Below are 144,179 nucleotides of genomic sequence, written 5' to 3'. Positions count from 1 at the left end.
GAGATTATTTCTCTTCGTATTTTTCTATGGAAACAATCCTCATAGGTTGAGATTTTCCTTGCACGACAAATTATCGTGTATTATCGGATTAAATTTTCATGATTTTCTTGAAGCTCTTCAATGGTGGATTGGACGGGGGGGGGGGGGGGGGGGGGGGTCTAGGAACTTTTAGTACTCGATTTCTTCATAAAACTTGTGGGTAATCTTGTCTACAAACTGTATGAACATGTTTGAAGGAAAATGATGGAAAATTGCTCTTGTATTTGGAACAAATTCGAGAGTAGGATACCCACCATCTAAACGCTTATTGCTTACGATTGGGAGCTCGACCTTCCTCGATTCTTGTTCCATATTATTGTTCCAACTTCAGACTTTATAGGGGAAGCTTCCACCGACGTTGAAACCTCAAGAATCGACGTGACTTAGAGATTAAATTTTTTGAAAAATTTATCAGAAATATCCTCTTCGATTAACGAGCTACCGACTTCCAATTTGAACTCTAACCTTGAATTTGGTGATTTTGTGAACGTTCTAGATTGTCTCCAATTTTGGAGGAAATCCAATAACTGGATCTTGAGATTCGATGAATTTTGTGTAGGGGGTCACCGTAGAGGTTCTGATTTTGAACAGAATGGCATATCCGTAATCATCTATAATTTTAGGGGTATTTCGGTAATTTACCATTTTCTTAATATTTTATTACTTTTTCTTTAAAAATTAACAATTTTTCTAAACATTCCTCATCCGTCATTGTTTCATTCTTGACCATCTTGAGATTCCTTCTTAAAATTTCACATAAATTAGAAAAATGACGTTTTTACTTCTCAAAATCAGTTAATATTTGGACTCGGGTTATTGGATTCAAAGTCTAATATCCTAACCACTAGACCATGGAACCACAAATAATTACAAGATTTGTGTGTGATAAATCTCTGAACTCATTGTTTCATTCTTGACCATCTTGAGATTCCTTCTTAAAATTTCACATAAATTAGAAAAATGACCTTTTTACTTCTCAAAGTCTAATGTCCTAACCACTAGACCAATTTGTGTATAATAAATCTCTAAACTTTAGAAAATAAATATTATCTTTTGTATACTTTCAACACTCTGAATATATGTGTCATCATTTTTTCAGTTTTGTATTTGATAGGGTTCCAACAAATTACAAAATATGTGTCATCATTTTTTCAGTTTTGTATTTGATAGGGTTCCAACAAATTACAAAGGGAAAATAATAAGTCCCACCAAGTTTTGAACTCAAGTTATTGGATTCATAGTCCAATGTCCTAACCACTAGACCATGAAACCATAAATATGTATAAGATTTGTGTAATAGATCTCTTAACTTTAAAAAATAAATAGTACTTTTTTTGAGTTTTAGCTCTTGTCTTGTATTATAACTACTTATAATATGAACTCTAGTTTAATATAATATAAATATATTGTATATTATGTTTTAGCTTGTCTTTTTAAGCTACCGAGTCAGTCCCAAGATGAGTTGCGTCGACTATGCCTTACTTTTCTGGTAGGTTGGGTAGAAATATATATGAAGAAAGTGGATGATTAAAATGTTGTATACTAGATTTGTGAAAACTAATGGGTAGAGTAGCATCCACGGAAAAAATAAATAAAGCAAATTCCTTAGAGGTGAAAACATAACTGAATGTATTTCCAAGGTAGCTTGTATGCCGATAGTAGCAAATATAATGTCTGTAGAGCTTCCAAGTCCCTTTCAACTTCGGTATGGTACTATTCAGCTAGACATGAGGTTGGATGGTTAAGGACGTATAACATGATAGTTTGTTGGATTATCCGGCATAGTGAATTTGCCCTATAGGAGGGCGTTGATCATTAAGATAATCAGTAACTACCCCACATGGTAGATCCATCCTGTGGGAAGACGTTGATCATGTTGGTAGTCTATGGAACTAGCACATACAGGAGGTAGAGCTCCTGATCTCTAACGACTTCATGGCCTATTGGATGGATTTGCTAGCAACCTCCCATGGATGATGAGCATGATAGAACTCACCTTGCTATCTCACATGATAGAGAGAGTTTGCCTGCTACATTAGATACCAAGTTACCTTCCGTATGCTAAGTTATCTACCGAAGGCTATGCACAACAAGAGCAATACATCTAGATCCTAGAGTAAAATTTGTGGTCTCCTGCTATGTCAACCTTACAATATGAGCCTATAAGTAGATTGCTTATGGTGTATATTTATACATTCACCATTTTTTTCCCTTTCTTTGTCAGGTGTTTATAGGCTACCAGTTGAGGTGGAGGAGCGTTTGAGAGCTGTGCGGTCACAAAGGGGATCATTATGGAGCATCAACTCTTTATTGTATCTCGGGCCTTTTGTATTTCAATTTATATTCATATCCTGAATTAATTTTTTGGTTTGTAATAAATTGGACAACAACCTGTTCTAGTGGAATTTTATTTTATATTTAGTTTTTTTTTTATTGTTGTTGTCCTTATTTTTATTTAAATTTTATCAAATTTTCGTATTTTATTTTACAATTTTTTTTTTTTGGCTTTCGTCTTTTTATTATGATCCTTATTTTGAAACCTTGAAATTTGGATTGTGACATATTAGAATAAGAGTAGTCGGGTATTGGATTCTATAGGCTTGCTTAGGATATAGAGTTGTACACCTCTAAGACTCAGCTCGATGACATGGCTCACCACATCTCAATATATAGACTAACTCTATTTAGTAGTATATGATATGTTGTAAGACCTGTATGAACTTGTTGTATGTTTTTTTTCATGGTAGTTATGATAACAACCTCAGATGTTGAAAAACGAATGGAAATTTGTGTATCTACGCTCTGGGAGATTAATGGATGATATCGCCCCATTGAGTACGTGTGATTGTCTACATGATTGACTATACATTAGCTCCAGGTGATTATATGTGTGATTGTATACATGATTGATAATATATTGACTCTAGGTGATTGAATGTGTGATTCTCCTTATAGAGGATAAGTAGTAGAAATAGTTTAAGCCTAAAGTGCGTGCGTCAGTTTTGCTAAGTTGTGACCTTGGATGGAACACCTCTAGTAGTGTCTAAGTGCAATAGAATCGTGAGAGATGATCAGAGGGTGAGACTTCTAGTGCACCTGACTGCACTAGATTTAGGGAGTTAGAAATGAGAATCCTTAATATTTGAATGTATGTCAAGACCGACAAACCATCATAGGGACCTAGAAAACCCCCATAGCAATCTTGAAGAAAAATAAAGGTAGCTTGTAGGCCGATAACAGCCGGTACAGTGTCTGCGAAGCTTCCACTTCCCTTTCCACTCTAGTAGTGTTTTGTTGAGCTAAGCATGATACAGGTTAGGGACGTGTGACTTAATAGTTTTTTTTGGATTAGTGTAATACCTTAAATTAGTTGAGATACCTTTAACAAGCCTATGAGGTCCAAAGGAAGGATCACATGGCTTAAGAAGGTTTTGATGGACCTAATCAAGTGAATTAGATAAGGACCAAAGAACTTTCATTTTTCTAGTTTTTAAGAAATATTCTAGATTTTTATTTTCTTATAGAGAGGGAATTTTAAGGTGGTGACTGAGGAAAAAATGACAAACATGGTGTTAGAAAAATAATAATAAAATATTTTAAACAATGTTAAAATACCAAAATACTACTGCAGTTCAAGAAAATTACGATAATGCTATTGAACCAGAAAATCATTATGCTACCGTGCCTACTCGTACAAGATCAATCCAAAATCTTTACCAAATACAAGTTTTTTCTAGAGAACACAAATTCATCAAATTCAACATTTGGAATTCAAAATAAAGATTGGCGAGCCTCAGATTGAAGAAAATATGTCCAACAAAAATTCTAGAAAATTGAGTCACAAATTTACGACGACTCTGTAAGTTTTTGTGATGTCCCACATCACCCTTTATAAGGGTGTGAAAACCTTCCCCTAGCAGACGCATTTTAAAGCCTTGAGGGGAAGCCCGAAAGGAAAAGCCCAAAGAGGACAATATCTGCTAGCGGTGGATCTGGGTCGTTACAAATGGTATCAGAGCCAGACACCGGATGATGTGCCAGCCTTCTCGCTGTTCCCCGAAGGGGGGTAGACACGAGGCGGTGTGCTAGTAAGGACGTTGGGCCCAAAAGGGGGGTGAATTTGGGGGCAGTCCCACATCGATTGAATAGAGAAACGAGTGCAAGCGAGGATGCTGGGCTCCGAAGGGGGGTGGATTGTGATGTCCAATAGTGCAAGCGAGGACGCTGGGCTCCGAAGGGGGGTGGATTGTGATGTCCCACATTGGTTGGGGAGGAGAACAAATCACCCTTTATAAGGGTGTGGTAACCTTCCCCTAGACCTCTTTTAAAGACTTGAGGGAAAGCCCAAAGAGGACAATATCTGCTAGCGGTGGATCTGGGTCGCTACAGTTTAATGTCAGTTTAACCTCCCTCTATAAAGTCTGCATCCGTGTACCCTCAAACTTGAGTTACAAGCCTTTACTTTTTTGGTATAATTTTATTAGACTTCATCAAAATTGGTGAGCTATAGTTCACCATTTACTTTCAAACTTGATTCTACTTCTAAATAACACTACCCACAAGTTTAGTGAAGGAATCAAGTAAAGATTGTCATCATACATCATTGAAATGTTGCTAGAACATTACATAGTCCATAGGGCATCCGTCTAAATGCAAAAGTTCCATGGGGTATGTAAATGTTGTCTTCTTTCAATCTTCTGGACTGATTTTAATTTTGTTGTATCCCGAATGATCATCGAAAAAGCAATAATGTGACTTCAAGTAAGTCAATCAAGCATTTTATCAATGAATGGTAAGGGAAAATTGTCATTACATGTCGCTTTGTTCGGTCTTCTATAATCCATACAAATGCTCCATTGTAGTGGAGGTCAACTCATTGTTCTCATTTGTCATTGTTGTTATCCTCCTTTCTTAGGAACACATTGAATAGAATTGACCACAATGTGTTTGCAATTGGATAGTATTCCAGCATCTAGCCATTTGATAATTTTTTTTTTCTAACAACTTTCTTCATCATTGGATTTAATCATCTTTGTTACTTAATGGATTTAAATTTTTCTTCCTCCAATTGAATCTTATGCCGACATAGTGAAGGACTAATTCCTTTTATATCTACCAATGTCCACCCTATCGCCCTCCTTATGCTTCTTAACCCGCTTCTAGGATCATATCCTCTTGGGTTCATGATAATGTTCCTGAGATGATGATGGGTAGTATCTCTTTGTCACCTGAATACGAATATTTAAGGTTAGGAGGTAGTGATTTCAAGTCTAGCTGCAATGTTTTTTCCATAGATGCTTCATTGGTGAACTTATTATTGCCTCTAATTCTAGTGTCTCAAAAGTGGTTCAAAAGTGGTGCTAAATTCATTTAAATTTGTTAACTATTTTGTGGATTTACTCAAGCGGCTTTTTTTTTCCTGCTCACATTCATAACTATCTCATTCCTCTACTATTGGTTGCTTTATAAACTCGTAAACTGTTGAGCATTCTTCTGCTACTTCTGGATATTTCATGTTGTCATTGATATTAAATTTGACTTTCTTGTCACCCATTTTTAATGTTATGGTTCCATTTTTGACATGTACTAGTGTTCTCCCCGTGGTTAAAAATGATCTCCCCAAAATAATCTGTACATCATGGTCTATTTCCTAGTCTAAAATAATAAAATTTGCTGGAAATATGAATTCATCAACTTGAATTAAAATTTCTTCGATCTTTCCTTCGGGAGAAGTGATGGACCTATCACCTAGTTGAATGGTGACTGTAGTTGATCTAGGCTCTCCAATCTCTAACTTCTTGTAAATGGATAGAGGCATTAAGTTGATGCTTGCCCCCCAATTTACATAATGCTCTACCTAGCTCCTTTTCTCCAATTGTTGCAGGAATGGTGAACGAGCTTGGGTCTTTTTCTTTTAGTGGGATCTTATTTTTCAATATTGCATTACACTCTTCATTTAGTGCCACCACCTTGAATTTGTCAAACTTTCTTCTATTAGTGAGCACATCCGAATTTCACATAATTTGGTATTTGCTTCAAAGCCTCCACTAATGATATGTTTATATAATTTCCTTCCGAATATCCATTAACTTCTCAAATGGCTTCCTCTTTCTTTCTTTTTATTCTTTGTGGAGAAAGAAGTGTTGGTATTTATGTTCGACTCTCTTCTTTACTGCTGACTGTTGTTTGCATTTTAGGAGACTGCACTATTTTTGCATGTTTTGCTCTACTTCTTATGTTCAGCAGTTTCCTGGGAGTGACTGTCTCTATGTTTTTTAATTTTTCTCCCATGCTGAGTATTTCTTTCTCACTTCTCAATTAGGTCCCATGCAATTGCATTTAACCTCAATAGTGGGGTCACTTACTGAGTATTTCTTTAAATACTCAAGTCATGTGCTACTACATTTTTCAGGTTAAGGCAAGGCATTCCTATTCCTTATGCGGCTGACGACGGCATCGCAACTCGAGATCAGGGCACATGCATAGGATAGTGGTATTTATTTTCTTAGACTTAGGATAGAATAGGATGTTTTAAACTTAAATGCTTATTTATTTTATTTCGAGTCTTTTGTTGTGTCGTTTTAAAGATGTTTTCGAAACACGTAAGTCCATGGCTGTGTTTTAAGTTAAAGGTTATGTTTTATGGAATTTAAATGAAGTCTTCTGCATTCAATGTTTATGGTACGTATACAGTAGCGACCTTAAACTAAGTAGAAAATTTTGGGTCGTTACAGTTGGTATCAGAGCCAGGTTATAGATCTTGTAGACTAGCCTACGATGTAGGCTTGGCATGTTCCATGGTCCCACCGTCGGTGCCCCGTCTCCGTCAGGTATGTCTTGCGTAAGATAAGAAAATGAAATGTCGTTGATTGTGTATGTTGTTATTGCTTGGTCATTATAAAATATAACTCATGATTGGACTTTTACTCTATTGATTGTATTATAATTTACTGCATTCATGTTAGCTGAAAGCCAATGCGTTTTCCGAAGGGGGTTTTTAATTCTATATTTATTTTAATTTAGAATACGTTATGTTTTACCTTGCATGGAATGTGAATGTAAATTGTTGTATTGATGATGTTTAGATTTACTGAGATTGTTGCTAGCTTTAATTTTATTAAGCTACTAAATGTTAGTGTATGCGTGAAAATGATTTTGCTAAGCAAGATCATATGTTTTAGTTAGACGTCTTGAACATAGATAACTACACAGTCTTATGACCATAGAGATGGGGAGGACTGTCAATGTATACGGAAGAGTAAGTAGTTTTAGATGAAATAAAATGACCTAAGAAGCTTGATAGATGTCAATATCCTATAGTATACTATAGATATTAAAAGTGGTAGTGCCTGAAAGAAAATTTTATAACTTTAAGTATGTAAAGATGAAATTAAAAGTATACTAAAAAAAAATTGAGTTAAGACCATACGAGTTTAAAACATGTATACTAATACAACCAACTAGGGAAGTTGTGAGGTGATTTATAGTATACTATAGATATTAGAATTCATTGGTGAATGACATAAGTGTCTTTAATGGAAGTTGAGCTTTGGAAGTACTGAGGTGTAAAAAACTTTCCTGCCGTAATACGAGCTGAAAATTTAAAAAAAAAATAATAATACAACCAACTAGGGAAGTTGTGAGGTGATTTAAAAGTATCGAGCCACAGTTTAGATGAGGCATTACGATCATGGTCAAAATTTAGAGGTATATGGAGAGGGACTACGGTATGAGATATGAGATTGTCAAGATACCTTAAATTTAAGAAACCATGATTTAAGATGAACTTGGGTGGGAGATACACGAGGATTAGAGTGGGACATTGTCTCTAAATCAACTAGAAGTTTTGTGGTAATCCTCCTTAAGGTATACGAATGCACTCAAGAAGCTCAACAGAAACAAATTGTTGTAGAAAATTACCAATCAATTTTTTTTAGCAAAGTCAACCTTGTTAAAAGGTATTACTATAGTTAAAGTTTCAAAACTGTCATTTTAAGTTTGATTTTCAAGTATCCCAAGTTTTATGGCATTTGAGGATATCCACCATGCTTATATAATACCAATTTTTAGAAGAGAATTTTGTTAAGCCCTTTCTTGATATTACAAAGGCGCTGAAAGGGTTGTGTTGTCTTTCTGTTATGGTTATAGGAGCATTAGTTTTGGGCTGTACTAGATAAGGTATACCAAGAGAACAGCCTATTTGAAAATGTTTCCTATGAAAGTTACCAAATCCTCAAACTCTAGCTTGACCACAAATCAAATACAGGAAGTCGTTCCTAGATCCATGTGATTTACTAGTGCATTCTATTTGCATTGGGATAGGGTGGAGTTTTTAACCAGTTCATGTCATGATTTTGACTCCAAAAATTTACTAGAATTGGGGTAGGTAGCCAAAAGAGAAGAAGTATTACAAATTTCTTGATTTTGTATGGGAAAATAGGCAAATTTGTATATGGAATTCATCTACAAAGATGAGACATTAATGATGAACCAAATCAAGTGGACACAAACAATAACGAGGAAAGGAAAACAATTCTTCTTTCTTTTTAATTATTAAAAATATAGAGAACGAACAATTTTAATTGAAAACATTCATCTAATGAATTCTCTCGGAACTTCTATAGTAAATGGACTATATAGAATTGTGATCCGTCAAATATTGCAAAGCCCCGGTATCTATTACCTGTCAGAATTGGACTATAATGAAATTTTGATCTATACCGACACCATAATATTTGATTAGGGAGGAAGATTAGAATTAGAGATTGATCGAGAAACAAAGGTATGAGTGCGTGTGAGTAGGAAACAAAAAATATCTATTCTAGTTCTATCATCAGCTATGGGTTCGAATCTTAAGAGAAATTCTCGAGAATGTTTCTACTTGAAATTTTTCGTTGTCTTTCTTTAATGATAAAAAGAGGAAAAATTTAGATCAAAAGAAAGTGTCTTTTTGGAGTTTTACCAATAATTTTCTTGTGTAGGCGGAGATCCCTTATTTTAAAATGAGATTTTGAGGATGTATGGACAAATGGGTCAATTAGTGAACCTTTAGCTAAGTGTAGAAAATCTGACTTGTTGAACAATGTAAATCACAAACTAGTAAAACTATTAATCTTGTAGATGGAATCATGGAAAAAAAAAAAAAAAAAAAGTGAGGAACTAGGTAAGTTTTCCAACGTTACTGTACACATGAACATTTATTTCAATGAAGTGCCTGAGCCACAAACCTTAGATAAATTATGTTGTCCATGAAATTTTAGAAGAAGACTCAATATGGCATGATAAGGTTATGTACAAAATTTAATGACTATTAGGTTATGATAACGGGCTAAACCATGTGTAGGTATAAAATGACTAAAATGACCCTATAATTTCGTACCACTAGTTTATGACCAAAGTGACCTCTAAAGGACATGAAATTTGATGAGGAGCCTTATATCATGGTGCATAGGGATTACACAAAGTTACAAGGCCATTGGAATATGTTGAAAAATTAAACCAAGATTTGGGGATAAATGACCAAAAAACCCTTTTGGAGTATGAATTATGATTTAAAATACCTAACTATCTGACAAGACACCTTATAAGGAATCAAAGATTTTATGAATACAAAGTGATAGGCTTACGAAAGTTTGATGCATACAAATAAATGTTTATGACTCATATGGATTAGGGTATACTTGTTAATAATTTTTACTTAGTGGTACTTGAAGACTTGACAAAGAACTATTAGAATAAGAACCCTAGTTATTCCAAGATTAAAACACTTTCGGGATGAAAGTTTCTTTTAGAGGGATATAATGTAATAGCCCAAAAAATAAATAAACAAATAAACAAATAAAAATAATTATAAAAATAGTTAAAATAATAATAATAATAAATAAATAAAGAAAAAAAAAAAACAATCTTTCCCCCACTTCTCTCACTAACCTCTCATCCCTTTCCACAATTATCTCTCCTCAACCCATCCTTACGCTAGAAAGTAACAGCTACTGCAAAGAGAAACAGGAAATCAATAATGGTCAGATTTACTTGAGGGGAAAAAAATGAGAATCACCTTTACCTAGTTGAGATTCTCCAGAGTTGTGAAGATAGATCTGATCAATAAGGTATATATTAAATCTTCATTTTCTTTTATCCTATTTTTTTTTAGAAATCACAACCAATTATAGTTAGATTTTGATTGAATTACTACAATGATCTAGCTTTGAGTTAGAAACTAAATGTCAATTATTTATAGGATTCTAGTCAATTAAGTTTAGTAATATTAGATTAAATTTTATCAGTAGCCAAATGAATAGATTAGTAGCCAAATGAATAGATTAAAGATAGAATGGCCAAGAAAACTTCTGAATAGGAAACACTGAGATAAGGAAATAGGAAACCTTGAGATAAGGAAAGATTTGGAAACAAAGATCCACAGAAAATTTGGAATACATGAGAACAGAATTAAAAGGCAACAGATAAAAAAAAGAAGATCTAAGAATTAAAAACCACAAACTAAATATGGAGGGAAAGGTAAATACAGAGGGTAAATACCCATAATAGTAAAACTTAGAATAACTTAGTTTGAAAAATAAGATTTTTAATGAAAATATAATTATAGCTATATAACATTTCAGACTTTTAATAATGGACCAATGTAAATTAGTGAAATAATGTCGTAGAGTTCAAACCTGAAACTAATGTCATGGGCTCATATAGGTTGACTCAAATTTCAAAGGACGGAATCGAACTTTAATTAAAGATATATTCGTGACAACGACATAAGCTAGCCACGTAAGTGACCTTACTATCGGCATGATTATATTTGATGTTGGCACGTGCCCTGTGGTTCTGCACGTGTCATATATATTGATATGTGTGAATTGTCTGTGCATCGATATGCTTCCTATATGTTATATTATGTTATAATATGTGGTTTGTATGATAATAATTATGGTACGATGTGCTCAAGGATATGTTTGAGATAGGATACGAGAAGGATGCACAAAACGAAATGTAACGATAGGAGTATAAGATACGTTCATGAAACGTTAAGGTTAGGTTACATACCGAAGTGCTATGGACAGAAGAGATTGATGAAAGAATACGGTTAGGTTATGGGTAGAAAGGGATAGGTTTGTGATAGATTGATAGAATGATAGCGTTAGGATACGTTCTTGTGACGATATGACTAAGGTACGTTACGTAATGATATGTCTGTGATAGGTATAAGAACGTTAAGGCTATGGTAAGTTAGAGAACGATATGACTATGAAGTGTTTATGTTATGACTTGTTTATGATATGATACATTGTATGCTAGATTATTGTGCTTAAGTACGTAGTTATGTGAACATGAATGTATGCTATGTATGCTTTTAGTCTGATGTGATGTGTAATGCATGTAATGATATGAGGTCCATGAATGATTATGGCATGTTTGTATGGAATATGTGAATGTGAACCGCATGAATTGTATGACATGAAACATGGTAAACTGTTTGGAACCATAACCCCGATAAAAATGTGTATGAAATGTGAAATGAAAATGAGAATGACATGAAGCCTGGAACGTGACAGGGGGGTTATGTTCATTAAAGATAAATGTAGAAATAGAGAGACCTCATGCATTATGTGTGTTCATGCATCTGGGGGGATACCCCCATCCCATCACGAGGGTACGGACGCGTACATCCAATGGCAGGACAACGATTGTTATGCATTGCATAGCACTGCCGGGGCTCCCAGAGTATGCCCACCGGATAAGGACAGTGGCCCAGCAGTGTGCGAACTAGCTGGTGAGCCTATACTCGCACGTATGGGCTGTGTGTAGAGTATATGGTACACATTCACGATTACCCATGAGGACAGCACCGTAGGGAAAACGAAACGAAATGAAAGATAGGTCCCATCATTTCGTTGCATGTGATTGTTGCATTTAACCCCAATAGTGTGGTCACTTACTGAGTATTTCTTTAAATACTCAAGCCATGTGCTACTACATTTTTCAGGTTAAGGCAAGGCATTCCTATTCCTTATGCGGCTGACGACGGCATATGAGGCTGACGACGGCATCGCAACTCGAGATCATGGCACATGCATAGGATAGTGGTATTTATTTTCTTAGACTTAGGATTTTCGAAACACGCTACTACATTTTTCAGGTTAAGGCAAGGTATTCCTATTCCTTATGCGGCTGACGACGGCATCGCAACTCGAGATCATGGCACATGTATAGGATAGTGGTATTCGCAACTCGAGATCATGGCACATGCATAGGATACTGGTTAAGTCCATGGCTGTGTTTTAAGTTCCAGTTATGTTCTATGGAATTTAAATGAAGTCTTCGGCATTCAATGTTTATGGTCCAGTTTATGTTCCATGGCTGTGTTTTAAGTTTATGTTGTATGGAATTTAAATGAAGTCTTGGGCATTCAATGTTTATGGTCCATTTATGGTCCATGTTTGTGTTGTTTTAAGTTTATGTTGTTTTCGGCATTCAATGTTTATGGTCCATGGCTGTGTTGTTTTAAGTTTATGATGTTTTCGGCATTCAATGTTTATGGTCCATGGCTGTGTTGTTTTAAGTTTATGTTGTTTTCGGCATTCAATGTTTATGGTCCATGGCTGTGTTGTTTTAAGTTTATGTTGTTTTCGGCATTCAATGTTTATGGTCCATGGCTGTGTTGTTTTAAGTTTTTGTTGTTTTCGGCATTCAATGTTTATGGTCCATGGCTGTGTTGTTTTAAGTTTTTGTTGTTTTCGGCATTCAATGTTTATGGTCCATGGTTGTGTTGTTTTAAGTTTTTGTTGTTTTCGGTATTCAATGTTTATGGTCCATGGCTGTGTTGTTTTAAGTTTTTGTTGTTTTCGGCATTCGCTCGTTACATTCATATATATTATTACCATCCATTCTAGTTACACAACTAAATAATAGGTCCCACCAAACCAAGATTGGAACTTGGGTAATCACTAGACCATGTCTAAGGGGAGACAAGCAAGATTTACAACGGGACACAACTAGACCATGTCTAAGGGGAGACAAGGAAGATTTACAACTTGTTGATCGAATATCTCAGGACAAGAAGAAAATAGGTCGGTCCGATTTACAAGATTTGTACTCACAAAGAGAAAATAGGTCCAACCGAGGTTTATTTGGATTCAAAGTCCAATATCCTTACCACTAGATCATGGAACGTCCGATTTACAAGATTTGTACTCACAAAGAGAAAATAGGTCCAACCGAGGTTTATTTGGATTCAAAGTCCAATATCCTTACCACTAGATCATGGAACCACAAGCACAAATATATTTGTGTTAGTTACTACTCACAAACAGAAATTAGGTTCCACCGAGATTTGAACTCGAGTTATTGGATTTAGAGTCCAATGTTCTAACGACAAAACCATGGAACCTCAAATATTTACAAGATTTGTGTGTAATAAATCTCTAAACTTTAAAAAATAAATAATACCTTATATTGAATTTTAGCTATTGTCTTGTATTTTAACTATTTATGTATGAACTCTAGTTTAATATAATATAAATATATTGTATATTATGTTTTAGCTTGTCTTTTTAAGCTATCGAGTCAGTCCAAAGATGAGTTATGTCGACTGTTCCTTACTTTTCTTGTAGGTTGGGTAGAAATATATATAGAGAAAGTGGATGATTAAAATGTTGTATACTAGATTTGTGAAAACTATTGGATAGTGATTTATGTTAGCTAATCACAAAAGAAAAATAATTATGTTTTTTATTACAATAGGTAGAGTAGCGTCCACGTAAAAAATAAATAAAGCAAATTCCTTAGAGGTGAAAAGATAGCGGAATGTATTTCCAAGGTAGCTTGTATGCCAATAGTAGCCGATATAATGCCTGCAGAGCTTCCAAGTCTCTTTCAACTTCAGTTGGTACCATTCAGCTAGACATGAGATTGGTTAAGCACGTGTAACATGATAGTTTGTTGGATTATCCAACATAGTGGATTCGCCCTATAGGAGGGCGTTGATCATGCAGGTAGTCAGTAATTACCCCGCAAGGTGGATCCATCCTGTGAGAAGATGTTGATCATGTTGGTAGTCTAAGGAACTAGCACATACATGAGGTAGAGCTCCTGACATTTAACGACTACATGGCATGTTGGATTCGCTCGCAACCTCCCATGGATGATGAGAATGATAGCACTCACTATGCTATCTCCACCTGATGAGTAGCATATCACTCACCATGTTATCCCCACATGATAGAGAGAGTTCGCCAGCTATATTAGATACCAGTTACCGCGCGTATGCTAAGCTATCTACCCAAGACTATGCACAACAAGAGCAATACACCTAGAACCTAGAGTAAAATTTGTGGTCTCCTGCTATGTCAACAATACAGTAAGAGCCTATAAGTAGATTGCTTACGGTGTATATTTATATATTCACCCTTTTTCCCTTTCTTTGTCAGGTGTCTATAGGCTGCCAGTTGAGGTAGAGGAGCGTTTGAGAGTTGTGGGGTCACAAAGGGGATCATTATGTAGCGTCAATCTCTTCATTGTATTTCAGGACTTTTGTATTTCTATTTGTATTCATATCCTGAATTCATTTTTCCGTTTGTAATAAATTGGACAATAGTCAAATTTTACTTTATATTAAATTTTTTTTTTGTTCTTGTCCTTCTTTTTATTTAAATTTTATCATTTTCGTCTTTTATTTTACATTTTTTTGGCGTTTGTCTTTTTAGTAGGATTCTTTTTTTGAAACCTTGAAATTTGGATCGTGACATATTAGTATAAGAGTAGTTGGGTTTTGGATTTTATAGGCTTTTTTAGGATATAGATGGGTACACCTCTAAGACTCACCTCGACCACATGCCTCACCACATCCTAGTATGCAGTCTAACGCTATTTAGTAGGATTTTATAGGCTTTTTTAGGATATAGATGGGTACACCTCTAAGACTCAGCTCGACCACATGCCTCACCACATCCTAGTATGCAGTCTAACCCTATTTAGTAGTATATGATACGTTGTAAGAACTGTATGGATTTGTAACAACCTCGTTGAAAAGCGAATGAGAATTTGTGTATCTACGCTCTGGAAGCTTGATGAATGATATCACCCCATTGAGTATGTGTGATTGTTTACATGATTGACATTACATTAGCTCCAGGTGATTGAATGTAGGGTTATCATTCCTAATAGGCCAGCTTACAGAGTCAATCCAATTGAGACTAAAGAAATTCATGACAAGTGGAGGAGCTCATGGAAAAAGAGTATATACAAGTAAGTTTGAGTCCATGTTCTGTTTCAATCTTATTGGTGCCAAATAAAGATGAAACTTGGCGCATATGTATGGATTGTAGAGCCATCAATATAATCATGGTAAAATATCAACACCCTAATTCTAGACTACACGATATATTTGATGAATTGCATGAAACCCTTCTTTAATTTTTCTTAGTGATTCCATTAGAAACTTGAGAACGGAGGTCCCGAACAACGACGATGAGGTAAGTAGCCAGTCTTGAACTTTTCTTAAGAAATACTTGTACGAATCATTTGAATTTTAGCATGAAATTTGAGTTAAGTATAGATTATGGGAATATGAAACAAAAATACTAAGAACCATTAGTTAAGAGCCCAAACTAAGCATTTTATGAAATATTAAGGATGTACATAAAGTTTTGTGGCCAATGAATAAGGATAAGTAGCCAAACCAAGAAATAGTGCAAAATGACCAAAATACTCCTACATGATTTACCTTAGTTCAAGAACCAAATGACTAAGTGTCATAAAATTTTACAATAGGGCTTAGTGATTAAATGACTAAAGTATCCCTAATTACTTTAAGATATTTCAAGGCCCAAAAATTCTACAAATGGCTTAAGAGGTCTATTTATAAGGTTATAAGGACACGTTCAATGTATCAAGCTGTTTTTGATAAATTTTATAAATTAAACAAAGTTAGGGATATAAGTTAAGGCTTAAAGGAATAGCCATAATGACTCATAACCAAAATTAAAGACCTTTCTAGAATTTTTAAGAAACATGTTAGGACTTTATGATACTTTGAATGATTCATGCATGTTACTATTCTGAGTTCATGATTTATGAGTAGTTTAAGATATGACTTGTGCCTCAATAATAAGAACTAAAAGACCCAAGAAACTAAGAGAATGCTGTAAGGACAAGAACCAAGTAAAAGACCAACACAAGCCCTATATCAATTAAGACAAGAAGAATACGAGGTACAACTCAAGAATTGAGGATCAAGGTTCTCAAACTAAGAAACTCAAGAAACCCCTAAAACTCCCCTGGTACAATATGTTCATGACCATTACTACACCGCTTGGAACATAATCTTTGTCTGTAGGTCTTCAGACTACATCACTTGGAACATAAGAAGTCTTGGATTCAGGTTTCAGATTACGCCGCTTGGAATATATGAAACATTGGGCGTGTTAAGGATTGTTGGGAGGGAGTCCCACATTGGCTAATTAAGGGAATGATCATGAGTTAAGAAATACATCTCCATTGTTATGTTGGGGAAACCAAAAGCAAAACTATAAAAGCTTTTGCTCAAAGTGGACAATATCATACCACTGTGGAGGGTCGTGATTTCTAACATGGTATCAGAGTCATGCCCTTAATTTAGCAATGTCAATAGAATTCTTAAGTGTCGAACAAAGAAATTGTGAGCCTCGAAAGTGTAGTCAAAAGTGACTCAATTTTCGAACAAAGGGTGTACTTAGTTTGAGGGCTCTAGAGAATGAGTTGAGCCTCGATTAAGGGGAGGTTATTCAAGGATTCCATAGGCATCAACAAAGGAGATTCTATGGTGTACTTTGATCGATGGGAGAATTATTGAAGATTTTTGGGAGGAAGTCTCACATTGGCTAATCTAGAGGATGATCATGGATTTATAAATAAGAAATACATCTCCATTGGTATAAGTCCTCTTGGAGAAACCAAAAGCAAGTCCATGAGATTTTATGCCAAAAGTTAACAATTCCATACCATTATGGAGGATCGTGATTTCTAACAGGGTGTAGGTATTCAGACTATGTCACTTGGAACGTGAGAAGCCTTGGGCATAGGTTTTCAAACTGCATCGCTTTAAAAGTAAGAAGCCTTGGAGACAGATTTCACCACTTGTAAGAAGCATTGGGCATAGCTTTCAGACTGTATAGGAGACAATACATGAAACCTTGGATGTATGTTGAACCTACATCACTTAGAATGCAAGAAATTTTGGACATAAGTACAGATTGTGTTACTTTGAATAAATGAACCCTTGGACATAGGTTGTTAGGTTCATGGTTACTTTGAATAAATGAACCCTTGGACATAGGTTGTTAGGTTCATGGCTTGTACTATAAATCTTAAGGGAGTTTTAGGGAATAGAAAAAGAATTAAAGAACCAAGAGCCTTTAGATCAGAAACAAGTTTAAGACCTCCGAATACAAGACCAAAGTCCTTTGGCTAGATCATGACAACAACTTAGAACTCAAGTATAGAACCTAGGGGCCTAAGTTCTTACGACAAGAATAAGAACAAGTCTTAAAATAGTGTGGTACCCTAGCATACTAAGGACATGATTAAAAGTTGATAAGTAAATAACTTATCGAGTCTTTATACTCACTCCATGTTTTTAATATTTTTTCGATACAAGAAGCTAGTCAAGGATGGGGGCGGACTCTGGAAGAGATGACATAGACAAGCCTCACAGTAACCTCTAACCTTCTTTTTGTTTTTGCTGTTTTCTCTGTTCCATATTTTGTATTTAAAACTACTTATGTGAGCTCTATTTTGATATAGTGTAAATATATATGTATATTATGTTTTAAATACTTCTTGTTTTGTATTGTGAAATTTTTTACCGTTATTCTATATCCACTGAGTCAACTCCAGTCACAATCCGTGCTTCAAGCATTCTAAATAATCAGGTCGTGACTCGATTCACTTTACTACTTTCATCGAAGTTGAAGAGTATTAATAATCATGCAAAAAACTTAATTTCATTCTATTTTGTTAACTATGGAAAGAAATAAACGTCTTCAAAGTTTGACTAAAATTTGAAAACTAACAATTTTTGAGGTTCTAACTCTTTGGTTTTGGCGAGGTTCAAACTCGTGACCTTCGTCTCATAAGAGCAACGCTCTAACCAACTGAACTTCGACACCTAACCTTGTATGTTTTTCTTAAATCAATATTTGAACGAAAATAATATAATAATTGAACTTTAAATTTTAATCAAGAATGAGTTTGGGAGGTATGTGTAGGCCCATTTTTAAAAATGTAAAAAAAAAATTATTTTGTAGGGAGTCAACAAAGAAGAATTAGAACATGATAGAAGGAAAAAGAACAAGAAAATGAAGAGAAATTTTTTATATAAATGGTTCCTAATCTGCCATGGTTGATTATATTATATATTTCTAGCCTCCAATGTTAGAATTTTTTTCTTTTTTTTTTAAGAATTTTAAAGTTTTAGAAATTAATTGGTAGAATATTATATTATATTGTTGCCTAAAAGTATTATTTGCTCATTTTTTTTAATAAAAATTATTCAATTAAAAATGGAAGAATTTTAACTAGATATAATAAAAAAAATTATGTGTTGGGTAGATTATTAAGTCTTAAAGTTTGAGTTATAATTTTCCTATTTTATTCATATCTTTCATATCCTTATCTTTCATATCCTTAGGCTAGCAAATCTTGCCATAATCTCATGAACTAACCTTAGGGTAATGCATACCGGTAATACTCCATATTCATGACATGCTTAGAATCAATAACCCTAAAGTAAATATATCTTATTCGTGTAACAAATCATTCTCATGAGCTGAATCAATAATGACATTATATTTGTCACCACTCTTGAGTTCATAGAATCTCTTAAATTTTTTTAAGTTAATCATTGAGGTCATCTTTCATATTTTACTACTAGAGTCTTGGGTCATGCAACGACCCTAGATTTCTACTAACTTATAGTCGCAACCGTAATCATAGTCTAGCTCTTATGTGAAACTGAACATTTAAAACTTCGTTTTAAAACACTATCATGGACTTATATGTTCGTAAAGTATCTTTAAAACAATATAAAAAAATAATAATAAATGAAGTAAAACATTAAAAGCAAAAACACCATGTACTAACCTAAAACTAAGAAAATAATACCACTATCTCATGCACATGTCATGGTATCTACTTGCGATGTCATCGTCAGTCGTGCAGGGTGCCTTGCCTTTACTTTAAATAGAAGTAACACACGGCTTGAGTATTTTAAGAAATACTCAATAAGTGACCCCACTATTGAGGTTCGAGAATACAAACACATGCAACTCATGATCTAGAGACCTATTGTTAACACCACATAGGGCTGGCCTCCAATCTAGACAAGTTGGATTTGTAGTACTTCCCTACACACGAACCACACATGCGAGTGTGGATCCCGATTTGCACCTCCCCTGGACCTATCATAGTCAAGCTAGTTGTCTGTAGTGACGTCCGTAGGTCAGCATACCCCTAAGTGTCACGCGGGTTATGATGATCATCATTGGAGAAGTAACCCAATATATATGTACACACAGAATGCTTGAGATTTCTATAATTTTAATCTTTAAATCATTCTTATGACACAATCCTATACATCATTCACACATTACCCTAGATAACATGCATGCATTGACCTTCTTAAACTCTACAGAACATAGTAACAAACATGAGTTATTCGTAGTGTATTCTTTAGATTATTTTAGAAGAATCTTAGATCTTGAGTAAGAGTTACTTGAGGTACTTCTTTCAACGTTTCTTAGGCCCTTACTTGGTCTAGGTTCCAAACTTACTCTATTCAACATGAAGTCTTGAATATATTTGTGAAGGGAATGAACTCTTCATCCACGTAGCAAGTACGTTAAGTTTTTGAAGGGTATTTTTACTACACGAAAGAAATTTGAGGAATTCAATATCTAGCAATGAATGAATAATGTAGTGCAATCCTTAAGAATAAAATCCCATTGAACGAGAAGGACCCATGATTGATCACTATTCTAGTAACGATAGAAGGAAAAAAGTTAGGCAGTGCCTTATGTAATTTAAGGACAATCATACACTTCAAAAAAAAAAAAAAAAAAAAACTAAACATGATTCGAGTACTAAAAGCACGTGAGAGATAGTTAAATATCTCTTAACATAGTCATGCTCAGCCAAGGACGACAATTATCGTATCTCGAATACATTTTCGATGAACAAATCCATTCCCAATTAATTTCTACACAACTAAGGATCATTTTTGAAGAATGCCTCAAAGATAGACAACCTTAAGAACAAGCGTAACCGAAGAAATTCGATATCGGTAAGTTTTGGGGACGATATTCGAATTCTTATTGACGGCACTTAAAATAAAAAATTGATGTTTCCAAGAGCTTGAGGGGATTAAATGGAACATGTTTGATGGCCTAGTTTGAGCTGACCAACGGAAAAATCGTGTTCTAGGTTAAATTGTAGACCGAGGGAAGGAACTCAAAATTCGCCTCAACCACGCCCAAACAACCTCTAAGAATTATGTCTTTAGTTTAAGAAAGGTGTAAAGAGGATCTTTGGTGAGGAGGTGTGGCCTGACAGTGTCTGCATCGTCGTAACTAATAACAACACCTCCTAGGTTTACTCCGACAACAAAATGAGTTTCCCCCGACTTTGAACGTCTTTAACTTACGTTGTAGTTCACGAGCAGGTGAGATATCTATCCCAGACTCTTCCTTGACAGTTCATCTTTATGTTTTATGAAGGAATCGAGGGGAGAAATGCTCTGGAATGAGCTGGTGAACTCCGTTTTCAAACGGAGGAGCAACGCCATGAGTCGTGTCCTTCCCTTGCGGGAGGAAGAGACGATGACGTGGCCAGTTGAACTGAACCGACCACATCAACCCTAAAACCGAACCTCTTTAGTTTTTCATAAAATTGAACGACTTTTCGAGTGGTTCTCATGAAATTCTCAATGGTCACAAAGGAGTGTAATCTTCCGGTCTTGTCGGTGGAAGGATACCGGGTTAATTCTCCTAGACCCAATATAGACCTCTCTGGATAGTCCTCAGACTGACATCCAATTTTTTTACATATATTTTTGGTGGCTTGGACTAAGGACATCGAGCTTGCCAACTACTTTTTTCCAATTTCATAAATGTAACTTTAAAACTTTCCAATTTTTTTTGGCTCAATTTTTATAGGAATATTTGAATGTCTATAATTGTCAACGGATTTGTTTTAAATCAATGTATTAATCTATTTTTCTTGTAAATATGAATATGTTGTAATTGCATAAAAATATTAAAATTTGAGACCTTAAGAGTGTTCGGAGAGGTGAGAATGATAGGTTTCTCACCTACAACAATCCCACATTGATTGATTTAAAATTGGATGTAGTCTTCATAAAGTAGTCATTGTCTTAAGGAAATCATCGAGCTTGGTAATGTGAGCTTGTAACCCATACGGGGGCAACAAAGTGGTTGGAGGTTGGCTTAGCCCAAATTGGTTAAGGTTGTTGTTGGAGTTGTTCTTCGGCCACTCCATTCCAAGTAGGGAGTTGGGTTATGGACTTTGAGCAAAGGCCTAGGTGTCCATGGCCCTTAGAGTTGAAGGAACTACGTGAGGTTGGTTTCACAGAGCAGTGTAACCTTTTTGGCATCCACTTTTTTTTTTTTTTTTTTTTTTTTTTTACATATATTTTTGGTAGCTTGGACAATGGACATCCATTTGTTTTGAATAAATGCATTTATCTATTTTACCTCTAAATATGATACATTTCTGTGCTACAACAATCCCACATTGATAGATTTAAAATTGGATGTAGTCTTCATAAAGTAGTCATTGTCTTAAGGAAATCGCTGAGCTTGGTAATGTGAGCTTGTAACCCATATAGGGGCAACAAAGTGGTTGGAAGTTGGCTTTAGCCCATTGGTTTGGGTTGCTGGGGTTGTTCTTTGGCCTGTCCATTCCAAGTTAGGGAGTTGGGCTGTGGGCTTTGGGCGAAGGGCTAGTGTCCATGGCCCTTAAAGTTTTGAAGGAAACTGCGTGAGGCTAGTTTCACAGAGCAGCGTAACCTTTCGCTCTTGTCGGTGGAAGGATAGCAGGTCGATTCTCCTAGGCCCAATTTAAACCTCAACCTCTTATATTTTTTGTGGTGGCTTGGACTATGGACATCGAGCAAGCCATTTGTTCTGAATAAATGCATTTATCTATTTTACATGTAAATATGATAGATTTCTCCGCTACAACAATCCCACATTAAAAGATTTAAAATTTGATGTAGTTTTTATAAAGTAGTCATTGTCTTAATTAAATCGCCGAGCTTGGTAATATGAGCTTGTAACCTATATGGGGGCAACAATGTAGTTGGAGGTTGGCTCAGCCCATTGGTTAGGGTTGTTGGAGTAGTTTTCGTCCTGTCCATTCCAAGTAGGAAGTTGGGCTATGGACTTTGGGCGAAGGCCTAGTGTCCATGGCCCTTAGAGTTGAAGGAAACCGCGTGAGGCATGTTTCACAGAGTAGCTTAAACCAACTATGAAATCAGACTATGTTTTTCAAGATATATCTCAATTACGATACTACCAAATTAAGACTAGAGAGGGAGATGGAGATGTACCCATGACAACATTGCGAACGAGGTAGGATCACTATGAGTTTGTGGTTAGTTCGTTTGTTCTCACCAACGCCCCCATGGTATTCATGGAGTTGATGATTTAGGTATTCAAGGGATTTCTTGACACGTGTGTCATCGTGTTCATACACGACATCCTCGTGTCCTCGAAAACAGATCAAGAACACAAGGTTTATCTTCTGAAGGTCCTCGATCTTGGGGGAAATAAGTTGTTTGTCAAGTTCTCCAAGTGTGAATTTTGGCTGTGTTATGACCTATTCTTAGGACACGTGGTGTGAAGGATGAGGTTTGAGTAGAGATCGCAATAGTGGAAGCTGTCACTAAGTGGGCTCGTCTGAGTACAGTCACCGAAGTATGCAGTTTTCTGAAATTCGTAGGATACTAGTTCGTGCAAGATTTTGCTAAGATAGCTTCACTGCTCACGTAGTTGACTGGGAAGGGTGTTTCGTTTATATGGAATGATGCGTATGAGGCCAGCTTCCAAGATATGAAATAGAGGTTATCGTTGGCTCTAGTGCCCACGGTCCAGGAGAGCTCAGAAGTATATGTGATTTATAATGATGCTTCTAATAAAGGGTTAGGATGTGTATTGAGGCCACATAGAATGATGATTGTCTATACCTCGTGTCAGTTGGTTGCAATGGTGTTGGCACTTAAAATCTGTGGGCACTACTTGTATGGAGAAAATACTCATATCTACATTGACCACAAGATCTTGAAGTAGTTTTTTCACCCAAAAGGAACTGAACATGAGATAAAAAAGATGGCTAGAGCTGGTGAAGGACTACGATATAGACATCCAATACCATCCCAAATGAAAACATAGTCATTGATGCCCTAAGCTGAACGACGACACACTTGTCGGCCATGATGAATAGAGAGCCACGAGTGCAGATAGATTTTAAGCAAGTGAAGATAGTAGTGATGAGCAAAGAGTTGTAGCACAGATGGATCAACTGACAATCTATCCTACATTTCGACATTGGATTATGGAATCTCGATGTGGGGACCTCATTTAGCAAAGATAGTTTTAACAGTTAACAATAGGTTTTGTGAACGATTTCTCAAGTCGACATGTTAGTCTGCTATCTCAAGGACAATTATGTGTGCGATCTATGGAAGAGCTAAAAAGTGAGAGATGAGAGGCTCAAACTTCCTACCTTTTCTTGAGTTTTCCTAATTTTAACTCCCTTACAGACCAAATATGATGAAAAATTTATTGTTCTAGAAACTAGACCCAATCAGAATTCTATGGAAGAAAATTTGAGGTAATTCGAATATTGGAAGCTCAAGAACGGAAGTCTTGAATGTCGACAACGAGGTAAGTAGCCATCTTGAACTTTTCTTAAGAAATACTTGTAGTAATCGCTTGGGTTTTCATATGAACCCTAAACCAAATATAAATTAAAGATATATGAAAGAAAAACTCAAAAAACAAACTTAGCAAATTACTCGAGATTTAAGTAACGTTAAAACAACCCACTAAATGAACTCCTCTGCCTATGAAATTCTAATGTTGAGCATCTTATAGCATGTTGAAGTTATATATGAAATTTGGTGGTCATTGGATAAGGATAAGCAGGTAAACCAAGAAACGAAAACTTTACATAAATTTATTTCTCTTGTCAATGGTCATTACACCTAGTAGTATAAATAATTTTAGAATAATCAAATTTTGCATGTTTTTAAAACTAAAATGTATGATAAGAATACTTCACATGGATTATATTAATATTCATTTCTTCATTAATAATATTTGAAAGATCAAATAAATGACGGAAATAAAGATGATAGGGTCCCAAATCCAATAATCGGAATACTTATTTCACAACTTTTTTAACCATATTTTTGATCGTAGGGCTGAAAAAGAATGATAGAATAATTATACACGTGATCTAATCAATTAATTGATTTTAATGTGTTGAAACCTATCAAATACAAAACTAAAAAAATGGGGACACATTAATCATTTTCAAAGTTTTGAAAGTATACGAAAATACAATTTATTTTTTAAAGTTCAAAAATTTATTACACAAATTTTATAAACATTTGTGGTCTCATGGTCTAGTTGGTTAGGACATTGGACTCTGAATCAAGTAACCCAAATTCAAATTTCGTGGAACTTATTTTATGTTTGTGAGTATTAACTTAACACAAATATTAAAGCAACAATATATTAGATATTTTAAAAGTTCAAACTATAAAATATAAATCGAAAAGTTTATAAAAATATTATCTATTTGTTAGAGGTTTATATCCACATGAAAGGGGCCAAATAAGTAAGAAATCAAACATTAATCCCTCAAGTTCTCGAATAGTTTGGCATCTTAACAAAGTGACATGAAAACAAATAACATTTTTCAATATAAAAAGTTCCCATCACATAACAAGATCATTCAATATAGGCCATGCTAAAGTGATGTGAAAAAATGTGTAAAACATATGAAGTGAAACTATGAGATCTAACCTCCAAAGCAGTTGCTTTATTAGATGTAACTTTACGAGCGTCTCGAACGTCTTCTTTTAAAAAATGTCTTTGAAAAGTTTCATTCAATAACACTATTAAATGGCATAAGGAATTACAATCCTTCACTAAAATGATTCTGATTCAAATATATGAGTTTGGAGGTAGTAGTGCAAAATATAATGATTTATAGAGTAGAAAATAATAAAGAAGTTTGAAGCAAATGGAAAGGATAAAAGAAGAATATGATAAATAATAATAGTAAGAATATACTTTAAAGCAAGACATTAACTAATAATGGTAAGAATATTGTTGGTCTAGTTGTATGATTCTAGCATTTGGTGCGAGAGGTCTAAGAGTCTGATTCTTAATTCTTTTGTTGATAAGTAGAATTAAAAGACCTTAATTCTTAATTGTACTTCCATTAATGTGACATTTTAATAGGTAATTTCCTCGAGCCGGTACGAGGAGAAAACTTCTTATACGGTTTTGAGGGGTAAACCCAATGATTAAAGGCAAGGACAAAGGATCCCCTCAACAAGTAAAAATCTTTTTCAATTGTCTCAATAACTAAACTAGATCAGAACGAAGAATTGAAATAGATTCTAAAGGAGACAGGCAAAAATCAAGGGGTTAGAGACCCCTCAATAAATGAAATGCTTAAGCTTAAGGGTTGTTAAGTTCAATTTTTGGAATGTCTCATGGTCTATAACTGTCACCTCTCGTTAGTATTTCACATTTTAATTTATAATCCAACTAACCATGTGAAATACGGCTCTAAACGGTCTCAATAAAAATCGAATTTCATGTTTTCATTGTTTCTAAATTATATAAGATAATAAAACTTAAAACTTAAATTAATAATATGTCAATATAATATTATTAATATTTCAAGTGGCTTGTATAATTCAACCTTTAATATTATATACTATAGATACAAATATAATAATTTCTCATATTTTCCATTTTTCTTCCCTCACTTATTTCTCTGGTATGTTATATTTTAATTCTGTTTACGGTACTTGCCATATGAACAGTACTTGTCATATGAATAGTACTTGCCATTTTCAACTCGTTCTAATTTTTTTTCTCTCCTAAAATCTTCTCTTTTGTTTTCTTTTTCTTTGAACTCTAATGTTGTTCAATTCTACCTCCATATCTAATTATTCAACCGGTTCTAATTTTCTTTTCTCTCCTAAAATCTTCTCTCTTTTGTTTTTTTTTTCTTTGAACCCTAATTCTCTTGTGTCTTTCAATCTACCTCCGTATCTAATTATTTTAAGCCATTTAAATCTAATTCTTTTAATCACTTCCATCACTTACGGGGAGGAGTTTAATTTTATAAATTTTTAAGCAGTTGGGTTTAATTTTACTCCGATATCTAAATAGTTTAATCCTGTCCAGTAGTTTAATTCTATTCCCAGATTTTTTTTTTCTCTTTACTATTTCCAAATCTAATCTTTCTCTCTCTCTCTTCATGTATCCATGTATCTACTCGAATATCTAAATCGTTTACTTCTTTCTCTCTCTCCATGTATCCATGTATCTACTCCAATATCTAAATTGTTTAATACTCACATCATTTAATTATGTTCAAAAGTTTAATTCTATTCCCAAATTTTCTTTGGCTTTACTGTTCCCAAATCTTACTCTTTTTTTATTTGAATATGTTTTACAGATCTTCCTTTTCATCCTCTTTGCCAAATCTTCTCCTCCTGTTTTCCAATTTTTTTTTTATTTGAATATGTCTTCCATATCTTTCTTTTCCCTATCTTTCTTTTTTTTATTATTTGAAACCAGATCTTCCTTTTCCCTATCTTCCTTCTCATCATACTGGTTTCCAAAATTTTTTTTTATTTGAATATGTTTTACCGATCCAAATCTTAATTTTTTATTTTTATTTGAATATGTCTTCCAGATCTTTCTTTTCCCCCTCTTACTTATCTATCTATTCGTGGACCAATTTTAATGGACTTTAGCATAGATATTTTTTTTTCTTCTTATTTGAATATGTTTTACCGATCCAAATCTTAGTTTTTTTTATTTGAATATGTCTTCCAGATCTTTCTTTTCCCTATCTTCCTCTCTTACTTATCTATCTATTCGTGGACCAATTTTAATGGACTCTAAATAGATAATTTCTAATTCAATCATTCAACAGATAATTTTCTAAATTTCTAACTCACATCTAAATCACTAACCTTTTCAAATGACATCTCTCTTCCTCTGCCTACCATCTCTCCATTACCTGCCTTCCTTTTCCTTCAGCATCTCTCCATTATTGTATAACATCTCTCCATTATATGCATTTTTTTCCTCCATAAAAATATTTTCTTTCTATTTCTGTTTTTGCTGAATTATTGATACTCAATGAAGGAGGTATTTTAGGGGATGGACGGGGAGATTAAAGGAGGTAGTCAGAGATTATAGGAGGTGGTCAGTTTTTGTTTTCTTTTCTTTATTTTGTTATTTTTATTTTAATACATATATATATATATATATTAAATCTAACGGGCGTTACATCATCTTTTTTATAAAACTTTTCCAAGAAAAATTTTAGTTTGAAGGGTTGCTGACTTAGTCTTTACGGAAGTAGTAACAATTACATGGAATTTTTAGATATATTATTACCTATTGACTTAGTCTTTAGTAAAATGATGAACAAAAGAAAGTGGTACTAACTTAATCTGGAGTAAAATGATGAACAAAAGTAAGTGGTTAATAGAATATAAGTCTTGGGACTAATGGTTTTGTAAAGTTTGCATATAATATAGTAATTGATAGTACCATTCATTGTTCTCCTTTGAAAGATGTTTATGGGTTTAATCCATTTACGCCTTTGGTTTTGCTTGTTATTCCTTATAATATTTTAATCCATTTACGCCTTTGGTTTTACTTGTTATTCCTTCTAATATTTTTGTGAGTGAAGTAGCACAAGCAAGGCAGATTTGATCAAAACCCTTTATAAAAACGTGAAGATTGAGAAACAAAATTTTAAAGTTGTTTCAAGAATTAACAAAGGACGAAAAGAACACATTTTTCACCCCGATGATTGAGTTTGGATACATTTTGGCAAGGAGTGATTTGCATGTCAAAGGAAACAAAGTTACATTCAAGAGGGGATCACCCTTACAAAGTTCTTGAAAGAATTAATAACAATACCTATAAAATTGATCTTACTATCAATGTCGCTTACTTGAGTTATTTTGATGTAGGTTATGATTTTCTGATTTGAGTACAAATAATTTTAAAGAGGGGGAAGATGATATGGATCAAGGTGTTCCAAATGTTTCAACTAGACCTATTACACAATTCAAGACCAAGAATATTCAACGAGCATTCATTCTTCATCCTCAAAATTAGATAGGCTCTATTCAACCTCCATTCCATGTGATAAAAGTTGATTTGATTGAAGAAGTACCATTTGGAGCTTCAAAAGTGAATATTTGCACACGATCAAGTTTTTATAAATAGCATTCATTGATAATTTATTTGCATACACTTTCTTTATTATTTTAATTCCTTAACTTCTTGTAGTTACAAGAGCAAAAAGGTGAGAACTTACGGGGTAAAAAGGAGAATTTTTGTGAATAAAATTAAGTTCTAAACAAGACTTCCACCCTTTAAAATTTGAGCATCATCTCTGTCATTTCTAAGTTTCATGCAATTCTTGTGGTAGATTGCATCCGAGTCGTTCAATCAAGTCTTAATCAAGATCAACTGTGGAGTGACTCAATTTAGAAGAAGGTTTCAAATCTTGTTTCTAGATCTTTTACCTTAAGAGGTAATTTACTTTTAACTATCTCTTGGTTGATCCGAGTTTTGTATAAGAATGTGTAATTTCTTTGATTCAAGGGTTTTGCTTCAAAAAAAAGCTTGGATTGTTGGGGTGAGGATTGGGTTGCCTTATCACCCACGCTCCAAAGTTCGCTCCCATCCACGACCAACTCCTAGTTAACTGAAATAAATGTAAACAGGGAATAAAAAGTCAATAAATAGCCTACTTGTAGGCTCTTAATGGAAACCTTAAGTTAGGATGTTATCTCTTATTGAGTCATCAGGGTCGTGGCACTTAGAGCTTATATTCTTACATGTCCCTTATGGATTCTAAAAACTTTTCCATAAAGTAACCTTTAGTCCTCTTCCCGTAAACACATGAGTGGTGTTATCATGATCATATCATCCTGCTATTAAATTCTGATGTTGTGTATCTCATCTAAGTGAGGGAAATAGGAGGCCCTCCCTATCATACTACTCATGATACAAAGGGCAGGGCATAAAAGAGGAATAGGGGCATTGTTGCACACAAGTGGTGGGAGATAACGGTCACTTTTGGGTACGAATCCTAACAACCTTATTGACCATTGTATTCAATTGATCCTAAGTATATTCTAGGAACATGGTTTATAAATTAACATAGGCTTATACATTATATCATGGAGTAGCATCAAAACTCATTAGTTTTAACTTAGCTAAACATGAAAGGGAAATCTAATGTGATTCCATGGGCGTGAAAATTTACTTGTAACTTGATTTGGGCGAAAGACATTATGGTCATTTTACACCTCCTCTCGATTTACCATCTTAGGTATATCCAATCGCTACAAAATTTCATACGTAGCTTTAACATAGAATAATATTCCAAGTATTAAAATTTTGTAAGTAGCATAGTTTGTTTAAGGGGTTAATTTAATGTTACTTAACTTTTTAACAAAACATCTGATTTAGGCCTTTAACTCACTATTCTAATGTTTTTCTTTCATGTACCATTAATTCATACTTGACTTAGGTTATATATTAGAATCCAATCGATTCTCTCAAGTATTTATTCAGAAAACTCAAAGATGTTTATTTACCTCTTGTCTGGTGTTTGGAGCCTCGTTTCTTGAACTTCTTGCAAATGGGTCACCAATCGAAAGGAATGATGGGTCGTGGGTTGGTTGTAGTGATGGGTTGCCCGAATTCAAACAAAATTTGACCCTATCCCGTTGTCTTCTTCTCCCAATTCACGCGTCTTTCTGTCTGTCTTTCTCTTTCTTCTCGACACCTTTTGACTCCATTTATCCGTCGCTCTTCTGCTCATATCTCAACTATGGTGAGTCCCTATTTGCTTGCCATATGTTCCCACGACGTTGTAGTGTCTTCTACCTACACAATTCGACTATCTTTATACCTCAGTATTCAAAAATTGTAAATTTGCTGACGGTGAAGAAAAACGCAAGGGACAACGTGAATGCAAGTATCTTACCGTGGGTATGCTTCTCATGGGCTGAAAAAGAATGGTAGAAAATTAGGTGAATAAAATACTTCTTTCACTACTTTTTAACCATATTTATTATCGTAGGGCTAAAAAAGAATGGTAGATAATTAAACGTCACCTAATATATTAATTGATTTTAATGTGTTGAAACCCTATCAAATACAAAACTGAAAAACGAGGACACATCGGTAATTTTTGAAGTTCTGAAAGTATATGAAGGTACTATTTATTTTTTGAAATTAAGAGATTTATTACACACAAATTCTTACAAATATTTGTGGTCCCACGGTCTAGTGGTTAGGACATTGGACTCTGAATCCAATAACTCGAGTTGAAATCTCGATGGGACCTATTTTATATTTTATTCTATTTCATATGGGCGTTGTAATAGTGAAATATGCATATCTTGAGGATGCAAGGGACAACCCTCTTACTACCATTTTTTTTTTATATCAATTCACATCGTCTATCTAAATTCCAACATTTTCTTTATGTATTCATGATTGATGATTAAAGTGAAATTATCAAATTAAAAATTATATTATGGAATAACTTCAACGATTTTTTTCTCCTCTATGGTTACTGACCATAAACATAATTTTAAATAATCAAATTTTGCATAAGTTTAGAGTTAAAAGGTAGGATAATAATACTTTTACATGGATTTCATTATTAATAAAATAGTGATTACACATTCAATCTGATATGAATCCAACAACTGATCACTCCCATGTACCCGAACGAGCAATTACAAGAAGCAATACAAAGAAGATTCAAAAATCAAATCAAGAAAACAATGGAGTGGCTGATATTGGAAAGTAATTAGAAGACTTGCCTTTAGTAGTTGAATTACCAATTAAGGAAATTTATTAATGCCTTATTTTCTTCAATTTGTATTTAATAGCATTTATTAGTGGTTGGTGGCTTAACATTATTTTGTTAGGGTTATCTTTTGGGCCTATTTGAAGGCATGTAATATTCATGTTAGGATGGATTTTGTTGAATACAGAAAAAACCTTTGCGTTTTCTTGATAACCTTTTGATGTTATTCTTTTTCAAACCTTGCTTTAGGTTTGATGTTTAAACTGATTAATTGAATTAGTTTTGATCAAGCTAATTCTGGAGTGAATTGTCTTGGTATCTAAGAGTGACCATCATAGATTCCAAGTTCGATCTAAGAGTCATTCATCTTCTAACCAGCTCATGGTTGAAATCAATCCGTTAAGTTAGCTTTCTCTGTGAGCGTTTTGTAAAGATTCTAGAAGGACCTCTAGCTTTGCAAATTCCAGCATTGTAGGCGCTTATCATTTGGTATCAGAGCATTTGGTCGACGTTCGTTGGCCGCTCTAGAGGTGAAATATCTTTATTGTTATTTTTTTTCTATCAAGTTTTTTTTTCTCTCTCAGATTATCGAAAAAAAAAACAAGACTTTACATTCTAGACCTAGTACCAAAAGCCTACCTTTGAGTGTTAAACACGAGTGTCCCTAAGTGAAATTTTTGTGAGAAGTGTGGAGAGGTCCCTTGATAACAAAATGTCACATAATGGAGAAGAAGTACCACCAATACCAGATCTTAATACAACCATTCTTCAAGCAATTCAAGGTATGATGGAAATGATGATGGAAGATAGACAAGAAAGAAGGGCGCAACAACAAAGACAAGAACGAACATTACAAGAAGATGAAGGTATAGTAGTACAAGAAAGACAAGTTGATGGTAGATGGAGAAGAAGAAATAACCATGCAACTATTATGCAACCTAGAAGGATGGAAAGAGTACATGAAGATAAAGATGGGGGAGTTAAACTCAAAATCCCGCCCTTTTGTGGAATGGCAGATTCTGAGGCATACTTGCAGTGGGAAGGAAAGATAGAGCATGTGTTTGATTGCAACATCTATAGTGAAAATAAGAAGATGAGACTTGCTATTGCCGAATTTACCAATCATGTCGGTGATTGGTACCAACATCTCAAATCCGAGAGAAGAAGAAAAGAGGAGGATCCAATAGAGACATGGGAAGAACTTAAAGAAGCCATGAGAAAAAAGTATGTTCCAAAACATTATGAAAGAAATTTGAAAACTAAATTGCAAGGTTTGACGCAAGGAACAAAAATTGTGGCGGAATATTATCAAGAGATGGAAACTATGATGGAAAGAGAAAATGTTAGAGAAGAAGAAGAAGATACCATGTCTAGATTCCTTGGAGGTTTGAATCGAGAAATTATTCATCTTGTTGACAGAAATCCACCACCATATCTGGAAGACATGTATCATTATGCTCTCAAAATTGAAGACCAATTGAAGGAAGACAAAGAGCATTAAAAAAGGTACACATCACGAACTAGCATATTTTCAAATTCTAAAACTTGGAACAAGGATAGTTTTGTGAATAGAAATGATTCGATGTCACCAAAAGAAAAGTTTGTGACTGCTAAAAGAGTGGAGGCTGAGAGTTCCAATGGTAAAATGAATGAAGCTTCAAAGACGGTAAAAGAGAAGTCTAGTTCTATTCAATGTTGGAAGTGTAAAGGATTTGGACACATGAGCAAAGAGTGTGTTAATGAAAAAGTTATGGTGATAAGGAATGGTATACTTGATTCACAGCTTGTGGAAGAAATCGCAGCATATGATGATGAGTATGTTGAAGAAGGTAATTCCATATCTTTGATCACAAGAAGGGTACTCAATGTTCAAATCAAGGGAGAGAAATTTGAAGATCAAAGGGAAAACTTGTTCCACACAAGATGTTTGATCAAAGGAAACCCATGCAGCTTGGTGATTGATAGTAGAAGTTGCACAAATGTGGTAAGCAGCTTCCTTGTAAAAAGACTTCAACTTTCTGTCCATCCACATCCAAAACCGTATAAACTTCAATGGTTGACAAACAATGAAGAAATTAAGGTAAACTCCCAAGCTCTTATTTCTTTTACTCTTGGAAGATATAAAGATGAAGTACTTTGTGATGTCGTACCAATGCATGCGGGGGACATCTTGTTCGGCCGACCTTGGCAATATGATAGAAAGGTAACATTTGATGGTTTGATGAACAAGTATACTTTTACTTTGTGTGGGAAGAAATTTACTTTACTTCCGTTGTCTCCATATGAAGTACATTGTGACCAATTGAAATTAGAGAAGAAAAGAAAAGAATATGAAGAACAACAGTGGAGAGAAGAAACTAAGGTAAAGGTGAGAAAAAAAAAAGTGAGAAAAAAAAACAATATTCAGTTCTTGTCCGGAAAGAACGAAGAATTTGATTTGAGGAAAAATCCTTTTAAAGAAAGGGGGGGATGATATGAATCCAACAACTTATCACTTCCATGTACCCGAACGAGCAATTACAAGAAGCAATACAAAGAAGATTCAAGAATCAAATCAAGAAAATAATGGAGTGGCTGATATTGGAAAGTAATTAGAAGACTTGCGTTTAGTACTTGAATTACCCATAAAAGAAATTTATAGAAAGTAATTAGAAGACTTGCCTTTGGTAGTTGAATAATTTATTAATGCCTTATTTTCTTCAATTTGTATTTAATAGCATTTATTAGTAGTTGGTGGCTGAATTTTATTTTGTTAGGGTTATCTTTTGGGCCTATTTAAAGGCATGTAATATTATGTTATGATGGATTTTGTTGAATACAGAAAAAAAACCTTTGTGTTTTCTTGATAACCTTTTGGTGTTATTCTTTTTCAAACATTGCTTTAGGTTTGATGTTTAAACCGATTCATTGAATTAGTTTTGATCAAGCTAATTCTGGAGTGAATTGTCTTGGTATCTAAGAGTGACCATCATAGATTCCAAATTCGATCTAAGAGTCATTCATCTTCTAACCAGCTCTTGGTTGAAATCAATCCGTTAAGTTAGCTTTCTCTGTGAGCGTTTTGCAAGGATTCTAGAAGGACCTCTAGCTTTGCAAATTTCTCTGTGGGCATTTGGTTTGGTAGTATGATTCTTGCTTTGGGTGTGAGAGGTCTCAAGTTCATAATTGGATCGAATGACTATTTCTTTTTATCTAAAACCCTCTTTTTTTTTTCTTTTTTTTTTTCCTTTTTTACTTTTTTTTTCCTTTCCTCCTCATTAGTCCTCCGAACCCTAATTAGGCATGGAGGGCAAAATGGGCAAAACACTAATTTCTCAGACATGTGTTACACAATCATTGCTCGTGGAGCGAGTATAGTGACTGGTTGAAGGAGAATCATAGTGTAGGTGAGTAGTTGGTATCGTGAGGAAGAAGATGGTTTTAGTTAACCGACCTAAATTGCTTTACTTGAACCTGACCTCACCGATCCAATTGGATTGGACATAATCGTCAATTCTTACTACCCGAAGTTATATGCTATCTAAGCCTTTGTGTTGCTTTTCTAGGTTATAGCCTATAACATTGCAAGAATGTCAACCAATTAGGTGGGGGATGATGTTACGGTCATGCTCGTCCAAGGCGTATAGCTGAATGGCCACATGTCCATGCAATGCCAACTCTTTATTTGATTTCTTGTTATATTATCGTATTATTGTATTTTCTTTTGTATGACTGTTCGGCGAAACTATATCCAGGCCAGACCTCAATAGCCTCAAAATGTACTATAGGGGGATGCAACTAAATGTCAACTCGACTAAGCCAAAATTTGTATGATTGTTCGGCGAAATCATGTCTAGGCCTGCCATACCTAAATCGCCTAAAAATGTACTACAGAGGGATGTGACTAATCGTTAGTTCTTCCTATCGGAAGTAATATACTATCTAAGCTATTGTATTACCTTTCTCGCTTATAGCCTATAAAATTGCTTCCAAAACCTCATTTCAAATTTTCTTACAAAATCTATTTCGAAGATCTATCTGCCCTTGTTTTCTAAAACCTTCTTCTCAAAATCGGGCCAGAGGTTTGAGCATACATTACTTGGCCCGTAGGTGACACGAATCCAAATTTGCTTGCCTCACTCGGGAGTGAATGTGGTACAATCGCTGGGCCCTGAACGGGTGAATTGTGAGATCTCACATATATTGGAGAGAGGAAAGAGTGCTAGCAAGGACATTGGGCTCCCAAGGAGGATGAATTGTTAGATCTCAAATTCATTGAAGAGGGGGGTGTGAAAACCTCTCCCTAGCCGCTCACATTTTAAAAACCTTTTGGGAAAGTCTGAAAAGGTAAGCGCAAAGAGGATTGGATTGTCACAAATGGTATCAGAGTAAGAAACTGGGTGGTATGCCAGTGAGAAAGCTGAAACTCAAAGAGGGGTGGATTGTGAGATCCCACATCGATTGGAGAGAGGAACGAGTGTTAGCGACGACGCTGGGCCCCAAAGGGGGTGGATTGTGAGATCCCACATCGATTGGAGAGAGGAACGAGTGCCAGCGATGATGCTGGGCCACGAAAAGGGGTAGATTTTGAGATCCGACATTGATTGGAGAGAGGAACGAGTATCAGCAAGGATGCTGGGCCTCAAAGGGGGGTGATTGTGAGTTCCCACATCGATTGAAGAGAGGAATGAGTGCTAGTGAGGATGATGGGTCCGGAAGGAGGGCGGATTGTGAGATCCAACATTTGTTGGAGACGGAAACAAAACATTCTTTATAAGGGTGTGGAAACCGTAAGAACTTAAGGGGAAATTTGAAAGGAAAAGCCTAAAGAGATAATATCTGCTAGCGGTGAGCTTGGGCTGTTACATATACTAAGTTAAAATGAAGGTTAGTCTATGGCCCTCTGATAAGTATCATAGTGTTCCAAGTGTTTCAGCTAGATCTATTACACGATCCAAGACCAAAATTATTCAATAAGCATTCATTCTTCATCGTCAAAATTGAATAGGCTCGATTCAACCTCCATCCATGTGATACAAGTTGATTCGATTAAGGAATGGCCATTTAGTGGGCATTTGAACAATTGAAAGTTTGTTTTGTGGAAAGACTATAAATACCCACAAATTATTATGTAAAAGGCAGATTTTGATGAATGAAATTTAACTCTCAAATTGGGACTTTCATCCTTAGAACTTTGAGCATCATCTTTGTCATTTCTAAGTTTCATGTCGTTCTTGCTGTAGATTGCATCTGAGTCTTTCAATCAAGCCTTGATCAAGTTCAATTGTGGAGTGACTTAACTTGGAACAATGTATCAAATCGTGGTTATAGATCTTTGATCTTAAGAAGTAATCTACTTTTAGCCTCATCTTTTGGCTGTTCCAAATTTTGTATAGGAAGAGTTAATTTCTTTGATTCAAGGGTTTTGTATTCAACAAAAACTTCAATGGTTGGGCTTAGATTATGATTGTCTTATCACCACGCTCCAAAGTTCGCTCCCATCCACAACCAACTCCAAGCCTGAAAAAAAAATGTAAACATGGAGTGAATAAAAAGTCAATAAGTAGCCTACTTGTAGGCTCTTAATGGCAACCTTAAGCTAGGATGTTATCTTTTATTGTGTCTTCAGGGTCTTGGCACTTAGAGCTTATAATCTTACCTGTCACTTACTGATCCTAAAAACTTTTTTCTAAAGTAATCTTTAGTTCTCTTCCCTTAAACACATGAGTGGTGCTATCACGATCATCTCATCCAGATTGTAAATTCAGATGCATGTATCTCATCTAAGTAAGGGAAATAGGAGACCATCCTCATCATCTTGCTCATGATACATAGTGTAGGGCATCCCACAGAAAAAAAGAATAAGGGCATTGTCGCACACCGCGTGATGGGAGATAACAGTCACTTTTGGGTTTGAATCCTAGCAACTTATTTACCATGATATTCAATTGATCCTAGGTTGTAACGACCCTAAATTTTCACATACTCAGAGTCGCTACTAACGTCTCATGCTCATCTATAATGCGGAAATATAAGTCTTATATGAACAGAATTGATAACGTAAACTTCAAAAAAACGTTTAAAACAACCTCTTCTCTGGAAAACACAGCCATGGTCTTACGTGTTTAAATATGAAATACTGAAATTTAGAGAAAACAAAAACAAATACAAAATAATTTAAAACAATGAAATGCAAAACAACCTATTCTAACTAAGACTAGAAATTTAAATATGAATCTACCCTATGCACGTGCCACAGTCTCTGCTCGCGATGCCGCCGTCCTCCGTTCAAGTGCGCCTTGCCTTTACCTGAAAAATGATGTGGCACACGGCCTGAGTATTTCAAAGAATACTCAGTAAGTGGCCCCGCTATAGGGGCCATGCAAATGCAAACACATGCAATCATGATTTAGGGACCTATCTCTAATAATCTTAGGGGTGGCCTCCAGTCTCGGACAAATTGGATGTGTAGTACTTCCCTACACACGACTCACACGTGCGAGTGTGAATCCCAGGGCGCTCGCACACCCCCTGGACTCTCTGGTCAAGCTAATCTGTAGCGACGTCCGGAGGTCAGCGGAACCCCATAGTGTCATGCGCCTCATGAACAACCTCATCTGTGTGCGTTCGCACCTGTGCGCATTCGCGCTCATCATACGGTGCGCGTCCGCACTCATCATCTCTAGGGGAAGTAGCTCTATGCTTATGAACATACAATATGCATGAGTCCCTCTAAATCCATCATAATGTCTCTTCTGACTCAACCCTCTAGTCTCATCTCTTTGTTACTCTAGGTAACAGATACTCGTGGATATTTATATTAATATCATTTTCACGCTCTTAGGGTTGTGTCCTATGTCGATCTAACGACATGATGCAATATGGCACTCATCATCATATAGCATGCTCAATATGGAAAACATCATCATATTAAGGTAAACGTCACGCAATCATCATACTCATCATATTGCTATAAAGTACATCAAACATATCAAGTACGACATTCTTCAAAATATATATATACTGAGCACATCATCAAGTATCGTAACTCACACATCATCATAACTCATACATCATCATAACTCACATACCGCATTGTATGACATAGTTCATACATCCGTAACTCATACAATTTTTAGTCTATCATGTAGTAAGACCACTTACCTGGTTGGCCTTAGCCGAAGTATTCCCTAATTTAATTAACGTAAGCTCCCGTTCCTCGTGAGCTGCTCCAAAGGTTGCTAGAGTTCGCTTCATATCAAACCGTTTGTCACCTTTCGTTAGCATTTCACATTTTAATTAATAATCCAACTAACAATGTGAAATACAGCTCTAAAACGGTCTCAGTAAAAATCGAATTCCACGTTTTCATTGTTTCTAAATTTTGGTTGGGTAGTAAAACTTAAATTGAAAACATGTCAATATTATTTCATGGTGCTTCAATCCTTCAATCCAACTATGGTTTGTTATAATATTATATTCTCTTGTTACAGATAATAATAATTTCTCACCTCTTCCATTTTCCTTTTCGCTGTTGTACCACTTTTGTTTCTCCTCTCTCTGTCTTCTTTTTCTTTCATACGAATGACTATGCAATTATAAAATAATATTCAATCAATTCTGTTTTCTCGTTACTAGTATGACTATCAATTAACAGAAGCCATTTTCAATCTTTTTTTTCTTCTCTTTCCTAAAAACTACTCTCATTGACAAAAGCCATTTGGTATTCTATTTTCTACTATCTTTTTCTCTTTCCTAAAAACTAAACTGAAGCTATTTTCAATCTATTATGTTTTCTCCTCTCTCTGAAAAGACTGTCCAATTCGATAAGTCATTTTCAATCTATTTTAATTTTCCTAAGTAGAAAGACTTATGCATCCATCAATTATGATTTTATTCTCTCCTAAAAATGATGATTCAATTTAGATGCAATTCACAAAACCATTTTCAATCAATTTTGATTTTCTATCCGATATCAAAAAATTTAAATAATTTAAAAAGAGATCTAACATAACTTTTCTATCTCTGACAAAAAGATAAAAGAAAAGAAGATCTAACTTACCGATTACTTTTCCATCTCTTTCCATTCCTATTAGCCATCTCCAATTTTCTCTCCCAAAATCTGTGATCTTTCCTCTTTCTTTCTCTGATTTTTCCCTTCTCAAAATCTGCCATTTTTTGTTTCTGTTTCGGTTTTTTTTTTTTTTTTCAGATCATTTTGCAGTGTAGGAGGTGTCGGGGAGATATTTGGGGAAGGTGGAGAGAGAGAGTGATAATTTACTTTTTTATTTTTTATTTTTTATTTATAATTATTATTTACTTATTCTTATTATTATCTCTTTTTTTTTTCTTTTTTTTTTCGGGTCGTTACATTATCTACCCCTAAAAAAACTTTCGTCCTCAAAAGTCTCAAACTCTTGTACTAGCTCGGGGTATTTTTCTCTTATTTCGTCGTCACTCTCCCACATGGCTTCCTCGCTGTGGTGATTCCGCCCTAGTACCTTAACGAACGCAATATTCCTGTTGCTTAAGGTTTTTACTTCTCTAGCTAAGATTTTTACTAGTTTTTCCTCGTAGCTCAGATCTTCATTGAGTTGGAGTGGTTCGTAGTCTATTTCGTGGATAGGGTCCGTAATGTACTTCCTCAGCCTCAACATGTGAAATACATCGTGTACTCCTAAGTGGGCTAGAGATAGGGCTAACTTATACGCTACTAGACCAACTCGCTCTAGGATCTCGAATGGTCCAATGAATTTAGGACTTAACTTGCCCTTACGTCTGAACCTCAAGACACCTTTCATAGGTGTCACCTTGAGGAATACTGGGTCTCCTATCTCAAACTCCAGGCTTCTACTTACATTGGCGTAGCTTCTCTGTCTACTTTGAACGGTACGCATCCTCGCTCGAATTTTCTAGACAGCCTCATTGGTGAGTCAAAATCTTGGGTCCTACTAACTCTCTCTCGCCTACTTCGTCCCAATATAGTGGGGACCTACACCGTTTTCCATACAGAGCCTCAAACAGTGTCATTCCAATAGTTGCTTGGAAGCTATTATTATACGAGAATTCCATCAGGTGGAGTTTGGAATCCCAACTTCCCTTAAAATCTAGTACTCTAGCGCATAACATGTCCTCTAGAATTTTGTTTAAACACTCCGTTTGTCCATCTGTTTGGGGGTGAAATTCGATACTAAAGTTGAGGCGGGTACCCAGCGCTTTTTGAAGTTTGAGCTAGAACGCTGATGTAAAGCGTGGGTCCCGATCCAACACTATAGATACTGGGACTCCATGTAGTCTTACTACTTCTTTCACATACAGCTTTGCCCAATTGTCAACTGTATGTGTAGCTTTCCCAGGCAGGAAGTGTGCCGACTTGGTCAACCTATCGACAACTACCCGATCATTGTATAGCCTTTAAGCGTTTTGGGTAATCCTACTATGAAGTCCATTGCTATGCTTTCCCACTTCCACTCTAGTATGCTTAAGGGCTGCAACAACCCCGCCGCCTTTTATCTAGGAGCTTTCACTTGTTGACAAACTAAGCACTTGCTCACAAACTCGGCCACATCCCTCTTCATGCTCTTCCATCGAAAGTGTTGTTTTAAATTCATCTTTGTATCTCCTTGGTGCATGACAAATGGCGAGTTGTGACCTTCGTTAGTATTTCATTCCTTAGCTCCTCTATTGTCGAGACATATAGGCGTCCCTGATACAATAGCCCTTCATCTGAGGTCTTTGAGAATCCATTACTAGACTCTCAGCTAGCTGGCTTAAGACTTTCTGTAGGTTTGGATCCTCTCGTTGGGAGGTAACCATTCTTTGCCTAAGTGTAGGTTGCACTGTAAGTCGGGCCAGTTGTGCCATGACTCTCTCGGTCGCTACAACTATGTTGGCTCCCTCAAATTTTCTTTGTACCCTTACTTCCCTCGTAATGAGGGCCGAAGAGTGGGCCACCTTTCTACTCAAAGCGTCTGCGACCACATTTGCTTTTCCAGGGTGGTACTGGATATCTACATCGAGTCCTTCACCAATTCTAACCACATTCTCTGTCTCATATTTAACTCTTTCTGGGTGAAGAAATATATAAAATCTTGTGGTTTGGTTAAACTTTGAATTTTCTCTCCATACAAGTAGTGTCACCAAATTTTCAGCGCGAACACTACAGCGGCCAACTCCAAATCGTGGGTAGGGTAATTATCTTCGTATTCTTTTAGTTGATGGGACACGTATGCAACAACTTTAACGTGTTGCATTAACACACATCCTAGTCCATTCTTTGAAGGCATCACTATAGATTACATACTCTTCTGAGATCTTGGGAACCGTGAATACCGGGACGGTTACCAATCTCTATTTAGGTTTTGGAAGCTTGCCTCACAAGCATCATTTCATATAAATGGTACCCCTTTTCTCGTTAGCTGTGTCAAAGGCGAGGCTATTCTAGCGAAGTCCTACAAGAACCTTCAATAGTATCTCGCTAGTCCCAAGAAACTCTGTACTGATGTTACTGAAGTTGGGCGTTCCTACTTCGTGACCGCTTTGACCTTAGTAGGACCTATGGATACTCCACCCTTTGTCGCCACGTATCCTAAGAAAGAGACTTATCGTAACCAAAATTCACACTTTGAGAACTTGGCATACAACTTGTTCTCTCTTAGGGTGGCTAGGACTTTTTAGAGGTGTTGTTGGTGTTCGAAGTCTGTTTTTTAGTACACAAGGATGTCATTAATGAGCACGATCACAAAAGTGTCTAGACAGTCCTTGAACACTCGGTTCATTAACTCCATTAACACAGCTAAAGCATTGGTGAGGCTAAATGACATACCACGAACTTATAGCGATCATACCTTGTCCTAAATGCTGTCTTTCGTGCGTCTTTTTCTTTACTCTTTATTTAATGATAACCTGACCGCAGGTCTATCTTAGAAAATATTGTTGCTTCTCTTAGTTGATCGAATAAGTCTTCTATTCTAGGCAGAGGGTATTTGTTCTTTATGGTTCTCTTATTTAACTCTCTGTAATCGATGCACAAACGCATCAATCCATCTTTCTTCTGAACAAACAACACTGGCGCACCCTAGGGGAATATGCTAGGTCGAATGAACCCTTTATCCCGTAAGTCTTGTAATTGCACCTTGAGTTCTTTCAAGTCTGCTAGCGCCATGCGATAGGGTGCTTTAGAAATAGGCCCAGTTCCCCGCTCGAGTTCGATGATGAAGTCGACTGCTCGGAAGGGGGGTATTCCCGGTAGGTCATCCGGATACACATTTTGGAAATCATTTACGATGAACATGTTTTCTAGAGTCTTTTCTTTTCCTCTTACATCTATGGCACATGCTAATATAGTTCAACCGCCTTGTTGGACTAATCTCTTTGCTTTCATCATCGAGACTACCTTTGGAGTAGCCCCGACATTTGTGCCTTTAAATTTAAAGCTAGGTCGCACCGATGGTGAGAATATCACTTTTTTTTTTGCGACATTCTATAATAGCATGGGTTGCAGCTAGTCAATCCATGCCTAGTACTACGTCGAAGTCGGTCATCTTTACTACTAGTAGGACTATGCTTAGAGTTCGGTCGGCTAATATTGTTTGGTCATTCTTTACTCTATCCTTAGTTACTGCGTCTACCCTCTCAGGGGCTGCTTTCCGACCATACATACAATAAGGGTTCTAATTCAAACCCTGTCTCTGATCCCTCTCGAGGTGAGCTCTCTTCAGTCTCACCTCGTCCTCTATCTCTAATAGGAGGTAGTCCTCTTCCTCGTCTTACTCTTTCGCATGGTCTGGGCAGCATGGTTCTAGAAACCAAGATAGCATCTCTTAAGTCTAAGGCTCATTACCTATGAAATTATGCTATGCATCACATCTACTAAGTTCACATCATATTGCAAACAAAATCACTCAGCATGCAACACATCACATCATGCTCTTAAATAAATACGTGAAATATCACAACAATTTCAATAACATTAACATAAAAATGCATGCAAGTTTGAAAATGTTTCTTTTTTTTTTCTTATCTTGTGCAAGGCGTACCTGACGGTGACAGGGCATCGACGTTGGGACCATGGAACGTGCCAAGCCTACTTTGTAGGCTAGTCTATAGAATCTAAAACCTAGAGCTCTGATACCAACTGTAACGACCCTAAATTTCCACATATTTAGAGTCGCTACTAACGTCTCATGCTCTTCTATAATGCGGAAATATAAGTCTTACATGAACATAATTGATAACGTAAACTTCAAAAAAACGTTTAAAACAACCTCTTCTCTAGAAAACACAGCCATGGTCTTACGTGTTTAAATATGAAATACTGAAATTTAGAGAAAACAAAAACAAATACAAAATAATTTAAAACAATGAAATGCAAAACAACCTATTCTAACTTAAGACTAGAAATTTAAATATGAATCTACCCTATGCACGTGCCACAGTCTCTGCTCGCGATGCCGCTGTCCTCCGTACAAGTGCGCCTTGCCTTTACCTGAAAAATGATGTGGCACACGGCCTGAGTATTTCAAAGAATACTTAGTAAGTGGCCCCGCTATAGGGACCATGCAAACACATGCAATCATGATTTAGGGACCTATCTCTAATCATCTTAGGGGTGGCCTCTAGTCTCGGACAAATTGGATGTGTAGTACTTCCCTACACACGACTCACACGTGCGAGTGTGAATCCCCAGGGCGCTCGCACACCCCCTAGACCCTCTGGTCAAGCTAATCTGTTGCGACGTCCGGAGGTCAGCGGAACCCCATAGTGTCATGCGCCTCATGAACACCCTCATCTGTGTGCGTTCGCACCTGTGCGCGTCCGCACTCATCATCTCTAGGGGAAGTAGCCCTATGCTTATGAACATACAATATGCATGAGGTCCCTCTAAATCCATCATAATGTCTCTTCTGACACAACCCTCTAGTCTCATCTCTTTCTTTCTCTTATTTTTCCCTTCTCAAAATCGGCCATTTCTTGTTTCTGTTTCGTTTTTTTTTTTCAGATCATTTTGCAGTTGTAGGAGGTGTCGGGGAGATATTTGGGGAAGGTGGAGAGAGAGAGAGAGTGTTAATTTACTTTTTTTTTTTTTTGTTTTTTTGTTTTTTTTTTTTTTATAATTATTATTTACTTATTCTTATTATTATCTCTTTTTTTTTTCTTTTTTTTCTTTTATTTTTTTTTTGGGTCGTTACATAGGTATTCTTAGAACATGGTCTATAAATGAACATAGGCTTATACATTATATCATGGAGTAGCATCAAAACTCATTAGTTTTTAATTTAGGTAAACATTAAAGAACAACCTAACGTGATTCGATGGGCGTGAAAACTTACTAGTAACTTGATAACCCCCTTTCAAGGTCGTCTATACAGTTCCATGTTACTTAATGTCTCAAAAGTTGTAAAACGAGGTTATTTTTGGCGAATGGCATTATGGTCATTTTAAACCTCCTCTCAGTTTACCATCTTAGGAATATTCAATGGCTACCAAATTTCATACGTTGGGTTAACTCAGAATAATATGTCGAGTATTAAAATTTAATAAGAAGCGGAGCTTATTTATGGGGTTAATTTAATGTTACTTAATTTTTTAGCAAAACGTCTAGTTTTTCCCTTACCTCACGATTCTTAATATTTTTCTTTCATGTACCATTAATTCACATTTGACTTAGGGTATATATTTAAATTCAAGTGATTTCCATACGTATTTTCTAAGAAAGCTTCTTGTGTTCGATTTTCTCCAAATTTTCTTTGGCAACTTCCTTAGTGAGTCTTGTTTGAGTCGTGGGTAGCAAATGGGTCACCAACCGAAAGGAATGATGGGTTGTGGGTTGTCTATAGTGATGGGTGGCCGAAGTTCAAACCAAATCTGACCATATCCCGTTGTCTTCTTCGCCTGATTCACGAGTCTTTCTGTCTACCTTTCTCTTTCTTCTCGAGACCTTTTGACTCCATTTTTTCTGTCACTCCTCCATTTAGATCTCAACTATGGTGAGTTCCTATTGGCTTGCTTTACGCTCCCACGCCGTTGTACTGTCTTGTACGCATCTACACAATGCCACTATCTTTGTACCTTAGTATTAACAAATTTTAAGTTTGCTGACAGTGAAAAAAAGTGCAAGGCACAATGTGAATGCGAGTATCTTATCATGGGTATGGTTGGATTCATGTGATAAGGCAACCCTAATCCAAACCCCAACGATCCAAGCTTTTGTTGAAGCAAGAACCCTTGAATAAATGAAATTAACACCTCCTTATACAAAATTCCTATCAACCAAAAGATAAGGCTAGAATTAGATTATTAAGAACGAAGATCTAGAAGCAAGATTTGGAACCTTGTTCTAAATTGAGTCACTCCACAATCCAACCTAACCAAGGCTTGATTGAATGGCTCAAATGAAATCTACAACAAGAATTGCTGGAAACTTAGAAATGGCAAGGATGATGCTCGGATTTATAAGGGTGAAAGTCTCAATTTGAGATCTCAATTTCATTCGTTCACACTCTAATTTTATTTACCGTCTCTCCACAAAAGAAGTTAGTGGTAGTGATTCAATCATGATCCCCTTCTAAATCCCCACAAAAGACTAGGTCAATTTGACCATTACAAACTTTATGAAATTAAAAATAATAAATAATGTTTTCTAACAACTCATAAAATGATACTTGCAACTTCATTCGCTCTTCAATCGTGCAAATAATCACTTCTAAAGCTCCAAATGGTCATTCCTCAATTCAATCACCTTGTAACACATGAAATGATGGTTGAACCGAGTCTATCCAATTTTGTAAATGAGGTATGAATGCTTGTTGAATCTTCTTGACCTTAGATGGTGTAATAGGTACAATTGGAACATTTGGAACACCTTGATTCTTATCATCATGGGCTGAAAAAGAATAGTAGAATAATTGGACAAAGAAAATACTTCTTTAAGTGCCTTTTCAACCATATTTATGATGGTTGGGTTGAATAAGAATGGTAGAATAATTGTAAACTGATCTAATATATTAATTGATTTTAATATCTTGAACCCCTATCAAATACAAAACTAAAAAAAGAAGGGAGAACCCATCAATCATTTTCAAAGTTTTTAAAATATATAAAGATACTATTTATTTTATTAAGTTCAGAGATTTATTACACACAAATTTTGTAAATATTTTTGGTCCCATGGTCTAGTGATTAGGACATTGAACTTTGAATTTAGTAACATAAGCTCAAATCTCGACCTATTTTATGTTTGTGAGTAGTAATTTAAAGTTTATTCTTTTTTCTTCCAAATCTTATTATCAACAAATTCCATTACTAAAAGTAAGAGTGAAACAAGTGAGAAAGTATCTTAATATAAATATAAGGATGAAATTCCTCCATTTTCCTAGATTTCAATACTCTTTCTTTATTAAAAAAAAGTAATGATTATACATTCAATAAAACAATATTTTGTTTTATTTTGGTGTAAGAGGTCCCGAGTTCAATTCTTGAAATGCCCCTCTAAGTTAACGTCAATGACCCTTCTCAATATTATGAGTAACTTTAATGACGGATCTGTGGCCATAAACGGATTCCTCGTAATTGGAATCGAAGCATGTTTGTTGACTTTGATGGATTTGCATTTAAGACTATCAATAGTCACCGATCCAGTTGGACTAAACAAAATAGGTTTTTTTGACTAACGTTAATCCAATTGAACTAAATTTCCTTTTTTTTTCCTCTCAATTTAAACTTTCGGACTCATTTTGCCGTGATTTCATGACAATTCGACTCAATTTATGACCCAATAGAAAATTTGAAAATTATTGAAGGCCGAACCAAGTTCAAGAAGTCAACATACAAACAAATAGACAAATGGAAGTTAATGCAAAAAATACTTAGAGAGGGCATTAGGATTGGGCATATGATGATTTGGCATGAATAATGAACAAATTGAGCATGAGATTTGATAGCTAAGGCTAGGAAACTCGAGTATTTGAGTGATTTAGCCAATGATATGATTAAGAGTCTTCCGCATATATGAATCAAACTCTAAAGTTGATTTGTTGAAGACCATAGCATGAATTGTATGATAATTTTGTGATTTATTGAGCAGGTGAGCTTGATTATGCCTTGTTGTCCATAGATTTGCCTGATGAGAGGGTTAAGAACAAGGTTATGCCAACTTTATTTTTCCCTGGGTATATGTTACATGCCCTAAAGTAAATTAATGACTTATGGTTGAGTTAAAAAATAGTTAGTTCGCAGGGATATTAACCAATTAGGTGGGAGAGAATGTCACAGCCATGCTCGTCCAGGACATGTTTCCAATGTCACGCCAAGCCCTTTATTTGATTTCATATTATATTGTCTTACTATTGTATTTTCTGTTATATTATTGTTCCGTGAAATCATATCTAAACTATTCAGACCTAAATCGCCTCAAAATGTACTATAGGGAGATGTGCCTAGTCATCAACTCTCCCTCCCCAGAATTTGTATGATTGTTCGAAGAAATAACGTCAACGCCTGTCAAACCTGAATTGCCTTAAAATGTACTATAGGGAGTGCAAGTAATCGTCAATTCTTACTACCCTCGTGTTACTTTTCTCATTTATAGCCTATAACATTGCTTTGAAAGCCTTTTTTCAATCTTGCTTTCAAACTCTCTTTCAAAAATCTCTCTATCGTCGTTTTCTAAAACATTCTTCTCAAAATTTGGCCAGAGACTTCAACATAGGTTGCTCGGCTGTAGGCGATGTGAATCCGAATTGGCTTTCCAAAAGTGACTTAAAAATTTAACATCCCTATCACTAACAATGATTCCAGGGATTCCACGTAATCTTACTACTTCCCTAAAGAATAAACCAGCAACATGCTTTGCATCATTAGTCTTGTTGCATGCAATAAAATGAATCATTTTACTAAATCGGTCTACCACAACAAAAATACTATCACAATTTTTAGTGTGTTGCAAACAAAGAACAAAATCCATAAATATATTAGTCCAAAGTTTGTTAGGGCAATATACAATCCATTTGGTTGATTTAGCTTCTTTGCATTTAAACACATTGGCTACAAAAAATTATTAACATCATGCTTCATTTTCGGCCAAAAGAAGTGTCTATGTAACATATTATAAGTTTTATATATCCCAAAATGTCTCATTAAGCCATGTGTGCTCCTCTTCAAGCAAAGCTCTTATAGAGCATTTAGGAATACACAACTTGCTTTTCCTAAAAGCAAATCTTCTACCATAAAGTTTGTTTTGACCCGTAAGATACTTCAAGCTTTCATGATTAGAGTGGATACATATTTCTCTATGCCATAAGTAGTGTTGTCACACCTGCCATGTGCGAACCAAAGCAAACAAGTCTTTATCATAGTAGGATAGTTCAATGCTACAACATTTAGTTTTTCACTAAAATACACCAAAGATTTTTCTTCTCGCATAAAACAGCACTTATGCATAAACCACTCATCACATTCCATCTCAAAAGTTTTATGAAGGTCAGGAAAAACAAGTAGTGGTACATTATTAATTTCTTCTTAAGTACATTGAAGGCATTCTCTTGCATTTTTTCCCATTTAAAAACATTCTTTTTTCACTCCATCCTTCAAGGGTGCTAAAACTTTTTATAAATCTATTATAAAAGCTAACTCACTCATGAAAACTCCAAACTTCACTTACATTTTTTTTTTTTTTTTTTTTTGTGGGTTGGCAAATCCCTAATGATTTTATCTCTTTTATCTACTCTTATTAAAATTAGCATGAAATTTCTATGACTTAACATGCTATACATACTCCAGCAAAGTTTTCGAATAAATTAAAATATCATCAAAATACACAACAACATGCATTCCCAAATATTCTCTCAAAACAGTATTCATTAAATGCATAAATGCACTAGGAGCATCAGTTAACCCAAAAGGCATAACTAGTCATTCATACCATCTAAACTTAATTTTGAAAATTGTTTTCCATTCATATCCTACATGTATTCTAATTAGATGATATCCAGATTTCAAAACAATCTTTATAAATAAACACGAACCATGCAATTCATCAAACATATCGTATAGCCTAGGAATAGAATGTCAATACTTAATAGAGATTTTGTTGATGACTCTATTATCCATGCATATGAGCCAAGTTTCATCTTTCTTTGGTACCAGTAAGACTAATACAGAACATGGACTCAAACTTTCTTATAAATAGCCCTTCCCCATGAGCTCCTTCACTTTCCTTTGAACTTCTTTAGTCTCAGTTAGATTGACTCTATAAGCTAGCTTATTAGGAATGACAACTCCCAGAATGAAGTCTATTTTATGTTCAATATTTCTAAGGGAGGTAGTTCTTTCGGTACTTCATCTTGAAACACGCCATCAAATTCCTGTAAAAGAGATTAAAACACTAGGCAAAGACAAGTTGTTATCGTTAGAGACCAAATATTGGTCCTTGTACATAAGTACAAAGATGGTTTTTTGTGAAAACATTGTCCTTCTCACCATAGCCAAACAACTCACTTTCTTTCTTTTTCAATTTCATCTCTTTTTTTCATTTTGTTTTTACTAATTTTTCACTCAATTCTTGTTTTTCTTTCCATCTTTCTCCACAAACATATTCTTTTTTTCTCAAACTTTAATTGATCAACAAATACATTTGCAGAACTCAAAAGTACAAGAGTAGTTCATCTTTTATGAAAGAATGCCTATTCAAATAACCATCATACATGACCTTCCTATCAAATTGCCAAGGTTGACCAAGCAATATGTCTCTAGCAAGCATTGGAAACACATCACAAAGAACTTTATATTTATATTTTTCCAAGGTAAAAGATATTAAAGCTTGAGAAACTACCTTCATTGTTCCCCTATCATTGAGCCATTGAAACTTGTAAGGTTTAGGATGGTGTTGGGTTGAAATTTGTAACATTTTGATCAACATGTGTCACGACCCGATTTTCGAGGCTTCGAAGAATCGAACTCGTGACTAAAAGGACGAAATCGAAAACAAACAAAAATAAAATAAAAGAAAAGAAAAACAAAGTAAAAGGATAAAATTACCAATCAATTAAAACAAAAGAGAAAGAAGATTTGTTTCGAAAATATTACAAAGAAAATTGCAAATGTAAAAATGAAATACAAAATTAAAATCAAATATTTCAAATGGAAAATACAATTATGAAGAAAATTACAAAAGACTCTAAATATGAAAACGAACAAAGGACTCTAAAAGACCGACCAAGACTGACGCTCCGAAACGACACCCCTCTGTGACCGCACAGCTCTCGAACACCTCCCCGTATCGACTGGTACCTGAAAAAAAAAAGGGGAGAAAGGGGTGAGTATAAAAATATACTCAGTAAGCAGCCTACTTGTAGGCTCTTTTCGCATCCTTATCTTGGTAGGTAACCACGATCTTTCTCGGATTTCTAAGGAGAGTGATCTAAGCTACAACTCTCCTTTCTGTATCATAAAAGGCTTGCCCATCTTTTGCAGTGAAATGATCAGTGTCCTGAGGTGAGGCGCGACCTCATAAGCAAATCTGAGGGGATCGTATGGCTGGATCTGAATACGTGACTCTCTCTCTGAACATCATCCGTGGAGGTTAACTGACGACCCTCACACGGGACCATACATCCACAAAACGGGGTGCGACCCCCTATGTGCCGGTCAGCTACTGAGTCATCCTAAGTGGCTCCACGTCCCTCGCTCAGGGACGGGTTTCTACGGCCCAGGAGTCCTGTTCAAAAGACCCCTTAGCTATCACCACTAGGTCTGGGCACCTGTCACACTTCCCTATCCGGATCTGCAAAGCTCAACGATCACCGTACCGGAGCTCTGTCTCGACGGTATGGTATCGGAGGAGAGAGGGAAGTGGAGGTTCTGATGACACTATCTTCACTGCTCAACTCTAACGGGCTACCTACAGTTACCGTGGTGACCTATTATTCTTTCTAGGGTGGAACTTGGTGCCTTAGACTTAGATTCGTGTTTCTCTAGGATTCTCGTGCCTGGTGTCACAAACCTATAGGGTTTGGAATTCTGGGTTCTGGTTCCGCCGATAATTATTTCGCGGGTCTAATTGCACGGTATTCTAGAGGTCCCCCAATCTAGGGTCTCATCTAGCCTACTTAGCCATAAGCGTCCTAATCTAAGCTCATAGTTTCTTCCTATTCATCAAGAAAGATAATATAAGCAATCATCATACAATAGAGTTTACACGCAGCGGTTCATGCAAAATTATCAAACATGCTCAACGGGAAGATAACGTCCATCTTTACCCGGAGCGCAGATTTCACAAGTTTCCCAACCTCCTCATGCATACATACATTATCAGAGTCTCAACCAAAACAGATTTAATACACATTTTGTATCTAGCTTTCCATAATCATCTTATATTTGCAGTTTCTATAATAACACGCTAAGTTCGGCTAGCTAATTTCATAGGTGGTAGCATGCATGCTTGTTCCTAGCGGTTCCTACAAGTACTGCTCGTAGGAATCCAAATGGCTACTTACATGGTTGACGCGTGCCTTCCCAAGCTCGAATTATTTGCCGGAAAAGGTTCCAAAAATTATGGAATTTCCTCGATAGGTCCTAATTCACATAAAAATAGGATCAGAGTTGAAATCGGTGCGAAAAACAAGCAAACGGAGGTCAAACGAAGGGAAAAAGATCACCCACGCGCTTACACGCGCCTGCACGCGCTCTGGAGGGTGTTTTACGCGCGGCTTTCTACGCGCGCGTGTCCACGCGCTTCTTTCTGTGTAGTCGCGGGTCGAGACGGGTCGGTTCGGATAGGTCGGAGCGGTCTCGGGCGGTTCGGTTCGCGTGCGGAGCGCCGGTTCGGACTCGGGCCGACCCGGTTGCGCACGCCTGATGCATTTCTCCAGCCCGCGGTCGCCACGTGTCGGTCGTCGGTCCTACCGCGCTCCTCCATACGGCGGCTGACGCGTGGCGGCGATGCCTTCTCTCTCCTGCATTTTTTCCAAATTTTCCAGAAACCGTGAGTTTTGCGTTTTCGATCCATTTTCTTCCGATTTTCTTATCTTTCAATCCGTAATCCATATCAACAAAGTTTCTTCACGAAAGTTGTAGATCTCATATTCTACTCTCTCGAAAGAATTTCCTTAAATTTTTCTGATGATCACAGATCTTATTATTTGAGTTCAAATTCGGAGAAAAATACGAGTTCTTACCGAAAATCACGTTATCTTTAAACTCCGATTTCGAACGCCGATCTTGGCCGCCTCCACTCCAGAACTTAACCAGATAGCGCTGTTGAGGGTAAGAGTCCAAGGATCAACCCAAAACGTTGCTAGCACATGAAAATCTTGATGACTTCTCAATGTAGATACTCGTGGACTAACCTGAAGTTCTTGAACGTTTTGTCGAAATAGGAAGGTGCGATTCGTGAGAGCACCTTGCCTCGAGCTATTTGACGGTTTAGATTGGGGACTCGGTTCTCTGGCGTCGGTTCTGATCCGATCTCCTATGGCGATTTATCATCTCTGTTCTTCCTCTCTCCCAAACCCTAACTTCTTCTCCTTTCTCCATTCTCTCTCTTTTTCTTTTCTTTTCTCTCTCTTTCTTCTTGGAGCCCAAACAACTAGACCCCTTGGATAAGAGTAGGGGCAAAATTACCATTTTGCCCCTATGTTGTTATTTTTATTTTATTTATTTATTCATCTAAAAATTCGGGTATTACAACATGGTACTTAGTACATTGGTGCAACTTTCACTATCAATGACAAGACTACAAGAAGTCTCCTTGACTAAAATACCGTGTGTGAAATAGGTTATCTCTTTGATCATCAACATCATTGCCTACGTTCCCACGACGTTGTAGTGTCTTGTACCTGCACAATTCGACCATCTTTATACCTCAGTATTCAAAAATAGTAAATTTGCTGAAAGTGAAGAAAAGCGCAAGGGACGACGTGATACGAGTATCTTACTGTAGGTATGCTCGAAGTCATGGACTGAAAAGGAATGGTAGAATAATTGCGCGAAGAAAATACTTCTTTCACTACTTTTTAACCATATTTATGATGGTAGGGCTAAAAAAGAATGGTAGCATAATTGTAAACTTGACCTAATATATTAATTAACTTTGATGTGTTGAAACCCTATCAAATATAAAACTTAAAAAACGAGGACACGTCGGTAATTTTCAAAATTTTGAAAGTATATGAAGATACTATTTATTTTTGAAGTTTAGAGATTTATTAGACACAAATTTTGTAAATATTTGTGGTCCCCTAGTCTAGTGGTTAGGACATTGGACTTTGAATAGAAATTGACAATTCAATTTTGGAACTAAAAGGTAGGTGATAAAATAATGATTATACATTCAATAAAACATAATAAAATAATGATTATACATTCAATAAAACATAACAAATAATGTCAAATATATGGGCATTTGGTCTAGTAGTATAATTCTTGGAATTGCGCCTCTTTAAATCTAGACAAATGATATTATTGTGTTGCGTTCCCATGCAATACCAAACCCAAAATAATATTGCTCTCAAAATCTATTTTGAAAATCATTCCCCTTTTTAAATCTAGACAAATGATATTATTGGGTTGCTTTCCCATGCAATACCAAACCCAAAATAACATTGCTCACAAACTCTATTTTGAAAATCTCTCTGCTTTTTTTTTTTTTTTTTTCATAGAATCTTGAGTGACTGTCGCTCAATGCAAAGTTTGCTGCTAAGAAAAGTGCGATTGTGACACCTTGCATGCATTATTCAAGTCTAAAATTGGTAGGAATAGAGATCTTATTTGGTGGCACTAGGGGAGCTTCCAGCTAGCATCTAGTAGTAGGCACATGTAGATTTACAAAGAGACCTGAGAGGCTACTCGAGAACGAGGGCTTCAACATACCTGTTTTATCAACTCTAAAGCGAGATAGACGAGGCAGCCTAACCTATCTACAAATAGCGCGATGGATAGATGGACCCTAGAATAACATATGTACAAATAGCGTGATGGATAGATGGACCCTAGAATAACAGAACATGAGGTTAGGTACACAATGAAACCATAAGTTAACCCCGTGGGGGTGACCTTGCACCTTTAGATTAAGTGTGTTTAGGGGATGAGACTTGATGAGCCCAATGAGACTAAAACCCTTACAACGTCAAACTAGGTGTCTTTAGGGTATAAGACTTGATGAGCCCAATAAAGCTAGAACTGAACCATGACTCCTTATATTTTGCCCGCTCATGGAGCATGATGAGCACATAGTTTGAGAATCCTAATTAGGAGGAGATGAGATGAGAGCTTATAAGTAAGTTACTTACTAAGTATTTTTTATACTCACTTTTGCTATACTTTATTTTTTAGGTGAATCATAGGCCACCGATAGTAAGACCACTTACTTGGTTGGCCTAGGCCAAAGCTACTACGACCCTTTAATGCTAGTTTAACATTGGTCTCTAAAATTAAATTCTATCTAGGAGTCCAATATCATAAATTAGAACTCTAATATGAGAATTGGCTCACGTAGTTTTGCATAAAATAATTTAAACTAGCTACGTCTAATTATGCATAAATACTTTAAACTTACTCCAAAAATATTGATCTTAAATGCTTCCTAATAATTGAAACTAGAAGCAAAGGTTTGATTGTATCAAATCTAAGCTGAATCAGCCAAAATGCAACCTTGAGCGATAAAAAAGTGTACTCTTCGATTGACTCAAACCGTTCAATGAGGATGATAAAATAACATGGGGGCGGGGCTCCCTTCTATAGTCGAGGTCACCCTACCACTTCTCAACTTTAGCAGCAATGTCAGACAAAGTTTCCATCTTTTTGTTCTTTTGGTTATTACAATAATAATGTCATTTAATCAATAAAATAAATAACATGAATTTAAATAAAATAAATAAATAATAAAATAAAATATTTTTCTATTCTAGCCTAAGGACTACAAAAACAAAATATATGTATCTACCCTAGCTTCAGTCTCATGGCCGTCACTACGACGTAGTCATCCGTACATAAATGTTTTACCTTTATGTAGTCATACCTTGAATATTTTTGTTCAAAAAGAGACTAAAAATAATATAACATATTAACAGACTTATTAAAAGAAAAGAAAGAAGGCATACTGTAACGTGTTTAATATATATATATATATGTGTGTATTAAAATAAAAATAACAAAATAAAGAAAAAAAAATGACCACCTCCTTTAATCTCTCGGTCCATCCCCTAAAATATCTCCTTCATTTAGTATCAATAATTCACCAAAAACAGAAATAGAAAGAAAATATTTTTCTGGAGGAAAAAAAATGCATATAATGGAGAGAGGGTTATACACTAATGGAGAGATCGGGAAGGAAGGCAGATAATGGAGAGATGGTAGGCAGAAGAGAGAGATGTCATTTGAAAAGGTTAGTATTGAGATGGTAGGCAGAAGAGAGAGATGTCATTTGAAAAGGTTAGTATTCATATTTACCTTTTCCTTTCTAAGAAGGATATTAGCAATTATTTAGATCTGAGTTAGAAATTTAGAAATTATCCGTGAATGATCTGAATTAGAAATTATCTATCCTAACCAGAGTACATTAAATTTGGTCTAGGAATAGATAGATAAGAAAGAGAGGAAGATAGGGAGATAAGAAAGAGAGGATAGATAAGAAAGAGAGGAAGATAAGGAGATAAGAAAGAGAGGAAGATTGGGAAAAGGAAGATCTGGAAGACATATTCAAATAAAAAGAAAGAACAAGATTTGGAAAACATGATGAAAATGAAGATAGGTAAAACATATTCAAATAAAAAAAGAAACTAAGATTTGGAAAACAGGATGAGAAGGAAGATAGGGAAAAAGAAGATTTGGAAAACATATTCAAATAAAAAAAAAAAGACTTGGCCAAAAGTAAAAGGAAGATCTGGAAAACATATTCAAATAAAAAAAAACCAAAGATTTGGGAATAGTAAAGCCAAAAAAAATATGGGAATAGAATTAAACTGCTGAACAAAATTAAACTATTTGGAAAACAGGATGAGAAGGAAGATAGGGAAAAGGAAGATTTGGAAAACATATTCAAATAAAAAAAAAAAGATTTGACTAGAAGATTTGACCAGAGGAAGATCTGGAAAACATATTCAAATAAAAAAAAACCTAAGATTTGGGAATATGCGGAACAAAATTAAACTATTTAGATATAGGAGTAAAATTAAACCCCTTCGAATAAACGGCTTAAAAGAATTATAAAGAATTATAAAGAATTATAGAGAGTGATTAAAAGAATTAGATTTAAATTGCTTAAAATAATTAGATATGGAGGTAGAATTGAATGACTCAAAAGAATTAGAGTTCAAAGAAAAAAAACAAAAGAGAGAAGATTTTAGGAAAGAAAAGAAAATTAGAACGGGTTGAAAATAGCAAGTGATGTTCAAATACTGTAAACATAATTAAAATATATGAAATAAGTGAGGAAAGGAAAATGGAAAATATGAGAAATTATTATATTTGTACCTATACGATATAACATTAAAGGTTGAATTATACAAGCCACTTGAAATATTAATAATATTGACATATTATTAATTTAAGTTTTAAGTTTTATTGTCCTATATAATTTAGAAACAATGAAAACATGGAATTCGATTTTTATTGAGACCGTTTAGAGCCGTATTTCACACGGTTTGTTAGATTATTAATTAAAATGTGAAATACTAACAAAAGGTGACGAACGATGTGATAGGAAGCAAACCTTGGCAACATTTGGTGTAGTTCTGGAGAAACGGGAGCTTACGTTAAATAAATTAGGGAATACTTCGGCTAAGGCCAACCAGGTAAGTGGCCTTATTATAGGATAGGCTAAAAATTGTATGAGTTACGATGTTGTATGAACTATGTCGTACGATGCGGTATATGAGTTATGATGATGTATGACTTATGATGATGTGTGGGTTATGATACCTGATGATGTGCTCAGTATATATATATTTTGATGAATGTCGTACTTGATATGTTTGATACACTTTGTGGCAATATGATCAGTATGATGATTGCGTGACGTTTACCTTCATATGATGATGTTTTCCATATTGAGCATGTCATATGATGATGAGTGCCATATTTCATCATGTCGTTAGATCGACATAGGACACAACCTTAAGAGCGTGAAAATTATATTAATATAAATATCCACGAGTATGTGTTACCTAGAGTAACAAAGAGATGAGACTAGAGGGTTGTGTCAGAAGAGACATTATGATGAATTTAGAGGGACCTCATGCATATTGTATGTTCATAAGCATAGGGCTACTTCCCCTAGAGATGATGAGTGTGGACGTGCACCGTGTGATGAGCGCGTATGCGCACAGGTGCGAAAGCACACAGATGAGGGTGTTCATGAGGTGCATGACACTATGGGGTTCCGCTGACCTCCGGACGTCGCTACAGATTAGCTTGACCAGAGGGTCCAGGGGGTGTGTGAGCGCCCTGGGGATTCACACTCGCACGTGTGAGTCGTGTGTAGGGAAGTACTACACATCCAATTTGTCCGAGACTGGAGGCCACCCCTAAGATGATTAGAGATAGGTCCCTAAATCATGATTGCATGTGTTTGCATTTGCATGGCCCCTATAGTGGGGCCACTTACTGAGTATTCTTTGAAATACTCCCACATCGTTTTTCAGGTAAAGGGCAAGGTGCACTTGTACGGAGGACGGCGGCATCGCGAGCAGAGACTGTGGCACGTGCATAGGGTAGATTCATATTTAAATTTCTAGTCTTAAGTTAGAATAGGTTGTTTTGCATTTCATTGTTTTAAATTATTTTGTATTTGTTTTTGTTTTCTCTAAATTTCAGTATTTCATATTTAAACACGTAAGACCATGACTGTATTTTTCAGAGAAGAAGTTGTTTTAAACGTTTTTTTTTTTAAGTTTACGTTATCAATTATGTTTATGTAAGAGGTATATTTCCGCATTATAGATAAGCATGAGACGTTAGTAGCGACTCTGAGTGTGTGGAAATTTAGGGTCGTTATACATACACATGAGATTTCGACAAACAAATTTAATTCATGGAATGAAATTTAATTTGTATACTTTAATTTCTTTCAATATGCACAAGTGACTCGAATCGCTTATTCTCAACAAGTTGATTTTGCAAGTTGGGTGTAATAGCCCAAAAATAAATAAAGAAATAAATAAATAAAAATAATTATAAAAAATAGTTTAAATAATAATAATAATTAATCAATTAATTAATTAAAATTTAAATTTAAATTTAAAAAAAAATATTTCCCCACTCCTCTCGGCTAAACCTCTCATTCCTTCCCACAATTATTTCTCCTCAACCGGCCGAAAAAAAAACAACAACAGAAAAACAACAATGGTCAGATTTGAGGAGAAGTAAAATGGGCTTTCAACATATTGCAGATTTAGAGATTTCTGTCCTTTATTACGGTAGATTCGTATTTCAGATTTCCTTTTCTTTTATAGTTATGGTTATAAGAAATTAATTTAGGATCAAATCTTCTTCCATATTTTAACCGGTCCTGTAATAATCCGATCCCATATCCAATTGATTAGATTTTTGTTACCATTTTAAGTTATATGAAATAAGGTTATAAAGTTAGATTCAATAAAATTTTGGTTGGTAGATCTATAAACTAGAAGATCGTAGTCAAACAATCAACTTACAATTGTACTTACAATTGACCACTAATCTGTTTACACAATTGAAAAACCTATTAGATTTAATAAAATTTTGGTTGGAAGGTCTATAAACTAGAAGATGGTAGCCAAACAATCAACTTACAATTGTACTTACAGTTGGCCAGTAATATCTGTTTACACAATTTAAAAACCTATTTACAGAATGTATTTACAAAATGAAAATAATGAGAGAGAGAGGGAGATTGAGGAAAGATTGGTTGAACAGTATTTAACAATAAAACAGGAAATATTAAAGGGTAGTGAGCTCCTTTAAATTTTGTCTAACACGAAATATCAGAATTATACGATGGCCAATGTAAATTAGAGAAATAATTTTACAGAGTTCAAACTTGAAATTGATGTCATGAGCTCATATAGGTTGACTCGGATTTCAAAGGACGGAATCGAACTTTCATTAGAGATATATTTGTGACAATGACTTAAGCTAGCCAGGTAAGTGACCTTACTATCGGCATGGTTATATTTGATGTTGACACGTGCCCTGTGGTTCTGCACGTGTCATATATATTGATATGTGTGAATTGTCTGTGGATCGATATGCTTCCTATATGTTATGTTATGTTATGTTATAATATGTGGTTTGTATGATAATAATTATAGTACGATGTGCTCAAGAGTATGTTTGAGATAGGATACGAGAAGGATGCACAAAACGAAATGTAACGATAGGAGTAAGATACGTTCATGAAACGTTAAAGTTAGGTTACATACCGAAGTGCTATGGATAGGAGAGATTGATGAAAGAATACGGTTAGGTTATGGGTAGAAAGGGATAGGTTTGTGATAGATTGATAGAACGATAGCGTTAGGGTACGTTCTTGTGACGATATGACTAAGGTACGTTACGTAATGATATGTCTATGATAGGTATAAGAACGTTAAGGCTATGGTAAGTTAGAGAACGATATGACTATGAAGTGTTTACGTTATGACTTGTTTATGATATGATACATTGTATGCTAGATTATTGTGCTGAAGTACGTAGTTACGTGAACGTGAATGTATGCTATGTATGCTTTTAGTCTGATGTTATGTCTAATGCATGTAACGATACGAGGTCCTTGAATGATTATGACATGTTTGTATGAAATATGTGATTGCGAACAACATGTATTGTATGACATGAAACACGGTAAACTGTCGCGAACCATAACCCCGATAGAAATGTGTATGAAATGTCAAATGAAAATGAGAATGACATGAAGCCTGGAACGTGACAGGGGGGTTATGGTCATTAAAGATAAATGTAGAAATAGGGGGACCTCATGCATTATGTGTGTTCATGCATATGGGGGGATACCCCCATCCCATCACGAGTGTACGGACGCGTACATCCAATGGCAGGACAACGATCGTTATGCATTACATAGTGCTGCCGTGACGATTCTAGTTTTAACGGGTCCCGGCATAAGGGGCTCCAGAGTATGCCCAGCGGTGTGCAAACTAGCTGGTGAGCCCATACTCGCACGTATGGGCTATGTGTAGAGTATATGGTACACGTCCACGATTATCCGTTAGGACAACACCGTAGGAAAAACGAAACGAAACGAAAGATAGGTCCCATCATTTCATTGCATGTGATTGTTGCATTTAACCTCAATAGTGGGGTCACTTACTGAGTATTTCTTTAAATACTCAAGCCATGTGTTACTACATTTTTCAGGTTAAGGCAAGGCATTCATGTACGGCTGACGATGACATTGCAACTCGAGATCATGGCACATGCATAGGATAGTGGTATTTATTTTCTTAGACTTAGGATAGAATAGGATGTTTTAAACTTAAACGCTTATTTATTTTATTTCGGGTCTTTTGTTGTGTCGATTTAAAGATTTTTTCGAAACACGCAAGTCCATGGCTGTGTTTTAAGTTAAATGTTATGTTTTATGGAATTTAAATGAAGTCTTCCGCATTCAATGTTTATGGTACGTATATATTAGCGACCTTAAATTAAGTAGAAAATTTTGGGTCGTTAAATTGGGTATGCTAGCTTGTTTTGTGCGCTTCTCGAATCACTTATTCTCAACAAACTTGACTTAGTTGATTTTGTACGTTGGGTATGCTAGCTTGTTTTGTGTGCTTCAAATGTCATCTACTTATTTGAATGTCTTTGAATATTATGACTCAATGTTATTAACTATCCGTACTTGATTAGATGGTCATGCAAACAAGTGGTATTATTCAGAATTTTTCATTATTTTTAATTTTCAATTCTAATTTAGGACACTTGTGAATTTAACTTCAATAATTTATAATTTTATTACCAATGTGATAAATATTTGCAATTTGTGACGAGTCAACGGTTCTCATTCAACCTAACACATTAAAAGAAAAAAAACACAAGTAATATCATGTCGTTGATAATATAATATAATAGAAATATATACATTTTTAAATGTATAATAGGTTAGTTTTGTACCTTAACGATCAACCATTGTCTCTTCTGGCTCTGATAGTCTACGTTCGAATCCAAGGGCACATGATTTTCCTTCCAATTATGTCATCGTGACATATGGCGCAATCGGCAGGGTCACAGCTCACAGGTTATCTAAAGGACATTTGGTCGGTTGGTTGCTGATCTTGGATCAGGTCATCGTGGGTCTGCGCTCGCCAACAAAACGTCGACACGTGTAGCCTAGCTGCAGCTCCTCACCAGTTAGCTGACACACGTTTCCGTCAATGCTCAAGTATTAAATCTAGTGATTGTGTGCTTGAAATAGCTCAGTTGGTTAGAATTTGTGGCTCTTAACCACATGGGTGGTGTAACGGGTCAGATAAAAAAAAACGGTCGTCAGCAGGACCGAAAACTCCAGCGAATGCCGGAGTTTTCGTTTGCACACGACCCACAAAGGCCGCTCGACATCGGGGTCACCACGGAAACCAAACCCGACCTTCAGCCACCTCCAAGACACCTGCAGAGAGGAAAAATAGTGAGAAAATGAGAAAGACAGTAAGAAAATCCGACGAAACTCTGGCAAAGCCAAAACCTACGAAATCGACGTCGAAACCTCCGTTTTACGCAACGAAAGTAATCCCAAAGACTTTTACACACACCAGGGGAAGATCTACACGAGTCCTACCTGTTGTACACCGTCGAGCAAGGGAGACAGAACGTTGGATTTTCGAACCCTCTAAGATCCGGGAGTATTAGGCCTTTACGAACCAAACAAATACCAAAAACGGAATTAGGGGGAGAAGGAGACTCGGAAATGGAGAAAAAATGAGGGAAAAAGGACGTCGAAATGACGTTACTGAGGTGAGAGAGACTTCATCGGAAAACTTCGGGTAACCGGGCGAAGAAGATGAAGTCTGACCCGAGCTCCAAACTCCACAACCCAAACTGAGTCCAACCCACTCCAGTCCAAACCTCGGCTGACGACACTCCCGCGGCCCAGTTGCCTCAGCCCAAACCAGAAAGCTCAATTATGGCCTAACCCATAATCCACGACCCGAGAACAAAAACCCCAGCCGACCTGAGACTCGCAAGCCCAATCCAACACCCGACGCTTACAGCCCAGCCCACCTGCAGATGTTACCTTTCAGTATAGGCCTAGTCAATCACTCGCGGTCAGCCTAGACCCGCGACTGCAACCGAAAACCCGCGCGCTCGACCTGAGACCGCTACACACGTGTCGCCCTCTAGGTATGCCACGTGGCACATCTGCAGCGCAACACCCCTTGGCTCCAGCGGCTTATTTGGCTCGTGAACCCTGTTTCCGACCTATTTTGCCACCTTTCTGACCCTTCTGGACCTAGTTTTGACCCCATTTAAGGTAAAATAGATCATTTTAAGGTCGTATTTCACAAATTCAAGTTGGAAATTATTTATGTTTGTGAAATACTAACGAAGTTATCGAATGACCCAATAGGAACCAACCACCAACGGAAGCGTAGGACGTATACAAGGAGCTAGGAGCTTACGTTTATATTTTAGGGAGTACTTCGGTTAAGGCCTACCAAGTAAGTGGCTCACCCGTTGTAGGTTACGAGTTGTTTGTTGTATGTTGGCACGTGCCCGTGGATTCGCACATGATGTTAAATTGTATGCTAGACTGTTGTGCTTAAGTACGTAATTTTGTGAACGTGAATGTATGCTGTTTAGAATGATGTGATATGTAGTGCTTATGACGTTTATGTGATTCTTAAATGATTATTGCATGATTGTATGAGATATTTGAATGTAGACAGCATGAAATGTATGACATGAAATACGATAAATTGCTTGAAATATAACCCCATTAGGAATATGTATGATACGTAGACTGAGAGTGAGAAATGATATGTTAAGCATGAAAAATGATAGTGGGGTTATATTCATTAATGATATAGTAGAAATATTGGGGACCTCATGCATTATGTGTGCTCATCCATCTGGGGAGATACCCATATTCCATCACGAGGGTACGGACGCGTACATCCAATGGTAGGACAACGATCGTTATGTTTTGCATAGCGCTGCCTTGACGGTTACTAGTAATAACGGGTGTCCGGTCTAAGGAGCTCCCAATGTATGCTCGCCTAACAAGGAAAGTGGCCCAGCGGTGTGCGAACTAGCTGGTGAGCCCATACTCGCACGTATGGGCTGTGTGTAGAGTATATGGTACACGTCCAAATTTACCCATTAGAACAGCATCGTAGGAAGACAGATTGAAAGATAGGTCCCATCATCTCATTGCATGTGATTGTTGCATAACCCCGATAGTGGGTCACTTACTGAGTATTCTAGAAATACTAAAGCCTCGTGCTACTATACTTTTCAGATAAAGGTAAGGCACCCATGTGAGATTGACGGCGGCATCGCACACCCCGAGACCGTAGCACATGCATAGGATAGTTGTTTTTCATTTCGTAGAATAGGTTAGTTTAGGTTGAATTCCCATTTGCATCATCATTAGTATAGGTTAGAATAGGTTGAATTGTAATCGCATAATAAACCATAGGGTGGTATAAGAAAGTTGTTTCAGTGTTGTTCTTTTCCCTTTCTTTCCCTTGTATTCGTTTTTCATGAGGTAATAAAAGGCCAGCGTAAGGCGCATTAAGAGCCCACTTAATGTAAATTCCGCATTTCAAGATATAGTAATGACCTTAGATTAAATAGATAAAATTTACCGTCGTTGCGGGTGGAGGTTTAAACCCTCCTTCTAATGTTTTCTTCGGGCACTTATCTTCACATTATTCCTCCATATCCTTCAAACACTTTCTCTAGGACCAACCATTACTCTTTTTTACCCACCCACCGAGACACTCACCCTTACATCTTTTATAGCACCTCTCTTCTTCCTTTATTTATTGAGACCCTCAACCTAACACCTCTACCATTCGGGTCAAAAGTTATCGTTCAACATAACACAATAAATAAAAATAAAGAAATTGAAAAAAAAAAAAAGAAAATACTGTAAAAGTTTATACCATAGTGAAATTTATGGGGGTGGAAAAACACTTATTTTATATATATATATATAAATAAAGAATAATTTTTATTTTTCATTATTCAAAAAATGTAAAAATTATTTTTAGGCAACAATGTAATATAATATTCTACTCACGTCATTTCTAAAAATTTAGATTTTATTTATTACAATGTAACCCAAATTCTAAAAGAAAAAAAATAACATTAACGTAATCAAATAAATGTAGGCTAGAAATATATGTATATAATACAATAAACATAAATGTATAATGAATTAGTTTTGTACCTTATCGAACAACGATGGCACATTAGGAAACATTGATATATAATTTTTATCTTCATTTTCGTGTTTTTTTTTCCTTCTATCACATGTTCAAATTCTTTCTTTTTGACTCCTTAAAAATAATTATTTTTTCCAAAAATAAAAATTTTACATTTTTTAAAATTGGGTGTTACACATATCTCCCCCTAGAACTCATTCTTGACTAAAATTTAAAGTTCAATTCAATCGATTTGCTTCAAGTGCATGAGCAAGTTATAATTTATTTAAAAAATATTTGTTTGTAAATAAGAAACGAGCTCTGTGGATTTCAAAGGACGGAATCGAACTTTAATTAAAGATATATTCGTGACAACGCTTAAGCTAGCCAAGTAAGTGACCTTACTATCGGCATGGTTATATTTTGATGTTGATACGTGCCCTGTGGTTCGGCACGTGTCATATATATTGATATGTGTGAATCGTATGTGGATTGATATGCTTCCTATATGTTATGTTATGTTATAATATGTGAATTGTATGATAATAGTTACTGTATGATGTGTTCAAGGATATGTTTGAGATAGGATACAAGAAGGATGCACAAAACGAAATGTAACGATAGGAGTAAAATACGTTCACGAAACGTTAAGGTTAGGTTACATACCGGAGTGATATGGATAAGAGAGATTGATGGAAGAATACGGTTAGGTTACGGGTAGAAATGGATAGGTTTGTGATAGATTGGTAGAATGATAGCGTTAGGTTAAGTTCTTGTGATGATATGACTAAGGTACGTTCACGTAATGATATGTCTGTGATAGGTATAAGAACGTTAAGGCTATGATAAGTTAGAGAATGATATGACTATGAAGTGTTTACGTTATTACTTGTTTATGATATAATACATTGTGATGCAATATGTCATAGTATGATGTGTATATGGTGAAATGTTATGTTGAAAGCATAGAACGTTATGTTAGGTCTCTTAAATTGTGTGTATACAGCATGATATGAATGACATGAAATTACGATAAATGACATGAAATTACGATAAATGACATGAAATATAACCTCGTTAGAATTATGTATGATTTGAGAACGGAAGAATGAGAAACGATATGATATGAATGATGAACGATATCTAAAATGATATGAAAAATGATATGATATGTACTTAATGCTAGCGGGGTTGTATTAAAGGATAATGAAATTGTAGAAGTAGTGGGGACCTCATGCATTATGTGTGTTCATGCATCTGGGGGGATACCCCTATCCCATCACGAGGGTACGAACGCGTACATCCAATGGTAGGACAATGATCGTTATGCTTTGCATAGCGTTGTCGTGACGGTTACTAGTTCTAACGGGTCCCGGCATAAGGAGCTCCCAGAGTATGCCCACCGGATAAGGAAAGTGGCCCAGCGGTGTGCGAACTAGCTGGTGAGCCCATACTCGCACGTATGGGCTGTGTGTAGAGTATATGGTACACATCGAAGATTACCCGTTAGGATAGCACTGTAGGGAAAACACAATGAAACGAAACGAAAGCTAGGTCCCATCATTTCATTGCATGTGATTGTTGCATTTAACCCCAATAGTGGAGTCACTTACTGAGTATTTCTTTAAATACTCAAGCCATGTGCTACTACATTTTTCAGGTTAGGGCAAGGCATTCCTGTACGCCTGACGACGGCATCACAACTCGAGATCATAGCACATGCATAGGATAGTGGTATTTATTTTCTTAGACTTAGGCTAGAATAGGATGTTTTAAACTTAACGCTTATTTATTTTATTTCGGGTCTTTTGTTGTGTCATTTTAAAGATGTTTTCGAAACACGTAAGTCCATGGCTGTATTTTAAGTTAAAGGTTATGTTTTATGGAATATAAATGAAATCTTCCGCATTCAATGTTCATGGTACGCATACAATAGCGACCTTAAATTAAGTAGAAAATTTTGGATCGTTACACGTACTATTCATTATGATCAGATCATAGTGTCTTGATAGATTTACCAAAATGGATTTAACTTTAGTCTCATTTTTCTTTAACTTTTCAAAAAAAAAAAAAAAAAATAGAGTAAGTTACATTTGATAAGGATACTTATATATTGAATAATCATGAATCTGATTGATAAAATATTAACAATATTCTTTGACTTATGCAACTTTTGCATTGCATAAGCCCAAAACGTTCTTTGGTCTTGCAGCCTTATTCAATAAAAGCCCAATGATTATCCTGCATGAAAAGTGAGATCTATAGACGTGTAAAGTAATTAACTCCAACGTTTACAGAATTAACTTTTATTAGTCTTTTCATTGTATTCAATTTGACATTAATCAAATTAACTGGCAAAGACAAGTATCATCTTTTGGAGAAAACAATGTCTTTTTATTCTTGATTCTCTAATCATGAATATCTCAATGTTTCGTAGCATAACACATACTAATTGTACTTAATTTGAGCCGAACATATTTTCAAATACTTTTGAAAATATAAACAAATATTTCAAAGTAATTCATACTATATTAACTAAAGTTTGAGAAATTGAATTTCTCTCATGGTTATTAAAAACACCATATTCAGCATTTAGTAACAATTTTTACTTAACGACATCTCAATGTCTTCCACTACACCCACTGATATTAATTTCCTAATGTCAACTAGTAGAATCTAGTCTATCTCATCAAGTATTTTTCAAGAATTACATATAAATGGAATGAACAACAAATCTTGATAGTAGATCTTATATAAACTATCCAGTGTCACTTAGTCTCCACCAAAAATCTAGTAAATCAAATTTGCTATCATTTAGATTTTTCTTTCCACAGAGTAATTTCGAAAATTTCTCTCTCGAGGCTGATTAGGAACTATTTCCTATCATAGCTTTTTAGTCATAAGATTTTTCTTTAATTTTTGTAATACTTAATTTCGAGATCATTTAGATAACTATCTAAATTTAGCTTTTATTGACTTAAACATCTCACGTGTTTTTGTCATTTTCTTATCTTCTAGTCATGACATCCAACATGTCAACTAGAAGACATGAACAAAGCTTTCTCATCACCTTTGATTCACCAATCATATGCTCATCGAATAATTCGATTCACATTAACAATAGGTCTTGAGAACATTTCTCAATAAAGACAACAAAAAAAAAAATATATTACCATCATATAGTGCTAATATTATTTTTTAGAAGTATTAAAATTTTCACAATCTCACATATGAGTAATGAAAATTAAACATATGAGTAATGAAAATTAAACAATAGAGAGAATTTAAACATAATATTTGAAATATATAAAATATTATTTAATTACAAACAATCAACTATCCATTCAATTTCAACATAGAAAACAAACAATTTTATAAAATGAACTCTATAAACCATTTCTAATGCAATGGTACTTTAGTGATTTAGAACAAGTACTACCCTAGGGTAGGTCAAGTGTTCCTTCAGTAAACTAAGACAATCTAAACCAAACATTATACCAGAATAACTCTTATTCTTATAATATTTACTTACCATTAGTTCGATCAAGAACATCATTAACAATCTTAATGATCTCTTCGTAAATGTTACCCACCATTTTAGATCTTGTAATTTTATCCCAACAAGTGCCGCCGTAGGGTAGGTCAAGTATTGAAAATAAAATTACAATCTTATCCTTTCGAAGAGTTCACTCTGATATTGACCCATGCAAACACCTTCCGTAGGGGGACGGTCCAAAAGTCGCCACGAGTTCCCGCATGGATCTCACGTTATGAACCAATGATGGAGACCATAGGAAATGTTGACACATTTCCTTCTCCCATTTACTATAAATACTTTCTCAAGATATTCACCTTGGTGTTGACTCATGCAAACACCTTTCGTAGGGGGACGGTCCAAATGCCGCCACGAGGCCCCGCATGAATCTCACGGTGGGAATCAATAATAGAGAATGTAGGATATCTTGACATGTGTCCTTAATATCTTGATATCTTGACAAACGTCCTTCTCCCACTAAGTATTTTGAGAGAGTTTTCTATTAATCAGAAAAATAGGCTAATCTCATTTATCTAAGTTTCCAATCTACCCTTTCATAACCCTTATGTTGGTTGGATTGTTTTAATGTGAATTACCAAGTTTTTAAACTATTAAAAACTAATCACATTACGAGCCTACTTAATGAAATTAAATAAAATTTGACTAATTCAACTCCCAGGCTTAGTTCTCATGTAACGACCCAAATATTTTTCCTATTTAATCTAAGGTCATTACTCTACCTTGAAATGCAGAATATACATTAATTGGGCCCTATTCATAAATGCGACTCATTCTCGCCTTTTATTACCTCGTGAAAAAGAAAACAATTAAAAGGAAAAAGAACAGAACATTTTTCGGGCTATTACATTACCTACCCCTAAAAAGAACTTTCGTCCTCAAAGTCTCGAACTCGTGGATCAACTCGGGATATTTTTTCTTTATTTCCTCCTCTCGTTCCCACGTAGCTTCCTCGACTTGGTGGTTACGCCACAATACCTTAACGAAACCTATACTCCTATTACGTAAGGCTTTCACTCCTCGGGCTAGAATTTTAATCGGTTTCTCCTGGTAACTTAAATTTTCCTCGATTTCGAGAGGTTTGTAGTCTATTACGTGTGTCGGGTCTGCAATATATTTCCTTAACATGGACACATGAAATACATCGTGTACGCTTGAAAGTGAAGGTGGTAAAGCTAGTCTGTAAGCTACCGAACCTACTCTTTCTAAAATTTCGAACGGTCTAATGAATCGGGGGCTGAGCTGCCCCTTGCATCCCAATCTTAGAATACCTTTCATGGGAGCTACTTTTAGGAACACTGGGTCCCCTCTTCGAACTCTAAATTCCTACGCCTAACGTCGGCGTCGCTCTTTTGCCTACTCTGTGCGATACACATTCTTACTCTAATTTTCTGTATTGCCTCGCTGGTGACGCGGACCAGCTCGAGTCCTACCAGTTCTCGTTCTTCTACTTCGTCCCAGCACAATGGGGATCTACATCATTTTCCATACAACGCTTCAAAGGGTGTCATCCCGATTGTTGCTTGGAAGCTGTTATTGTAAGAGAATTCCATTAAGTGCAGTTTGGTGTCCCAACTCCCTGTGAAATCCATAACGCATGCCCGAAGCATGTCTTCCAGAATTTGGTTTAATCGTTTCGTTTGGCCATTCGTTTGTGGGTGGAAGGCGGTGTTAAAGTCGAGGCGGGTACCCATTGCTTTTTGGAGTCTGCGCCAAAAGGCTGATGTAAAACACGGGTCCCGATCCGACGCAATTGACACCGGTACTCCATGCAACCTCACAATTTCTTTAACATACAGTTGGGCCCAATTGTCTACTGTATATGTTGCCTTACCCGGTAGGAAGCGAGCCGACTTTGTCAGACGATCCACGACCACCCAGATTACCGTATAGCCCTTTAATGTTTTGGGTAGGACTACTATGAAATCCATGACAATGTTTTCCCATTTCCATTCCGGTATACTTAGAGGTTGTAGTAGCTCGGCGGTTTTCTGCCTAGGGGCTTTTACTTGTTGGCACACCAGACACTTACGTACTCCGCGATATCCTTTTTCATATTTCGCCACCAGAAATGTTGTTTCAAGTCTTGATACATCTCTTGTTCCACCTGAATGTATCGAGAAGGTTGAGTTGTGTGCCTCAGTTATGATTTCATTCTTTATTTCGCTCATGGGTGGAACACATAAACGCCCTTGGCATAATAATCCGTCATCTGTTGACTTAGAAAATCCGTCCACTGGGCCTACTTCCAATTGGTCTAGGATTTTACATAGGCTTGGATCCCCACGTTGTGAGTCTATGATTCTTTATCTGAGCGTGGGGCGCACTGTCAGTCGGGCTATTTGGGCTGCAACTTCTTTGGTTACTACCGCTATATCAGCTCGTTCGAAATCAGTTCGCACTCGTGGCTCCCTAGTGATAAAGGCCGACGAGTGTACTACTTTTCGACTCAGTGCATCAGCGACTATGTTTGCTTTTCCAGGGTGGTACTGGATGTCTATGTCATAATCTTTTACCAACTCTAACCATCTACGTTACCTCATGTTCAATTCTTTTTGTGTGAACAAATATTTTAGGCTTTTGTGGTCCGTGTAGATCTGGGTCTTTTCGTCATACAGGTAGTGTCGCCAAATTTTTAACGCGAACACTACTACTGCCAGCTCCAAATCATGTGTAGGATAGTTTTTCTCGTAATCCTTTAGTTGGCGTGACGCATACGCAATCACCTTGCCATGTTGCATCAGTACACAACCTAATCCCTTTCTGAATGTGTCACTGTAAATCACATATCCCACAGAACTCTCTTGAACTGTGAGCACTGGGGCGGATACTAGTCTTTGTTTTGGCTCTTGAAAGCTGGCCTCACAAGTATCGTCCCAAAGAAAAGGTATACCTTTTTTTTGTCAATTGGGTGAGAGGCGTGGCTATTCTAGCGAAGTCCTGGACAAACCTTCGATAGTAGCCCGCCAATCCCAAGAAACTTCGTATCTCGGTGACCGTTGTTGGGCGTTTCCATTTCGTGACTGCTTCTATCTTATTGGGATCTAAGAAGATTCCGTCTTTAGACACTACGTGCCCCAGAAACGAAACCTGTCGTAGCCAAAATTCACACTTGGTGAATTTGGCATATAGCTTGTTCTCCATTAGGATGGTTAGGGCTTTGCGAAGGTGCTCTTGGTGTTCTAGGTATGTTTTCGAGTATATCAGGATATCGTCTATGAACACGATCACAAACGAGTCTAAGCACTCCTTAAATACTCGATTCATTAGTTCCATAAATACCGCTGGGGCATTGGTGAGACCAAAGGACATCATCAAAAACTCATAGTGGCCATATCTGGTTTGAAAGGCTGTTTTCGGTATGTCTTCATTTTTAATCTTAATTTGATGGTATCCTGATCGAAGATCTATTTTAGAAAACACTGTCGCCCCACGTAGTTGGTCAAATAGGTCCTGAATACAGGGTAACGGGTATTTGTTCTTTACCGTCCTCTTGTTTAATTTCTTATAATCAATGCATAAACGCATTGAGCCGTCTTTCTTTTTAACAAACAACACTGGCGCACCCCAAGGGGACACACTAGGTCGAATGAAGCCCTTATCTAGCAGGTCTTGCAGTTGTGTTTTAAGTTCTTTCAGTTCTGCTGGTGCCATGCGGTACGGGGCCTTTGTTGGATTTCGATAATCAGCCAGGGAAATCCCTTCTTATCGGTGAGAGGAAATCTTCAACAAGAGGCTGTTGGAAGAAAAAATAAAATGCGTAAAAATAACAAAGAGAGAGAAGCTGAAATTTTGACTGCGCTTAAAATCAGGTTATTTAATATTCTAAACAGATTTCCTATTTAAATATAAATTATCCTAAAAATTCCTGGAGAGTGGCCAACTAAATCTGTGCCACTCCCTACAAAATTGCCATCTAAAAGTTTGGTGATCCATTCGACGTGTTTGTCAAATGGTCAAACGGAGTTATTCTGAAATCGTGTGAATCTAAATAAGGAAAAATGAAGAACTCAGGTTTTATCTAACAATCTCCTCCTAAAACCTGTGGTATATCTACCTTATTTTGTTTGAACTCCGATTTGAGCCCTATGGCTCGGTGTCCCTGGCGGCATGTCCTCTAGACTCCACGTCTTGTTCGGCCGCCTCTTCTTCGAGTTGGCGCGCCGTCAGTCAAGGTGGTTCACCTCTTCCTAATAGGTCTTCCATCTTCCGGTACCTGGCCGAGAGGTTGACTGGTTGTTTGGTGTCCCTGGCGGCATGTCCTCCAGACTCCACGTCTTATTCTATCGCCTCTTCTTCGAGTTGGCGCGTCGCTAGTCCAGGTGATTCACCTCTTCCTAATAGGTCTTCCATCTTCCGGTACCTGGGCGAGAGGTTGACTGGTTGCTCTATCTCCAGCTTTAGGATGTAAAGGCGGTTTGCCGTGCACCGAACTTGCGCGAGCAACCGTCGTCGATCATCGCGGATCCTAAGTAGCCTGCGCTTGATGGAAATGTGGCAGCCGGCCTTATCGAGTTGATCCAGGCTCACAATATTAGCCTTGAGTCTCTGGATGAAGTAGACGCCGATCAGCTTGTGATGATTGCCTCCCTTGCCGACGAAAAGGATGGTGCCGTGCCCTTCGATCTCGATGACGGAGCCGTCGCCGAATTTCACCGTCCCTCGAATCCCCGAGTCAAGCTCGAAGAACGCAGACTTAGCCCCGGTCATATGGTTTGTTGCCCCCGTGTCGAGGACCCATCGCTGGTGCTCTTGCTGCTCACCTCTTTCACTGATTTGAGCTAACATTCGCTCCTCCTTCAGTTGAATTTGCTCCCCAGCCGGTGCCTTTGTTATGCACAATTGGAACTCTTCCTCGGGTTCGACGCTCACCGGAGCAGTTATGCCGTCGTCGATTACCTCTGTGGATTTTGGGAGCTCTTCCTCGGATTCGACGCTCACCGGAGCAGTTATGCCGTCGTCGATTACCTCTGTGGATTTTGGGAGCTCTTCTTCAGATTCGAGGTCAAGTAGGACTGATGCAGTCACCATGAAAAGGGTCGGCTCATCCTCCTCGGATTGAGCCACATGGGCCTTCTCGGGCGTCTCCTTGTTCCTGAGCTTGCTCCAGTAATTCTTGCTCAGGTGACCTCTCTTCCCACAGTACGAGCACTGGATTGGCCCGTCATCAGTCGACTCCTCCTTCTTTTGATCCGCCTCTTTCCCGTGCATGTGCCGACAAGATTTCCACGGCTTCTTACCGCCTTTGCGGCTGGAGGGCCCATTGCTCTCGCCGGTGTCGTCACGGAGCTTTAGGCGTGCAAGCCATTCCTCCTCGGATTGGCCCGTCATTAGTCGACTCCTCCTTCTTTTGATCCGCCTCTTTCCCGTGCATGCGCCGCACCGGTGAGATTTCCACGGCTTCTTACCGCCTTTGCGACTGGAGGGCCCATTGCTCTCGCCGGTGTCGTCACGGAGCTTTAGGCGTGCAAGCCATTCCTCCTCAATGAGGAGTAGACGACCCCTTGTCGACAGCTGAAATGGTATTTTTCTTCCGCTGATCGACGTTACGCAGTCTTCCAGTCAACCTCTTCCACCGTTAGGTCGTTTACGTCAAGAAATGTCTCGATTGAAATCGCGACTTGCTCGAGGTGATCGGGGACGACCTGCAGCATCTTCTTCACGATTTCTGTCTCGCTGATGCTGCCACCGAGTGTGGTGATGCTGTTGGCGAGCCCCGTGATCAGCATTGAAAAATCATCGACGGATTCGCCGTCCTTAAAGCGGATCTCCGAGAGCTGCGGTTAAAGCGGATCTCCGAGAGCTCCTTCCGCAGCTGCTCGATGTTGGATTCCCGCACTCGCTGTACACCGACCCGACGGAATTTGATTGCTCCCAGGCCGATTGCGCGGTGCGCTTGGTAGAGAGAGATGCCAGCATCTCTAGGGGCACAGATCGTAAATATGGCGGGCGAACGCCAACAGCCGATCATCTCGATACTCAATCGTTTCTCCTTCCTCAGGATCGACAGCGTGCCATACCGATTGCGCGGTGCACTTGGTAGAGAGAGATGCTAGCATCTTTAGGGGCACAGATCGTAAATATGGCGGCGACGCCAGCAGCCGATCCTCCCGATACTCAATCGTTTCTCCTTCCTCTGGCTCGACAGCGTGCCATAACCCTTGCGCCTGTAGGTTGACGCGCATCAACAAGGTCCACTCGTTATAGTTGGACCTTGTCAATATCGAATACTGAACGACGACGGTCGTTGTCTCCCTGATCACTCGCTCAACGATACCTCGACGCCCGTCATCACGGCGTCGGCCTCTTCGTGGTGGTGATGGAGATACCGGCACTTAGTGGCGGCGTGGAGGAGTGAGCGAGCCTGCTCGGGATGGACCCCCACTTGAGCTATTCAACTTGATTATTGATAGGATGGCTCCTCCGCAATGATATACACCGATGGCTTCAACTTGGCTCTGACACCACTTGTTGGATTTCGATAATCAGCCAGGTAAATCCCTTCTTATCGGTAAGAGGAAATCTTCGACAAGAGGTTGTTGGAAGAAAAAATAAAATGCGTAAAAATAACAAAGTGAGAAGCTGAAATTTTGACTGCGCTTAAAATCAGGTTATTTAATATTCTAAACAGATTTCCTATTTAAATATAAATCATCCTAAAAATGCCTGTAGAGTGGCCAACTAAATCTGTGCCACTCCCTACAAACTTGCCATTTAAAAGTTTGGTGATCCATTCGACGTGTTTGTCAAATGGTCAAACGGAGTTATTCTGAAATCGTGTGAATCTAAATAAGGAAAAATGAAAAACTCAGGTTTTATCTAGCAGCCTTAGAGATGGGTCCCATTCCTGGTTCCAGATCTATTCCAAAGTCTACCTCTCGCGATGGGGGAATTCCCAGGATGTCCTCCACGAAGACATCCATAAATTCGTTTACTATGGGTACTGTATCTATGGGTTTTTCCTTTCCTTTTGTATTTACTGCACAGGCTAGAAATGCCCACCCCCCTTGTTGGATCAGGCGTCTAGCTTTCATCATCGATATTATTTTTGGGGTGGTACCTGTGGAGGTTCCTTTAAACTTAAAGGTAAGTCCGTTGGGAGGTGTGAATATCACCTCCTTCTTATGGCAATCTATGCTAGCAAAGTTTTCGGCTAACCATTCCATTCCTAGTATGACGTCAAAATCCGTCATATCCACTACCTTTAAGTCTACGTGGATGGTTTGTCCAGCTATTACCACTTGTCCGTCCTTTACTCTATTTTTTATAACTAAGTCTACCCTTGCTGGGGTACCGACCGACAATGCATGCATTAAGGGTTCTACTACGAACCCTGCTTGTTTAACAAATTTTAAAGCAATAAAGGAATGGGTAGAACCAGAATAAAACAATGTCAATGCAAAGTGTCCTAGTATAGAAAGCGTACCTGTCACCACGGTGCCAAATGTTCCCGCCTCTTTACTGGTCGTTACATATGCCCTGGTCTGTGGGCGGGTTTGTATGGTGGGCTCTCAGATGACCGGTCCTCTAAGGGGTTCCCTTGGATTTCCCGGGCTCTTTGCAGGGCAAGTTTTGACCACATAACCTGCATGACCACAGATATAACACATACCTGAGCCCGCCAAACATCTCCCAACATGTTGTTTTCCACAGTTACGGCACAGGGGCTTCTCCATTGCTAGGTATCGGCCTATTGGGGGTGGAGTAGGTGGCCTACTCTGATATCGAGGTCTCTGGGATGGTGGTTGGAATTCTGTGGTATCAACCACGACAGGGCGTTTCCTCCCTGCGACGACCGTTGGCTCCGTTTAATTTTCCTCTGGGGGTTCCTCTAAGGCCTTGGCCGTCCTTAGGGCCTCTTCATAGGTTTTTGGGTTAAAGGCCTCTAACATGCGGCAGGTTTTCGGATTCAATCCTAACACAAATTTTTCTGTCTGTTTCTCTTCAGTGTCAGCTAAAGACGGTGCAAACCTTCTCAATCTCATGAAGTCTTGGTCGTACTAATCCACCATGCGATCACCTTGGGTTAAGTGGTTAAACTCTTACTGTTTCTTTATATGGGTTTCCTTTGGATAATAGTATTTTAGAAAGGCTTCCTTAAAGGTCTCCCACGTTGTAATTCCCCCGCCCAGGTTGATGCTCTGTTTATCATCCGACCGCCACACTTCTGCATCTTTTTGTAACACGTATGTCGCACATGCCACCTTATGTTCATCAGGGCATCTCATTGATTCAAAGGTCGTTTCCATGTTTGCAATTCACATCTGAGCCGCTGTGGGATCTTCCTTTGAACCGACAAAAGGACGGGGTTATACCGCCTGAAATCCTTTAACCAACTCGCACCCCTATCCAGGTGCGGGTTGTTCACCAGTTGGATAGCTACCGCATCCACCGGTTGCGGGGCCGCCGCGTTGGCTAGTTGCGTGGCCATTGTCGCGACTTGTTGCGTAGCCAACAACGTGGCCTGTTGTGTGTCTAGCATGGTTTGCATAGTTTTTTTGGAGGGATTCCAACAGTAACTTTTTGGCAGGGTCTAACCTGGCCTGTGGTGCAGCTTGAGGAGGCGGTGCATACTCAGGAGGGGGTAGAGCTTGTGGGGGAGGTGCATATTCAAGAGGTTGTACGGTTTGTGGGAGACGTGCATATTCAGGAGGTGGTACGGTTTGTGGGGAGGTGCGTATTCAGGAGGTGGTACAAACGCATATGGGCCGGTAGTCGACCACTCTTGGGAAGAACTTCTATCGGCGTCTCCTCTTCCTCCTCTCCTAATGGGAGGTCGTCCTCTCCCTCTCCTACCTCTTCTACGTCCTCTGTGCGGCATAGTTCTAGAAACCAAGAAAAGGATTCTAGCTAAGTTTATGATTTACAACATTCCCTACATCCTACCATATAATTCATATGTACAAAAAAACATACATATCATAACGTAAAGACATGCATTACATCAGATCACATCAACACCAGATAACATCAACACCTTTTCATACAGTATCATGTCATGCATCATTTAAAGCCAACCACGTTAAATATATCACAAAGCTCATACATCCCTCATTCTACATAAGGTGTACCTGGCAACGATGGGGCATTGGAAATTGGACCGTGGAACATGCCAAGCCTACTCTGTAGGCTAGTCAACAAGATTTATAACCTAAAGCTTTGGTACCAACTATAACGACCCTAATATTTTTCCTATTTAATATAAGGTCATTACTATACCTTGAAATGTGGAATATATATTAATTGGACCCTATTCATAAATGTGACTCACTCTCGCCTTTTACTACCCCGTGAAAAAGAAAATGGTTACAAGGAGAAAGAACAGAACATTATTGAAAATGAAGAAAAAACAACAAATGCCAATACAGAACATTTTGACTTTCTTCATTCTAATTCAACAATTAATTTGAATAATTAATTTCAAATTAAAGTAACATTAAATGACTAATTAAACTATTTAATTAATATTTAATATTAATTCAAATGCCAATCCCAATCAATTCCGACACATAATTGATTAAGATATTTAAATCTTATTTAAATATCTCAGATTCTCTCCTTTTGTTTAATTTGTAAATAAAACAAAAATGCGGTTAAATATATCGTATATATGTAGTGCATATTCCCTAATTTGAATTCGAACAATTCAAACTCACTCGTCACACTGTTCTATGGTTTAGTCTGATATGAGCTAGCAGAGGGACCTAATGGACCTATAGATCATGGGCTCCAACGATCCAAGATTAACCGGCTAAACTCATTAACCTTGTTAACCAACATTCGTTAACTACTAGGACACTCCACTATAGCCTAGTAGTTGCACTCCCCTCACTATAGATATATTTCTGTCCATTTGATATAACCATGATTAGTAAGTCGATCCTTCACAGGTTATTCGTAACTAGAGCTGGGTCAATTTACCGTTTTACCCCTAAAGTTACTTCTTGTTCCTTATGTCTCACTGATCCTCTAATGAACAATTGGTTTGTGGTCCAACCAGTAAACCGAATCCCTCTCAGACCAATGAGAGGGTGGGGCCCCTTGTTCAAGACCTGGAGTCAGTGCTTAAGGGAACTACCTCTCTTCTATCCCTAAAAGTGGGTAGGAGTGAATTCCATCTATCACCCCACGTCCCCAGCCATTCACCCAGTCTTACCCCTGAAATGGGAGGCCTATTAAGTCGGCGAACTAGAGCCACTCTCACCCATGCAAATCTAAGGATAATTCCGAATAAACAGGAGTTCATGGTTAGCTCAGGATTAAAACCGAGTTACCTAGGTTATCGAATGAAAAGAAAATCAGTCTCAATAGTAAACGACATTATAAAGTGAGAGTGGTTTTCTTCATGGTCCGATCTTTGGCCCCACTCACATGTCTCCACATGTACAATTTAGTGATCACATTGTTTATATCATATACAAAAGTGGGCCGCATCCATAGTGTCCCCAGAATAAGGTACTCAGCCTTATCCTTATACTATAGATTATTTTGACTATATACTTGAACTTGATCCACTCTTATGTCTCTACATATAGTTCAAGTAATCATACTATAGCCAGAGTGTTCTTAGTTTATTGGATTCAGATTAATGATCGTAAAGTTCACTTTATTCAATAACAATCTTTACTGAATAAACAACAATAATAACTTTATTGAAAATAGAATATCTTTTTTGTTTACAAACTATGAGTTTTAGGACATAAAACTCAACAAACCTAACCGTATTCTTTCATCAATCTCTTCTACCCATAGCACTCCGGTATGTAACCTAACTCTAACGTTTCATGAACGTATCTTACTCCTATCGTTACATTTCTTTTTGTGCATCCTTCTAGTACCCTATCTCAAACATATCCTTGAGCACATCGTACCATAATTATTATCATACAAACCACATATTATAACATAACATAACATATAGGAAGCATATCGATCCACAGACAATTCACACATATCAATATATATGACACGTGCAGAACCACAGGGCACGTGTCAACATCAAATATAACCATGCCGATAGTAAGGTCACTTACCTGGCTCGCTTAAGTCATTGTCACAAATATATCTTTAATGAAAGTTCGATTCCGTCCTTTGAAATCCGAGTCAACCTATATGAGCTCATGATCTCAGTTTCAAGTTTGAACTCTATAAAATTATTTCCCTAATTTACATTGGCCATCTTAAAATTCTGATCTTTCCTGTTAGACAAAATTAAAGAAGCTTACTGCCCTCTGATAAAAATTCTGATCTTTCCTGTTAGACAAAATTTAAAGGAGCTAAAGGAGCTGGCTACCCTCTGATATTGTTAAATACTGTTTAACAAATCTTTCTCAATCTCCCTTCCTCTCTCTCTCTCATTTTTTTTTTCATTATGTAAATAGGTTTTTCAATGGTGTAAACAGATATTACTGGCCAATTTTGAGTACAGCTACCATCTTTTAGTTTAAAGATCTGCCACCTAAAATTTTATTGAATAAAAAATCTAATAATTCTATATGGGATCTGATTATTACAAACGGTAATAACCATAACTCTAAAAAAAGGAAATCTGATCTAGGATTTTAAAGAAAAAGGAAATCTGAGTTTACCGTAATCTGCAATCTGTTGAAAGCCATTTTACTTCTCTTTTTTTGGTAAGATGGGTTGAAGAGAGATAATTGTGGGAAGAGATGAGAGGCCATGTTTTTTTTTTCTTTTTTTTTTTTTTTTTTTTGCAGTTCACGTTAAGATGGGTCGAAGAGAGATAATCATGGGAAGAGATGAGAGGCTAGTGGAGAGAGGTGGGGAAAGATTTTTTTTTTTATTTTAATTTTAATTAATTAACTTATTTTTTATTATTATTATTTTTTTAACTATTTTTTTTTTCTATTTGTTTATTTCTTTATTTATTTTTTGGTATTACATTATATCCCTCTAAAAGAAACTTTTATCCCCAAAAGTGCTTTAATCTTGGAATAACTCGAGTCCCTGTTCTAAGAGTTCTTTATCAAGTTTTCAAGTACCACTAAGTAAAAATTCTTAACAAGTATACCCTAATCTGTATGAGTCATAAACATTTATTTGCATGTATAAAACTTTCATAAGCCTATCACTTTGTATTCATAAAATCTTTGATTCGTTATAAGGTTTTTGTTAGATAGTTAGGTATTTTAAATCTTAATTCATACTCCAAAAGGGTTTTTTGGTCATTTACCCCCAAATCTTGGTTTAATTCTTCAACATATTCCAATGGCCTTGTAACTTTGTGTAATCCCTTTACACTATGTCATAAGGCTCCTCATCAAATTTCATGTCATTTAGAGGTCACTTTGGTCATAAACTAGTGGTAGGTAATTATAGGGTATTTTAGTCATTTTACACCTACATCTGGTTTAGCCCGTTATCATAACCTAATGGTCAACAAATTTCGTACATAACTTTATCATGCCATATTGAGTCTTCTTCTAAAATTTCATGGACAGCCTAATTCATCTTTGGTTTGTGGCTCAGGCAGTTCATTGAAATAAATGTTCGCATATACAATAAGGTTGGCAAACTTACTCAATCTGAATAGTTTCTCATTTTTTTTTTTTTTCAATCTAAAAATTTAGTTTCTGCTTTACATTGTTCTCCAAATCAAATTTTCTAAACCTAGCTAAAGGTTCACTCATTGACCTTTCTGTCCATACATTCTCAAAATCTCATTTTTAAATATCCAAAGTGGCATTTTCTTTTGAACCATTTTTTTTCTCCTCTCCCTATCATTAAAGAAATACAAAGAAAAATTTCGGGTTAGAAACATTCTCGAGAATTTCTCTTGAGATTTGAACCCATAGCTGATGGTAGAACTAGGATAGATATTTTCTGTTTCCTACTCACACGCGCTCATATCTTTGCTTCTCGATCTATCTCTAATTTTAATCTTCCTCCCCAATAAAATATTACGGTGCGGGTGTAGACCGAAATTTCGTTACAGTCCAATTCTGGCCGGTAATAGATACCGGGGCTTTGCAATATTTGACTGATCACAATTCTGTATAGTCCATTTACTATAGGAGTTCCCTGAAAATTCATTAGAGGAATGTTTCCAATTAAAATTGTTCGTTCTCTATATTTTTAATAATTAAAAAGACAGAAAGTATTGTTTTCCTTTCCTCATTATTGTTTGTGTCCACTTGATTTGGTTCATCATTAATGTCTATCTTTGTAGATGAATTCCATATACAAATTTGCCTATTTTCCCATACAAAATCAAGAAATTTGTAATACTTCTTTTCTTTTGGCTACCTACCCTAATTCTAGTAAATTTTTGGAGTCAAAATCCTGACATTAAACTAGTTAAGAACTCCACCCTATCGCAATGCAAATAGAATGCACTAGTAAATCACATGGATCTAGGAACGACTTCCTGTATTTGATTTGTGGTCAAGCTAGAGTTTGAGGATTTGGTAACTTTCATAGGACACATTGTCAAATAGGCTTTTCTCTTGGTATACCTTATCTAGTACAGTCCAAATTAATACTCCTATAACCATAACGGAAAGACAACACAACCCTTTCAACGCCTTTGTAATATGAAGAATGGGCTTAACAAAATTCTCTTCTAAGAATTGGTATTATATAAGCATGGTGGATATTCTCAAATGCCATAAAACTTGGGATACTTGAAAATCAAACTTAAAATGGCAGTTTTGAAACTTTTCTATAGTAATACCTTTTAACTAGGTTGACATTGCTAAAAAAAATTGATTGGTAATTTTCTACAACAATTTGTTTATGTTGAGCTTCCTGAGTACATTCGTATACCCTAAGGAGGATTACCACAAAACTTTTAGTTGATTTAGAGACAATGTCCCACTTTAATCCTCGTGTATCCCCCACCCAAGTTCATTTTAAATCATGGTTTCTTAAATTTAAGGTACCTTGACAATCTCATATCATAGTCCGTCTCCATATACCTCTAAAATGTTGACCATGATCGTAATGCCTCATCCAAATTGTGGCTCGACACTTTTAAATCATCTCACAACTTCCATAATTGCGTGTAACGTTTAAAAAAAAGAAAAAAAAAAAGAAAAACGGCCGAGGGGCAAAATGGACATTTTACCCCTCAGCCCATTATAGGGGTCTTGAGCGTCCTCCTCAGAGTTCCTGCAAAAGAAAGAAGAGTGAGAGAGAAAGAATTGAGATAAAGTTTGAGAGAGAAAGAATTGAGAGAAAGTTTGAGAGAGAAAACTGATTTGCCGGAGTTTTCATCGGGGAGTCGCCGACGGAATCCATTCCCTACTAAGACCTACACTCTGGAGCCCTTCTTGGAGTGAAGTAAGAACTCGTGTTGAGATTTCCTCCTCTTTCGTCAAGATTAGAGAGAAAACCCACAAGGTAAGATTTCGAACTATACCTCCCAGATCTGAGATCTTTGTTTAGGAGTAGAGTGTTTAAGTCTTCTACCTCCATCTAGGGAAAATCCGCCGCTGATTTTGGTGAGGAAATCGGACGAAACGTCGAGATCTGAGAACCTTTCCAAGAACGGTAAGGATGTTACCAGACTCTTTCTGACGCTCATAACTCACCGTATGACTAAGCAAAAATCAAGAAAGAAATACTAGCACGTAGGTTGATAGATGATCTAAAACGTTGTTGAAGAAACCATTTCTGTTTGGATTAAGAATCGAAAGATAGAAAATGGAGAGTACCTCGGAAAACTAATCGGAAAACTTTGATTCTCTGCTAGGAGGAGGGAGAAGCCGCTGGCGTACCACGTGGCAACCAGCTAGAGGGCCGCATGCGCCAATCGCCTCCGGACACGCATCGAGCGCCCCCTGGGAAAACGCAGCTCCAGCTCTTCTGCGACACGCGTCCCCGACTTCACGACCCGACCTGTGCTCCTCGGCTGACCCGATACCCGCACGGCGAACCGAACCAAGCCGACGACTCGCGGTCCCCCGATTCACTGCTTTCGACCCGAACCCGCGACCCGCAACTGCAGAAATCTTTGGGCACGTGACACTCGCGTGTGGGATCTGCGAGTGGCTGCTCCCCGGCGTGTGGCTGGCGCGTGGAGGCGGGTGTAAGCTGATTTTTGGCCCGATCGACTTCTGTTTTCCCTAGTTTCCTCCTGATTCATATCCTAACTCCATTTTTGTATGAAATAGGACCTAATTGAGGAAAAATCACCCCCTTTCGATACGCCAAGTGTGTGGAAACGCTGCGTAAGGGCACGTAGCATCCAGGTAAGTTACCACACGGAATTTTAGGAAGTAATACTTGTAGGAACCGCTTGGGATGCATGCATGCTAGTTTGAATATCTTAGGGTGTAGCTTTCCGTAATGATCGTAGGAAATAGATTATTGAAAGTAAGATGTATGTTGTGATTTGTTATGAGAGTTACTTGGATACTGCTTATATGCTTTTAGTTCCCGCTTTTTATGCATATGTATATCTTTTTGCTGAATGGAGGATGGGAAATTGCGAACTCTGTGCTCCGGGAGTTGATGGATGTTATCACCCCGTTGAGCTTGTATGATTACTTTGCATGAAATGTGTTTGAGGATTTTGGATAATAGTTATGTACGTACTCAGTTAATTTCATGGCCACCTTTATGAATAAGACTAGAGGTTTATGGTTAGAGTGACAAGCCACCAAGGGATAGACTTAACCTTTCCCTATTAGTTTAATAGACCATCACGGCACATGAAACACCTTTAGAGTACCCTTAGGCTATTTGTGTGTGGATGGTGATATAGCTTCGTGGGGGAATAGCGGGTTCCTGATCAGGACTCGACTGCTCGATAGCCGTTTAGTATGGGAAACGGGATACCCACGTCGTAATTGACCGTTTAGCTAGATGGAATAGGGGAGGTAGTTTTCCCAAATATAGGGGGATTATCATGGGTCTAGGGGGTTGCAGCTCACTTCCTAGGCGAGACCTCAGGTAATCTCATACCCATGCCGAGGTAGCCACTCGCAAGGCACCAGTCCAACACAGGTTAGCATAAAAGGAACTCTATGGGTTTAAATAAAAGGTCTAAGAACCAAAGAAGTCCGAAGGGACAAGTTCCAAGGGGGTAAGCCCTAATGAGGTAAGGCCAGATTCAGTTGTTCTAGAGCCAAAGGAAAGTCCGTGATCGTTTGCTAAGTTTAGGGTGTGATAAGAGCCTACAAGTAGGTGGCTTACTGAGTATAATTTTTATACTCATTCCTGTTATACCTTTTTTTTTTCAGGTACGTGAGGCGTCGAGTCAAGAGAGGGCGCGTCGATCGATGAGGGTTGTCATAGAGGAAGCGTGTCCCGGGGCGTCAATCTAGTATACTGAATAGTACACTTTGTCCCTAATGTTTTTTTTCTTGTTTTTACCTAGGCACTTATGTCCTTTTAATAAAGATACGTTTTTCTTTTGAAATAAATGATTTCCTTGAATTTCTCGTTTATACATTACATGTCATATTTCATGATAGTCACGGCTTAAAGATTATGTATTTCAGGTCGTGACATTGCGGTTGTATTATTATTGTTTTTTTATATATTTTTAAGCCTTATTAAGGTAGGAAAGTTTTCTACATCTGAGTACTAACAAAGCTCATCTTCCATTAACGACACTTATGTCATTCACCAATTAATTTAAGTATACATGTTTTAAACTTTTATGGTCTTTAACTCAACTTTTTTTTACAGGTACTTTAATTTCATCTTTACATACTTCAAAGTTATAAAGTTTTCTTTCAGACACTACAACTTTTAATATCTATAGTATACTATAGGATATTGACATCTATCAAGCTTCTTAGGTCATTTTATTTCATCTAAAACTATTTACTCTTCCGTATACATTGGTACAGTCCTCCCCATCTCTATGGTCATAAGACTGTGTAGTTTATCTATGTTCAACACGTCTAACTAAAACATATGATCTTGCTTAGCAAAATCATTTTCACGCATACGCTAACATTTAGTAGCTTACTAAAATTAAATCTACTCATTCCCAGCAACAATCTCAATAAATCTAAACATCATCAATACAACAATTTACATTCACATTCCAGGTAAGATAAACATAACGTATTCTAAATTAAAATAAATATAGAATTAAGCTAACATGAATGCAGTAAATTATAATACAATCAATAGAGTAAAAGTCCAATTATGAGTTATATTTTATAATGACCAAGCAATAACAACATACACAATCAATGACATTTCATTTTCTTATCTAACGCAAGACATACCTGACGGAGACGGGGCACCGACGGTGGGACCATGGAACATGCCAAGCCTACATCGTAGGCTAGTCTACAAGATCTATAACCTAGGGCTTTGATACCAACTGTAATGACCCGAAATTTTCTACTTAATTTAAGGTCGCTACTGTATACATACCATAAACATTGAATGCGGAAGACTTCATTTACCTTCCATAAAACATAATCTTTGTCTTAAAACATAGCCATGGACTTACGTGTTTCGAAAACATTTTTAAAACGACACAACAAAAGACCCCGAAATAAAATAAATAAGCGTAAGTTTAAAACATCCTATTCTATCCTAAGTCTAAGAAAATAAATACCACTATCCTATGCATGTGCCATGATCTCAAGTTGCGATGCCGTCGTCAGCTGTACAGGAATGCCTTGCCTTAACCTGAAAAATGTAGTAGCACATGGCTTGAGTATTTAAAGAAATACTCAGTAAGTGACCCCACTATTGGGGTTAAATGCAACAATCACATGCAATGAAATGATGGGACTTATCTTTCGTTTCATTTTATTTCTCGTTTCGTCTCGTTTCGTTTCGTTTCGTTTCGTTTTCCCTACGGTGTAATCCTAACAGGTAATCGTGGATGTGTACCATATACTCTACACGCAGCCCATACGTGCGAGTATGGGCTCACCAGCTAGTTCGCACACCGCTGGGCCACTTTCCCTAGCCGGTGGGCATGCTCTAGGGGCCCACCGGGACCCGTTAAAACTAAAACCGTCACGGCAGCGTGTCCTGCCATTTGGATGTACGCGTCCGTACCCTCGTGATGGGATAGGGGTATCCCCCCAAATGCATGATCACACAATATGCATGAGGTCCCACTAGTCCTACAGTCATCATTTAATGAACATAACCCCGTGTCACGTTTTCATGCTTGAATCTCTCTAAAGCTTCGCTTAGTGTTTCATCTTCAAACGGTTGAAATGAAACAATCTCATTTTTTAACCATGCGTTTCTAGTGGGTGAAAAATACTTGATCAAGAATGACTCTGCTAGACTATTCCATGAATCAATTGTTTCCGGTGCTAAAGTATTTAACCATGATTCAGCACAATCCCTCGTAGAACAAGGGAATAAACCTATCCACTCCTTTGAGTTGAAATGAGTTACTAACTCACAAAAATTGACTTTAGACGTAGGAGGGTCTTCTAACAGTAGTCCATGAAATTGTCCAATGTCTTGCAATATTTGGAACATCACGAGTTTTATCTCAAAAGTAATTGCTTGTATTTTTGGTTTGATATTGTACGGAATTAGCTCTTCCACGGCTTGGTGTGCATATGCTCTAATTGCTCTTTCTCTGTCATTTACTTTCTCTTTCATCTGCTAAATGAATAGAATTAATAGTGATTCTCTCTGAATTAGCAATCACTGCTAGATTTTCAAACTCCTGATTCAGTTGGGCTCCAAGGCTTATTTGTTGTATATTTATTCTGTCATTTTCAACCATTGATCCATCAACTTTTGCCTAAAGGTTCTCTTTATTTCGAGATCCAAAATAAATTTTGAACCTGTAGGTAGGTTCATACACTCAATTATGCAGTAAGTTTAGCAAATAAGTTTAGTAGCAGAAAATTTAGCTTACTATGACTTCTCTTTTCCTCGAACTCACTGTAATCTAAAACAAGTAACTAAATTAGGTTCTCCGACAACGGTGCCAAAAACTTGATCGCTCGGTAATGTCTATATACACTGTCACCAGTAGCAAATAATAAGTAAATTATCAATTCCATAGATAACTTTTTTTTTTTTTTTTCTTTTGGTTACTTTTGTCACTGGAAATTAAGTGAGTTTATGGTATCTTTCAAATTGGTGTCAATGATTTTCACCTAATTAAACAAAATTTATGCAAAGTGTTATGGTGTAAAAACCAGGGAGCAACTTGAAAATTAACAATAATGAGGAAAGTTAGGCGGAGAGATATTAAATAGATAAGTTGTTGAACCGTGCCGTGGATTTTAGTTCTTTTTAGTTCACATTGGTTAATCTAGAGGATGATCATGGGTTTATAAGTAAGAAATACATCTACATTGGTACAATGCCTCTTCGAGAAACCAAAAGCAAGTCCATAAGATCTTATACCCGAAGTGGACAATTTCATACCATTGTGGAGGGTTGTGATTTCTAACAGGGCGTAGGAATTCAGACTATGTTGCTTGGAACATGAGAAGTCTTGGGCATAGGTTTTAAACTGCATTGCTTTAAACGTAAAAAGCCTTGGACGCAGGTTTCAAACTACACTTAGAATGTAATAGGCATTGGGCATAGCTTTCTGTATAGCAGACAACACATGAAACCTTGGATGTAGGTTCATACTACGTTGCTTAGAATGCAAGAAATTTTGGACGTAGGTACAGACTATGTTGCTTTGAATAGATGAAGCCTTAAACATAGGTTGTTAGGTTCATGACTCATACCGTAAATCCTAGGGGAGTATCTTAAGGAATTGAAAAAGAACTAAAGAAAGAACCAAGAACAAGACTAAGGTCAAGAGCAAGGATAAAAACTAGAACATGGATCAAGATCAAGTTCTCAACACTAAGAACCTAAAGACTTTAGATCAGAACCAAGATCGAAACCTCATAATACAAGACAAAAATCCTTTGGCTAGATCATGACAACAACTTAGAATTCAAGTACAGAATCTAGAGGCCTAAGTTCTTAGGACAAGAATAAGAAAAAGTCTTAAAATAGTGTGGTACCCTAGAATATAGGGGACATGATTAAAAGTCGATAAGTAGATAAGAAGCTAGTCAAGGATGGGGGCGGACTCTAGAGGGGATGACATAGACAAGCCTCACACTAACCTCTAACCTTCTTTCTATTTTGATGTTTTGTTTTAGCTCTATTTTGCTATAGTGTATGTATATTATGTTTTAAATACTTCTTGTTTTGTTTTGTGAAATTTTTTATTGTCATTCTATGTCCATCGAGTCAACCCCAATAGCAATCCATGCTTCAAGCAAGCTAAATAATCAGATTGTGACTCGATTCAGTTAAGTACTTTCATCGAAGTTGAAGAGTATTAATAACAATGCAAAAAAGTTAATTTGATTCTATTCTTGATCTGATCCTTCTTGAACTCCGGTAAAGACCCTTTATTCAGAAATTGACGCTTTACCCTATTTTTAGGGCCATTTTCCCGGTATTTAGGGTGAGAGGTAATTAGAAAGTGAAGCCGAAAGAATAATGAGAGTGAACTGTCAGTCAATCCTCCTTTCCTTATTCATTCTCACTCCACAAACAAGGGGAAGTAGATATTACGTCCAGCCTTACTAGATAGATAGACCCTGGAACTTCCAAAACCAAGAAGGAAGACCGGGATGATCTGCTCAAACTCGTTTCAGTATTTGCCCTTTAAAGGCCTGAGTGAGTATCCAAAGTAAGTAGAAGGAGATGCCACCTCTTTTGTTGAGGAGTTCGCCCCTCCATCTGTGGAAACTGGGGATGAGTCCAATCCTAGGGCATTAACCTTTCTGGGAAGCCGGTCCCTTTACATAGCCGCTTAAATAGGCTTTTCGAAGTAGCTGCAATTTCATCGGCTGGTCTAGAATCAGCTACGTAAGAATAGGCCGCTAGGGGTAAAGATTTGCTAACAGTTTAATTAACCAGTGTTCTGTTTGCAATTGAATGCGTATCAGCTGTGATTGAATCAGTAAGCGCAGCAATATCCATCTTGGAATAAGCGCTGCTAGTATAGTCTTTTTACGCTTGAACTTTTTCTAACTAGAAATTGTGAATAAGAGAAGAAAGCGTTTTCTCCTATCGGTATGATCTATCACCAATCACTACTTTTTTATTAATTACTCCTACATAAACAGTTTGTACTCTCTTTCCATTTTTCGGTACTTACCCAAAGAGAACCCTGCTACCAATGTTGATGACAAGTCTAACTTCTCCTTAGGCCAGAAGCGGAGTCAGGTTGCGAGTAGAGAACACTTAATTAAAAGACTAGATAATCAGATTGACCTCACCTAATGGCTTGGAAAAGACTGAGATTCTATTCTGACTTACGCCCTGGATTCATTCATATAATGCTTGTTTACGGCTTATCAGCTCCCCATCCCTACTTGACTAAGCTAAGGAACTACTGAAAATGGCACGAAATCACAGACGGAAGTAAGAAAGAAGAAGGCTACTCATAGGGGAATCTGAAAGCTACTAGGCCTGCTTAGGCTTGTTGCTGGCGGATGGAAGTCTCGGGGTTTGGATCAAAAGAATATACTACTGAACCTAGTGACTGACTACTTTATGCAACTACTCGCTAGTTAGCCTTAAAGCTAGCTCTCACTAACAAAGCCAGTTCAATCTCCATAACCTTTGTGTTGAACGGTATACCCCCGCCTTTTCTAAGTAAGGTGCCATTACCACCGGTTGTCTTAAACTTGTCTTATTGCTGCTTTGTCTTAGTGCTTTACTTGCCTTCAACATTCTCTCTTAAAAAGGAAAGAACCGCTAGTACCAGGAATTCTTCAATCTTTGTATCAGTTCTTCGAATGCAACTATCCGCTCTTTCTTTCAATGGTAGAATGTCAGTTAAATGCCATAAGGGTAAATACCAGTCTTAGCTGTTTGAAATAACAGAAACTAGTTGCTCGAGTGCCTTTTACCGAGAGTGATTCTAGGAGCTTTAGCTCGAATACCAACATCAACTCCCTTGCAGACCTGAAAATAGAGAGAAAAGATATTACTTAGAGCTAGCAGAGGCTAGAGTTGCATATGATCCATCAGTGGCAGAGACAGATGCAGTAGTTCCTATGGTTTACCCTTAACAAGTAGTTTGAGCAACAGTAGACCCAGCATTTAGTGAGCGATACCACCCGGCAAAGGGGGAAAGCTATAGGCATCAGCGAAGACTTAGGTAGCAGATCTACCAGCATCACTATCGGTCAATTTCAAGTCCTTAATTAACTGTTCCATCAACAGAAAGGACTGAAGCGGCTGCAGGAAGGTATGCAGCTTACTTAGATGCTACTGGTGGATCATAATATATATGTTCCCACCTATGCCTCTAGTGATGCTTCAACCTTTGTTTCTGCTGCTCCTGCTGAGTATAGAACTGAGAAGGGTACTAATCCTGGATCTACTACTGGCCTGCTCGCTTTGTTTATGCTCCTGTGGGGACTGGCTTTCGAATTGACTCGACATCCAAGAAATTCCTCCCCAGGTGAATCTAGATACCAACCAAGTATATCCCTGACTAATGGGAAGACCCCCTCTATTATCTGGAGAACCGGCACACTCAAGAACATCCACGCCAGACTGATAAACTATTCATACCAAAAGGATTATATCCATTGATAAGTTGTGAAGAGTTTAACCATAGATAATCTCTTAACCATCCCATCAAATAAGTGGAAGATTCATTAAACTGTGAAACGTTACCTTGCCATAATGTGATGTGCTTCCAGTGCCAATAAAAAGTAACCCATCCAATGGTATTTAACATCCAGAAAACGGGCCACGATGTATATTTCATTAACTAGACATATATGTAATTGAGATGATATCTCTAATAGAAAGATATATATTGTAGATTCATCTATATTCAACCTCTAGTTTTATAGAGTACAATTGGATACACTTCAATAACAATAAGAGTATGGTAGAAGGATTCATATATTTCTTTCTTTCTAACATACTCTCGGATCTCATAGAAGACTTCTCTCGTAGAATACTAAGAGCAATTGATAGATGATCCAGGGGTTCGGTTCCGTAGGAACTTTTTATCTTCGGATTTCGAAAAGAATTAGTAAACTCCATCTTTAACGTTTGTCATAATCTCATGAGCTAACCTTAGGGAAATGCACACCGGTAACACTCCATAGTCATGGCATGCTTAGAATCAATGACCCTAAATTAAAATTTTCTTATTCGTGTAACAAATCATCTTCATGAGCTGAGTCAATAATGACATTATATTTGTTGTAACTCTTAAGTTCATGGAATCTCTTGAATCCTTTTAAGCTTATCATTGAGGTCATCTTTCATATTTTACTTCTAGAGTCTTAGGTCATTCAACAACCTTAGATTTCTACTAACATAAAGTCGCAACCGTTATCATAGTCTAGCTCATATACGAAACTGAACATTTAAAACTTCATCTTAGAACACAGTCATGGACTTATATGGTCGAAAAGCATCTTTCAAACAACATAAAATAAATAAATAAATAAATGAAGTAAAACATTAAATATAAAAACACCCTGTACTAACCTAAAACTAAGAAAATAATACCACTATTTCATGCACGTGCTATGGTATCTACTTGCGATGTCGTCGTCAGTCGTACAGGGGTGCCTTGCCTTTACTTTAAATAAAAGTAACACACTTCTTGAGTACTTTAAGAAATACTCAGTAAGTGACCTCACTATTGAGATTAGAGAATACAAACACATGAAACTCATGATCTAGAGACCTATCGTTAAAACCACATACGGCTGGTGTAACGACCCTAATATTTTACCTATTTAATCTAAAGTCATTACTATACATTGAAATGCGGAATATAATTAAATGAGTCCTATTCATAAATGCGACTCGCACTCGCCTTTTATTACCTCAGAGGAAAAAAATTACAAGGGAAAAAGGGAAAACATTATTGAAATAAAGGAAAAGTAACCAAACCCAAAATGAATGTTTTATTCTACCCCATGGTTTATTATGCAAATACATTTCAACCTATACTAACCTATACTAATCATGCAACCAAATTCAGCCTAGACTACAAAATGGAAAAAGGAAAAAAAAAAAAAAAACAAACAACTACCTTATGCATGTGCCACGGTCCCGGGGTGGACGATGCCGCCGTCGTTGTCACATGGGTGCCATGCCCTTATCTACAAAAGTAAAGTAGCACGAGGCTTGAGTATTTCTAGAATACTCAGTAAGTGACCCCCTATCAGGGTTATGCGACAAATACATGCAATGAGATGATGGGACCTATCTTTCGTTTCGTTTCGTTTCATTTCGTTTTCCCTACGGTGTAATCCTAACAGGTAATCGTGGACGTGTACCATATACTATACACGCAGCCCATACGTGCGAGTATGGGCTCACCAGCTAGTTCGCACACCGCTGGGCCACTGTCCCTAGCCGGTGGGCATGCTCTGGGAGCCCTTATACAGGGACCCGTTAAAACTAGGACCGTCACGGCAGCGCTATGCAGGGCATAACGATCGTTGTCCTGCCATTGGATGTACGCGTCCGTACCCTCGTGATGGGATATGGGTATCCCCCCAAATGCATGAACACACAATATGCATGAGGTCCCACTAGTCCTACAGTTATCATTAATGAACATAACCCCGTGTCACATTTTCATGCTTACATGTCATTCTCATCCTCATTTCGTTACATATCATACATTTCACATGATTTCGTACTTAAGCACATTAAGCTAGCATACAATTTAATGACACGTGCATATCCACGAGCACGTGCTAACATACAGCAATTAACGCGTAACCTACGACGGGTGAGCCACTTACTTGGTAGGCCTTAGCTGAAGTATTCCCTACAATATAACGTAAGCTCCTAGCTCCTCGTGGACGTTCTACGCTTCCGTTGGTGGTTGGTTCCTATTGGTTCATTAGTCACTTTCATTAGTATTTCACAAATAATAATAAATTTCCAACTGGAATTTGTGAAATACGACCTTAAAATGTTCCATTTTACCTTAAACAGGGCCGAAGCCAGGTCTGGGAGGGTCAGAACGGTGTCAAACGGGCTGAAAACAGGTTTTCCGAGCCGAATAAGTTGCCGGAGCCGAGGAGCCACCGCCGAGCCGATTAAGCCGCCGGAGCCGCACTGTAGACGTGCCACGTGGCACAATCAGAGAGCGATGCATGTGCAGGCATCTAGGGTCGAGGCGCGGGTTAACAGGTTGCTTGTGGGTCTCGGGCCGTTCGCGAGTAACGGGCCGCGCGGTGATGGGTCGGCTCGCGGGTGAAGGGCCGAGGTGTTTGGGCCGCGGGTAATGTCGGTTCTGGGCCGACCGAAGGGACGTGGTTCGATTCGGGTTGCCGAATCCGGATCTCGGGTCGAACTTCGTCATCTTCGCCCGACTGCTTGCACGATTTTCTGGCGATCTCTCTCTCCTCGACAACGTCATCCCGACGTCCTTTTCCCCTCTTTTTTCCTCTGTTCCCGAGATTATTCTTCACCCTAACCCCATTTTTGGTACAGATTTCGTTGGTAAGGACCTCACACTCCCGAATCTGGAGGAGCACGGAAGTCTGCCATTTCGTCTTCCTTGACGACGGTGTTCAGCGTACCGGATTTGTCTAAAAGCTACTCCTGATGTGTGGAAAGGATTCTGGGATTACTTTTGTGGTGTAAAATGGGGGTTTTTTTACGTCGATTCGTACGGTTCGGCTTCGCCGGAGTTCTGTCGATTTTCTGTTCTTTCTCCTTTTTCCTCACCGTTTTCGTTTCTTTGCAGGTTCTTTTTGGGTGGCTAAAGGTCGGGGACGCAATTTGTGGCATCCCAGCTCTGCCGACGACCCTCATTTTTTTTTTCGTTCCGTTACATTACCTACCCCTAAAAAGAACTTTCGTCCTCGAAAGTCTCGAACACATGGATCAACTCGGGATATTTTTCCTTTATTTCCTCCTCTCGTTCCCACATAGCTTCCTCGACTTGGTGGTTACGCCACAATACCTTAACAAAACCTATACTCCTATTACGTAATGCTTTCACCTCTTGGGCTAGAATTTTAATCGGTTCCTCCTGGTAACTTAAATTTTCCTCAATTTCGAGAGGTTTGTAGTCTATTACGTGCGTCAGGTCTGCAATATATTTCCTTCACATGGACACATGAAATACATCATGTACGCTTGAAAGTGAAGGTGGTAAAGCTAGTTTGTAAGCTACTAGACCTACTCTTTCTAAAATCTTGAACGGTCCAATGAATCGGGGGCTGAGCTTCCCCTTGCGTCCAAATCTTAGAATACCTTTCATGGGCGCTACTTTTAGGAACATTGGGTCCCCCTCTTCGAACTCTAAATTCCTACGCCTAACGTCGGCGTAGCTCTTTTGCCTACTCTGTGCGGTACGCATTCTTACTCTAATTTTCTCTATTGCCTCGTTGGTGACACGGATCAGCTCGGGTCCTACCAGTTCTCGTTCTCTTACTTCCTCCCAGCACAATGGGGATCTACATCGTTTTCCATACAACGCTTCAAAGGGTGCCATCCCGATGGTTGCTTGGAAGCTGTTATTGTAAGAGAATTCAATTAAGTGCAGTTTGGTGTCCCAACTCCCTGTGAAATCCATAACGCGTGCCCGAAGCATGTCTTCTAGAATTTGGTTTAATCGTTCTGTTTGGCCATCCGTTTGTGGGTGGAAGGCGGTGCTAAAGTCGAGGCGGGTACCTAGCGGTTTTTGAAGTCCGCGCCAAAAGGCCAATGTAAAACGCGGGTCCCGATCTGACACAATTGACACCGGTACTCCATGCAACCTCACAATTTCTTTAACATACAGTTGGACCCAATTGTCCACTGTATATGTTAGCTGTTAAATAAAAGCCATGTTCCTTATTTAGTTAGGTTTCTCAAAACATGGAAGAGTGTAATTCTAGGTGCCATTTTTTGGCCAATTTGGGCGAAGTCTTCGTCCACTGTTTTATTTTTGTATAATTAGTTTTCCTATTTTTGTAATTAGATTTGTTATTTAAACCATTTAATGAAGGAAAATGAGATATCGAGTCTTCAGACAATCTCAGCGAATCTCTCTCCCTCTCTCCTTTTACTTCCGCTAATTTTTCCTTCGAAGAAACCTTCGGCCAATTTTTCGTCGACATTGTCCTCCGAATTGCCAGAGTCAACAAGTGGTATCAGAGCCTCGTTGAAGCGATCGGTAGTATACCATTATAGAAGAGCCAATCTTATCAACAATCAAGTTGAATAGCTCAAGTGGTTAGAGCGTCGACCTAACAACACACAGGTCTCAGGTTTGAGTAGAAGAAAATGCAAAGTACAAAAATAAGCACATTGTGGGGTCCATCCCGAGCAGGCTCGCTCACTCCTCCACGCCGCCGCCAAGTGTCGGCATCTCCATCACTACCACGAAGAGGTCGACGCCGTGATGATGGGCGTCGAGTTGTCATTGAGCGAGTGATCAGGGAGACAACGACTGTCGTCGTTCAGTACCCGATGTTTCTCCAACTACAATGAGTGGGCCTTGTTGATGCGCGTCAACCTATAGGCGCAAGGGTTATGGCATGCTGTCGAGCCAGAGGAAGGAGAAACAATCGAGTACCGGGAGGATCGGCAGAACGTCGAGCAGCGGAAGAAGAATACCGCTTCAGCTGTTGACAAGGAGGGCCGTCTACTCCTCATGGAGGAGGAATGACTTGCACGCCTAAAGCTCCGCGACAACACCGACGAGAGCAACGGGCCCTCCTCCAGCCGTAAAGGCAGTAAGAAGCCATGGATGTCCCACGGGCGCACGCCCGGGAAAGATGGGAATCAAAAGAAGGAGTCGACCAATGGCCAGGTCGATCCAGTGGCAACAAACCATATGACCGGGGCTAGATCTACGTTCTTCGAGCTTGACTCGGGGATACGCGGGACGGTGAAATTTGGCGACGGCTCCGTCGTTAAGATCAAAGGGTGCGGCACCATCCTGTTCGTCAGCAAGGGAGGCGAGCATCACAAGCTGACCGATGTCTACTTCATCCTGAGGCTCAAGGCTAACCTTGTGAGCCTAGATCAACTCAATGAGACAGGCTGCTTCATTTCCATCGAGCGCGGACTACTCAAAATTTGCGATAATCAACGATGGCTGCTCACGCAGGCAAGGCGCACAACAAACCGTCTTTACATCCTGCAGTTAGAGATACAGCAACCCGTCAGCCTCTCAGCCAAGACCGAAGAGGTATCTTGGAGGTGGCACGCAAGGTACGGGCACTTAAACTTTCTTGTTCTAGAAAAGCTACAGAAGGAGGAGTTGGTGCACGGTTTGCCAGCAATCAGAGGCGCACACCCTTTTCGTCTCGAACATCCTATCGAGCCGATGAGCCGTTAGAGCTTGTACCGGAGGAATACGCAACACCACGGACTGCGGATTCGACGCTGGATGCTGATCACGATACTGATCTGGAGGCCAGGTACCGGAGGATGGATGACCTAGTGGGAGGAGGTGAACCACCTGGACTGGCAGCGCGCGAGCTCGAAGAAGTGGCCGAACTACATGTCATCAATGCAGATGAACCAAACACCTTTACCGAAGCAGAAAAGAACCCGTGCTAGCTGAAGGCAATGCAGGAGGAGATGACATCCATCACCGAAAACCAGACGTGGAGTCTGGAGGATATGCCGCCGGGACACCGAGCCATAGGGCTCAAATGGGTCTTCAAACTGAAGCGCAACGAAAAAGGAGAAGTTATGAAGCACAAGGCCCGTCTGATGGCGAAGGGCTACTTCCAGAAGCAAGGAGTGGACTTCGAAGAGGTATTTGCGCCTCTGTTCATTTCTTGCTGGAAATTGCGGAACATTACTCTTGGGAGGTTCACCATATGGACGTAAAGTCTGCTTTCCTTAACGGAGAGCTGAAGGAGACCGTCTATGTCTGACAACCACCTGGCTTCCTTGACAACGACAACCCCAATAAGGTACTGCGCCTGCACAAGGCACTCTACGGGCTTCGACAAGCCCCACGAGCCTTGAACGCGAAGCTCGACAGTACCTTACTGTCACTGAAATTCAAACGTTGTGCCTCTGAGCATGGCATGTACACGCACGGCCATGGCAAGAAGCGACTGATCGTGGGAGTGTACGTCGACGACCTCATAATCACTGGAGGCGACGTGGAAGTCCTCGGAAGGTTCAAGAAGGAGATGTCGAAAAACTTCGAGATGAGCGATCTCGGCGTGCTCAGCTACTACCTCGGCATCGAAGTGCAACAGAATTCTACCGGCATCTCCATCTGCCAAAGTGTATACGCGAAGAAGCTGCTGGACACAACTGGTCTTGTGGACAGTAATCCTACAAGGACGCCAATGGAGGCCCGACTCCAACTAAGGAAGGCCGGTACTACGACGACAGTCGACTCCACAAATTACCGCAGCATTTTCGGGAGTCTGCGCTATCTGGTAAACTCTCGTCCTGATCTTGCTTATTCTGTTGGATATGTGAGCAGGTTTATGGAAGCACCTAGGGAGGAGCATCTAGTGGCTGTCAAGCGCATCCTACGCTATGTAACCGGAACCAGAGACTGAGGTGTAAGATACTGTGCAGGGAGCGGAAAGGAGAAACTCAAGCTGGTCGGCTACAGTGATAGTGACTTTCTCTCAGGCGGCGCGATCTGCTGGCAATCAATAAAACAGAAGGTAGTTGCTTTATCTTTCTGCGAAGCAGAATACATTGCCGCTTCGATGGCAGCAACACAAGGGATCTGGCTTGAGCGACTAATGGAAGAACTCATCGGGAGAGAAAGCGATCCACCAATACTATACGTAGACAACAAAGCTACGATCTCCCTGATAAAAAATCCAGTCTTGCACGACCGGAGCAAGCACATAGAAATTAGATTCCACTACATTCGAGAATGTGCAGATTCGAGGGCTCATCAAGATTGATTTCATCCGAACAGAGGAATAACTTGGAGACATTTTCACCAAGTCCCTGGCGCGGGTGAAATTTGAAGAACTACGCTTAAAGATCGGAGTTCAAAAAATAAGGTACAGCTTTTAGGAGGAGATTATTAAATAAAAGTCATGTTCCTTATTTAGTTAGGTTTCTCAAAACATCTGAATTTACGCCAATGGAAGAGCGTAATTCTAGGTGCCATTTTTTGGCCAATTTGGGCGAAGTCTTCGTCCACTGTTCTATTTTTGTATAATTAGTTTTCCTATTTTTGTAATTAGATGTGTTATTTAAACTATTCAACTGAAGGGAAATGAGATATCGAGTCTTTAGCAAATCTCAGCGAATCTCTCTCCCTCTCTCCTTTTACTTCCGCTAATTTTTCCTTCGAAGAAACCTTCGGCAAATTTTTCGTCGACATTGTCCTCCGAATTGCCAGAGTCAACATTGCCTTACCTAGTAGGAAGTGAGCCGACTTCGTCAGATGGTCCACGACCACCCAGATTACCGTATAGCCCTTTAATGTTTTGGGTAGGCCTACTATGAAATTCATGGCAATATTTTCCCATTTCCATTCCGGTATACTTAGAGGTTGTAGTAGCCCGGCGGTTTTCTGCCTAGGGGCTTTTACTTGTTGGCACACCAGACACTTACTCACGTACTCCACGATATCTTTTTCATACTTCGCCACCAGAAGTGTTGTTTCAAGTCTTGATACATCTTTGTTCCACCTGGATGTATCAAGAAGGTTGAGTTGTGTGCGTCAGTTAGGATTTCATTCTTTATTTCGCTCGTGGGTGGGACACATAAACGCCCTTGGCATAATAATCCGTCATCTGTTGACTTAGAGAATCCGTCCACTGAGCCTACTTTCAATTGGTCTAGGATTTTACTTAGGCTTGGATCCCCACGTTGTGAGTCTATGATCCTTTGTCTAAGCGGGGAGCGCACTATCAGTCGGGCTATTAGGGCGGCAACTTCTTTGGTTACTACCACTATATCAGCCCGTTCGAAATCAGTTCGCACTCGTGGCTCCCTGGTGATGAGGGCCGACGAGTGTACTGCTTTTCGACTCAGTGCATCAGCGACTACGTTTGCTTTTCCAGGGTGGTACTGGATGTCTATGTCGTAATCTTTTACCAGCTCTAACCATCTACATTGCCTCATGTTCAATTCTTTTTGGGTGAACAAATATTTTAGGCTTTTGTGGTCCATGTAGATCTGGGTCTTTTCGCCATACATGTAGTGTCGCTAAATTTTTAACGTGAACACTACTGCTGCCAGCTCCAAATCATGTGTAGGATAGTTTTTCTCGTAATCTTTTAGTTGGCGTGACGCATACGCAACCACCTTGCCATGTTGCATCAGTACACAACCTAATCATTTTTAGACGCGTCACTGTAAATCACATATCCCAAAGAACTTTCTGGAACTGTGAGCACTGGGGCGGATACTAGTCTTTGTTTTAGTTCTTGAAAGTTGGCCTCACAAGTATCGTCCCAAATAAAAGGTACACCTTTTTTTGTCAATTGGGTGAGAGGCGTGGCTATTCTAGCGAAGTCCTGGACAAACCTTCGATAGTAGCCCGCCAATCCCAAGAAACTTCGTATCTTGGTGACCGTTGTTGGGTGTTTCCATTTTATGACCGCTTCTATCTTATTGGGATCTACAAAGATTCCGTCTTTAGACACTACGTGCCCCAAAAACGAAACCTGTCGTAGCCAACATTCACACTTGGTGAATTTGGCATACAGCTTGTTCTCCCTTAGGATAGTTAAGGCTTTGCGAAGCTTTTGGTGTTCTAGGTCCGTTTTCGAGTATATCAGGATATCGTCTATGAACATGATCACAAACGAGTCTAAGCACTCCTTAAATACTCGGTTCATTAGTTCCATAAATACCGTTGGGGCATTGGTGAGACCAAAAGACATCACCACAAACTCGTAGTGGCCATATCTGATTCGCAAGGCTGTTTTCAGTATGTCTTCATTTTTAATCTTAATTTGATGGTATCCTGATCGAAGGTCTATTTGAGAAAACACTGTTGCCCCACGTAGTTGGTCAAATAGGTCCTCAATACGGGGTAACGGGTATTTGTTCTTTACCGTCCTCTTGTTTAATTCCCTATAATCTATGCATAAACGCATTGAGCCGTCTTTCTTTTTAACAAACAACACTTGCGCACCCAAAGGCGACACGCTAGGTCGAATGAAGCCCTTGTCTAACAGGTCTTGCAGTTGTGTTTTAAGCTCTTTTAGTTCGGCTGGTGCCATGCGGTACGGGGCCTTAGAGATGGGTCCCGTTCCTGGTTCCAGATCTATCCCAAAGTCTACCTCTCGCGATGTTGGAATTCCCGGAAGGTCCTCCGGGAAGACATCCATAAATTCGTTTACTACGGGTACTGTGTCTATAGGTTTTTTCTTTCCTTTTGTATTTACTGCACAGGCTAGAAATGCCAACCCCCTTTGTTGTATCAGGCGTCTTGCTTTCATCATCGATATTATTTTTGGGGTGGTACCTGTGGAGGTTCCTTTAAACTTAAACGTAAGTCCGTTGGGAGGTGTGAATATCACCTCCTTCTTATGGCAGTCTATGCTAGCAAAGTTTTCTTCTAACCAGTCCATTCCTAGTATGACATCAAAATCCGTCATATCCACTACCTTTAAGTCTACGTGGATGGTTTGTCCAGCTATTATCACTTGTCCGTCCTTTACTCTATTTTTCGTAACTAAGTCTACCCCTGCTGGGGTACCGACCGACAATGCATGCATTAAGGGTTCTACTACGAACCCTGCTTGTTTAACAAATGATAAAGCAACAAAGGAATGGGTAAAACCAGAATCAAACAATGTCAACGCAAAGTGTCCTAGTATAAAAAGCACACCTGTCACCACGGTACCAGATGTTCCCGCCTCTTTACTAGTCGTTACATATGCCCTGGTCTGTGGATGGGTTTGTAAGGTGGGCTCTCGGATGACCGGTCCTCTAAGGGGTTCCTTTGGAATTCCCAGGCTCTTTGTAGGGCAAGTTCTGGCCACATGACCTGCATGAACACATATATAACACATACCTGAGCCCACCAAACATCTCCCAACATGTTGTTTTCCACAATTACGGCACAGTGGCTTCTCCATTGCTAGGTATCGGCCTATTGGGGTGGAGCAGGTGGCCTACTCTGATATCGAGGTCTCTAGGACGATGGTTGGAATTCTGTGGTATCAACCTCGACAAGGCGTTTCCTCCCTGTGACGACTGTTGGCTCCGTTTTCTTTTCCTCTGGGGTTCCTCTAGGGCCTTGGCCATCCTTAGGGACTCTTCATAGGTTTTTGGGTAAAAGGCCTCTAACATGCAGCGGGTTTTCGGATTCAATCCTAACACAAATTTTTCTGTCTGTTTCTCTTCAGTGTCAGCTAAAGACGGTGCAAACCTTCTCAATCTCATGAAGTTCTGATCGTACTGATCCACCGTGCGATCACCTTGGGTTAAGTGGTTAAACTCTTGCTGTTTCTTTATACGGGTTTTCTTTGGATAATAGTATTTTAGAAAGGCTTCCCTAAAGGTTTCTAACGTTGTAATTCCCCCGCCCGGGTTCATGCTTGTTTATTATCCCAACACCACACTTCTGCATCTTTTTGTAACACATATGTCGCACATGACACCTTATGTTCATCAGGGCATCTCATTGATTCAAAGGTCGTTTCCATGTTTGCGATCCACATCTGAGCCACTGTGGGATCTTCCTTTGAACCGACAAAAGGACAGGGGTTATACCACCTGAAATCCTTTAACCAACTCGCACCCCTATCCGGGTGCGGGTTGTTCACGGGTTGGATAACTACCACATCCACCGGTAGCGGGGCGTTGGCTGGTTGCGTGGCCATTACCGCGACTTGTTGCGTAGCCAACAACGTGGCCTGTTGTGTGTCTAGCATGGTTTGCATAGTTTTTTGGAGGGATTCCAATAGTAACGTTGTGGCAGGGTCTAACCCAGGCTGTGGTACAGCTTGAGGGGGCGGTGCATATTCAGGAGGGGGTACAGCTTGTGGGGGAGGTGCATATTCAGGAGGGGGTACAACTTGTGGGGGAGGTTCATATTCAGGAGGTGGTACAAACGCATATGGGCCGGTAGTCAACCCCTCTTGGGAAGAACTTCTATCGGCGTCTCCTCTTCCTCCTCTCCTAAAGGGAGGTCGTCCTCTCCCTCTCCTACATCTTCTACATCCTCTGTGCGGCATGGTTCTAGAAACCAAGAAAGAATTCTAGCTAAGTTTATGATTTACAACATTCCCTACATCCCTACCATATAAGTCATATGTATATATAATAAAAACATAAATCTCATAACGTAAAGACATGCATTACATCAGATCACATCAACACCAGATAACATCAACACCTTTTCATACAGTATCATGTCATGGATCATTTAAAGCCAACCACATTAAATATATCACAAATGTCATACATTTCTCATTCTACATAAGGTGTACCTGGAAATGACGGGGCATCGGTGATTGGACAGTGGAACATGCCAAGCCTACTGTGTAGGCTAATCTACAAGATCTATAATCTAAAGCTCTGATACCAACTGTAACGACCCGAAATTTTCTAGTTAATTTAAGTTCGCTACTGTATACATACCATAAACATTAAATGCGGAAGACTTCATTAAAATTCCATAAAACATAACCTTTATCTTAAAATACAGCCATTGACTTACGTGTTTCGAAAACATATTTAAAACGACACAACAAAAGACTAAATAAAATGAATAAGAGTTTAAGTTAAAAAACATCCTAGTCTAGCCTAAGTCTAAGAAAACAAATACCACTACCCTATGCATGTGCCATGATCTCGAGTTGCGATGCCGTTGTCAGCCGTACAGGAATGCCTTGCCTTAACCTGAAAAATGTAGTAGACATAAGAGTGTGTCAATTTCAAGTATATAGAGACATAAGAGTGTGTCAAGTTCAAGTATATAGTCAATAATCTATAGTATAGGGATAAGGCTGAGTACCTTATCCTGGGGAAACTATGGATGCGTCTCACTTTTTCTCGCCCTTAACTTTAAGGCTATGCCATCCTAAGGTGCTACTAAATGGAAGGATCTTATCAATGTCCATGAATGAGAAATCATAGATCGAACTGCCGAATCGGAAAACATAGAGTGCTATCATATAGGATTGACCTTAATGCGTTTGCAGTTGGATATAGTATTCCTCCATCTTGCCATGTGATAATTTTTTTTCTAACAACTTTCTTCATCATTGGATTAATCGTCTTTGTTACTTAATTGGTTTAAATTTTCCTTCCTCCAATTGAATCTTATGCGAGACTAATTCTTTTTATATCTACCAATGTCCACCCTATCGCCCCCTTATGCTTCTTAACCCGCTTCTAAGATCATATCCTCTTGGGTTCATGATAATGTTCCTGAGATGATGATGGGTAGTGTCTCTTTGTCACTTGAATACAGATATTTAAGGTTAGGAGGTAGTGGTTTCAAGTCTAGCTGCAGTGCTTTTTCCATAGATGCTTCATCGTTGAACTTATTCTTACCTCTAATTCTAGTGTCTCAAAAGTGTTGCTAAATTCATTTAAAATTGTTAACTGTTCTGTGATTTACTCAAGCGGTTGTTTTCTTTCTGCTCACATTCCTAACTATCCCATTCCTCTACTATTGGTTGCTCTATAAATTCATAAACTGTTGAGCATTCTACTACTACTAGATATTTCATGTTGTCAATGATATTAAATTTGACTGTCTTGTCACCCATTTTTAATGTTATGGTTCCATTTTCGACATGTACTAGTGTTCTCCCCATCTTAAAAATGATCTCCCCAAAATAACCCTACATCACGGTCCATTTCATAGTCTAAATTAATAAAATTTGTTGGAAATATGAATTTATCAACTTGAATTAAAATGTCTTCGATCTTTCCTTCGAGAGAAGTGATGGACCTATCACCTAGTTGAATGGTGACTGTAGTGGATCTAGCCTCTCCAATCTCTAACATCTTGTAAATGGATAGAGGCATTAAGTTGATACTTGCCCCGCAAGTCACATAATGCTCAACCTAGCTCCTTTTCTCCAATTGATGCGGGAATGGTGAACGAGCCTGGGTCTTTTTCTTTTAGTGAGATCTTATTTTTCAATATTGCACTACACTATTCATTTAGTGCCACTACCTTGAATTTTTCAAATTCAAACTTTCTTCTATTAGTGAGCACATCCTTCAATAATTCACATAATTTGGCATTTGCTTGAAAGCCTCCACTAGTGATATGTTTATATAATTTCCTTCAAAATATTCATGAACTTCTCAAATGGGCTTCCTCTTTCTTTCTTTTTATACCTTGTGGAGAAAGAGGTGTCGGTATTTATGTTCTACTCTCTTCTTCAATGTTGACGGTTGTTTGCATTTTGGAGACTGCACTGTTTTTTGCATTTTGTGCTCTACTTCTTCTGTTTAGTAGTTTCCTAGGGGTGATTATCTCTATGTTCTTTAAGTTTTCTCCCGTGCTGAGTATTTCTTTCTCACTTCTCAATTATATTGCTTGACATTACTCATTGCCTTCTCTTTTTGGTGTTTCGGTATCTGCTGGCAGCTTTCCAAGAAGTCTATTTCATAAGTAAGTTGCTAATCGATCTACTTGAACTTTCAAATTTCGCAAGCATGCTTGCTGACTCTATATCACAACATCATTTTTGACCATATATTTCTTTATTAGGCTCTCAAGAGATATTCTCCATATCGGTTGAGCTTGGCTAAATCCTTTCCCTTTGGTGTTAGCTTGTTGAGGATCATATGTCATTTGATTTTTTAGTCCAAAACTTGGATGGTAATTTTCTTTCCATTAAATTTTTTTATTATAGGAACTTTGTCCCTTCCATGAAAATTTTGGAATTTCTTTAGGTAGAATTTCTGGTTGTCTTGACTAGCTTGATTCCTCGTATAAGAAATTGAAGTCGGATTACTTGGACATTGATCAAGAGTGTGTTCCTCTTCTCAATATAAACAAGATTCGGTTGCTATTTGGGTCATTTTAGTAGTAGCTTGGACTGGTGCTTTAGTGATTGAGCCTTATCCCAACGCTAGATTTTGTAGAATATTAGTCACCGAAGCTAATTAAGCGTTGATAGAGGTCAAAACATCAATTTCAAGTACTCCTCGTGTTTACTTTTCTAGATTTCTCCTCACATCGGCCCATTGACAATTGTTAGATGCTATTTTTTCTAGAATCTCATAAGTTTCATTATATGTATGACAAAATATCTTCATTGGTGGAAGCATCCACAACTTGTTTAGTAAGCAATATTCAATTCATTGTAGAAAGTCTTCATTTGGATACAATGGGTAATCCATGGCGATGATACTTTCTAAGAATCTACTTGAATCTCTCCAGAGCTTCAAGTTTCTAGTGGATGAAAAATACTTGATCAAGAATGACTCTGCTAGACTATTCCATGAATCAATTGTTTCCGGTACTAAAGTATTCAACCATGATTTAGCACAATCCTTCAAAGAATAAGGGAATAAACCTAATCACTCCATTGAGTTGAAATGAGTTACTAACTCCCTCTCTTCTCCATTAGCCATCACTGCTGAATTTTGAAACACCTGATTCGGTTCATACACTCAATTATGCACTTACCTAAAAACTATTTTTAATATCGAGTATAACATACATGTAGTCACCAAGAACATCCATGGTTGGGTTGGTTTCGGCAGGGCTCAAAAACCCGCGACCTTCGGCTCATAAGAGCAACGCTCTAACCAACTGAGCTACGAAAACTTGTATGTCTTAATTAAATCAATATTTGAATAAAAAAAAATATAAGTATAAGCTTTTCTTATTTCCAAACAAATAATTTTTAAACAAATTATAACTTATTTAGCGAGTATTCTCTACCTCGATTGAATTAAACTTTAAATTTTAATCAAGAATGAGTTTTATGAGAGGTATGTGTAACGCCCCCATTTTAAAAAATGTAAGAAATTTTTTAAAAAATAATTATTTTTTTTTGGAGTCAAATAAGGAAGAACAAGAAAATGAAGATAAATTCTTTTATATAATTGTTGGACATATTATATATTTATATTATATTATATACTATAATACATAGAGAGAGTTCGCTCCACCTAATGAGTAGCATATCACTCACCATGCTATTCCCACATGGTAGAGAGAGTTCGCCAGCTACATTGGATACCAGTTACCCCGCGTATGCTAAGCTATCTACCCAAGGCTATACACAACAAGAGCAATACACCTAGATCCTAGCGTAAAATTTGTCTATGTCAACAATACAGTAAGAGCCTATAAGTAGATTGCTTACGGTGTATATTTATATATTCACCCTTTTTCCCTTTCTTTGTCAGGTGTCTATAGGCTGTCAGTTGAGGTGGAGGAGCATTTGAGAGTTGTGGGGTCACAAAGGGGATCATTCTGGAGAGTCAATCTCTTCATTAAATTTCGGGTCTTTTGTATTTCTATTTGTATTCATATCCTGGATTAATTTTTCCATTTGTAATAAATGGGACCATAGTCAAATTTTACTTTATATTAAAAAAAAAAAAAAAATTGTTCTTTTTATTTAAATTTTATCATTTTCGTCTTTTATTTTATATATATATATATATTTTTTTTTTTGGCTTTTGTCTTTTCAGTATGATTCTTTTTTTGAAACCTTGAAATTTGGACGTGACATATTAGTATAAGAGTCTCTAAGACTCAGCTCGACGACATGCTTCACCACATCCCAGTATGCAGTCTAACCCTGTTTAGTAGTATATGATATGTGGTAAGACCCGTATGGATTTGTTGTATGTTTTTTTTTTTTTTTTTTTTTTGTGTGTGGTAGTTATGATAACAACCTCAGACGTTGAAAAGCGAATGAGAATTTGTATATCTACGCTCTGGAAGCTTGATGAATGATATCACCCCATTGAGTATGTGTGATTGTATACATGATTGACTGTATATCAGCTCCAGGTAATTGTAGGTGGGATTGTATACATGTTATGAAACATGTAAAATTTAGAAATTAAACAAAGTTAGGGATATAAGTTAAGGCTTAAAGGAATACTCTTAATGACTCAACTAGAATTTTTAAGAACATGTTATGACTTTATGATACTTTGAATGATTCATGCATGTTACTATTCTGAGTTCATGATTTATGAGTAGTTTAAGATATGACTTGTGCCTCAATAATAAGAACTAAAAGACCCAAGAAACTAAGAGAATGCTCTAAAGACAAGAACCAAGTAAAGGACCAAACAAGCCCTATATCCATTAAGACAAGAAGAATACGAGGTACAACTCAAGAATTGAGGATCAAGGTTCTCAAACTAAGAAACTCAAGAAACCCCTAAAACTCCCCTGGTACAATATGTTCATGACTATTACTACATCGATTGGAACATAATCTTTGTCTGTAGGTCTTCAGACTACATCACTTGGAACATAAGAAGTCTTGGATTCAGGTTTCAGATTATGCCACTTGGAATATATAAAACATTGGGCCCTTATTCATTGAACACCTTCGAGCCTCACAATTCTTTGTTTGATATTTGAAGATTCTATTGACATGGATAAGTTTAGGGCATGGCTCTAATACCATGTTAGGAATCACGACTCTCCACAATGGTATGATATTGTCCACTTTGAGCATAAGCTCTTATGGCTTTGCTTTGGGCTTCCCAAAAGGCCTCGTACGAATGGAGATAATATTCCTGGCTTATAAACCCATGATCATTCCTAAATTACTGAATGTGGGACTCACTCCCAATAATGCTCAATAGCTTCACTTGGAACTGTTTAATTAACACTATCTCACCTTATCAAAGGATCCTTTAAAAAATTACATTTGCCATACAAATATCTTTTTCTATTTAGAATTAAACAAAAACTATTTTGTTTCTCTTTTGGAGTAGCCTACACTTAGGCATGATTATGTACATATTTTTCTCAGTATATATGCTTGATTACATTTTATAAAATTGTATCATGGTTAGAGTTAGGAAATCAATTCAACTTTCTATCCACTACTATTCATTATGATCCGATCATAATGTCTTGATAGATTTACATAAATTGATTTCAACTTTAGTCTTTTTTTTTTTTTTTTTTTTTTTTTAACATTTCAAAAAATAGACTAAGTTGCCTTTAGTAAAAATATCTTTTGCCTTGTAGCCTTATTCAATAAAAGTCAATGATTATCTTGGCTAAAAAGCAAGATCCACACACATGTAAAGTAATTAACTCCAACGTTTAGAGAATTACCTTTTACTAGTCTTTTCATTTTATTCCATTTGATGTTAATCAAATTGACTGCCAAAAACAAGTATCATCCTTTAGGAGAAAACAAGTTATGTCCATTGATATAATCATTACAAGCAAGTCGATCCTTCACGAGTTGTCCATAATTACAGCTGGATCAAACCATTTGTAACAATTACAAAGTGGGCCGTATCAACAGTGTTACCAGGATAAGGCACCCAACCTTATCCATATACTATAGACTCTTTAGGTTATTACTTGAACACGATCCTCTTGTATGTCAACCACATATTGTTCAAGATTACATTAATACCTTGGATTTTCATACAATGAATAACAATTAAATTACAAATAAAATAATAAAATTATAGTTAAAAACTAAATAATTAATTACGAGGCTTTAGGGCATAAATCTCAACAATCTGTATGTTCTTAGGAATAAGTCTTATAATAAGTAGTAAGTCATTTGGAAAGTGTTTAGATCATAAAATACTTTAAAAGGCCCGGGGGACATTTCGGTCATTTTACATATTTGAGATTTAAGAAGTAGTAGGTCAATTTAGATGGTATCCATAAAGATTTTCATAGAATGTCTAATTTAATGATATATTATTTGACATTCATTCTCTAAATATTATATAAGAAAAGTTTTTCATAAATAGTTAAATAAATTGTTTTTCATAAACTAAACATGTTTAAGGAATAAATTGTTTTTATGTTTAAGGATTAAAACATATGCTTAACATTTCAAAGTAATTTTTGGAAAATATTAAAACATAAATGGTTAAATATATTGTTTTTAAATAATGAGTACTAAAACATATGCTCTTAACATTTCAAAGTAATCTTTGGAAAATAAAATGGTCATGTTGATAACCAAATTAATAAATAACTAATAACATTTTTACTAAAATGTGAAAAACTAAAACAAACGCCCACCGTGGGGTTCGAACCCACGACCACAAGGTTAAGAGCCTTGCGCTCTACCAACTGAGCTAGACGGGCTTTTGTCTCTTCTTTAAGTCTATAGGAACAATTAACTCATGGGCTGAGAAGTAGTTTTTCAACAATTTGACGATGAGACGTTGAGTGAGGCATGAGAAAGGTTCAAGAAATTACTGAGAAAATTTTCCAATAACAAAATACCTCATTGCATACAAATGAAAACCTTCTACAATAATCTAAACAACACCACAAAGCAAGTACGTTAAGTTTTTGAAGGGCATTTTTACTACACGAAAGAAATTTGAGGAATTCAATATCTAGCAATGAATGAAGAATGTAGTGCAATCCTTAAGAATAAAATCCCATTGAACGAGAAGGACCCATGATTGATCACTATTCTAGTAACGATACAAGGAAAAAAGTTAGGCAGAGCCTTATGTAATTTAGGGATAATCATACACTTCAAAAAAAAAAAAAAAAACAAAAAACTAAACATGATTCGAGTACTAAAAGCACGTGGGAGATAGTTAAATATCTCTTAACATAGTCATGCTCGGCCAAGGACGACAATTATCGTATCTCGAATACATGTTACTAACTTCGTTGAGATGCAAGAGAAGATTTCATGTCAGATCTAGATTCTATTTGATAATAATTTATAAAAGTTAACAAGTTAGAAGCGGCTCTCTAATTCACTAATCTTTTGATTGATATGATTTAATTGGAATAGTGAGGGTTTTGTGCGAGACTAAATCCTAATCGATAATAGTTTTTATGCCAAGAGTCGTGCACGGTACTCATTACGAAGGAATTATCGTTTCTTATACAAAGGTAATAAGAAGAGGGTAATTATTGGCTCACAAGAGTTAGTTTTATTAGAAATCTTCAATATTGATGAAAAACCAAATTATTTTGAGTTATGAATCAAGAGTTACGAAAATGAAAAGAAAATAGATTGGAATGAAATACTTATGATTTCTGAAAAAATTGTAGTAAGAAGGAAGAAACCCACGAACATGTGTCATTTCTCATTTCTGTGCCGTTTTTAATTCTAACCAATTTTTTTGTCTGAATTAGAATCCAACGGAGAATTTCAAGAATTTTTTTGTGACTTTTCAGCAGTAATTGAACTCGGAAGGCATGAGACAAATCATGTAAGTATCCACTCAATTTCTAGGCAAGTAATATTTGTAGGGATAGCTTGGATATGCATGCATGCTAGTAAAATCAACTCCTATGAGGTTAGATTTAGTATGACAAAAAATTAGAATGATCGGATAAGCATGAGAAATGTCACACTTGTTGTAGGTATATCTGAAATAGCCTTTGTATGTTGTAATTGACTATGTATCTGCACTCCAGGTGCTTGATAAAATTTATCTCCCAATATAGCATGTGTAATTGTATCCATGATATTATACATTAACTCTAGGTGGTTAAATATATGATCCGTAGAGTGATAGTAGAAATTGAATAAGACTAGGGTGTTAGTGTCAACTTGGCTAGAACATGACCTAGGATGAAACGCTTCCCGTACTCCAAGCACATTACAATCGTAAGAGACGATCAAAGGGTGCAACCCCTAATGTTCCCAATCCAACAAGACTCAAGGAGTCAAAACTGATAAACCTGGAGACATGAGTTCATGTTAAGATAGCCACACCACCCTAGAGACCTAGAAGACCACCATGGCAACCTAGGAAGACAAATGTAGCCTCCGAGACCATTAGCAGTCGGTACAGTGTTTGCAGAGTTTCTACTTCTCTTTCCACTCAAGTACAGTACCGTTGAGCAAGACATGGGACCAATTAAAAATGTGTAGCCTAATAGTCTAGTTTGATTACCCTGCACGGTGGATCCGTCATATGGGAAGGCATGGATTATGAGGGTACTCAATGGAGTTGGCACACACAGGGGTTGCTCCCCCAACCTTCGGTGACTTGTGATCATATGGAAAGAGTTCACCAACTAACATTCCATGGATGACTACAAGCGAGCACACACTCATGCATCCTCATGACAAAGAGAGAGCTCTATGATATAGCACCTCAATCTTGGACACCAGTTAACCATTACGTAGGCTAAGCTAGCTACCCAAGTCTATGAACAACAAGAGCTATATACCTCGAATCTATGATAGATACCATGAGTTGTGATATAACTTCATTTGGTATGGTTTGTTTCACAATTTCCTTTGCATCTGTTTAGTGTGGTTAAGATTATTATTATTTGCTTGACTGTGTTTCTTTTTACCCTTTATATTTACTGTTTTTCTCCTTCTCTATTGTAAGGCAAAAGGGAGGTACATAAAAGCTTGGAAGTTCAAATGAATATTTACTCAGTTATCAAACCCCTATTCCAAGTTATCAAACCCCTATTCCAACTTCGTGGAGCCTATCTATCAACTTTACAATCTTGTCTTTAAAACTTCTATTAAAGCACTTATTTCCTTTAAGAGTCAGGGGAGGTGGACGTGTGCGGGTCACGATCGAGTCGGGTTGGTAATGAGTCAGAGTAAAGTATGCATGCGACCTAGAAGCCAGGTCAAGTTGGGTAGGCACGTGGGTTATTGGTCCAGGGTGACGGGTCGGCCAAGTGATATGAATTTGTACCCAATTCAAGCTCTATGCAGAGATCTACTATCCAGGACGGAAGTATCCTCGGTACATTCTCTAAAAACACATAAGGGAAGTCATGAGATCAAGGAAGTCTTGTAAAGGGTTAGTTGTAAAGTTGAAAAGTAAATAATGTAGCATTTGAAGCAAAAAGGAAAAATAATTTAATGTCGTATTCTAACCTAATGGCTACAGAAAGACATAAAGGCAGCTACCCTAACACTAGTTCCATGGTCTTCTTACCGACGCTATCGTCATCTGTATAAGATGTCTTACCTTAAAATATTCAATGAAAATTATACCAAACCAGCTACACATGATTTTTAATTTCAAGAATCTTAAATATGTAGCAAGAGACTTGATTTGGGAAAATCAAAAGAGATTAAAGTAGATATGTTGAGATATTTCTTTTATCTTCAATAATTAGGATACAAGGTGAACGATCTTTGCAATGATTTTGTTTTAATTCATATCATCAAGAAGATGGATCTGAAGTTGAATTGGACGTTAAGGAGCAAATTTACGCTGGTACCAAGAATAATTAGTTACTTTGGCCTAGGCCAACCAAGTAAGTAGCTCCACGATCGGCTTTGTTGGATGAATTGTATTATGTATGATGATGCATCCCCCATTGCCATTGCACGTGTCATATATATGAACAATATGTTACGATATATTTTATAATCTCATATTATGTTGTGTTATGTCATGCTATGCTATGTTATTCCATATTGTGCTATGTTATGTCATGCTATGATATGGTATGCTGAAACATGTTGTGTGAGCCACGATAAGTTGTGCTATGCATAGAAGCTATGCTACGCTGTTCTATAATGCTTAATTCTCGTGACAACTATGTTATGTGTTACATATTGTAGAGGAATTATGTAAGCATAATTTACAAACTTAATATGTTATAAATAAATGGAGGTTTGTCTTGCCTTGTATAATATTTCATGATTAAAAGCTATAAGAATCTCATGCATATTTGTGTGTCATGTGCACTATAATACATTCCCATTATGATGAGTACAAACGTATACATTACGACTGATGATTTACGACATTTATGTTTGTCATGAGGTCATGCCTACCCTTTCCCTCTATAGTATCTGGCACAACTTGTTAGCGAGTGCTATCCCGACGAGTCAGGCCCAATGGGTGTGTTAGCCTACCTAGTGGGCCCATGCTTGCATGTGTGGGCCATATGTAGAGAAGTAGATATGTTGAGATATTTCTTTATCACTAGGAGGGTGTCCAAAAGAAGTGATTTTCCTCATTTAGGACCTATTTCACATAAAAATATAGTTAGAATCATAATTAGGATAAAAATCTAGGAACAGACCAAAAATCATCTTACACTCGCAGGCCACGCGTTACCAAACGTCGTCACATATTCTTCTCGTGACAGCCACGTGCGAGTACCATGCGTGAGAGGATTCTGCAAGCGCGGGTCGCAGGTCAAGGTTTCTGGTATGATAGTGGGCTAGTCAGTTCAATTTTCTTTGGACAAAGGGTCGAATCGGGTTGGTTAGTGGGTGGCAGATCGGTTTGGGTCAAAATACGTGGGTCGGATCGGTATTGTAGAAGGCGGCGTGTCCTCGTCTGGGTGGAGACATGTCGCTCCATGCCACGCTTGTTGCATCATTCTACTCGGCACCCGATGGGTGTCTTCCTTCTAATAGCACGCATCATTCCTCTCGCTGATTGACACATGGCACGCCAAAACTTCATCTCTCCTTCTAACCGTCAAAACATAGATCCGATTAGGTTTTTCTTCTTTGAGTTTTAAATTTTTGTATTTTTTTTTTATTTTGAACTCAAATCAACTTGGTTTCTTTAGCAAAGTTGTAGATCGTAGTTTCGACTACATCATGATATTTTTCTTAAATTTAAACACCAAATAGAGACGGAATTATGCGTGTTCAAAGTAGGTTCATTGCTTCCTCTTACGATGACCAACGATAATTGGAGTAATTTCGAGGAACGGGAGCGAATGTACTCGGATTAGGAAAAAGGTCAGTTAAGGCCAACCAAGCAAGTGGCCCTACCATCATTCAATTATAATTTTGTGTTGTATGATGGCATGTGTTCGTGGCTCCACACGTGTTATATGCTTGTATATGCAAACTGTTATGAAATGATATGTATATATTATGATATGTGAATGTTATGTTGTATTTGATGAATTGATATGTTTATGATATGATATGTTGAAGACATGCTCGAGATATGCTATGTGACTGTTATGATACATGATATGATACAATATGTGCATGATGTGGATTGTTAAATCTGAAAGCATGAAAACGTTATGATATGACATATATGTGACATGAATGATATGATATGATGGACATGTAAAACAACGAGTTACATGAAATACATCTCTGACATACGCATGAAAGATATGATAAACAATATGAAAAATGATATGATATGAAGGAAACGCTAACGGGATTGTATTATATGATAATGAAAATGGAAAAATGTTGAGATCTCATGCATTATTGTGTGCTCCTGCATCGAGGAATACCCCTTCTCCTTCACGATAGTACGAACGCGTATGCTACAAGACAGGGGAACGATCTTTATATTTATCATAATGCACTTGTGACGGTTGTTATTCCTAACGGGTGTCCGCCATCAACAACTACCAAAGAATGCTCGCCCGACCAGAAAGGGGCCCAACAGGTATGCAAACTGACTGGTGGGTCCATGCTTGCACGTGTGGACTATGGGTAGGAAAAGTACACATTCAAATTGCCCATTTAGGATAGCCGCCATAGGAAAATACACTGTTATGATAGGTCTCATTCATGAAATTATATGTGCTTGCATTTAACTCCGACCGGGGATCACTTATTGAGTATTTCTTAAAATATTCTAGCCATGTACTACTCTCATTTTCAGATAAAGATAAAGCTCCTCTCGGTGGACGGTGGCATCGCACCTAGGAGACCATGACCCATGCTTAGGGTAGTTTCATAATTTGAATTATTAGATTATATGTTAGTATAGGTTAGTTGCATTTTCAAACTACAAGGCATTTTTACTTTATGTTATTTCTTGTTTATTTCAATGCCCATTATTTTATTTAAGGGCTTTAGAAATGACAGGTAAGAAGAAGGTTATGTTTTTATTATAAAGTTTGAATGAAGTATTTTCACATTAAATAATCATGATACGTATACAGTAACGACCTTAGGTTATAAACAAAATTTAGTATCGTTACAAAAGAAACGAGTGCAAGCGAGGACGCTGGGCCCCAAAGAGGGGTGTAGTGTGAGATCCTACATCGATTGGGGAGTCGATAACGAAACACCTCTTATAAGGGTGTGAAAAACTCTCTCTATCAGACGCAAGAAAAGTCACCATTAATTATAAATTAGCAAACATAACTAGACTTAGCTTTGTCCTTCCCTTTATTAATTGAGAACTTTTATCACCATTTAGATGCGGTGGTTTTAGCAAATATTTTCGGGTGTTTGTTTATATTAAATACAAGAATTCGTTCATGTGGGTTGGACCATATCGACCCGGATCAACTCAAAGCTGCACTTTGTTTAATGCATGATATTCAAAAGCCAACTATCAACCCTCTTACAAGGTTGCTTTTCGATAGACTTACTAGTCATGAAGGACCCAAATGGGTTAAACATAGAAAGATAATCAATCCAGACTTTCATTTCAAACACTTGAAGGTATGCTTTCTTCTTGTAATTAGATATCAAAATAAATAAACTCACAGTTAGTATTTATAAGTTTAATTTTGTACAATTGTTGGTGTCAATACGACTTGTAACAGCTCAAGCCCACCGCTAGTAGATATTGTTCGTTTTGGACCGTTACATATCATCGCCACCCTCACAGTTTTAAAACGTGTCTGCTAGGGAGATATTTCACACTCTTAATACTTCATTCCTCTCTCCAACCGATGTGGAATCTCACAATCCACTCTTCTATAGGGCCCAGCATCCTCGCTGACACTCGTTTCTTTCTCCTCACTGGCACACTACCAGTATCTAGCTCTGAAACAATTTGTAACAGCCCAATCCCACCGCTAATAGATATTGTCCTCTTTGGGCTTTCTGTTTTGGAATTCCCCGAAAGGTTTTAAAAATGTGTGTGCTAGGGAGAGGTTTCCACACTCTTGTAAACGCGTCTATTTGTGAGATCTCACATCAATTGGGGAGAAGAACGAAGCAAGGATGTGGAAACTTCTCTCTAACAAATGCGTTTTAAAAACTCTAGGACAAACCCTGAAATGAAAATTCCGAAGAAGACAATATCTACTAACGGTTGGCTTGAACTGTTATAACTAACCGCTAGATTGGTTTAAAAACTTTGAGCAACAATATTTTTGGGAGTCTAATTGTTCATATATATGCTTAAATTGTTATACACGACATGGTGCCTGCAATGTGTGAGAGTTGCTCTAAGATGATTAGGAAGTGGGAAGAAATGGTCTCAAAAGATGGATATTATGAATTGGATGTGATGCCTCATTTGGAAAACTTGGCAGCTGATGTGATTTCTCGAATAATTTGGAAGCAGCTATGAACAAGGAAAAATGATCTTTTTACATCTTAAACAACCTGAGAATCTAGTCGTTAAAGCTATATCTACCGTTTACATACCAGGATGGGGGGTGAACTCTTACGCAATTCAATTTATAGATTCTTATTCATTGCTTAAATACCTAATCCATTTAGACATGAATATGAGTCTTTTTTAAGGTTTGCCTTTAGGGATTTTTCTCAAAGTTTTAAAACGCTTATACTATGGAGAGATTTTCACACTCTTAGTCGTTCCCCTCTCCAACCAATGTGAGATCTCATAATCCGCCCACTCTCGGGGCTTAGAGTCCTCGGTGGCTGTAATAGCCCAAAAATAAATAAAGAAATAAACCAATAAAAATAGTTAAAATAATAATAATAATACATTAATTAATTAATTAATTAATTAATTAATTAAAAAAAAATAAAAAATCTACTCTCCACTAACCTCTCATCCCTTCCCACAATTATCTCTCATCAACCCATCCGTACTCACGAAAGTAACAGTTACTGCAAAAAAAGAAACAGAAAAATATAATCTTCAGATTTACTTAAGAGAAAAAAAAAAAAGAATGAGAATGGCCTTTACCCAGGTGAGATTCACTGGAGATGTACGTGAAGATAGATCTGATCAATAAGGTATATATTAAATCTTCATTTTCTTTTATCCTATTTTTATTTAGAAATCACACCAAATTATAATTAGATCTTCATTGAATTATTACAATGATCTAGCTTTGAGTTAGAAACTAAATGTCAATCATGTGTACGATTCTAGTAAATCAGGCCAGATTAGCAATATTAAATTAAATTTTTATTAGTAGCCAAATGAATAGATTAAAGATAGAATGGTCAAGAGTAAACTGAGATAAGGAAATAGGAAACACTGAGATAAGAAAAGATTTGGAAATAGAGATCCACTATAAATTTGGAATACATGAGAACAGAATTAGAAGGCAACAGATAAAAAAAAAAAAAAAAAAAAAGCTTAGGGACTTGAAAACCTAAATATGGAAGGGAAGGTAAATACAGAGGGTAAATACAGAGAATAGTAAAGCTTAGAATAACTTAGCTGTAACTACTTTTTATACAACAGTAAGCATGAAAACTGAGATTTTTAATAAAAATATAATTATAGATATATAACATTTCAAGACTTCTAACAATGGACCCATGTAAATTAGAGAAATAATGTTGTAGAATTCAAACCCGAAACTAATGTCATGGGCTCATATAGATTGACCCGGATTTCAAAGGACGGAATCGAACTTTCATTAAAGATATATTCGTGACAACGACTTAAGCTAGCCAGGTAAGTGACCTTACTATCGGCATGGTTATATTTGATGTTGACACATGCCCTGTGGTTCTGCACGTGTCTGTGTGAATTGTCTGTGGATTGATATGCTTCCTATATGTTATGTTATGTTATAATATGTGGTTTGTATGATAATAATTATGGTACGATGTGCTCAAGGATATGTTTGAGATAGGATACGAGAAGGATGCACAAAACGAAATGTAACGATAGCAGTAAGATACGTTCATGAAACGTTAAGGTTAGGTTACATACCGGAGTGCTATGGATAGGAGAGATTGACGATATGACTAAGATACGTTACGTAATGATATGTCTGTGATAGGTATAAGAACGTTAAAGCTATGGTAAGTTAGAGAATGATATGACTATGAAGTGTTTACGTTATGACTTGTTTATGATATGATACATTGTATGCTAGATTATTGTGCTTAAGTACGTAGTTATGTGAACGTGAATGTATGTTATGTATGCTTTTAGTCTGATGTGATGTGTAATGCATGTAACGATATGAGGTCCTTGAATGATTATGGCATGTTTGTATGAATATGTGAATGTGAACCGCATGAATTGTATGACATGAAACACGGTAAACTGTTTGGAACCATAACCCCGATAGAAATGTGTATGAAATGTGAAATGAAAATGAGAATGACATGAAGCCTAGAACGTGACAGGGGGGTTATGGTCATTAAAGATAAATGTAGAAATAGAGGGACCTCATGCATTATGTGTGTCCATGCATCTGGGGGGATACCCTCATCCCATCACGAGGGTACGGACGCGTACATCCAATGGCAGGACAACGATCGTTATACATTGCAAAGTGCTGCCGTGACGGTTCTAGTTTTAACAGGTCCCGGCATAAGAGGCTCCGAGAGTATGCCCACCCGCTAAGGACTGTGGCCCAGCGGTGTGCGAACTAGCTGGTGAGCCCATACTCGCACGTATGGGCTGTGTGTAGAGTATATGGTACACGTCCACGATTATCCGTTAGGATTGCACCGTAGGGAAAACGAAACAAAAGATAGGTCCCATCATTTCATTGCATGTGATTGTTGCATTTAACCCCAATAGTGGGGTCACTTACTAAGTATTTTTTAAAATACTCAAGCCATGTGCTACTACATTTTTCAGGTTAAGGCAAGGCATTCCTGTACTGCTGATGACGACCGCAACTCGAGATCATGGCACATGCATAGGATAGTGGTATTTATTTTCTTAGACTTAGGATAGAATAGGATGTTTTAAACTTAAACGCTTACTTATTTTATTTCGGGTCTTTTGTTGTGTTGTTTTAAAGAGATTTTCGAAACACGTAAGTCCATGGCTGTGTTTTAAGCTAAAGGTTATGTTTTATGGAATTCAAATGAAGTCTTCCGCATTCAATGTTTATGGTACGTATACAGTAGCGACCTTAAATTAAGTAGAAAATTTTGGGTCGTTACAGTGGCACTCGTTTCTCTCTTCAAGCGATGTGGAATATCACAATCCACCCCCTTTAGGGCCCAGCGTCCTCACTGACACTTCTTCCTCTTTCCAATCGATGTGGGATCTCACAATCAACCCTCCTTTGGGGCCCAACGTTCTCACTGACACTTGTTCCTCTTTCCAATCGATGTGGGATCTCACAATCAACCCTCCTTTGGGGCCAACGTTCTCGTTGGTACACCGCCTAGTGTCTAGCTCTGATACCATTTGTAACAGCCCAAGCCCACCACTAACAGATATTTTCCTCTTCGGGCTTTCACTTTTAGGCTTCCTCTCAAGGTTTTTAAAACTCGCAAAGAGATTTCCACACCCTTATAAAAAAATGTTTTGTTCCCCTCTCCAACCAATGTGAGATCTCACAATCCATCTCCTTCGGGACCAACATCCTTGCTGGCACTCATTTCTCTCTCCAAATGTGAGATCTCATAGAAACAATATTTATGAAATTTCGTATAACATCTTATTATAACGTTTGTGCAGGTTTGTACCAATGAAGTCAAACAATAGAATGAAAAAGATGAGCAAAGAATTAAAAACGTTGCTCTTGGGCGTTATCAACAAAAGGCAAAGGGCTATGATGGTAGGTGAAGCTATGCATACTGATCTATTAAGCATCCTCTTCGAATCAAATTTGAAAGAAATTCAAGAGCACGAAAACAACGATATCACAATGAGTATCAAAGATGTAGTAGAAGAATGTAGAATCTTTTACCTTGCTGGCCAAGAAACCACAGCAATGCTACTAGTTTGGACTATGGTTTTATTGAGCTCATACACAAAATGGTAAGATCTAGCAAGGGAAGAGGTCCTACAAGTCTTTGGTAACAACAAACCAGATTTTGATGGTTTAAATCGCCTAAAAATTGTGAGTAAGACTCTCTTCTATATATTTTCATTTTTTTATTTTATTATTTCATTGGTTAAACTTTATGTTATTCCCAACATTTAGGTTACGATGATATTGAACGAAGTCCTGAGATTATACCCACCAGCAGGGTTACTTACTCGTCTCGTTCAAAACAAAACAAAACTTGAAAATTTGACTTTACTAGCGGGAGTGATGCTGAGATCCCACATTGATTGGAGAGAGGAACCAGCAGTAGCGAGGACGCTGGCCCCGAAGGGGGTGGATTGTGAGATCTCATATCAATTGGAGAGAAGAACGAGTGCCAACAAAGATGCTGGGTCTCAAAGGGGGTTGATTGTAAGATCCCACATCAATTAAAGAGAGGAACTAGTGCTAGTGAGGACACTGGGCCTTGAAGGAGGGTGAATTGTGAGATCCCACGTTTGTTGGAGATGGAAACAAAACACTCTTTAGAAGAGTGTGTAAACCTCTCCCTAGTAGATGGGTTTCAAAACCCTTAAGGGGAAGCCCGAAAGGGAAAGCCTAAAGAGGACATATCTGCTAGCAGTAAGTTTGGGGTGTTACAAATGTTTATTCATGGCCCTCTAATAAGTATCATGATGTTCCAAATGTTTCAACTAAACTTATTATATAATCCAAGGCCAAGAATATTCAACAAACATTCATTTTTCATTTATAAAATTGGATAGACTCGATTCAACCTCCATTTCATGTGTTACAAGCTGTTTTGATTGAGTAAGGATCATTTGAAGTTTCGAGTGAATATTTACTCGGTTGAAAGGGAGGATGGAGTTGCTATATATAGCACTTAATTGATAATTTATTTGCAAACTTTATTTATAATTATAATTCCATAACTTGTTGCATTCCCCCATAGGATGGGGAAGTTACTTGTCGAAGTGGTCCTAATTTTTTTTATTATTTTTTTTTTTTTTTGGTTAAATGGGAGTGGGAGTAACTCACCAATCATGGCCACTTAATCATTTAGTAAGCATTTGAAGAGTTGAAAGTACTACGTAAAATTGAGATTTTTTATGAATAAAATGAAGCTATCAAGTTGGGATTTCTACCCTTAGAAATGGAGGTTTTTTTATGAATAAGAATTTAAAGGTTTTTGAAAAACAAGAATTGTAACATTTTATCCAAAAAGATTTTCTTAAAAAAAATGGGACACACCCAAGAATAAGATATAAGATATAAGTTTGAAAGTTCACATTTTATCGGATAAGAGTTCAAATTTTGGTGGGAACTTATTTTCTATTTGTGAGCAGAAAATCTATAAGATATAAGTTTGAAAGTTCACATGAACAGGGACATAAGAAATAAAACATTATTAATCTGTTACGAGTATGGAATGGTAACACTCAAGAATAAGAATCCAAAGGTTTTTGAAGAACAAGAATTGTAACATTTTATATCTAATCCCAAGAATAAAAATTCAAAGGTTTTTAAAGAACAAGAATTGTAACATTTTATCGAAAAAGATTTTCTTAAAAAAAATGGGACACACCCAAGAATAAGAATTCAAAGGTTTTCAAAGAACAAGAATTGTTTTCAAACAACAAGAATGGTAACATTTTATCCAACACCCAAGAATAAGAATTCAAAGGTTTTCAAAGAACAAGAATTGTAACATTTTATCGAGAAAGATTTTCTTAAAAAAATGGGGAACAAGAATTGTAACATTTTATAGAGAAAGATTTTCTTAAAAAAATGGGACTCATTTCTCAAGCTCCAATCTCCTCCAAAATTGGGGAGGGTCTAGAACATTCACAGCTCACATATCCAACGACTTGAATTAAAAATTAACGTCGGTAAAGCCCTGATCAGAAAGCTTGAAATCCAATCCGAAGCTATAGACATTTTCGATGAACAAATCCATTCTCAATTAATTTCTACACAACTAAGGATCATTTTTTAAGAAGGCCTCAAAGGTAGACAACCTTAAGAACAAGCGTAACCGAAGGAATTCGATATCGGTAAGTTTTGGGGACGATATTCGAATTCTTATTTATGGCACTTAAAATAAAAAATTGATGTTTCCAAGAGCTTGAGGGGATTAAATGGAACATGTTTGATGGCCTAGTTTGAGCTGACCAACGGAAAAATCGTGTTCTAGGTTAAGTTGTAGACCGAGGGAAGGAACTCAAAATTCGCCTCAACCACGCCCAAACAACCTCTAAGAATTATGTCTTTAGTTTAAGAAAGGTATAAAGAGGATCTTTGGTGAGGAGGTGTGGTCTGACAGTGTCTGCATCGTCGTAACTAATAACAACACCTCCTAGGTTTACTCCGACAACAAAACGAGTTTCCCCCGACTTTGAACGTCTTTAACTTACGTTGTAGTTCACGAGCAGGTGAGATATCTATCCCAAACTCTTCCTTGACAGTTCATCTTTATGTTTTATGAAGGAATCGAGGGGAGAAATGCTCTGGAATGAGCTGGCGAACTCCGTTTTCAAACGGAGGAGCAACGCCATGAGTCGTGTCCTTCCCTTGCAGGAGGAAGAGACGATGACGTGGCCAGTTGAACTGAACCGACCACATCAACCCTAAAACCGAACCTCTTTAGTTTTTCATAAAATTGAACGACTTTTCGAGTGGTTCTCACGAAATTCTCAATGGTCACAAAGGAGTGTAACCTTCCGGTCTTGTCGGTGGAAGGATACCGGGTCAATTCTCCTAGACCCAATATAGACCTCTCTGGATAGTCCTCAGCCTGACATCCAATTTTTTTACATATATTTTTGGTGGCTTGGACTAAGGACATCGAGCTTGCCAACTACTTTTTTCCAATTTCATAAATGTAACTTTAAAACTTTCCAAATTTTTTTGGCTCAATTTTTATAGGAATATTTGAATGTCTATAATTGTCAACGAATTTGTTTTAAATCAATGTATTAATCTATTTTACTTGTAAATATGAATATGTTGTAATTGCATAAAAATATGAAAATTTGAGACCTTAAGAGTGTTCGGAGAGGTGAGAATGATAGGTTTCTCACCTACAACAATCCCACATTGATGGATTTAAAATTGGATGTAGTATTCATAAAGTAGTCATTGTCTTAAGGAAATTGTCGAGCTTGGTAATATGAGCTTGTAACCCATACTGGAGTTGTTTTTCGGCTGGTTTCACAGAGCTTGCCATTTGTTTTGAATAAATGCATTTATCTATTTTACCTCTAAATATGATACATTTCTGTGCTACAACAATCCCACATTGATAGATTTAAAATTGGATGTAGTCTTCATAAAGTAGTCATTGTCTTAAGGAAATCGCCGAGCTTGGTAATGTGAGCTTGTAACTCATATAGGGGCAACAAAGTGGTTGGAGGTTGGCTTAGACCATTGGTTTGGGTTGCTGGGGTTGTTCTTTGGCCTGTCCATTCCAAGTAGGGGAGTAATGCGAGAGGAACTAGATCTGAACGAAGAATTGAAATAGATTCTAAGACCAATTTGAATGGACTGATAGATAATTTCTAATTCAGATCATTCAACAGATAATTTTCTAAATTTCTAACTCACATCTAAATCACTAATCTTTTCAAATGACATCTCTCTTCCTCTGCCTACCATCTCTCCATTATCTGCCTTCCTTTTCCTTCAGCATCTCTCCATTATATGCATTTTTTTCCTCCATAAAAATATTTTCTTTCTATTTCTGTTTTTACTGAATTATTGATACTCAATGAAGGAGGTATTTTAGGGGATGGACAGGGAGATTAAAGGAGGTGGTCAGTTTTTTTTTCTTTTCTTTAGTTTGTTATTTTTATTTTAATACATATATATATATATATATATATATATATATATATTAAATCTAACGGGCATTACATTATCTTTTTTATAAAACTTTTCCAAGAAAAATTTTAGTTTGAAGGGTTGCTGACTTAGTCTTTACGGAAGTAGTAACAATTACATGGAATTTTTAGATATATTATTACCTATTGACTTAGTCTTTAGTAAAATGATGAACAAAAGGAAGTGATACTAACTTAATCTGGAGTAAAATGATGAACAAAAGTAAGTGGTTAATAGAATATAAGTCTTGGGACTAATGGTTTTGTAGAGTTTGCATATAATATAGTAATTGATAGTACCATTCATTGTTCTCCTTTGAAAGATGTTTATGGGTTTAATCCATTTACGCCTTTGGTTTTGCTTGTTATTCCTTATAATATTTTAATCCATTTACGCCTTTGGTTTTGCTTGTTATTCCTTCTAATATTTTTGTGAGTGAAGCAGCACAAGCAAGGCAGATTTGATCAAAATCCTTTAAAAAAACGTGAAGATTGAGAAACAAAATTTTAAAGTTGTTTCAAGAATTAACAAAGGACGAAAAGAACACATTTTTCACCCCGATGATTGAGTTTGGATACATTTTGGCAAGGAGTGATTTGCATGTCAAAGGAAACAAAGTTACATTCAAGAGGGGATCACCCTTACAAAGTTCTTGAAAGAATTAATAACAATACCTATAAAATTGATCTTACTATCAATGTCGCTTACTTGAGTTATTTTGAAGTAGGTTATGATTTTCTGATTTGAGTACAAATAATTTTAAAGAGGGGGAAGATGATATGGATCAAGGTGTTCCAAATGTTTCAACTAGACCTATTACACAATTCAAGACCAAGAATATTCAACGAGCATTCATTCTTCATCCTCAAAATTAGATAGGCTCTATTCAACCTCCATTCCATGTGATAAAAGTTGATTTGATTGAAGAAGTACCATTTGGAGCTTCAAAAGTGAATATTTGCACACCATCAAGTTTTTATAAATAGCATTCATTGATAATTTATTTTCATACACTTTCTTTATTATTTTAATTCCTTAACTTCTTGTAGTTACAAGAGCAAAAAGGTGAGAACTTACGGGGTAAAAAGGAGAATTTTTGTGAATAAAATTAAGTTCTAAACAAGACTTCCACCCTTTAAAATTTGAGCATCATCTCTGTCATTTCTAAGTTTCATGCAATTCTTGTGGTAGATTGTATCCGAGTCGTTCAATCAAGTCTTAATCAAGATCAACTGTGGAGTGACTCAATTTAGAAGAAGGTTTCAAATATTGTTTCTAGATCTTTTACCTTAAGAGGTAATCTACTTTTAACTATCTCTTGGTTGATCCGAGTTTTGTATAAGAATGTGTAATTTCTTTGATTCAAGGGTTTTGCTTAAAAAAAAAGCTTGGATTGTTGGGGTGAGGATTGGGTTGCCTTATCACCCACGCTCCAAAGTTCGCTCCCATCCACGACCAACTCCTAGTTAACTGAAATAAATGTAAACATGGAATAAAAAGTCAATAAATAGCCTACTTGTAGGCTCTTAATGGAAACCTTAAGCTAGGATGTTATCTCTTATTGAGTTATCAGGGTCGTGGCACTTAGAGCTTATATTCTTACATGTCCCTTATGGATTCTAAAAACTTTTCCATAAAGTAACCTTTAGTCCTCTTCCTGTAAACACATGAGTGGTGTTATCACGATCATATCATCCTGCTATTAAATTCTGATGTTGTGTATCTCATCTAAGTGAGGGAAATAGGAGGCCCTCCCTATCATCCTACTCATGATACAAAGGGCAGGGCATAAAAGAGGAATAGGGGCATTGTTGCACACCAAGTGGTGGGAGATAACGGTCACTTTTGGGTATGAATCCTAACAACCTTATTGACCATTGTATTCAATTGATCCTAAGTATATTCTAGGAACATGGTTTATAAATTAACATAGGCTTATACATTATATCATGGAGTAGCATCAAAACTCATTAGTTTTAACTTAGCTAAACATGAAAGGGAAATCTAATGTGATTCCATGGGCGTGAAAATTTACTTGTAACTTGATTTGGATGAAGGACATTATGGTCATTTTACACCTCCTCTCGATTTACCATCTTAGGTATATCCAATCGCTATCAAATTTCATACGTAGCTTTAACATAGAATAATATTCCAAGTATTAAAATTTTGTAAGTAGCATAGTTTGTTTAAGGGGTTAATTTAATGTTACTTAACTTTTTAACAAAACATCTGATTTAGGCCTTTAACTCACTATTCTAATATTTTTCTTTCATGTACCATTAATTCATACTCGACTTAGGTTATATATTAGAATCCAATCGATTCTCTCAAGTATTTATTCAGAAAACTCAAAGATGTTTATTTACCTCTTGTCTGGTGTTCGGAGCCTCGTTTCTTGAACTTCTTGCAAATGGGTCACCAATCGAAAGGAATGATGGGTCGTGGGTTGGTTGTAGTGATGGGTTGCCCGAATTCAAACAAAATATGACCCTATCCCGTTGTCTTCTTCTCCCAATTCACGCGTCTTTCTGTCTGCCTTTCTCTTTCTTCTCGACACCTTTTGACTCCATTTATCCGTCGCTCTTCTGTTCATATCTCAACTATGGTGAGTCCCTATTTGCTTGCCATATGTTCCCACGACGTTGTAGTGTCTTCTACCTACACAATTCGACTATCTTTATACCTCAGTATGCAAAAATTGTAAATTTGCTGACGGTGAAGAAAAACGCAAGGGACAACGTGAATGCAAGTATCTTACCGTGGGTATGCTTCTCATGGGCTGAAAAAGAATGGTAGAAAATTGGGCGAACAAAATACTTCTTTCACTACTTTTTAACCATATTTATTATTGTAGGGCTAAAAAAGAATGGTAGATAATTAAACGTCACCTAATATATTAATTGATTTTAATGTGTTGAAACCCTATCAAATACAAAACTGAAAAACGAGGAGACATCGGTAATTTTTGAAGTTCTGAAAGTATATGAAGGTACTATTTATTTTTTGAAATTAAGAGATTTATTACACACAAATTCTTACAAATATTTGTGGTCCCATGGTCTAGTGGTTAGGACATTGGACTCTGAATCTAATAACTCGAGTTCAAATCTCGATGGGACCTATTTTATATTTTATTCTATTTCATATGGGCGTTGTAATAGTGAAATATGCATATCTTGAGGATGCAAGGGACAACCCTCTTACTACCATTTTTTTTTATATCAATTCACATCGTCTATCTAAATTCTAACATTTTCTTTATGTATTCATGATTGATGATTAAAGTGAAATTATCAAATTAAAAATTATATTATGGAATAACTTCAACGATTTTTTTCTCCTCTATGGTTACTGACCATAAACATAATTTTAAATAATCAAATTTTGCATAGGTTTAGAGTTAAAAGGTAGGATAATAATACTTTTACATGGATTTCATTATTAATAAAATAGTGATTACACATTCAATCTGATATGAATCCAACAACTGATCACTCCCATGTACCCGAACAAGCAATTACAAGAAGCAATACAAAGAAGATTCAAAAATCAAATCAAGAAAATAATGGAGTGGCTGATAGTTGAATTACCACTAAAAGAATAATTAGAAGACTTGCCTTTAGTAGTTGAATTACCAATTAAGGAAATTTATTAATGCCTTATTTTCTCCAATTTGTATTTAATAGCATTTATTAGCATTTATTAGTGGTTGGTGGCTGAACTTTATTTTGTTAGGGTTATCTTTTGGGCCTATTTGAAGGCATGTAATATTCATGTTAGGATGGATTTTGTTGAATACAGAAAAAACCTTTGCGTTTTCTTGATAACCTTTTGATGTTATTCTTTTTCAAACCTTGCTTTAGGTTTGATGTTTAAACTGATTAATTGAATTAGTTTTGATCAAGCTAATTCTGGAGTGAATTGTCTTGGTATCTAAGAGTGACCATCATAGATTCCAAGTTCGATCTATGAGTCATTCATCTTCTAACCAGCTCTTGGTTGAAATCAATCCGTTAAGTTAGCTTTCTCTGTGAGCGTTTTGTAAAGATTCTAGAAGGACCTCTAGCTTTGCAAATTCCAGCATTGTAGGCGCTTATCATTTGGTATCAGAGCATTTGGTCGACGTTCGTTGGCCGCTCTAGAGGTGAAATATCTTTATTGTTATTTTTTTTTCTATCAAGTTTTTTTTTCCCTCTCAGATTATCAAAAAAAAAAAAAAAAAACCAGACTTTACATTCTTGACCTAGTACCAAAAGCCTACCTTTGAGTGTTAAACACGAGTGTCCCTGAGTGAAATTTTTGTGAGAAGTGTGGAGAGGTCCCTTGATAACAAAATGTCACATAATGGAGAAGGAGTACCACCAATACCAGATCTTAATACAACCATTCTTCAAGCAATTCAAGGTATGATGGAAATGATGATGGAAGATAGACAAGAAAGAAGGGCGCAACAACAAAGACAAGAACGAACATTACAAGAAGATAAAGAAATAGTAGTACATGAAAGACAAGTTGAAGGAAGATGGAGAGAAAGAAATAACCATGCAACTATTATGCAACCTAGAAGGATGGAAAGAGTACATGAAGATAGAGATGGGAGAGTTAAACTCAAAATCTCACCATTTTGTGGAACGGCAGATTCTGAGGCATACTTGCAGTGGGAAAGAAAGATAGAGCATGTGTTTGATTGCAACATCTATAGTGAAAATAAGAAGATGAGACTTGCTATTGCCGAATTTACCAATCATGCCGGTGATTGGTACCAACATCTCAAATCCGAGAGAAGAAGAAAAGAGGAGGATCCAATAGAGACATGGGAAGAACTTAAAGAAGCCATGAGAAAAAGGTATGTTCCAAAACATTATGAAAGAAATTTGAAAACTAAATCGCAAGGTTTGAGGCAAGGAACAAAAATTGTGGTGGAATATTATCAAGAGATGGAAACTATGATGGAAAGAGCAAATGTTAGAGAAGAAGAAGAAGATACCATGTCTAGATTCCTTGGAGGTTTGAATCGAGAAATTGTTCATCTTGTTGACAGAAATCCACCACCATATCTGGAAGACATGTATCATTATGCTCTCAAAATTGAAGACCAATTGAAGGAAGACAAAGAGCATTCAAAAAGGTACACATCACGAACTAGCATATTTTCAAATTCTAAAATTTGGAACAAGGATAGTTTTGTGAATAGAAATGATTCGATGTCACCAAAAGAAAAGTTTGTGACTGCTAAAAGAGTGGAGGCTGAGAGTTCCAATGGTAAAAATGAATGAAGCTTCAAAGACGGTAAAAGAGAAGTCTAGTTCTATTCAATGTTGGAAGTGCAAAGGATTTGGACACATGAGCAAAGAGTGTGTTAATGAAAAAGTTATGGTGATAAGGAATGGTATACTTGATTCAAATGATGAATGTGAGGATCATGATTCACAGCTTGTGGAAGAAATCGCAGCATATGATGATGAGTATGGTGAAGAAGGTAATTCCATATCTTTGATCACAAGAAGGGTACTCAATGTTCAAATCAAGGGAGAGAAATTTGAAGATCAAAGGGAAAACTTGTTCCACACAAGATGTTTGATCAAAGGAAACCCATGCAGCTTGGTGATTGATAGTAAAAGTTGCACAAATGTGGTAAGCAGCTTCCTTGTAAAAAGACTTCAAATTTCTGTCCATCCACATCCAAAACCGTATAAACTTCAATGGTTGACAAACAATGAAGAAATTAAGGTAAACTCCCAAGCTCTTATTTCTTTTACTCTTGGAAGATATAAAGATGAAGTACTTTGTGATGTCGTACCAATGCATGCGGGGGACATCTTGTTTGGCCGACCTTGGCAATATGATAGAAAGGTAACATTTGATGGTTTGATGAACAAGTATACTTTTACTTTGTGTGGGAAAAAATTTACTTTACTTCCGTTGTCTCCATATGAAGTACATTGTGACCCATTGAAATTAGAGAAGAAAAGAAAAGAATATGAAGAACAACAGTGGAGAGAAGAAACTAAGGTAAAGGTGAGAAAAAAAAAAGTGAGAAAAAAAAACAATATTCAGTTCTGGTCCGGAAAGAATGAAGAATTTGATTTGAGGAAAAATTCTTTTAAAGAAAGGGGGGATGATGTAAATCCAACAACTTATCACTTCCATGTACCCGAACGAGCAATTACAAGAAGCAATACAAAGAAGGTTCAAGAATCAAATCAAGAAAATAATGGAGTGGCTGATATTGGAAAGTAATTAGAAGAATTGTGTTTAGTAGTTGAATTACCAATAAAAGAAATTTATAGAAAGTAATTAGAAGACTTGCCTTTGGTAGTTGAATAATTTATTAATGCCTTATTTTCTTCAATTTGTATTTAATAGCATTTATTAGTAGTTGGTGGCTGAATTTTATTTTGTTAGAGTTATCTTTTGGGCCTATTTAAAGGCATGTAATATTCATGTTAGGATGAATTTTGTTGAATACAGAAAAAAAAACCTTTGTGTTTTCTTGATAACCTTTTGGTGTTATTTTTTTTCAAACATTGCTTTAGGTTTGATGTTTAAACCGATTCATTGAATTAGTTTTGATCAAGCTAATTCTAGTGTGAATTGTCTTGGTATCTAAGGGTGACCATCATAGATTCCAAGTTCGATCTAAGAGTCATTCATCTTCTAACCAGCTCTTGGTTGAAATCAATCCGTTAAGTTAGCTTTCTCTGTGAGCGTTTTGCAAGGATTCTAGAAGGACCTCTAGCTTTGCAAATTCCAGCATTGTAGGCGCTTATCACAATCAAACATAACAAATAATGGCAAACATATGGGCATTTGGTTTGGTAGTATGATTCTTGCTTTGTGTGTGAGAGGTCTCAAGTTCATAATTGGATCGAATGACTATTTCTTTTTATCTAAAACCCTCTTTTTTTTTTTTCTTTTTTACTTTTTTTTTTCTTTCCTCCTCATTAGTCCTCCGAACCCTAATTAGGCATGGAGGACAAAATGGGCAAAACACTAATTTCTCAGACTTGTGTTACACAATCATTGCTCGTCGAGCGAGTATAGTGACTGGTTGAAGGAGAATCATAGTGTAGGTGAGTAGTTGGTATCGTGAGGAAGAAGATGGTTTTAGTTAACCAACCTAAATTGCTTTACTTGAACCTGACCTCACCGATCCAATTGGATTGGACATAATCGTCAATTCTTACTACCCGAAGTTATATGCTATCTAAGCCTTTGTGTTGCTTTTCTAGGTTATAGTCTATAACATTGCAAGAATGTCAACCAATTAGGTGGGGGATGATGTTACGGTCATGCTCGTCCAAGGCGTATAGCTCAATGGCCACATGTCCATGCAATGCCAACTTTTTATTTGATTTCATGTTATATTATCGTATTATTGTATTTTCTTTTGTATGACTGTTCGGCGAAACTATATCCAGGCCAGATCTCAATAGCCTCAAAATGTACTATAGGGGGATGCAACTAAATGTCAACTCGACCAAGCCAAAATTTGCATGATTGTTCGGCGAAATCATGTCTAGGCCTGCCATACCTAAATCGCCTAAAAATGTACTACAGAGGGATGTGACTAATCGTTAGTTCTTCCTATCGGAAGTAATATACTATCTAAGCTATTGTATTACCTTTCTCGCTTATAGCCTATAAAATTGCTTCCAAAACCTTATTTCAAATTTTCTTACAAAATCTATTTCGAAGATCTATCTGCCCTTGTTTTCTAAAACCTTCTTCTCAAAATCGGGCCAGAGGTTTGAGCATACATTGCTTGGCCCGTAGGTGACACGAATCCAAATTTTCTTGCCTCACTCGGGAGTGAATGTGGTACAATCGTTGGGCCCCGAATGGGTGAATTGTGAGATCTCACATATATTGGAGAGAGGAAAGAGTGCTAGCAAGGACATTGGGCTCCCAAGGAGGATGGATTGTTAGATCTCAAATTCATTGAAGAGGGGGGTGTGAAAACCTCTCCCTAGCCGCTCACATTTTAAAAACCTTTTGGGAAAGTCTGAAAAGGAAAGCGCAAAGAGGATTGGATTGTCACAAATGGTATCAGAGTAAGAAACTGGGTGGTATGCCAGTGAGAAAGCTGAAACTCAAAGAGGGTGGATTGTGAGATCCCACATCGATTGGAGAGAGGAACGAGTGCCAGCGAGGATGCTGGGGCACGAAAAGGGGTAGATTGTGAGATCCGACATTGATTGGAGAGAGGAACGAGTATCAGCAAGGATGTTGGGCCTCAAAGGGGGGTGATTGTGAGTTCCCACATCGATTGAAGAGAGGAATGAGTGCTAGTGAGGATGATGGGTCCGGAAGGAGGGCGGATTGTGAGATCCAACATTTGTTGGAGACGGAAACAAAACATTCTTTATAAGGGTGTGGAAACCGTAAGAACTTAAGGGGAAGTTTGAAAGGAAAAGCCTAAAGAGATAATATCTGCTAGCGGTGAGCTTGGGCTGTTACATATACTAAGTTAAAATGAAGGTTAGTCTATGGCCCTCTGATAAGTATCATAGTGTTCCAAGTGTTTCAGCTAGATCTATTACACGATCCAAGACCAAAATTATTCAATAAGCATTCATTCTTCATCGTCAAAATTGAATAGGCTCGATTCAACCTCCATTCCATGTGATACAAGTTGATTCGATTAAGGAATGACCATTTAGTGGGCATTTGAACAATTGAAAGTTTGTTTTGTGGAAAGACTATAAATACCCACAAATTATTATATAAAAGGCAGATTTTGATGAATGAAATTTAACTCTCAAATTGGGACTTTCATCCTTAGAACTTTGAGCATCATCTTTGTCATTTCTAAGTTTCATGTCGTTCTTGCTGTAGATTGCATCTGAGTCATTCAATCAAGCCTTGATCAAGTTCAATTGTGGAGTGACTTAACTTGGAACAATGTATCAAATCGTGGTTCTAGATCTTTGATCTTAAGAAGTAATCTACTTTTAGCCTCATCTTTTGGCTGTTCCAAATTTTGTATAGGAAGAGTTAATTTCTTTGATTCAAGGGTTTTGTATTCAACAAAAACTTCGATGGTTGGGCTTAGATTATGATTGTCTTATCACCACGCTCCAAAGTTCGCTCCCATCCACGACCAACTCCAAGCCTGAAAAAAAAATGTAAACATGGAGTGAATAAAAAGTCAATAAGTAGCCTACTTGTAGGCTCTTAATGGCAACCTTAAGCTAGGATGTTATCTTTTATTGTGTCTTCAGGGTCTTGGCACTTAGAGCTTATAATCTTACCTGTCACTTACTGATACTAAAAACTTTTCTCTAAAGTAATCTTTAGTTCTCTTCCCTTAAACACATGAGTGGTGCTATCACGATCATCTCATCCAGATTGTAAATTCAGATGCATGTATCTCATCTAAGTAAGGGAAATAGGAGACCATCCTCATCATCTTGCTCATGATACATAGTGTAGGGCATCCCACATAAAAAAAAGAATAGGGGCATTGTCGCATACCGCGTGATGGGAGATAACAGTCACTTTTGGGTTTGAATCCTAGCAACTTATTTACCATGATATTCAATTGATCCTAGGTTGTAACGACCCTAAATTTTCACATACACAGAGTCGCTACTAACGTCTCATGCTCATCTATAATGCGGAAATATAAGTCTTACATGAACAGAATTGATAACGTAAACTTCAAAAAAACGTTTAAAACAACCTCTTCTCTGGAAAACACAGCCATGGTCTTACGTGTTTAAATATGAAATACTGAAATTTAGAGAAAACAAAAACAAATACAAAATAATTTAAAACAATGAAATGCAAAACAACCTATTCTAACTTAAGACTAGAAATTTAAATATGAATCTACCCTATGCACGTGCCACAGTCTCTGCTCGCGATGCCGCCGTCCTCCGTACAAGTGCGCCTTGCCTTTACCTGAAAAATGATGTGGCACACGGCTTGAGTATTTCAAAGAATACTCAGTAAGTGGCCCCGCTATAGGGGCCATGCAAATGCAAACACATGCAATCATGATTTAGGGACCTATCTCTAATCATCTTAGGGGTGGCCTCCAGTCTCGGACAAATTGGATGTGTAGTACTTCCCTACACACGACTCACACGTGCGAGTGTGAATCCCCAGGGCGCTCGCACACCCCCTGGACCCTCTGGTCAAGCTAATCTGTAGCGACGTCCGGAGGGCAGCGGAACCCCATAGTGTCATGCGCCTCATGAACACCCTCATCTGTGTGCGTTCGCACCTGTGCGCATTCGCGCTCATCATACGGTGCGCGTCCGCACTCATCATCTCTAGGGGAAGTAGCCCTATGCTTATGAAATACAATATGCATGAGTCCCTCTAAATCCATCATAATGTCTCTTCTGACACAACCCTCTAGTCTCATCTCTTTGTTACTCTAGGTAACAGATACTCGTGGATATTTATATTAATATCATTTTCACGCTCTTAGGGTTGTGTCCTATGTCGATCTAACGACATGATGCAATATGGCACTCATCATCATATAGCATGCTCAATATGGAAAACATCATCATATTAAGGTAAACGTCACGCAATCATCATACTCATCATATTGCCACAAAGTACATCAAACATATCAAGTACGACATTCTTCAAAATATATATATACTGTGCACATCATCAAGTATCATAACTCACACATCATCATAACTCATACATCATCATAACTCACATACCGCATTGTATGATATAGTTCATACATCATCGTAACTCATACAATTTTTAGTCTATCCTGTAGTAAGACCACTTACCTGGTTGGCCTTAGCCGAAGTATTCCCTAATTTAATTAACGTAAGCTCTCGTTCCTCGTGAGCTGCTCTAAAGGTTGCTAGAGTTCGCTTCATATCGAACCGTTCGTCACCTTTCGTTAGCATTTCACATTTTAATTAATAATCCAACTAACAATGTGAAATACAGCTCTAAAACGGTCTCAGTAAAAATCGAATTCCACGTTTTCATTGTTTCTAAATTTTGGTTGGGTAGTAAAACTTAAATTGAAAACATGTCAATATTATTTCATGGTGCTTCAATCATTCAATCCAACTATGGTTTGTTATAATATTATATTCTCTTGTTACAAATAATAATAATTTCTCACCTCTTCCATTTTCCTTCTCGCTGTTGTACCACTTTTGTTTCTTCTCTCTCTGTCTTCTTTTTCTTTCATACGAATGACTATGCAATTATAAAATAATATTCAATCAATTCTGTTTTCTCGTTACTAGTATGACTATCAATTAACAGAAGCCATTTTCAATCTTTTTTTTCTTCTCTTTCCTAAAAACTACTCTCGTTAACAAAAGCCATTTGCTATTCTATTTTCTTCTATCTTTTTTCTCTTTCCTAAAAACTAAACAGAAGCTATTTTCAATCTATTATGTTTTCTCCTCTCTCCGAAATGACTGTCCAATTCGAGAAGTCATTTTCAATCTATTTTAATTTTACTCAGTAGAAAGGCTTATGCATCCATCAATTATGATTTTATTCTCTCTCCTAAAAATGATGATTCAATTTAGATGCAATTAACAAAGCCATTTTCAATCCATTTTGATTTTCTATCGGATATCAAAAAATTTAAATAATTTAAAAAGAGATCTAACATAACTTTTCTATCTCTGCCAAAAGATAAAAGAAAAGAAGATCTAACTTACCGATTACTTTTCCATCTCTTTCCATTCCTATTAAATCTGCTTGAACTGAAGGCCATCTCCAATTTTCTCTCCCAAAATCTGTGATCTTTTCTCTGTTTCTTTCTTTGATTTTTCCCTTCTCAAAATCTGCCATTTTTTGTTTCTGTTTCGTTTTTTTTTTCCATATCATTTTGTAGTTGTAGAAGGTGTCGGGGAGATATTTTGGGAAGGTGGAGAGAGAGAGTGACAATTTACTTTTTTTTTTAATTTTTTTTTATAATTATTATTTACTTATTCTTATTATTATCTCTTTTTTTTTTTTTTTTTTTTTTTCGGGTCGTTACATTATCTACCCCTAAAAAAAACTTTCGTCCTCGAAAGTCTCAAACTCTTGTACTAGCTCGGGGTATTTTTCTCTTATTTCGTCGTCACTCTCCCACATGGCTTCCTCGCTGTGGTGATTCCGCCCTAATACCTTAACGAACGCAATATTCCTGTTGCTTAAGGTTTTTACTTCTCTAGCTAAGATTTTTACTAGTTTTTCCTCGTAGCTCAGATCTTCATTGAGTTGGAGTGGTTCGTAGTCTATTTCATGGATAGGGTCCGTAATGTACTTCCTCAGCCTCAACATGTGAAATACATCGTGTACTCCTATGTGGGCTAGAGGTAGGGCTAACTTATACGCTACTAGACCAACTCGCTCTAGGATCTCGAATGGTCCAATGAATTTAGGACTTAACTTGCCCTTACGTCTGAACCTCAAGAATACTGGGTCTCCTATCTCAAACTCCAAGCTTCTATGCCTTACATTGGCATAGCTTTTCTGTCTACTTTGAACGGTACGCATTGGTGAGTCAAACCATCTTGGGTCCTACTAACTCTCTCTCGCCTACTTCGTCCCAACATAGTGGGGACCTACACCGTTTTCCATACAGAGCCTCAAACGGTGTCATTCCAATAGTTGCTTGGAAGCTATTATTATACGAGAATTCCATCAGGTGGAGTTTGGAATCCCAACTTCCCTTAAAATCTAGTACTCAAGCGCATAACATGTCCTCTAGAATTTTGTTTAAACACTCCGTTTGTCCATCTGTTTGGGGGTGAAAGGCGGTACTAAAGTTGAGGCGGGTACCCAACGCTTATTGAAGTTTGAGCTAGAACGCTGATGTAAAGCGTGGGTCCCGATCCAACACTATAGATACTGGGACTCCATGTAGTCTTACTACTTCTTTCACATATAGCTTTGCCCAATTGTCAACTGTATATGTAGCTTTCCCAGGCAGGAAGTGTGTCGACTTGGTCAACCTATCGACAACTACCCGATCATTGTATAGCCTTTAAGCGTTTTGGGTAATCCTACTATGAAGTCCATTGCTATGCTTTCCTACTTCCACTCTAGTATGCTTAGGGGTTGCAACAACCCCGCCGCCTTTTATCTAGGAGCTTTCACTTGTTGACAAACTAAGCACTTGCTCACAAACTCGGCCACATCCCTCTTCATGCTCTTCCATCGAAAGTGTTGTTTTAAATTCATCTTTGTATCTCCTTGGTGCATGACAAATGGCAAGTTGTGACCTTCGTTAGTATTTCTTTCCTTAGCTCCTCTATTGTCGAGACATATAGGCGTCCCTGATACAATAGCCCTTCATCTGAGGTCTTTGAGAATCCATTACTAGACTCTCAGCTAGCTGGCTTAAGACTTTCTGTAGGTTTGGATCCTCTCGTTGGGAGGTAACCATTCTTTGCCTAAGTGTAGGTTGCACTGTAAGTCAGGCCAGTTGTGCCATGACTCTCTCGGTCGCTACAACTATGTTGGCTTCCTTAAATTTTCTTTGTACCCTTACTTCCCTCGTAATGAGGGCCGAAGAGTGGGCCACCTTTCTACTCAAAGCGTCTGCGACCACATTTGCTTTTCCAGGGTGGTACTGGATATCTACATCGAGTCCTTCACCAATTCTAACCACATTCTCTGTCTCATATTTAACTCTTTCTGGGTGAAGAAATATATAAAATCTTGTGGTCGGTTAAACTTTGAATTTTCTCTCCATACAAGTAGTGTCACCAAATTTTCAGCGCGAACACTACAGCGGCCAACTCCAGATCGTGGGTAGGGTAATTATCTTCGTATTCTTTTAGTTGATGGGACACGTATGCAACAACTTTAACGTGTTGCATTAAAACACATCCTAGTCCATTCTTTGAAGGCATCACTATAGATTACGTACTCTTCTGAGATCTTGGGAACCGTGAATACCGGGACGGTTACCAATCTCTATTTTAGGTTTTGGAAGCTTGCCTCACAAGCATCATTTCATATAAATGGTACCCCTTTTCTCGTTAGCTGTGTCAAAGGCGAGGCTATTCTAGCGAAGTCCTACACGAACCTTCGATAGTATCTCGCTAGTCCCAAGAAACTCTGTACTGATGTTACCGAAGTTGGGCGTTCCTACTTCGTGACCGCTTTGACCTTAGTAGGACCTATGGATACTCCACCCTTTGTCGCCACGTATCCTAAGAAAGAGACTTATCGTAACCAAAATTCACACTTTGAGAACTTGGCATACAACTTGTTCTCTCTTAGGGTGGCTAGGACTTTTTAGAGGTGTTCCTGGTGTTCCAAGTCTATTTTTGAGTACACTAGGATGTCATTAATGAGCACGATCACAAAAGTGTCTAGACAGTCCTTGAACACTCGGTTCATTAACTCCATTAACACAGCTAAAGCATTGGTGAGGCTAAATGACATACCATGAACTTATAGCGATCATACCTTGTCCTAAATGCTGTCTTTGGTGCGTCTTTTTCTTTACTCTTTATTTAATGACAACCTGACCGCAGGTCTATCTTAGAAAATATTGTTGCTTCTCTTAGTTGATCGAATAAGTCTTCTATTCTAGGTAGAGGGTATTTGTTCTTTATGGTTCTCTTATTTAACTCTCTGAAATCGATGCACAAACGCATCGATCCATCTTTCTTCTGAACAAACAACACTGGCGCACCCTAGGGGAATATGCTAGGTCGAATGAACCGTTTATCCCGTAAGTCTTGTAATTGCACCTTGAGTTCTTTTAAGTCTGCTAGCGCCATGCGATAGGGTGCTTTAGAAATAGGCCCAGTTCCCCGCTCGAGTTCGATGATGAAGTCGACTGCTCGGTAAGGGGGTATTCCCGGTAGGTCATCCGGATACACATTTGGGAACTCATTTACGATGAACATGTTTTCTAGAGTCTTTTCTTTTCCTCTTACATCTATGGCACATGCTAATATAGTTCAACCGCCTTGTTGGACTAATCTCTTTGCTTTCATCATCGAGACTACCTTTCGGGTAGCCCCGGCATTTGTGCCTTTAAATTTAAAGCTAGGTCCCACCGATGGTGAGAATATCACTTTTTTTTTTGCGACATTCTATAATAGCATGGGTTGCAGCTAGTCAATCCATGCCTAGTACTACATCGAAGTCGGTCATCTTTACTACTAGTAGGACTATGCTTAGAGTTTGGTCGGCTACTATTGCTTGGTCATTCTTTACTCTATCCTTAGTTACTGCGTCTACCCTCTCAGGGGCTGCTTTCCGACCATACATACAATAGGAGGTCATCCTCTTCCTTGTCTTACTCTTTCGCATGGTCTGGGCAGCATGGTTCTAGAAACCAAGATAGCATCTCTTAAGTCTAAGGCTCATTACCTATGAAATTATGCTATGCATCACATCTACTAAGTTCACATCATATTGCAAACAAAATCACTCAGCATACAACACATCACATCATGCTCTTAAATAAATACGTGAAATATCACAACAATTTCAATAACATTAACATAAAAATGCATGCAAGTTTGAAAACGTTTCTTTTTTTTTTCTTATCTTGTGCAAGGCGTACCTGACGGTGACAGGGCATCGACGTTGGGACCATGGAACGTGCCAAGCCTACATTGTAGGCTAGTCTACAGAATCTAAAACCTAGAGCTCTGATACCAACTGTAATGACCCTAAATTTCCACATATTCAAAGTCGCTACTAACGTCTCATGCTCTTCTATAATGCGGAAATATATGTCTTACATGAACATAATTGATAACGTAAACTTCAGAAAAACGTTTAAAACAACCTCTTCTCTGGAAAACACAGCCATGGTCTAACGTGTTTAAATATGAAATACTGAAATTTAGAGAAAACAAAAACAAATACAAAATAATTTAAAACAATGAAATGCAAAACAACCTATTCTAACTTAAGACTAGAAATTTAAATTAATCTACCCTATGCACGTGCCACAGTCTTTGCTCGCGATGCCGCCGTCCTCCGTACAAGTGCGCCTTGCCTTTACCTGAAAAATGATGTGGCACACGGCCTGAGTATTTCAAAGAATACTCAGTAAGTGGCCCCGCTATAGGGGCCATGCAAACATATGCAATCATGATTTAGGGACCTATCTCTAATCATCTTAGGGGTGGCCTCTAGTCTTGGACAAATTGGATGTGTAGTACTTCCCTACACACGACTCACACGTGTGAGTGTGAATCCCCAGGGCGCTCGCACACCCCCTGGACCCTCTGGTCAAGCTAATCTGTAGCGACGTCCGGAGGTTAGCGGAACCCCATAGTGTCATGCGCCTCATGAACACCCTCATCTGTGTGCGTTCGCACCTGTGCGCATTTGCGCTCATCATACGGTGCGCGTCCGCACTCATCATCTCTAGGGGAAGTAGCCATATGCTTATGAACATACAATATGCATGAGGTCCCTCTAAATCCATCATAATGTCTCTTTTGACACAACCCTCTAGTCTCATCTCTTTCTTTCTCTTATTTTTCCCTTCTCAAAATCGGCCATTTCTTGTTTCTGTTTCGTTTTTTTTTTTTTTCAGATCATTTTGCAGTTGTAGGAGGTGTCGGGGAGATATTTGGGGAAGGTGGAGAGAGAGAGTGATAATTTACTCTTTTTTTTTTATAATTATTATTTACTTATTCTTATTATTATCTCTTTTTTTTTCTTTTTTTTTCTTTTTTTTTTTTAGGGTTGTTACATAGGTATTCTAAGAACATGGTCTATGAATGAACATAGGCTTATACATTATATCATAGAGTAGCATCAAAACTCATTAGTTTTTAATTTAGGTAAACATTAAAGAACAACCTAACGTGATTCGATGGGCGTGAAAACTTACTAGTAACTTGATAACCCCCTTTCAAGGTCGTCTATACAGTTCCATGTTACTTAATGTCTCAAAAGTTGTAAAACGAGGCTATTTTGGGCGAATGGCATTATGGTCATTTTAATACCATCTTAGGAATATTCAATGTCTACCAAATTTCATACGTTGGTTTAACTCAGAATAATATGTCGAGTATTAAAATTTAATAAGAAGCGGAGCTTATTTATGGGGTTAATTTAATGTTACTTAATTTTTTAGCAAAACGTCTAGTTTTTCCCTTACCTCACGATTCTTAATATTTTTCTTTCATGTACCATTAATTCACATTTGACTTAGGGTATATATTTAAATTCAAGTGATTTCCATACGTATTTTCTAAGAAAGCTTCTTGTGTTCGATTTTCTCCAAATTTTCTTTGGCAACTTCCTTAATAAGTCTTGTTTGAGCCGTGGGTAGCAAATGGGTCACCAACCGAAAGGAATGATGGGCTGTGGGTTGTCTGTAGTGATGGGTTGCCGAAGTTCAAACCAAATCTGACCATATCCCGTTGTCTTCTTCGCCTGATTCACGAGTCTTTCTGTCTACCTTTCTCTTTCTTCTCGAGACCTTTTGACTCCATTTTTTCTGTCACTCCTCCATTTAGATCTCAACTATGGTGAGTTCCTATTGGCTTGCCTTACGCTCCCACGTCGTTGTACTGTCTTGTACGCATCTACACAATGCCACTATCTTTGTACCTTAGTATTAACAAATTTTAAGTTTGCTGACAGTGAAAAAAAGTGCAAGGCACAATGTGAATGCGAGTATCTTATCATGGGTATGGTTGGATTCATGTGAGAAGGTAACCCTAATCCAAACCCCAATGATCCAAGCTTTTGTTGAAGCAAGAACCCTTGAATAAATGAAATGAACACCTCATACAAAATTCCTATCAACCAAAAGATAAGGCTAGAATTAGATTATTAAGAACGAAGATCTAGAAGCAAGATTTGGAACCTTGTTCTAAATTGAGTCACTCCACAATCCAACCTAACCAAGGCTTGATTGAATGGCTCAAATGAAATCTACAACAAGAATTGCTTGAAACTTAGAAATGGCAAGGATGATGCTCGGATTTCTAAGGGTGAAAGTCTCAATTTGAGATCTCAATTTCATTCGTTCACACTCTAATTTTATTTACCGTCTCTCCACAAAAGAAGTTAGTGGTAGTGATTCAATCATGATCCCCTTCTAAATCCCCACAAAGGACGAGGTCAATTTGACCATTACAAACTTTATGAAATTAAAAATAATAAATAATGTTTTCTAACAACTCATAAAATGATGCTTGCAACTTCATTCGCTCTTCAATCGTGCAAATATTCACTTCTAAAGCTCCAAATGGTCATTCCTCAATTCAATCACCTTGTAACACATGAAATGATGGTTGAACCGAGTCTATCCAATTTTGTAAATGAAGTATGAATGCTTGTTGAATCTTGTTGGCCTTAGATGGTGTAATAGATACAGTTGGAACATTTGGAACACCGTGATTCTTATCATCATGGGCTGAAAAAGAATAGTAGAATAATTGGACAAAGAAAATACTTCTTTAAGTGCCTTTTTAACCATATTTATGATGGTTGGGTTGAATAAGAATGGTAGAATAATTGTAAACTGATCTAATATATTAATTGATTTTAATATCTTGAACCCCATCAAATACAAAACTAAAAAAAGAAGGGAGAACTCATCAATCATTTTCAAAGTTTTTAAAATATATAAAGATACTATTTATTTTATTAAGTTCAGAGATTTATTACACACAAATTTTGTAAATATTTTTGGTCCCATGGTCTAGTGATTAGGACATTGAACTTTGAATTTAGTAACATAAGCTCAAATCTCGACCTATTTTATGTTTGTGAGTAGTAATTTAAAGTTTATTCTTTTTTCTTCCAAATCTTATTATCAACAAAGTCCATTACTAAAAGTAAGAGTGAAACAAGTGAGAAAGTATCTTAATATAAATATAAGGAGGAAATTCCTCCATTTTCCTAGATTTCAATACTCTCTTTCTTTATTAAAAAAAAAAGTAATGATTATACATTCAATAAAACAATATTTTGTTTTATTTTGGTGTAAGAGGTCCCGAGTTCAATTCTTGAAATGCCCCTCTAAGTTAACATCAATGGCCCTTCTCAATATTATGAGTAACTTTAATGACGGATCTGTGGCCATAAACGGATTCCTCGTAATTGGAATCGAAGCATGTTTGTTGACTTTGAGGGATTTGCATTTAAGACTATCAATAGTCACCGATCCAGTTGGACTAAACAAAATAGGTTTTTTTGACTGACGTTAATCCAATTGAACTAAATTTCCTTTTTTTTTCCTCTCAATTTAAACTTTCGGACTCATTTTGCCGTGATTTCATGACAATTCGACTCAATTTATGACCCAATAGAAAATTTGAAAATTATTGAAGGCCGAACCAAGTTCAAGAAGTCAACATACAAACAAATAGACAAATGGAAGTTTATGCAAGAAATACTTAGAGGAGGCATTAGGATTGGGCATATGATGATTTGGCATGAATAATGAACAAATTGAGCATGAGATTTGATAGCTAAGGCTAGGAAACTCGAGTATTTGAGTGATTTAGCCAATGATATGATTAAGAGTCTTCCGCATATATGAATCAAACTCTAAGGTTGATTTGTTGAAGACCATAGCATGAATTGTATGATAATTTTGTGATTTATTGAGCAGGTGAGCTTGATTATGCCTTGTTGTCCATAGATTTGCCTGATGAGAGGGTTAAGAACAAGGTTATGCCAACTTTATTTTTCCCTGGATATATGTTACATGCCCTAAAGTAAATTAATGACTTATGGTTGAGTTAAAAAATAGTTAGTTGGCAGGGACATTAACCAATTAGGTGGGAGAGAATGTCACAGCCATGCTCGTCCAGGACATGTTTCCAATGTCACGCCAAGCCCTTTATTTGATTTCATATTATATTGTCTTACTATTGTATTTTCTGTTGTATTATTGTTCCGTGAAATCATATCTAAACTGTTCAGACCTAAATCGCCTCAAAATGTACTATAGGGAGATGTGCCTAGTCATCAACTCTCCCTCCCCAAAATTTGTATGATTGTTCGAAGAAATAACGTCAACGCCTGTCAGACCTGAATTGCCTTAAAATGTACTATAGGGAGTGCAAGTAATCGTCAATTCTTACTACCCTCGTGTTACTTTTCTCATTTATAGCCTATAACATTGCTTTGAAAGCCTTTTTTCAATCTTGCTTTCAAACTCTCTTTCAAAAATCTCTCTACCGTCGTTTTCTAAAACCTTCTTCTCAAAATTTGGCCAGAGACTTCAACATAGGTTGCCCGGCTGTAGGCGATGTGAATCCGAATTGGCTTTCCAAAAGTGACTTAAAAATTTAACATCCCTATCACTAACAATGATTCCAGGGATTCCACGTAATCTTACTACTTCCCTAAAGAATAAACCAGCAACATGCTTTGCATCATTAGTCTTGTTGCATGCAATAAAATGAATCATTTTACTAAATCG

The 144,179-nt window shown here is 37.4% G+C and overlaps 2 long non-coding RNA genes, 3 other non-coding genes and 1 pseudogene across 6 annotated transcripts; 4 read left to right on the top strand and 2 right to left on the bottom strand.

Moving 5' to 3' along the window:
• The first annotated feature begins 21,892 nt into the window (after positions 1 to 21,892).
• On the top strand, positions 21,893 to 22,187 carry LOC147787220 (signal recognition particle RNA). The gene has a single exon (XR_015414052.1).
• Positions 22,188 to 50,209: 28,022 nt separating this feature from the next.
• LOC147787219 (uncharacterized) lies at positions 50,210 to 52,770 on the bottom strand. The gene is made up of 5 exons (XR_015413615.1): positions 52,536 to 52,770; positions 52,365 to 52,443; positions 51,850 to 52,142; positions 51,684 to 51,762; positions 50,210 to 50,478 (listed from the first exon to the last, which is right to left on the bottom strand). It is a non-coding gene; the product is annotated as an uncharacterized LOC147787219 (long non-coding RNA).
• Positions 52,771 to 82,245: 29,475 nt separating this feature from the next.
• On the top strand, positions 82,246 to 84,535 carry LOC147787218 (uncharacterized). Of its 2 annotated transcripts, XR_015413828.1 has the most exons (5): positions 82,246 to 82,458; positions 82,538 to 82,608; positions 82,811 to 83,146; positions 83,232 to 83,309; positions 84,303 to 84,535. It is a non-coding gene; the product is annotated as an uncharacterized LOC147787218 (long non-coding RNA). The 2 variants fall into 2 exon arrangements; XR_015413827.1 differs by having other exon boundaries at positions 83,232 to 84,535.
• A 24,608-nt stretch (positions 84,536 to 109,143) lies between these two features.
• On the bottom strand, positions 109,144 to 109,216 carry TRNAK-CUU (transfer RNA lysine (anticodon CUU)). The gene has a single exon. It is a non-coding gene; the product is annotated as a tRNA-Lys (tRNA).
• Positions 109,217 to 113,725: 4,509 nt separating this feature from the next.
• On the top strand, positions 113,726 to 122,563 carry LOC147787216 (cytochrome P450 CYP72A219-like; annotated as a pseudogene).
• A 4,300-nt stretch (positions 122,564 to 126,863) lies between these two features.
• TRNAQ-CUG (transfer RNA glutamine (anticodon CUG)) lies at positions 126,864 to 126,935 on the top strand. The gene has a single exon. It is a non-coding gene; the product is annotated as a tRNA-Gln (tRNA).
• The last annotated feature ends 17,244 nt before the right edge of the window (positions 126,936 to 144,179 follow it).

The sequence above is a fragment of the Cucurbita pepo genome, chromosome 18 (assembly GCF_057944985.1).
Source record: "Cucurbita pepo subsp. pepo isolate OVF chromosome 18, ASM5794498v1, whole genome shotgun sequence".
Taxonomy (NCBI): domain Eukaryota; kingdom Viridiplantae; phylum Streptophyta; class Magnoliopsida; order Cucurbitales; family Cucurbitaceae; genus Cucurbita; species Cucurbita pepo.
The sequence above is the reverse complement of the archived record's forward strand: the minus strand, read 5'-3'. Positions and strand labels throughout refer to the sequence as shown.